The sequence below is a fragment of the Aythya ferina genome (assembly GCF_964211825.1).
Source record: "Aythya ferina genome assembly, chromosome: Z".
NCBI lineage: Eukaryota > Metazoa > Chordata > Aves > Anseriformes > Anatidae > Aythya > Aythya ferina.
In genome coordinates this window covers 64,603,875-64,728,742 of record NC_140299.1, presented here as the reverse complement: position 1 = coordinate 64,728,742, position 124,868 = coordinate 64,603,875, and the positions used below count along the sequence as shown (strand labels likewise).

Here is a 124,868-nt window from a genome sequence, read left to right as displayed (position 1 = left end):
GAGAGGAGACTCGAGGAGAGGAGAGGAGAGGAGAGGAGAGGAGAGGAGAGGAGAGGAGAGGAGAGGAGAGGAGAGGAGAGGAGAGGAGAGGAGAGGAGAGGAGACGCGAGAAGAGGAGACGCGAGGAGAGGAGACTCGAGGAGAGGAGAGGAGACTCGAGGAGACTCGAGGAGAGGAGACTCGAGGAGAGGAGACTCGAGGAGAGGAGACTCGAGGAGAGGAGAGGAGACTCGAGGAGAGGAGACTCGAGGAGACTCGAGGAGAGGAGACTCGAGGAGAGGAGAGGAGACTCGAGGAGAGGAGACTCGAGGAGAGGAGAGGAGAGGAGAGGAGAGGAGAGGAGAGGAGAGGAGAGGAGAGGAGAGGAGAGGAGAGGAGAGGAGAGGAGAGGAGAGGAGAGGAGAGGAGAGGAGAGGAGAGGAGAGGAGAGGAGAGGAGAGGAGAGGAGAGGAGAGGAGAGGAGAGGAGAGGAGAGGAGAGGAGAGGAGAGGAGAGGAGAGGGGCAGGGGTTTGTGACTGCTGGACTAGCTCCCAGGAGCTGTTGGCAGCATACGCTGCAGGAACCTGGAGGCTGCTGTAATTCACATCAGGTGCTGGCCCACTGAAGAGTGGCTTGGTGACTGGAGGATTATGAATGTCATGCGTCCCCTCTTCCTCATCTCAGGCCCCTCTGCCTTTTTTCAGACATGGAAAGTGTTTCTTGACTGCATCTCCCTCACTGTGTCGTCAAGCTTCGTTACAGTCACTTCAAGAGCAAAAACAGTTTTAAAGGGAATAAACGCCCCCTGCACAGTCAGTGCAGTCTTTGGCATTAAACACTCAGCAGCTCAGCTTTCAGTGATATCCAGCTGCCAGAGTCCCTATGTTGTTCTGAAAGTTGGGCTCGGGGTGCCAGTGACTAGCTTTGTCAGAAATTTTACCAAGATGAGTTTTTCCATATTTCACTGTATATTCTCTTCCTGTCTACTTTTCTGGATTACAACCTCCAAAAGCAATAAAATCTGCTTCACAAGCTAAGAATGATTATAAACACTCACAGAAGTACTGATATTAACCATACTTTTACTGAAGTGGTGTATCTTGCCCAGAAATATGCCTGTACCTAGGGGCTTCTACCATAAGTCTCAAATAGTTTCCTTGTCAGTTTTCAAGGGAGAAAAATGATTTGGCAAAGTGAGGGCTGCCTCTGCCTATATGTTTTTGCAGCTGAGCCCTGAATTTAACATGGGATCTGTGAAACAGGAAGCCCTACCATGCTCAGAGGTGAGATAATATTGGGCTGTGAGGGCTGATAGTGAGACAAGAGCACGCAGGAGCTCAGCAGGAGGCAACAGACCTCAGAGAGAGCTTGGAAGATGTGACATCCCCTTCCCTCCGTAGCACTGTTGGTGCAACAATTTTCAAAACATATATATAGAGATAGAAAGCACTGACATGGGAGAGCAAGTCACCACATTGCAAACACCACCAAGGTGTCGCTGTCACTCTCATCTCCAAGTTTCTCTGCCATGAGATTTTCTGCTGAGTTCACTGATATTGATGTTAGTTTGGGCTGACAGTGGTGGTGGGTTCTGTGGCAAGGTTTGTTCAGTGGGAACAGCACTGATAGTGCTTTCATGGCTTGCTCTCAGTAGAGTTAAAATAAGATCTTACAAGCATTTTATGTTATTGCTTGGCATCATTCAGACTTTTTTTTTTCTTTTTTCTTTCAGAAGAGGAAAAGGAAATGAGAAATTGAGCTACTTTGCCTCCTTTGTTTCTGTACTTTGGTAATTTGTCACTTAACCTTATCTCATCCAGTTGGCTCTCACAGTGATTCCCAGCTCGATCCTGTTTCCTACTGGCACGTTACATTTAAAGAGCTGGAAAATGTTTTCCTGTACTTCAAAAACAACGATATTCCATTTAGCTTGCTACAAATGTGCTGATAGGAGCTAAAACTATTCTTGGGCAAAATGTACAGAAAGTCAGAATGTGAATTGACAAGCAGAGTTCAATCACATTAAAAAACAAGCAAACATCCACTAGTAGACTGCAAAAATTATCCCTGACTGATTTTATTCAGCCCGTTGAACCTACCATTCAAATTTTAGAAGCAGACGTTTTAGAAAAGCAGTCCTGAAGAACTTGGAAGCATAAATGAGTTTAGTTGCAGACCTTAAAAATTGGATATTAGTGAAACCAGTCCTAACTACAGGTAAGGTTTATATGTAAACTGGTGTAATTTAGCAAGTTGACAATGCTTCAGTCCTTTAGTTACTATACAAGCCTTAAAAGGTCCCACATATCCAAGGGCAGTATCAAAAACTGCCTAGCTGTTAATAAAAGGGCTTCACACACTCTTTTTCTTAAAGACCATCAGTACTTGGTAGCCTGGGGAACAAAAAAAAATTGTAGATGCAAAGTCAGTTTCTGTTTGAAAGGTGGCAAGGAACCTACACAGACCTCTGGCTTCTACATGACAGAGACCTGGAAAAAATATGGGACTGTATAGTCATGGGACTATAAAATATGGGACTGTAAAGTCATGCTTTCAACATTACCTCCTGGCCACTGAAAATGCCTATGCTTAAGTTTTGGTTAAGTCTTCATGAACGGAAAATCTGATACTTCTCTCACCACTGAAGCAAAATCCCCCACTGGCAGAGGGGTACAAGATGGACCCAGGAAAGCAAGTGGTTGATAAGGTATTGACATGTATGTGCCTTAATTAAATTACTTCTTGGAGGTTTTTAGGATGCTATGCAACCTTCGTGGCTTTTTTTTTTTTTTTTTTTTTTTTTTTTTTTTTTTTCTTCCTTAACAATAGAATTCCATTACTGCAAACTAAGTTTGTTTTTATTACCCAAATCAGGTAGCTGATCATTACACAAGGAATTCAGGGAAGGTTCTCATCTGATTCAATGTTTCCTTCAGTGTCCCTGTCTGCCCAGGTGGTTAGTTTTGCTTCATCCTCAGAGGGATAGAGTTTCCTGAAGTCTGTATTTTTATATTACATCAAAGTGATCTCAAATAAGTTTTCTGTATCTGGAGAGATGCCACGCTCAACAAGACAGTAGGATCATACAACAGAAGCATCCAATTGGTGTATGAGTCCCACCAGGAAACAGAAATTATGAGCCTGGAAAACCCTCTCAAAAGTTGCCTGAGGACGTTCTGTAACCAAGAGTGACAGAAGGTGGGGACATTGTTTTTCATTCTGGATATTTCCTCATCAGTGAAAACTGTGCATTTTTTTTGCAGTCCCAACTGTCTGAGTCTCTGACCTTCACTCTATCCTCCCTGAAAACTTTCACATGCTTTTTCTGCTTGCTTTTGAGCTATTTCCCCTTTTTATTCACCTTTTTCTCTGAAGGCAAACTTACTTCTTGTCTTTAGCGACTTAGTTCTAAGGCAAATTAAGATTTTTTTTAAATTTTAACTATGGTAGTGGCATGACCTTTGGAGACAGCTAGTCCTCTGTCCTATCAGTTTGTTCCATCCTGCATTTATCTTGCTTGTTTAGGTTTTTAAATGTCTGCAGCAGGGACATTCTGTGGACAGAACATCTGTGTTCTCGCATGCTGTTCTTTGGCATCTTACCTGCTCCTCAGTCTGTCTCAGCTCCTGAGGTGTACAGAGCACTATTGACACTGGATTCCTAAATCTATTGTTCTTAGAAGAATAAAACTTCTGCCATCTACAGTTCAGGGAAAATTACTCTAGTCTTTATAGGACTGAGAAGAGAGCAGTGGCTATAGGGCTAGAACCTACCCGATAAGTCTTCAGGACAAGGAAAAAGATATTTGCAAAAGTCTGAGAAATATGTTATGAGTGACCAAAGGTATCTGAATTAGGTAGTTAAGACTACAAGGGTAGCAATAAAAAGTAGAAACTGAAACATGAGTACCTTTTAAAAGTCTTTCCATCTTTAGTAGCCTGGTATCTACAAGTGTGTTTTCACTAGTTACCAGACTCTTCACTGATGTGTCACTAAAGATACCAATAACATTTCCAGAGTATCTGGTATACACTTCAGGAAGACAAGTGAGGACACCGAGGCAAGCTGAACTCAGCTCTTCTGAAACAGTCAATGGAAAGTATCTGCGGGTCCTCTAGTGTTTGCCATGTGTTATGGTCTGTGAAGCTGAGCTGAATGCTGGAGAGATTAGCCTCAGAAAGTTAACACAAAAGTGGCTACGATATGAAGTGGCCTGGAGAGGCCTTTCTACTTCACCTGGGAGACTATGGCCAAAGGAGGGGTGCTTACATATCCCCAGAGATCCAGCTGTGCTCAAATCCGTAATTGTAAAGTTGTCTTGATAGAGTGAGCTGTTGCTCAAACTGAAGCACAAAACGATGGGCATAAGTTGAAACACAGAAGTTCCAGCTGAATATAGGGGGCACTTCTGCACTGTGAGGGTGACAGAGCACTGGGACAGCTTGCCCAGAGAGGCTGTGGGGTCTCCTTCTCTGGAGACATTCAAAACCCACCTGGATGCCATCCTGCGCAGCGTGCTCTAGGTGATCCTGGTTGGCAGGGGGGTCAGATTAGATGATCTCCAGAGGTCCCTGACAACCTCACCATTCTGCAATTGGGTGATTCTCTGATCCCTAATAGTGAAGAATGAAGGGAGTTTCTATCCCATACAGTTCACAGTAGGGATATATATGTTACAGATGTCTTGACATTTCTTATTAGAAATAAGAAAACATGTCTGGAGTCCTCCCAGAGCTATAGTTTCATTTCTTCCTGAGTGTGACCCTCTCAAATGTTGGTAGACTCTACTATTCTAATGAAAAGCTGTATGTAGGGTGGTGGAGGTGGTAATGTATGCCCTGAGGTCCCTGGACAGTGACTCCAGGCCAGGACAACTGGTGCTAACTTGCAGGTCCAGGGTGCACAACAGACATCAGCACAATCCAGACAAGTCTGGGAGATTCTCAACATTTCCAAAAGCTCAAGAAGAGACTCTTGTCCTTCATAGCTGGTGCTTTATAACACAGTTCTAGCAATCCAGCCCCAGGTACAGGGAAAAATCAACTCATAGTTTTCTAAAGCCAAACTTTAACACAACACAGTCCTTATTCTGTTTCATTATTTTTTTCCTTCTTCTTGAGTTTCCTTAGTCCAGTTTATAGCCTCCATCTGTCTGTATCATCCACCATTTGAGTCCTGCAGTTGTATTCATGCCTGAAACCTGATTGCAACACTTCTCCCCGCAAATGGTTGTTTTGCTTGGTGAATTGGTTGGCTCAGTTGTGGTCTAGACTTGCATAGTTTCTTTTCAAATTTACTTTTTTAAAGTATTTTCATTCTTTTAAAGAAAATTTCATAGAAAACTTTGGTCAGTATAATTGCACTGATGATATAGATTAAAACAACCTTAAGAAATAGCTACTCTTTGGCATCTAAAAGATGCCATACCAGTCTGAGTCCCCAGTAAAATGGAACTGGCCCTTGCAGAGACATCTAGAGAAAAATTTTGTTGTCAAAATCTGAGTGAAAGGATGGTAAAACTTTACTCTCCTCACTGGTGAAAACAATTATGAAAAGCCAGCTGAGTCGACATAAGTAGTGGGGGTCTCCAGTGCAAGCAAGGTGTTTGCCATGAGTAAAGAGCAGAGCAGCAAAAGGATGGCAGTTGTTGAGAGCACAGTTACAGGACATACCCTCTGCTTTTCTACGTGTGGTTATACAGATGTTTCTGATCAGTTCTGCTTCGGCCAGCCAGGAGATTTGCAGCTTTCTGAAAGGAAAGGCTGTAACTGAAGCTGACCAACAACAAGGTTATGCTACAGACTGTGGCATTACATTCAAATGTCCAACTAATTTCAACTTACCAAATCTGACATTGAAAGCAGTCTAAACATTGTAGTCCAAATAGGTTACTATACTCTGTTGGCAGACACACTTTGCAGTATGCATGATGTTTATTCTTAAGATCAGGTTCTAAACGCCTTAAAAATATACCTGCTATTCCCATTCATGTTGCGTTTCTCATGCATTACCATAAGTCTAGAATCAACAGGAAGCCAGAACCCTTTGAAGAATGCCAAACATATCTTATAAGTTAAACTTTTTTTTTTTTTTCTCTCAATTGCATGTTTTCCCAGAAAACTTTTGTAAATCCTTTCTTCTGAGGCTGGGAGAACCAAAACAATTACACAAATGAAAGCTGATAATTTTTAGTTTTGGATGTTTTACCAGTTTTAGTAAGTTGTTTGTTTGTTCCTATTCATTAGCATAATGGTGAAGGGAGCAAACACAGTAGAGGATAAAAAACAGAGGACTGAACTATTTCTACAATTATGTCCTTGTGTTTCAAAAGTAATATCTTCTGCCACTTTTTTTTTTTCTTCCATCCAAAGAAATATCATATTCAAAATTTTCCCCAATATATTGTCTCCTTAGATTTAATTTCACTTGTTTCTTAAAAGCTATTTCAGTGGAAGAGCGAGTATTATTATTACAGCACATTTGATATTTTAATGGCAGAGCCCCATATGCAGCAGTTTTCTACTAGTCTCCCCTTTCATGAGTTTTCTAAATCTAAAGAGTTATGGAGTTTCATACACAGATCAGAGAAATGCATTTGTAAAACACTTCGTTTTGCTGCAAACTTTTAACTAATTTTGGCCATTGCTTATGTTATGCCAAGTACATTTTCTTGTAGATGTGCTACTTTGCATAAAATTGTACTAAATGATAAACTGCATTAAGACAGCTGATTACATTTTGAAAGTGGATTCATCTTACAGTAGCACAAAGAGCAGTCTGAAATATTTGTGTGACTACAGTAGTGACTAAAGTATTCAGAGAATCATAAAATCACAGAAAGGTTTGGGTTGAAAGGGACCTTAAAGACCATACAGTTTCAACCCCCTCCCATGGGCAAGGACACCTTCCACTAAACCAAGTTGCTCAAAGCTGCATCCAACCTGCGTATTTAGTGTAGAGATGTCAATTATTCAAGAAAGAAAGAAAGAAACAAACAAACAAAAACCAACACATTTATATAATTGCTGTTACCATATCTCTACAGTATTAGATACTGCAGTACAACAAGAACACCCCACTATTCAGCATGCCAAATATATTTTATACCCACTTTTAAACAGATATTTTCATGTGTGGTAAGACTTACCAAACATGGACCTTAAAATGGATTTACTTCCATTTTAACAAAAGACAATTGGCCTAAGTATGAATTCATGAGGAGTAGTCTGCTGGAGGCATTAATGCATGTGGTGGTTTTTTTTTGTGTGTGTCACTGTCTGTTCATTCAACTTGAAATGATTGACCACTCTGTATCTGCAAGAGACATTTGAAAAACTGTTGTGCACATTTGGGAAAGAAATTGTCTGATCTGCTTTGTTTGCTCATGAATCAGTGAAGCCCAGCAGGTGGCAATATAAGCACTTCTCGTAATTTGAAATCATTAAACTCTTGTCATCCAATAGCATCATTATGATTTAGTCATTTATAGCTCTAGCTTGCATGGAAAATAAGCCTCAACACAGAAGGTGATTTTAGTCACTAAAATAATGCAAACTCCATGTGTGAGAGTCTGGCATTCTTTCCACCTCTGGATCTTTCTCGTGTCTTTGGGATTTACCAAGTACTATTACATTCATCTCGGGTTGAACAGGGTGTCTTGCAGCTGCTGGGAGCAGATTACGTCTAGAAACACACCTCAGATATACATATATATAATTTTTGAATGACTTTCTGAAAGTCGACAGAGTGAGCTCTGATCAGAGGGCTCTCCTGAAATGCTGGTCTAAGCATGTTTTACGTATGAGTCACATGAAGTAAATATTCTCATCTGGTTAAGGTTTCAGAACGTTTGCTCTATCTGCAATTAATCAGCCTCCTTCAAACACTCAGTATGACTTCAAGGTCAAGTCTCCTGATAGTTAACTGATTGCCAATTACTTTTGTACATGAACGTATACTGTTTAGAGATGAGTGAAAATACTTGAGATTGGAGCAGAATGGTTCACTCCTAAACCCACTCAAACAAAGAGCTCATGGAAAAAGAGCAAGTGTAGGTTACAAAGTATATATTTAAGGAAGGTGTTTCTAGCTATAAGCTACTTTTTTTTTGAACTGACCTGAGTATCTGTATATGCTTGGAGAAATATATTGAGAAAGTAAGCCTAGAAGACATCAAGTTTTCTTCCGGGCTTCTGGGTACTGAGGTAACTGGAGATTCTCCCGGGGTGAAATTAAGAACTGGAAGTGCTGCAGAGCCGGTGGGAACTCTGCAAGCACCACTAAGAGATCTGACAGACTCTAATAACTGTAATGCTTTGCACTCCCATTGCACCTTCCATTCAGAGCTCTCCAAGTAGTTAAAACCCAGCTATTAGTTAAGGCTTACAGCCTCCACCAGGCAAGTCTCATTAACACCATTTTAAAGCTGGGGAACTGATCAGTGGAGCGCAGCATTGCCAGTCAGCCCTGGGTTCACTCACTCTGACCTCCAAGAAAGGCACACTAGCTACACCATTTGGTAGGAACTTGACATTTGCAAGAGACCTGATCTTCTGCACGATAGCAACCAATCTACAAATTAAAATTCATAATTAATATTGAAAAATCATATTCTGAAGGTGGTGAGACACTGGAACAGGTTGCCCAAAGAAGCTGTGGATGCCTCATCCCTGGAGGTGCTCAAGATGAGGTTGGATGAGGCCCTGAGCAACCTGATCTAGTGGGTTGCATCCCTGCCCTGTCTTTAAGGGCCTTTCCAACCCAAGCCATTTTGTGATTCTATGATCCCAGTAACACCTTTGATGTTTTCTCTAATGTTGCAGGTAAGTAGGTCTTTGCATATGAGGGTCTTGAACTGAGATTATGGAGACTAGAACTGGTTGGCTTCTGCTCACAGTGGTGCAGTTGCTTGAGAAGTGTGTTGGGGAGTGTGCTCAGCCACAGGACCCTTACTGCCCACTTGTACAGATATAATACCTGCTATTTATGTCATGCATCTGGAGCGAAAAGTGTCTTCTGCTGCAGACAAGCCACGTACAAATGAGAGACTAGTTTGCTCCAGGCATTAGTCCTGGCTACCAGGTGCCCTTACATCTCATGAAGAAATCCTCCAAAAATTTTCAAACCCACCATATGCCAGGGAAGACAGGAGATACCCTCATGTGATGGGAGAACCATTCAAAGGGTGCTATAAATACCCATATCTCACATGCTGCACAGCAATTTTCTCAGCATTTGGCCCTCAGCTGTCTGACACTTACCCTCTACTTGTAGAGCTGTTGGTGTGGGTTTGCTGGTTTGTTGTTTGTTTGCTTGCTTGTTTTTGGAAAAGAAAAAGAAAAGGGAGTGTCTCAGAGTCAGAGAGAGGGTCCAGAAGAGGTAAGTGCCTGTCTGATGGCCAGGCTATGCTAGGAGAGGCCTCATGGCTTTAGGTTCAATGCGTCTCCTCAGGAGCAGCATCAGGCTGGCTATGACAACAGCAGAGGCCCTGTCAGTGAAAGAGAAGAGCATCTTTTTTTTTTTTCTTTTTTTTTTTTTTTTTCTGTTGTGCTGTCTGACAGCCAAGCACGGGGATAGACCACAGCCTGACAAGCCAAACCCTCCTGCTAGCACTGCGTCATGTCATGGTGTTACTCATGGTCGGTGACTCCCCGGCCTCAGGGCCTGGCCTTCAAACGCGGCCCCCACGTGGAAGAAAATCATCAGGACTCTGGCCCATCTGGGTTTGATGAAAACCACCCAGATTCGAGGCCACCCAGCCAGTGCAGGACACGGACACGTTCCTCAGCCCAGCTCTGCAGTGCCACGGGGGCCCGCAGCCCCCCGGAGCCCTGCTTGGGTGAGGGCGCAGCACCGCGAACACTTGTTCCAGCCCGGGTGAAGAGGAGGCGGGTGGCAAAACGAGCACGTTTGGGGGGCGCCGGGCGGGGTGTGGGAACTGTCAGCAGCTTCCAGCGCTTTCCCACATCACTCCTCCCTGCTGCGTACCACCCACAGGCTGCACGGAGGGGCTCGCTCTCCTCGCGGCAGCTTCCCATGCCCATTACGGCGAATGCTGCCCTGCAGCCAGGCTCCCCAAAGCCCAGGGCCATGCTCACAGCAGCAGCGATGGCTGCTGTTGTGCATGGAGCCCCACGGCAGCCCTCGGAGGCATCCGTCCCCTGCCACAGCCCTGGCGCCGTTCCCACACTTGGGGAACTGCGCAGCGAGCAGCCGTAAGGGACCAGATGCACGTCTCCGGGAGAGATTCGGCTTCCTGAGTTTTGAAAAGTATCGCAGAACCACAGAGCCCACCAGTTGCCCTTCCTGACAAGAGGAAATGCAAGTCACGCTCATCAGAGTACAGTCATAAGGCTGACATTTCTTGGTGCCCCACACAGCCACATTCGTGTGTTTTTTTTTTTTTTTTAAAGTTCTTTATAGGGAAAAAAAAATACTAGTAACACAGGCAAGGAGGTGAGCCTTTTGAATTCTAGCATGCACTGATTTTATCTCCTCTTACATTCTTTGAGCTCCATCCACGTCTTTCCTCCCTGTCCTCCCTCCCTCCTATTTTCACTTATTATCTATCTATCTGACCATGTCTCTGTTAGCTTGCTTTAAGTGTCAGCTGACACATTTTAAACGTTGCCAAATCTTGATGGGGAAAGTTTCTGTATAAGCATTGTATATGCTCTACCACAGACTTGGAATCTTTGAGGACCAGAAACTTGGTGGAATATCATATTTGTGGAAAGGAAAGGAAAGGAAAGGAAAGGAAAGGAAAGGAAAGGAAAGGAAAGGAAAGGAAAGGAAAGGAAAGGAAAGGAAAGGAAAGGAAAGGAAAGGAAAGGAAAGGAAAGGAAAGGAAAGGAAAGGAAAGGAAAGGAAAGGAAAGGAAAGGAAAGGAAAGGAAAGGAAAGGAAAGGAAAGGAAAGGAAAGGAAAGGAAAGGAAAGGAAAGGAAAGGAAAGGAAAGGAAAGGAAAGGAAAAAAGAGAAGAGAAGAGAAGAGAAGAGAAGAGAAGAGAAGAGAAAAGAGAAGAGAAAAGAGAAGAGAAGAGAAGAGAAGAGAAGAGAAGAGAAGAGAAGAGAAGAGAAGAGAAGAGAAGAGAAGAGAAGAGAAGAGAAGAGAAGAGAAGAGAAGAGAAGAGAAGAGAAGAGAAGAGAAGAGAAGAGAAGGAAGAGAAAAGAAAAGAAAAGAAAAGAAAAGAAAAGAAAAGAAAAGAAAAGAAAAGAAAAGAAAAGAAAAGAAAAGAAAAGAAAAGAAAAGAAAAGAAAAGAAAAGAAAAGAAAAGAAAAGAAAAGAAAAGAAAAGAAAGGAAAGAGAAAGGAAAAGAAAAGAAAAGAAAAGAAAAGAAAAGAAAAGAAAAGAAAAGAAAAGAAAAGAAAAGAAAAGAAAAGAAAAGAAAAGAAAAGAAAAGAAAAGAAAAGAAAAGAAAAGAAAAGAAAAGAAAAGAAAAGAAAAGAGACCAAAGCCTGAACCTTGGTCTCATTTACATTAGAGAACAGGCTGAAATTATTTTTTTATTTCAATTTGTGTAACTGAGAGCAGACTTTGGCTGTAGCCATGTGTTCTGTCAGAAGCAGAAGACCACAGCCACCTTCGGGATAATGGTCAATTAAATAACCATCAGTCTGCCTTTCCTGTGCAGGTGGTGCAATCTCATATCATGTGTTTATTCTCCCCAAACATCTGACTTAGTAGATCTGCAAATGTCCCAGACTCTATGAACTGTTCTGTAATGAGGAAGAAGCTAATGGCCAAAATCAGAGATGAGCCACAGACATGAGTTCAAGTCCAGACTGGATCGTTGCAAGATCTGGGGCTGAGAAGGAACGTTTGGTTCTAGGGTTTCAGCTCATCTAATTAATGTGGAGCAGAAACAGGCTGGGGGAAGCTGTTTGGCACCTGCAGATGTCTGCAGGTGCTCAGCACCGATTTAGATATGACCCAGTAACAGTATTCACAAGTGTAAAAAGAAATTGGACTATTCCCCACGCATGCATGTGGGATTAGGGAGAACAGCAGGAATAGCTTTTACAGTATCCTCCTGACCCTGAATTCACCTCATCCTTTTTCAGTACATAAACTACTGTAAATATCAGATGTGACATACTGCAGTTTGATGTAAGCCAGTACAAAATCACACATGGTTCACTTAAAGAAATACCTCCCCCTTTAGCAACTGTACAGAATCAAAGACGACCGTATTTCCACTGTTTCCTGTGTGCACCTGATATTTGCTTCTTTGAGTTCCCAGTTACTCCTGGAAACACGGCACGTCCTGTGCAGTAATGCCAAAGAGAAGAAAACGTTTGCATTGTACTGAAGCTTAGTGATGGTTTGCTGTAATCCCAGCAACACAATTCACCTCAATGCCTGTAGTGAATCCTACAATTAGTGTTATTTTAAAGGGTGGCGAGAGATGCATTTAAAGAGGTGGTTTTCTCAGTCTCTGCCCTATCTCCTTACTGAGGACGTGGTTCCCATGATGTGCTAGAAGACAGGCAGGGCTAGTGCAGTGCCCCACAGGTGCTGCTTGCCAGAGTACAGGAGCAAATTTACACAGAAGCTGAGCAGAACCTGAACCTGTCTTTGGAGAATAAAACCTCTAGGTACTGGATTACTGGCAATTATTTATTCCCCTCCTCTCCAGTGTCTGAGGGTGCCAGGAAGAGCAGCCACAGCTGTCGGAGGCAGGAGTGCATTAACCAGCCTGACTTCTGAAAGCAGTCACCAGTTTTAAGTGGGGCAGTGGTTGGCCCCCGTCTCCAAGCCAGAACCCCCTCCAGGGAGATGACTTTTTTCTTACCCACCAGACATCCGTAGAAGTAATACCCACCTCGACTGGCTGTGACAGCTTTGCCCTGATGCTGAAGCCATGAAGTGTGTCAGCTTCAGTCAGGTTTTCTCTCACCACAAGCGTCAGCTGGGCTCTGCCTCCAGCAGTGAGACTCTCTCCTCGTGCTCCTGTCATGACCCAGCTCTGGAACCGAGCCTTCAGGTCAAGTTTCTAACCTGAAGATGAAAGAGAGGGCTATAAAATTTGAAAGTGGTTCCAAAGGAGGATTAATGCACAGTTAAAAGTAAAATTCATCTTCTTCCACAAGAATGCTGTCTGTATGTGACCTAAGCACTGGAAAATTCCTTCTGTGAACAAATCCTGTCCTCTAATGTAGCGATGACAACTTCTGACTAACTCCCTTGTAAGAGGTCCTGAACAAAGAACATGTCCACAGACATAGTGGGCGGTGTTAAGGTCTTAGAGGTATTCACCAGTTAAACACTTTGCAAAGGATCAACTGGTAAGCAGACTAAAAATTAAGAATACTGAATTATCAATTAGATTTCAGCAAACACTTCCCTTCATCTTTGTCCATGCTACAAGATCTCCAGTCTATTTATCTGTGAAATGTTCTAGGAAAAATAGTAATTAACAAAGTGCAGGTACTATGCTGCACTAATCGATTTAAAATCTGAAGGATATACAGAAAAATCAGATGAAATGCTTACAATTACACAGAAATGTTATTTACTCTTGTCTCTCTCTTGTCAAACAAATATCTGTTCTTTACAATCGTAGATTTTTTCCATAAAATATGTACTTTCATTAATCATTTATTACTAAAAGTTAGTCAATATCACCCAGTTTGCAGACTTAACAGATACACCCCTGTAAGCAAGCTAAATCCACAACACTGCTTTGTATGTTTGCCTCTGTGTGCATGTTTAGATGTCTCTTTTAGGCAAAGAAGGGAAAGATTACCTTACAAAAGAACTAAGGAGGTGAAATACATGTGGCAGGCTTTTGTTTCAGCACCTCTAAGGTTGTTTATTATATACTAGATTTACTACCTCTTCGTGAAGCATGAAATGTGCTCACAATTATGGGTGCAACACAAATGTGTCATTCTTTAAAAGCTGATACATCATGGCAGGAAATACCACAAGAATGGATTTTATCAAAAACAAGGACTGGGTGAACCTGGCAAGCTGCAAGGTATCAGTAGCCAAAAGATTATCATTCCCTAGTGGATTACTTTTTACAATACAAGCTCCATTTTATGCTTGCTCTTGTTGAGCATTAAATACATGCTGTTGCTGGGGAGAGATCCTGTAGTTTGAAAACAAAGGTTGGTTTTTGCTAAGACTGTTTTGATTGTTTGGAACACCCCTGGAGGGTCTGCTCTGCCACCAGCGTGCCCTGTAACATCACTGGAGCGTGGTCCTCCTGTTTCCAAGTGAGGTAGTGCTGCTTGGCCTGCCCAGCAATGTTACTTCACTGGCTCAGGCATGCGCGTTAATGAGGGGATTGCAGATGTTCAGTTTACAGTGCTGCTGTTGTTAGTCACAAAGCATAACAAAATGAAGCCCAGCCACTTTCTGGAGCCTTTGAAATGACCTTTTCCATTCTTTATGGCCTTGGGTTTTATCTTTGTATCTGTCGTGCCTTTGTGTAATGCAACTTTCGTAGGAAAAAGAAGAAAAAAAAAAAGAAAAAAAAAAAAAAAGAAAGCTAAATTCCTGCCAATAAAGATATTCCGTATAAGCCAATAAAGATATTACCACTGTTGTTTTTGTTTTTACAGCAAAAAGCTACAGGGGCATTTACCTGGGGCATGGTTCTCTAGCTGAGTAGCTGAGTTGTTCTGTATTAGCTCATTATTCTGTGAGCATTAAAATAATATTCTGTGTTTCTTGCAGGGAAGTGGTAATTATTTTCTTCTGTGGCATGGAGTTGCAACACGATCTTGGCTCATCACAAAAAAGTTATGAAGTGCTAGCAATAAATGCTTAAGTGAAGCAACTCTTTAGATCTGCAAAACAACACTAAATCTGGGTATTTCTGAAGGCTCAAATTCTCCTATTTCCAGTGGGTCCATATTTTCTGCCATATAATTTCAACTAGTCTTTTAGATATTGCTGTAATTATCTTACCTCTAAAAGACAGTTTCATTTACTTTGAAGGATGGTTCGATGCAAAAGTTCTTGCCTTGGTGAGTACTTCATTCCTTTAAGCCATAAATCCAAGCCCTAATAACATCAGTTCACCTATTCTTTCCAAATCAAATCAGAATTTCATGCCCTTTTCTTTGTTAGAAGAATATGAGTTATCCTAATTATTCTCTGGCACTTTATGTAGGAGATTTTTCAGTACCTTTGATCAATCTTCCTTTCTTCTCTTTATTGCTTAACGTATTTCATGTGTCTTAGTTTTCTCTCCTTCATTGCAGAGGAATAAAGAAAACCTGGTGATGCTGCACAGCCGTAATCCGAATAGTTCTTTGTAATAAAACACAAACAGAAGAGTAAATGCTATGTGAAATAAAATGCTGGTCTCCTTTAAAACAGTTTTGTGGAACAATAAGAAGCTTCAAGAAGAACATTTGCAAAAAACAAAACAAGAAAAAGGTTGATAAAAGTTTACCTCAGAGTTCTTCCAAAATGCTGGTGCCCTGTGTGACTCATGCCAGCCTGTAAAATACAGTTCTGATTTCACAATTTATATTAGGCATTCTTGTTTTCCTAATTTACCAGCACATATAGAAACTTTGAAAACAATGAGACTTGTTTTCCTTCTATGCTCATGCAGTGTTTATGCTGCCTTAGAGTGTTTATCCAAAACGTACTTGTTTGCAAAGGATAATGGCACTGGTCCTCCTTTTCAGTGAAGTGGGCAAACCAAATATTGTTCAATTCAAAGAAGCAGCACCAAAAAAAATAAAAATAAAAATAAAAATATTTTAAGGAAAGTGCCTGGTTTCACTGTTTAGGCATCCTGACTCTTTAACTATCCCTCTCTCCTGATTTGAATTTATGCCCATTTATGCCTCAGCTCTGCAGCTCACTCTGTGTCCACACACTAACCCAAACCCAAATGTTATCACAATATAAGTCATAGCATCCCTTTTCTCTTTATGTAGTATTGTGCACCCACAGTAGTCTGTCATATATGAAACTTTCTGCTCGTGGTGAAGGAATAAGAAGTTTTGTAACTGTGACTGATTTCTGCATTTTGCAAATTTTCAAAAGAATTTCACAAAAAGAAATGGGATTTTTTTTTTTTTCTTTCTACATTTGGAAACCATTTCCAAGTTTGCTGTATGAGAATTTTATATTATGGCCATATGACTCTCACTTAATCTGCAAGATACATGCTCTTACCTTTACTCCAAGTAGTGTTTTCCCCTAGCATTACAATGGCATTTTTGTGTGAGCAGAATCAGACTTAGTGTATTAAACAATAAAATGGGACAGTAAGACCTGTTCTGCAGCTCCTTTGTGTCTGTGTCCTGGTACAGAACAGCTCTAAAGCTCCTGCAGCTTGCTGCAGCCTGGCCTCTTGTAGTTCAGAATGATCAGTCAAGACTTAATATTACCATGGCCTGGAGGGAAGTAAAATAGATGAACCAAAAAAGACAAATACATTTTGAGCTTTTCTGAAAAACAAAACAAAACAAAAACACCTCCTACACAATGCTTAGTATTTAAGGTCTGTTTTGTTTAAAAGGTCTGTCAAAAATGTTTTGTTAAAGGCCTGTCTCTGTTTAAAAACAAAGAAACAGCAGCAACAACGAAGCCCTATAATTGTCAGAAACAATGAATTTCTGTTTCAGAGCACTTTCAAAAAAACAATAACAAAATAAGAAAAGAAATGGCAGATAAATTAATAGAATCTTTTTTGGATGACAACTCAGTTATCAGAAAATCCACCAAGATATGGCAGCTCCAGTCTCAGTCGCTTCCTTACAAGACTTCCAGCTGATACGAAGCACTGAAGAAGCTGATATGAAGCGCTGAAGAGCTGTTGGAAGACAAAGGTGCTTCCTCTCAAGAGACTGTCAAGGCACCCATCAATGCAAACAGCTTTTGCAACCTCCTTTGTGAAGGGAGCACTTTACACAATGTGAATCCTCTCTCTCAGTACCTCCTTGTCTGGCTAATTCCTTTCTGAGCTGGAAGGCCCAACTGCAAGTCCATTCCCCACCTCAGTAGTGTCAAGATGGACTTGTCAGTCATTTCAGAATGGCATCTCCTGTCTGAGGGACAAGGACATTACTATTCACCTTGGAAGTGCTACCCAGTTTAAAGGCACAGTGATCCTTGGAAAAGGGGAGAGAACAAGGATGGGGAAGTATTCTGGGTTTTATTGTTTCCTTTTGACTCTGCTTGACACCAAACATAGTAGAAAACCTATGATCTGCTCTTTTTATCAACACATTACCAAAGATGGAGCCAGAGAAGCCCAGGACAAGCTCTCTTTGTGGCCTCTCCTTTCTGGCTTCAGGGGCAGGAGAGCTCATGGTGAAGGACAGCCTCGGTGCATCTGCAGAAAGTCACTGCTGTTGCTGCGTGCTTCCCACCCCGTCCACCTCCTCTGCTGTCCCTCTCACCCTTCCTGCACTGACTCGTGTGGATCACTGTCCCTGTGGCAGCTGCGCAGAGGTGTTTCTGGTCTCTGCTGGCTTGGAGGCACTGCAACATGGCAAATAATAACAATACATGTATGATAATGCACTGACTACCATAGAAAGGAAGTAAATGCTGCTTTAAGGTATTCTGAAGTAATCAGGTGCTGTAGAAATCCTACTTGTGAGAACCATAATAACTGGTATTAAAGCTATCTCAGCTAGCGTGTAGTTTTATACAGCATGTATGCTCAAATACTTAGCTAGCCAGAGCTGGGAGAATTATGGATATTATTATTATTATTATTATTATTATTATTTTAGTTTTCCCTTTCTTTTGAATACGGTCTCTACAGTAAAACAAACAAAATGAATAAACCTTCCCCTCCCCCCCGTATTGTAATTATGCCACTTCCAAAATCCAAGAGGATCAGTTATATGAAGCAAAACCTCTGCTGCTGACACTGTATCCTGCCTGCAGCCCTTTTGGATCTGTGGAGCCATTACAGTGAGTGCCTTTTATGAGACATTGCCTCTGATATTACTATCAGGCTCTCCAGACATGATACCACAAGAGAGCTGCCAGTGTGTTGCTGTTGCCTAGTGTGTCACTGAATTTTTCCATAGCATGGCTGAAACTGTCACAAGAAATAGCTTAGATTTGGGTGGTATGTGAGTGCACACAGCTTGTGTGCTGGGGGAGCTGCTTAAAGCAGGAAAAAGCACCGTTTCATAGTAAGAACTAAGGGACTTAGCCCACGTTTTTTTTTTATTGTTGCCAATGACAGCTTCCCTTATCCAAAGAGAGTAAAATATGCTTTTAAGTGCTTGCAAAGCCCTGGAATGTGTGGTTTACAACAGTATTAAGAACTGACCTATAATTACAAATAGACGTGGCACTAGTAATTTATTTGGTAAGCTCCTGAAATGCTGACTATTTCATTCCTTCTTATAGATTGAATTTCGGTTGTACAAAACCAGGCAGAGCAGAGGGTCATGGTTTTCCCCTGCCTCCCCTTCTCTCAGGAATTCAACCAAACCATGTTTTCTTCTGGACATGGTCTGAATCTGAACATTTCCTTTACCTCAGAATCCATGGTACCGAAGCATCCTGGGCTCTGTCTGATCCAAGCTGATGCTTATGCTGGTCAGTTGTTCTTATATGGTATTTTTCCTGGCAGGGGTTATCCAGTTTGTAACAGTGGGTTCTGCAGATAAAGCAAGAGGTGAAGAAGGTGACCTTAAACAAGATCTGGAATAGCTTACAGGCACCATCTTGCTAGGTCAGTCTTGGTGGAAAACCCTACCATCTTTGCAAGGATAAGGAAAGTCCAGACACTGATTGCTTTCTCCATGGCATGCCAAAAGACTTTGCCAGACTAGTCAGTGGAAAACAGAGGCCTTTGTCTTCACAGTCTGCTAGATGTACTTGCTTGAGTGAGTCTGAAATATAGCCATCACCTATGCCCAGAGTACTAGCTCTACAATGTTTACAGAGCAAAACCGGGATTTCTCTCTTCTATGAATAAATTAGTAAATGATTTTGTTGTTACTGATAAAAAATAGCAGATTTACAAGTCAGATCAATTTTTTTTTGTTTGTTTGTTTGTTTTTTTTTTTCTTTTTGGCTCTTGTTGAGCTTTTCGTCCACCAGAACCCCCAAGTCTCTCTCTGCAGAGCTGCTCTCCCAAGTTCTTCTCCCAATACATGTATGTGCTTGTGTCTGGGATTACCCCAACCCAGGTACAGAACCTTGCACTTGGACTTGTTGAACCTCATTAGGTTCAACATGGGCCCAGTTGTCCAGCTTGTCCAGGTCTTTTGAATGGCATCCCTTCCTTCTGTTGTTTTGACTGCACCACTCAGCTTGGTGTCATCTGCAAACGTGCTGAGGGTGCACTTGTTCCCACTGTCTATGTCGCTGATATTTGTCTATGTCATTTACTTATTCCAGTTCCACGCATTAAAAACAAACAAACAAACAAAACAAACAAACAAACAAACAAAAAACAGTGGGTGACAGAAATAGAAAATATAAGTACCTATTAAATTTCCATTCCTCCATCTAGACTTACATGCCAAAAGTAAGTGCACAGATAACAAAGTGGATATTTTTATTTGGTCTGAGTTTTTCTACAATACATTTCTTATTTGGTATCTTTTTCTTTATTTTATTTTCTGTTTTTCCTGTGTTCTGCTTATTTTGGCTGGTTATCCCTTTATTCTTCTGTACCATCTCGTGAATACAGAGCCCTTCTTCTTTAGTCTTTAATAACCTAGATGTGACTTCATACTTCATGAATCTTATTTTGAAACCAAGTTAATTGAGAATATAGCAAAAGATACAATAAGTAACTGTTTTTGTTTGTTTGTTTGTTTTTTGATAGTTTTACTGGATATTTTAAGTGTGTGATTTCCACCCTTACTTTCAGAAAAAGTAATCATGAAGGATAGGTGAACTTTCCATCATTGTGTTGTTGTTTTCCAAAGACACACCATTTTGTTGTGGTTGTTGCAGTGCCCCAAGGAGTATGTAAATACTGCTGTGCTTTCAGCACCTCAATACAGTACAGACTATCAATGTTTCAGTAGGGGTACTGGTGGGAGGGAGTAGTTGTATTCCTTTTGCTTTGTCTCATTTCCCCCAGTAGCAATTTGTGCAATGCACACAACCAGCAGGGTCTTCAAATATTTCAGGTGACCAGACAGTACAAACACTTGAATTTGATCTCCACATGTACATAATCTATTGAAGCAACATGGAATGTTTATGTGAAACTTTTCCTTTATTTACCACAAAATTTTATTTAAAGAAAAAAGATAAATGTACTTGCATGCTGAATCATGAGCTGACAAATCTAACTCCTGCCCTAGTTTTCAGACTGTGCTAGTCTCCTTAGTGAAAATCTCATATGATAAACTTTTCATGAATTAGACTTCCAGGATTATAGCTGACAAGAACACTACTTATAAAGGTGTTCTTTCATGCGTTAGGGGAAAGTTTTATCCAGCTTGATCCTATTAAAGACTCTGTTAGCACAGCTTATGCTATTACCATGGCAGTGCTCCCTAACACTTCTGTAGCTAAAAGTCTGTCATTATTTCTTCAAAAGGTAATCTCTCTGAACAACACCCACCTCTTCTTTTCTCTCCTAGACTTCATAAGTGTACATGCTTTAAAAAAATTGCTTTGGCTAAACAAGCAACAGAGATATCTATAATCTAGTTGCATGAGTTCTTAGGTTGCAATGTGTACATTGGAAACGGGCAATAACATCAAAAGTGTGTGAACAAAAACAATAGAGTGATGTTGGACTTACTGCTTGGAATTAAGAAAACAGTTTAATAAATGTCTATTTCCATCAAGTATCTGTATTTTTGTATAACCACATAACTTTCTATCTGAAGGTAAAAATATGAAATGAGAGCCTTGGCCTAAGTTCCACCGTAAAATTAAACACTAAGCCCTGTGTTTAAAGTGTTTTTGTTTGTTTGTTTGTTTTTTGTTTTGTTTGGTTTGGTTTGGTTGGTTGATTAGTTGGTTCTTTGTTTTAGTAGAATAGAGGAATTTGATACTTCAGGACTAATTTGCAACCCAACCCTGTCCCTACAAAGCTGTTTTTTTCTTCCTATTTTAAACAGTTTAATACAACAGTATAGAATTACATAAAATACAGTTTTCTTATATTAGCAGTTGTTACACTCTCTGAGTCTCTCAAAAAGATTTGAACTCTAAGTGTCTACCTCACTGGATATGCAGAAGGAAAATAGGTCAAGTAGCAAATCCATTGACTACTATGGGATGGAAGTGTGGCATCTTTTAAGTAAAACCCTGACCCTAGTGAAGCCAGGGGAGGTTTTTCTTTTTTCTTTTTGGTAGAGATAAAAATACTCTCTACATGAGAGCTTGCAATACTTTTGCAACACACTTTGAACCCTGTACATTTTTTTATTTTTTTTTCAAAAAAGAGAGGCAGCACACTGAAAAAGATTTTTTCAACTTAGTTGGTCCACTTCTCTTTATCAGAATAAAAAGATGTATTGACAATACATAGTTTACTTCAAAGAGCTGTGCCAAAACAACAAGGCAAACAATTAACTCAAAATTAATGATAGGTTGTTCTTGAGAGGTTGAATTAATCCATACATTATTGAAAATGGAATTGCATTACTATGTGTTATTTGCAACAAATAGAAAAAAAAAAAACAACTAATCTTACTCTTTGCTGTCAAAGTCTTCCATCATCTTGAAGCCCCAAAATATTCAGAAACAGGGAAATCAAATCCATTGACTGCAGATGAAGAGAACTCAAATAAACATAATAATATCTTTAGCAAACTTACTCTTTCCTTGAAATCTTAAATATAGTAGGGTTTCTGTAGCCAACCATAACTGACCATAAATGCCCATCCACGGGATAGTTTTTCTCTGTATCCCGAAGTTTACTTTATGTACAATACTTTCAGTATTTATGACTGATTATTTTGGAAATTTAGTTTGTCTCTAACTCAGAGAGAAATGGTGGAAAAGGATAGTGCTCTCAAAAGGACATATATACTTAAAATGTGAGAAATTTATGTTATTTATTGCTGATGTAATAGCTGAAATAGCATGTCAGGAATTAAATTCGTTGCACATCAGCTTGTTCACCAAATGTTCTGTGTATCCCTAGTACATTTAACTTGAAGCCACTCTGCAATCAGACTGAAATAAAGATTCTACTCTAAGTAGCAAAAACTTTGTCGTTATTTCTTATAGCATCATGACATCATTATGATGCCACTAGAGAAAATGCAGGACAGATCTAGATTGAAAGTATGGAAATGTAGGTCTCCACAACTGAGGTATGAAAATGCAAAGAGCTGAAGTAGTAGGAGGAGGAGAAAGGAGATGTGCAATGAATAGATCGTGGCCACCTAGGAGAAATTTTCAAGTAAATTTTTGTTTCCTTTGGGGAACAATTAACTATGTAGCCAGGATTTTAGTTCAGATGCAGTATTTTATTTTATTTTATTTTATTTTATTTTATTTTATTTTATTTTATTTTATTTTATTTTATTTTATTTTATTTTATTTTATTTTATTTTATTTTATTTATCTATTGATTTATTTATTTATTTTCCTGATAATATTTTTCCTGATAATATCTGGTTGAGGTTCTTTGCTTATTGTTTATCCCTGGTTACTGTTACATATGGAAGAATGACATGAACTGAAAAAAGAGGTAAACAGAGTAAATGAAAGGAATGGATGCATCAAGTCAATGATATTCAATCCAAAGTAGCAGCTGACTGAAAGAACACTTGTCAAGGCAAATAACCATGACAGAGATATGCATCTGGATGTTGTGTCAGAATTACTTCATATTCAACTGCATGAAATGTTTTACTATTTCCTTTAAGTCAATAAGGCTTTGAAAAGCCATCCCAGCAGTCCAGGGACGTATACTATTTTTATGCAGTGTCAGAATAGATGGCTAACAATGAGCTGACCCTGGAAACAACACTGGACTTTCATATAAAAGACTAATGAAAATAATACATGGAAGAATTCCTTTACCTTATCAGTGTCACTTGGGTACTTGCTTGGGCACTACTCCCTGTTCTCACCAATTAAGGAACAATACGTTTTATACACGTGGACTGTAATTCCTTTAAGGTATTTATCTTGCATTTAACACTGGTCTGACCCATTTTCTCTGGATCTGCTGGCAGTGTTCCCATTCTTCTCGCATCTCATAATCAAGTTCTCATATAGACACGTTAGACCCTGTATAAACCCTTTTCTGGATTCTTGTTACAATGCTTCCTATTTTTCTGTATTTACTGTGCCTTCCTTTTCTGTTTTCAGGTTTGTACCCACTTAACATGTTCCAAAATACGTCTGGAAAAATTTTGTGAAGTTGGGATGATTAATCTTGAGAGGTGCTGAGACTCCAAACTCCCCTGCCTTCCTTAACTTAGGTGGCTTCAAAGGGAGATGTAGGGTTCTGGTACCTGTCAATGTCAGATCACAATTACTCTTGCTTTGTCTAGGTTATCCTTAAAATTTATAAATCCGTTCCTAGCTGGTTAGTAATTACCTTCATGATCTCTCCAGTGTTGAACTATTGCTTATACTTGCTTTTGCTAACATCATTCTTAAACAAAATAAGTGACCTCAAACTCTTAGATTCACTTGTGAACTTGGCCTTTTCAAGCACCTGGAATCTACACGCCAGTCAGCCTCACCTCCATCCCTGGGAAAGTGATAGAACAGCTCGTCCTGGAGGTCATCTCCAAGCATATGGAGGATAAGATGATGGTCATGAATAGTCAGCATGGATTCACTAAGGGGAAATCGTTTAACCAGTCAGATACCTTTCTATGATGAGATGACCTGGTGGATGAGGGAAGAGTGGTGGATGCGGTCTACCTTGACTTCAGCAAGGCTTTTGAAGCTGTCTCCCATAACATACTCACAGACAAGCTCAGGAAGTGCAGCCTACATGACTGGCCAGTGAGGTGGGTTGTTAATTGGCTGGATGGCAGAGCTCAGAGGATTGTTGCTTAGTGGTGTGGAGTTCAGTTGGAGGCCTGTAGCTAGCGGTGTCTTCCAAGGGTCAGTACTGGGTCCAATGTTCAGCTTATTCATCAATGACCTGAACGATGGAACAGAGTGCACCTTCAGCAAGTTTGATGAGGACACAAAGCTGGGAGGAATGGCTGATACCCCAGAGGGCTGTGCTGCCGTTCAAAGGGACTTTCACAGACTGGAGGGTTGGGCCAAGAGGAACATCATGAAGTTCAACAAGGGCAAGTGCGGAGTCCTGTACCCAGGGAGGGATAACCTCAAGCACCAGTACAGGCCGGGGACTGACCTGCTGGAAAGCGGCTCTGCAGAGAGAGACCTGGGAGTCCTGGTGGACAGCAGGCTGACCATGAGCCAGCAGTGTGCCCTTGTGGCCAAGAAGGCTGACGGGATCGTGGGCTGCACTGGGAGGAGTGTTGCCAGCAGGCCAAGGGAGATGGTCCTCCCCTTCTACTCAGCCCCGGTGAGGCCACACCTGGAGCACTGTGTCCAGTTCTGGGCTCCCCAGTACAATAGGGACATGGAGCTACGGGAGCGAGTTCAGAGGAGGACTGCTAAGATGATTAGAAGGCTGGAGCACCTGTCTGTCATATCAGGACAGGCTGAGAGAGCTGGGCCTGTTTAGCCTGGAAAAGAGAAGGCTGAGGGGTGACTTCATCAATGTGTGTAAATATTTGAGGGGAGGGTGTCAAAAGATGGAGCCGGTCTCTTTTCAGTTGTGCCCAGCAATAGTACAAGAGGCAATGGGCACAAACTGAAGCACAGGAGGTTCTGGCTCAATATGATGGGGTACTTCTTTACTGTGAGGGTGACAGAGCACCAGGACAGGTTGCCCAGGGAGGTTTTGGAGTCTCCTTCTCTGGAGATATTCAAAACCCACCTACATGCCATCCTGCACAACGTGCTCTAGGTGCTCTTGCTCAGCAGGGGAGTTGGACCAGGTGATCCGCAGAGGTCCCTTTCAACCTGCCCATTTTGTGATTCTGTGATTCATGCTTCACCATTATAAGATATCCAAATAGCAATAGCTGGCAGAAGTGCCTTGACTATTGTGACTGGACAGGAGACAGCCTGTTTTGGCAGATGGAGACTTGGCTATGATTACCAATGAGCTTGTGAGCCTTCAGGCTTCATTATTGCAATGTACCATATCTATCCCAGAATAATTTCCTACAGGGTGAAGGAGGTGACAGCCTATCTCTGTACAAATTCTGGAGTACAGATACAGCATCTGATCCAATAGGTTAAACTCCAAGTTCTTGATGTAGATTCTCTGAAGCATTCAATTTCAACTTGGCAATCACATAAAGGGGGGTGTGGGGAGGAGGGCGGAATAGCTTGATCCTCATGCTGGTCCACTGCCAGCTGCCAAACAGTTTAAAGCAACCAAAAGGCATTTCTAAACTACACCAGCTGCTAGCAGCTCCGGAGGAAGCATCTGCCAGTTTAGCACATCCCAGCGCAGTCATGGCCTGATTATGCAGCTTCCAGTTCTTAGAAAGGGGTGATAAATTGCATGTAAGACACCAGCTAGATGTTAATGTAAGGATTCCTTGGAAATTAGGAAATTTTGTCCTGGCAGCTGACAAGTTTCAAGCCCCTTTATACTGTTCTAGTATGGCAAAGAGAGTGGAAGAAGAGAGAGAAGATACAATTCCACATCTTGCTTTTCCAAGCTCTCAATAGGCTAAGTATTCTGGAGTTGTCCTCATTACTCTAGCACACCACAATAACAACAAATAACCAGAACAATGGTGTTGTCACTAAGGCTGGTACTTCCATGGTGGCCCAAGGGCGTGCAACACGCTGCCAAGAAAGATTTAAATAAATCTGTTTTCTTCTGGAGAGAAATTAGGAACCAGTTTCTTTGCCAGTTTGAATAACAATAATAGCTCAAGGGGAAAGACACAAAAGAAAGAGGAGGAGAAAGGAAACTCTTCTAGAGAAGAAAGAAAAATAACGGTAACGTAGTACACAATACTAAAAAGACAAATACAAAGAAAATATGAACACTGTGTAAGCCAACGTGTTATCATTGGCTACTATTAAGATCCTTATTGACTTATTGGAAGGGAGAAAATGAAAGATCAGAGCTGGAATCTCCACGGGTGGAAATCAACATCATTCTTCCTTGACTGCAAAAAGCTAGGCCAATTTAGAACAGCTGTTATTTGGCTGGTATTTTTTTTACTTACTTTTATTTTTGTAAATCACAGTGATGATCATGGGACAGAAGATGGATTGACAATATGAGCTGTGAATCTCATGGGACATGTCTGCTGTTTCTAGTTTTTGTAGTCCTTTGAATGCCTAATGCAATGCTATTTGAATAACTAACAAGGTTTTCTTTGGCAGAAACCCTATTTGGTATCAGAAGAACTAAATGAGGACTTCAAATGATAATTAGCTAATTGTGTTATAGCTGGTTCATAATTACATGTTTGAGTGTTGTGAGAGAGAGAAATTAAATTCTGTATTATTGACCGTGTCAGGAGAATTGTTATTCTGAGTTCAGGGGGAGTTAGTTTAGACTTCAACTTCTGCTTTGAAAATATGTTGCTGTTTTTTTGTTTTGTTTTGTTTTGTTTTGTTTCTTTGTTTGCTTTCCTTAGAGAAAATAACGTGTTGTTTCTTAATTTCCTTTTGGTCTATTTTGCCCCCAGTCCTTATCTGATTGTCAAGGATCCATACAGAGTACCATCATCCAACACATATTTATAATTGTGATTCTTTTACAAATGAACTATTGCAAGCAAATAAGAGTTCATATTACTTAGTAACATTGGCAGAGTTGTAGAAAAAGAACACAAATAATTTCTTCTTTACTTCACAGTTCTTTAAATAGCTATATGCTAGACTTCATAGATGGCAAACAGATAAATAATTAGATTAGAGACAGAAAACAACAGTGAAATAAAACATACCATAGCCAAAAGAAAATGCTGTCTGAAACGACCTGTTTCTTATTCTCTGTGCAAGGGTAAGAAGGAGGGGCTTTCCCTACACAACTATCAGATACCCTATACAACCCTTAGTCACGTTAAGTCAGTGCTAAGAGTCACAAAATAATTCACTTTATCCACCAAAAAATTACAACATTGCTTAAAAATCTTTGATTTGAAGTGTTAATTATGGTATCGGCTGCACCGATGGGCTGAGGTCAACTGCATGAAGTTCAACAAGGCCAAGTGCCGGGTCCTGCACCTGGGGTGCAATAACCCCAAGCAGAGCTACAGGCTGGGAGATGAGTGGTTGGAGAGCTGCCAGGCAGAGAAGGACCTGGGAGTGATGGTGGATAGTTGGCTGAATATGAGCCAGCAGTGTGCTCAGGTGGCCAAGAAGGCCAACAGCATCCTGGCTTGCATAAGAAGCAGTGTGGCCAGCAGGGCTAGGGAAGTGATCGTCCCCCTGTACTCGGCTCTAGTGAGGCCGCACCTCGAGTACTGTGTTCAGTTTTGGGCGCCTCAGTACAAGAAGGACATTGAGGTGCTTGAGAGAGTCCAGAGAAGGGCGACGAAGCTGGTGAGGGGCCTGGAGAACAAGTCCTACGAGGAGCGGCTGAGGGAGCTGGGCTTGTTCAGCCTGGAGAAGAGGAGGCTCAGGGGCGACCTTATCGCTCTCTATAGGTACCTTAAAGGAGGCTGTAGTGAGGTGGGGGTTGGCCTGTTCTCCCACGTGCCTGGTGACAGGACAAGGGGGAATGGGCTAAAGTTGCGCCAGGGGAGTTTTAGGTTGGATGTTAGGAAGAACTTCTTTACCGAAAGGGTTGTTAGGCATTGGAACAGGCTGCCCAGGGAAGTGGTGGAGTCACCATCCCTGGAGGTCTTTAAAAGACGTTTAGATGTAGAGCTTAGGGATATGGTTTAGTGGGGACTGTTAGCGTTAGGTCAGAGGTTGGACTCGATGATCTTGAGGTCTCTTCCAACCTAGAAATTCTGTGATTCTGTGATTCTGTAAATGAAAGTATCATCCTCATTCTCCTGTGCTCTTCCTTGTTCACATTACTGTTTCAAATCTTAGACCACATAGAAGAAAGGGAGTTGGTTTTAGCAAGTTCTGGTGAACAGAGATTTGCTAAATAAGTCGTTTGAATCAGAATTTCTGGGGCTTGATCAACCTGGAGAAGAGAAGACTCTGGGGAGACCTTATAGTGGCCTTCCAGTACCTAAAGGGGGCCTACAGGAAAGCTGGAGAGGGTCAGGAAATGTGGTGATAGGACAAAGGGGAATGGCTTTAAATTAAAAGAGGGGAGATTTAGAATAGATATTTGGAAGAAATTATTTACTCTGAGGGTGGTCGGGCACTGGACCAAGTTGCCCAGATACATTCTGGATGCCCAGTCCCTGGAAGTGCTTAAGACCCACCACCTAGTATTCTCCATGGAGTAGGTGGGGGCGGTGGTATCATTCCATGATTTCATGATTCTATTAATGCAGCTTTAATGTTCAGTAGTATCTTGGTTGTGTCAGCCACATAAAAGGAAAACCACAGCACCTGATTACAGAAATGAGACTGTTTTTTCTTTGACACTACAGGTGAAGTGGCTGCTTTCTAGGACAAAGTAGCACATTTAGTAAAAGTTTCCATAAAGTTCTGCCAACACTCATCCATGAAATGCCTGTACTCTACTTCAGTGCTATTGCCCTTGATATCATCCTTCTCAATATATTGAAACTCAGTTATTTTTACCCAAAGTAGCATCTTTGACCTTTATAGGAGTATTTTGAAACATTGTCTAAGAGATCATCACAACGTGTGATCTGTGAAGTGACTATTAGCATCCTTACTGTTATTAGAAGCAAAGCAGACCTCGAAAGATGAATCTTACTGCATCCTATGTGATACATGGAGAAGCAAGAGAGAGAGAGAAAGAACTGGTGTTCTCTTCCAGGAATCAATTTTCACAGCTAGTTTTAGATATCATCATGACAAGTTCCTTTCATAAACAGATAGATAGGCAGATGTGTGTGTGTGTGTGTGTGTGTGTGTGTGTTGTCTGAGATCCAGCTGGACAAAGGAAAAGAAAACAGCCACCCCTCTGACTGTTTAGAAACTCCTTATGTTATCTCTGTGCCCCCCAAGTTGCTTCCACCCAGAACAATTGCAGAGTTCTTCATTTTAGCAGGGATATACCAAACTCCAATGCAGGCATTTGGTCGACTCCCAGAGCTGAAGATTTTCCACCCTTAGATTTTTATAAGAAATGCACCTTCTTTCTCATGTAGAGCATCATTGTGAATTAGTCTGGAGTCCTCCTTTTTTGTCTTTTGTGCCTTTTTTACACAGTCAGCTGATTTCCCAAGATTTCTCCAGAAATGTTTTTCATGTCATTACTTTTGCAGTTACTTAAAAGATTGTTTGAAATGTCTTACTTTGACCTAATCCAGGAGATGGGACCTTCTGCCAAGAGACTGACAGTAAGCATAGGTTTGCAATTTCTCAGAGTCATGTTATTAATGGGGGCGTCTTCAAAACAGCTTAATTAGTAGCAATGTATTGGTTATAGCTGTAAAAAAATCATTACTTTGTAGAATTGCTGTGATCAGAATTCACTTACAGCTCTTACAACAAGTTTATGTGAGTACTTGCTTAAGGCTCAAGTGAAACATAATATTTGGCCATAATCCAATTCACACTGTTGCACAGTCAGGATTTCCTCCAATGACTCATTCATACCCCTACTGAATTGAAAAGGATACATGTGTAAATCAACATTAAACTTAAACTCCAAGACTTTTGACTTTTTGTCTTATGTCTAAATTGGCAACACACAACATCTATCTTTATATTCTAATCACACAAAGAAATACCTCCTCCTTTTTATTTTCCTCTTTTTCTTTTTTTTTTTTTTCTTTTTTCTTTCTTTCTTCTCCAGTGAGGTCACATTAAAGAATGCATATCTCACACACAAGAAGGGAGGAAAGCAGAATGTAACTCTGGACAGCCAGCTACATGTGTATTCCTCGTATGATACAGTAGCCAAGCAATCCCACAAGCAAGCTCCGATTATTATCCAAGTCTCAGGAAATTCAAGTAAATACTTGAATATTTTGAAAGGGGGGTTAAAAAAGTACTGGAAATACATGGATGGTAAGAAAACCTGTGAGAGTGGAGAGCTCTTTTTTTTTTTTTTTTTTTTTTTTTTCTTTTTACAGCTGGCAAAGGTAGAGCTAAAGACAGCACCAGAATTTGAACACACAAATAGACAAATGAGAAGCTGGACAAAGCACACAAAATTTAACAGTGAAACTAATTATCTATTAAAACAATGTTGCAAGGAGTGTGATGATGGGGATTAGATCACTTTCTGAAAAATATTCTCCAGCTCAACCAGGAATGATGGGCTTTTATGCCAGAAGCTAGAGTAGCTGATTATGGTAATTTTTTTTTCTGACCTTTTAATCTGAAATGCCATGTACTAGCTTTCCAACCATATGTGTTATATTGAATTATTCTGCACAGTTCTGCTGAATTTGTGAATTTAGGACCTTGGATGTCCCATTGTGAATAATCTGACTGATTCACCCAACAGAACAGACCAAATCAGTAAGCATTTAATAAAGCCCAGGCTTGAGACTTTTCTCCCCTCATGATAGCTGCCAAGTAAATGGCCTCTGGAGACTGCAGAAAATACCTGCATGCACAATCCCAGAAACAGAGCTGAAAATGCCTTCAAATTAATTATTCAAGTTTTCTTAATCTCTTCTTGTCTTATGGGTGAGGATCCCATCTGCTTTCTTTTCAAGGCAACATTTTGCTTTCTGAAATTCATTGACAGCAGAGTGATCCAATGTGGGCTAACAGATCAGGTTCAGACATCTGAATGCTAAGGAGAGGAGCAGAAAAAGGGGAAGGGAAAAAGGGAAAAAGGGAAAAAGGGAAAAAGGGAAAGAGGGAAAAAGGGAAAAAGGGAAAAAGGGGGAGGGGAGGGGAGGGGAGGGGAGGGGAGGGGAGGGGAGGGGAGGGGAGGGGAGGGGAGGGGAGGGGAGGGGAGGGGAGGGGAGGGGAGGGGAGGGGAGGGGAGGGGAGGGGAGGGGAGGGGAGGGGAGGGGAGGGGAGGGGAGGGGAGGGGAGGGGAGGGGAGGGGAGGGGAGGGGAGGGGAGGGGAGGGGAGGGGAGGGGAGGGGAGGGGAGGGGAGGGGAGGGGAGGGGAGGGGAGGGGAGGGGAGGGGAGGGGAGGGGAGGGGAGGGGAGGGGAGGGGAGGGGAGGGGAGGGGAGGGGAGGGGAGGGGAGGGGAGGGGAGGGGAGGGGAGGGGAGGGGAGGGGAGGGGAGGGGAGGGGAGGGGAGGGGAGGGGAGGGGAGGGAAGGGAAGGGAAGGGAAGGGAAGGGAAGGGAAGGGAAGGGAAGGGAAGGGAAGGGAAGGGAAGGGAAGGGAAGGGAAGGGAAGGGAAGGGAAGGGAAGGGAAGGGAAGGGAAGGGAAGGGAAGGGAAGGGAAGGGAAGGGAAGGGAAGGGAAGGGAAGGGAAGGGAAGGGAAGGGAAGGGAAGGGAAGGGAAGGGAAGGGAAGGGAAGGGAAGGGAAGGGAAGGGAAGGGAAGGGAAGGGAAGGGAAGGGAAGGGAAGGAAGTTCCAGGTACAGAGTGTTATGATTTTTTGAGATATAGCCATTTCATAAATCTAAGGTGGTATATCTGGTACTCTTTGTTGTAATCTAAGCTGAACAGTAACTCAGTACTTTGAACAGTTTATGAAACGTCATCATTCTCTCAAAGGGAATGCTTATATTTGCTACATGTTTGCATGGTTTTCAGAAGGAAAATGCTTTCACAATTTGAGTAAAATGTAAGATATTGTAGGGCAAACTGAAGATTGGAAACCTAAGAATGATTTTTGGAACGCTAGAAGCAAGGTAAACTTGTTTGGTGTCCCATTTATCTCCACTTGGTAGGAACAAAGGTAGGAACAAAGCACCTGGTTTGGGCTCACTCTTTTGAAACGAGTACATAAATTCTGTCAAGCTCTAAAAATTGTCATTACCCTTGCCCCTTGTATATATATACATATATATATATATATATTTATATATGTATATATTTTTAAGAGAACATTTAAGTGCCACAATGGCTGCTCTGAATGACTGTGATTCAACATGAGTCATCCTCTGACCAACCTAAAGCTTGTTCTTTGTTATTTCAGGAGATGCGCTTTCTCTGTAATTGCTAGTTTTTCCTTAACATGATACCGTCTGCGATGTTCTGTGGTGGGGATATCACACGCCAGCAGTCCTAGGTCACCATCTGGGAGTCCACTGGCTGCTTTTACATATGAAGTACTTAAACCCTAGAGCTTCACCAACTGTTAAAACATTTTGTACAGCAGAACACTGCTTCCCAGCCTTGCTGCCCTGCAGAAAAACAGGGATGTGCTGCACATTCCTGGGCCCATCTCTCCCAGGTTCCTGCTTTCTCCTTGCTGTTCCTGCCCACTCTTCCCACCTCAGGAGGGCTGCACATTTCCTGAACAAACACAGAGAGCTGGTCCTGCACAGGGCAACAAAAGCTTGTGCAGGACAAGTCTCTATGGGCTTCACGCCTTAACTGGAACACAGCCACATCTTTGTGAGCAGTCTTATCAAACAGCACGCTTCTAAACCTGGCTGGAGGTCACCTCTCATAGAAGTGTCAAAACTGATGGAGAGTTTTTCTCATATCATCACAGAAACATAGAGCCACAGAACGGCGTGGGCTGAGTTGGCCTGCAGGCCCCTTTAGACACTGGCAGGCTGCTATGAGGTCTCTGTGGAGCCTTCTCTTCTCCAGGCTGAACAACCCCAACTCCCTAAGCCTGTCTTCATAGGAGAGGTGCTCCAGCCCTCTGGTCATCTTCGTGGCCCTCCTCTGGACCCACTCCAACACGTCTATGTCCTTCTGGTACTGGGGGCCCCAGAGCTGAACGCAGGGCTCTAGCTGGGGCCTCACGAGAGCAGTCACCGACATCACTGGATGTGACCAGCAATGGATGCTGTCATCGTCACAGACTTCCACAGACCGGTGATAACGGGCACAGGCTTCAGCTTTTCAAAATGCTGCTGTCCCACGCAGATCCAGCCTCTCCTGCATGCACCCAGCCGATGCTGCACAGCTCTTACCCAAGCACCAGCCTCCGCCTCACCGCGCAGCGAACCGTGAAACGATCCTGCAGAAACATGCTAGAAAAAACAACATGCAACACATTTCCAGTCCATCTTACTCCTTTGGGAACAGAGTGACCAGTAAGGAGAAGTTTCTTTTTTTTTTTCCGCAGGCCTTGTGTCTGCAGGCATTGAATGAGCAGCCCTGAGCATGCCCTTATGCCAAAACCAGTGATTTAAGGCCTTTTTTTCCTGACTTTTCACCCTTCCTGGACAGTTTTGGGGTGTTTTAGGGCTGATCTGCACTGTGCTGGTGGGATGTGGCCCCCCCAGGGTGGCGGTGGAGGTGGTACCAGTGGGGGGGCTCAGAGGAGACTGAAAAAGAAAAAATAAAAAAAAAAAAAGGAAAAAGGTGGTGGGTGGAGGGAGGGGGATGAATTATCAAAAAAAAAAAAAAAAGTTAAAGGAAAAAAAAAGTGAAAAGAAAAAAGGATAAAAAGAAAAAAGATAAAAAGAAAAAAAGATTTAAAAAGATAAAAAGAAAAAAAAAAGATGAAAAGGAAAAAGCTAAAAAGAAAAAAATCTAAAAGGCTAAAAGGAAAAAGCTAAAAAAAATGAAAAAAGCTACAAAAAAGGTAAAAGCTAAAAACGAAGCTAAAAAGCTGAAATGAAAGAAGCTAAAAAAGGTAAAGAAGCTGAAAATGTAAAAACCTAATAAAAAAGGTAAAAGAAGCAAAAGAAAACCTAAAGAAGCTAAAAATGCTACAAGAAGATTAAAAAAAAAAAGCTAAAAGAAACTTTTTTAAAAAATAAGAAAAAGCTAAGAGAAGTTTACAAGGCTAAAAGAAATAACCTAAAAAAAGAAAAAAAAATAAATAAAAACCTTACAAAACGTAAAGACACCTAAAAATGTGTTAGAAAAGGCCAATAATAATAATAATTAAAAAAAAAAAGCACAGAACAATTAAAAACGACTAATACATAAATAAAGCTAAGCCCCCCCAGTGCCCCCAGCCCCAGCCCCCCCCCCCCCCCCCCATTCCCGCAGCGCCCCCTCCTCTACGCCCCCCCCCTCCCCTCCCGCTCCCGCCGCCGGTCACGTGGCACCATCCCCGCGCCCCCTCCCCTCCCCTCCCGCTCCCGCTCCCGCTCCCGCATTGTGACGCAGCGGCCGCCGCCCCGGGAGCCGCGGGGAGGGGCGTGGCCACGGGCGAGGAGGCGGCCGGGGGGGCGTGGCCAGCCCCGGGAGGGGGGCGTGGCCGGGTCCCCCCGCGCGCCGTGCCGCGGAGGCGTCACCTGGGCCCGGCGCCGTCCCCATCACCCGGCGGCGGCCGTTGCGCGGCCGTTTAACGGCGCGGCGGGGGTGAGGTGAGGCGAGGCGGGGCCGGGGCCGGGGCCGGGGCCGGGGCCGAGGCCGCCCTGTGCGGGCAGCGGGGAGGGGACGGCGCTGGCCGGGGGGCTCGGATCGGCACCGGCACCGGGAGCGGCACCGGGAGCTGAAGCTGAAGCTGAAGGAGGCGGCGGCCCCGCGTGGTTGTGGCGGGCGCTGCTGAGGGAGCTCCTCCCGCCGGGAGCCCTCAGCCGGGCACCGGGTCCGCAGGGACCCCGCGGTGGGTAGCGGGGGAAGGAGCGGGGCGGCTGATCCCGAGCAGCTGGGGTTTGACCCGCCCGCCTGTCAGCAAGAAACTTGGTCTCTCGCCGCTTGGTTCCACAACCAAATCGCGATTTTTTTTTTTTTTTTTTTTTTTGCCTTTACAGATTCCTCCCCCCCCCCCCCCGGTAACGCGCAGCATCCGTGCTTGGTGCGACAAGGAATGACTTTCAGCGCTCCTCGCAAGGCGTGGTATGTTTCTCCGTCTGCACATTCCCCGGTGTCAAAAAACTGGCTTACAGGCTGCTGCGTTTCACCCGGTCGCTGGTGATACCGTCAGCCCGCAGATCCGTGAGGGTGTTCGGGTCTTTGTGATTTCTGGTCTATGCCATTGGCTCAATGTGCAGCAAAAGGGGATGTGGCTTGCATCTGGCTGAGAGGGTGGGTGAAACAGGCATGTTTCAGGGGGCCAGTGAAGAGTTATCTCCCAATCTGGGAAGCCTCCAAGGGACTGGCCTGTCAGACAGCAGCTGGTTTCAGTGGGTAGCCCGGTGTGGGCTACTCAAAATATTGTAACTGGTATTTTGGCGTAAGGAGAAAGGTGGTCTTTCAGGTAAGGAGGTCATGTAGAAAGTGATAAACTAGGTAGGAATGGCTCCTGTCCTTAGCAGTGTTTTTTCTCTGAGGACACACAATGATGTGGTAAGTATGACTTGATTTCTCTGGGACACAATTCTGAGCCTACGAGCCACATGTGAAAGGTAGACCAGTTGGACGAGGTGATGAATGGTATCTTTGGAGATGCAGAACCTCCCCTGGGTACTGTGAAGAAGTGACGAGTAACTTCTCGTTTATTTTTTTTCATGATTGGGGAACAAGGATCTCAAATATCTACATTCTTTGTAATCATATTTGGCAAGGCATCAGCAGAACTTCAAGGAGGTGTGAAGTCTCTCCTACTTCCCCTCTGCTTCCCAGTTGTCCAGCCTTACTGGGAGCTGAAACCTGTCCCCACACAAAACCCCGTAGTACAAGGTGGCCATGGTATTTTGGGATCACTTCTTCTTCCCAAGCAAACCTGATGTGGGATACTGCCCGCGGTGGTACCATTCACCATCTCACACAGGACATCCCTGTTCTGTCTGCGCTCATGGCAGCTTCATCCTGTGTGGACGTTTGCTTGATTAGAAGCAGGAAAGGGAAAGCGTGACAGCCTTGCTGCAGCTGCTTTAGTTTGTGTCCTCTGCAGCAGGGATGTTTGAGCAGCTCTGTCTGATGCTGTGGTGAGATGCCAGCAAGTTGCTGGAGTGCAGAGGCAGAAGCAGCCCTGCGTGGGACACACAACTGTGGTGGAGAACAGCACAGAAGATGTGTTGGGAATAGTGCGGGGGTGCTGGCACTTGTAGCAGTGGCATCATTTGGTGTCGCGTGTACTTGGAGTGGTGACACCAGTGTGGGCGTACTGCACTTCTCAGTGCACAAGCATAAAGACCAGTAGTTCCAGCAGTCCTTGGGGAATGCAGCGCGTTATCTCCCCTCACTCTGTTTTTGGGTGTTTCAGCTGACCAGAAGGAATGTGCAGCAGAGCTCTGTTCCCATGGTTGGCTGTCTCTGATTACCTGCCTGAAGCTCCAGAAGCCATCTGTGAATCACTAGCACGGTTACAGGAAGGAGGAGGGAAAGAGAGAGGAAAACCTACCATTTTGATTTCAGTTTTATTTACGGCTTGGTTTTTAAATCCAATTTAAATAAATAATTTTTGATTTATTTACCGAGAGAAAGTCTGTATCTTTTCTGGGTTACAGTTGAAACTGGCAGAACGGGAATCTTCTTCTCTTCCCTTATAAAGCCGTGTTAATTGCTGTTAAGTAAAAGAATACTTCTCTTTTTTTTTGGGGGGGGGGGGAGGTTAGAGTTTTTTGTAAGAAGCCAGTTTGCCAATGTTTCACTGTGTTTTACCTAGAAAATAGAGGTTTTATACAGTTGGTGTATATTTTCACTGTCAAGATGAAAAATATGGTAAGAAAGCATTGGGAATTAATAGATTTTGGAAGGGTGTGTAGCCATTCTTTTCACTCATCAGAATAGGCTCATAGCTAAACCAAGGGAAATAATCCTGAGATAACTGGCAAGAGGACTTGTAAGAAGGTTGTGTCCAGGCTTGCTCTTTTTCTGGCAGATATATCTGCTTCTCAAAGGAGGCAGAGAAGATAGGCTTACATGGAGCAGGTGCATAGTAACACAAGGGAATATCTCTTTCAATGCAAATGTAGCTGTGCAATAGGTTTGTGTGCACAATGGAATGAACTGGGGAAGGATTTATCCATGAGGATAAACACATACATCACATACCTTGTTGATTTAAGGTCCCAGGAGAGTTTTTAACCAATGGGGGAAAAATAATTAATTAATTAATTATTCCAGTAGAAATATCACCTGCTGCTTACCTGTCTGAGGCAGAACTGTAAGCTCATCTTCCAAAGTTATAAGTGATTCTGAGGTATGGAAATCTGTCAGTTATTAAAGAGAAGAAAAGTACAAATTAGGTGTCCTAGCTTGGCAGCTGTGACAGTCATTCATTAGGTATATTTTCTTGTATATTAAGGAGCATTTATGAAAGCTTATTTTGAATATGAACTTGGCCTATTTGCACTTCATATAGAATTATTGAGTAACGCTTGAAAATGTATTTTTCTGGTTAAAATGCTGCCTTAGCTGTGTAAGGTTTGCCCCAAGCATTTCCTTTCCAGTTCCGTTTCCTCCCCAGCTCTTGATTGCAGTTGAAATGCTGGCATTATTTTTCTTTGTTTATACCGCAGAAAAAGGCATTGTCTCACTTATCTTTTAAACTCAATACAATGTATTGCATGACCTCTCCTTGTGTATAAATCCCTCCCTCCCCATCTGTTCTATTGTTACTCTATCAGTTTGGAACTTGTCCTTTAAAATGAAATTATAGTCAGGAACTTAACACTTCCCTTCAACTCTACCATTTTAGCAATCTGTGTTTACATCTGTGCTGCATAGCTTTCTCGCATGTGCATGACAACACTATGCACATGATTATAATTTGGAGTTATACTGCCCTGCTGGTTATTCATCCATAAGGTCTTTTGTGGGATCTGGCTGTAATGGTGGGCATTTTTCTTAAAAATGGGAAAAACCTTTAACTATCCAGACTAACAACATAAAACTGCTGGCATGTTTCAACATGCATGTACATATCTCATGTTCTCTTTCGTAAAATACAAACGTAAATATTCTGCCTTTTGTATGCTACACTGTCAGTTCCAGTTGTAGTCACAGTAGTAAATTTATAAAAAGCCTAAGAATTACTTTTGATTTGGCCCAAGATTTTGAATATTAAAGCTGTCACCATGATGAGAGATTTATGTGAATGTTTGTAAGTACTGTGTCCAAGATTTAATTAAAAAAAAAAAAAAAAAAAGAGAGAGAGGGAGAACAAAGCACAACTGGGAAATACAGTGCACTCAGAAGCAGAAGAGTACTACCAAGGTAAATAGGCTGCATGTCATACTCTTTGACCCGCAATTCTGTTGTGCTTAGGCTAGACATTTAATTATTTTTTTCCCCCATTTGTGCATTCAGGTAGTCCTAAGATGTATGTACTAATTGCATTGAATATTAGGAGATTGTCATTCTAGTAACTCACATGTTGAGCGCTGGATAGAGCACAATATTTGCGCTTGTTGCTAGGACATGGGCATAAATTTACCTTTAATTACAGAATGGAATCACTACGAAATGGAGTTATACTTAAAAAAAATAATTATTTGCTTTTGATTAACCTAAACCAGACTTTAAATTAGGGGTGAAGGATTTTTATGATGGATAAATACAAGCAAATGTGAATACATTCTGCAATCTTGAGCTCTGTCAATGTTTTTTAGCTCTATATCTGTAGAACCCTGGACCCTCTGGCTACCATCACTGATGTCTAAATTAACGGGCAGTCTTCTGGCAGATGTGAACAAAGAGGAGCAATGTACCTAAGAAACAAGCAACAGGTTAGACAAAGGAGGATTCAGCTGTTCACTGCCCATTTGAATATGATACACTCTATAACATCTTGATGCAGTACTTCCTTACAGCAATTTGATAGCACAATTCTCAGAAGGCTGAGTTTGTTTTTATCACTCTGTATACATGCTTCTATTAATTATTCGTGTATGGCATCTTAGGGCACCCTTAGGAAAGGGAGAACCACCTCTTAAAGTCTAATTATGATAACAGGAGTTTCTGTTTTGATTGAACAGGACAGATCTTGGAGAAAAAAAATGCTGGTACAGCAATTAGTCACAAGGTAAAATAGAACCAAATTTGTGATGCTCTGTTAGCGAGCATGTGGTGCTGTTCCAAAAATTAAATGTTGAAATCTGTGCATGTAGTTCAATATGTTCCTGTTAATGTTCATTTGTGTTAGTGTATCACGTTGTATCTTTGGTGAACGGTAATGATGCTGCTTTTGGCATTAAATTCACTCTTTAGTTCTAGGTGCAGGAAGGCCTTGTTTACAAACAGCTCAATACAGCAGTTCTTCAGAAGAGTTTTGGGAGCACCATTATCTCAGAAATTAATATGAAATCATTACTTATTGTTCAGCATTATGAATGTGCTGCAGGCATATGTGACACAAATTTAGCAGTTTGAAAAGCTTTAATAATGTGTTTCTGTTCATACCGCATGTGCCAACTTAAGGTGTCATCTCCAAGACTGAGGAGAGATAGGAATTAAACCCTCATCCACTTCCTCACAGTTGTTCTTGAAGGTCACAGATGAAGCACATGAGCAAATAACGCAGTGGGACTGTATTCCTGCTCTTTACTGTGGTGTTCCTATTGCAGAGGAGTTAACTCACTGCCTCTCTGCACTTCTTATTAAAGTTACCTCACAGAACAATCCTTAGATGCAATGGCTTGAGCAGTGCTGCCCAAGCGTCTGGAGTTTTAGTTGTGACCGTATGCTGTGGGGCCTGGGTCTGAACAGCGAAGTGGAGCGTGGCCATGCGTGTGCTCAGGGCTTCTGCAGACAGACAGCAGCACTGGATTCTTATTCGTGTGCCCAAAACTTTCTGCTTTTCACTACCTCACTTCTTCCTGTGGTAAATTAGCCCTGATGTAATCCCTGCTGCTGTGAGTTGATTCCAACCAGAAGTGCTATTATCTGAGGCAACACTAGCTTGTTTGTCTTTGCGCTCCCCTCTTAAGGCAGCTAAGCATGCCTTAAGACTTAACACTTAAAAGTGTTCCTTCTTAACTCGTGTTCTGGCTGTGATTTAGCAAAATGGGCACAAAATCTCCCTGGAGTGTATCACTCAGTATACAGGTTATGAATGTGCATAAATCCTTCTGGTCACTTCTGGACAAACTGTCATGAGCAGTCCTTGAGTGGCCTCTGTCTCCTTAGTGTTTGCGGCTCCCCGTATGACAAACCACCATTTGAGGGGATAAGGTCCTGAACTTAAAGGACTTTATCAGCTTCTGGGTTCCTGCATTGCAGTAAGTTCTGCCTCTGTTAACAGCGGTTATGGTTGAAGGCGTTATTGATGTCTTGATATGCTTCTGAAATAACTGGCCTTGAAACAGCAGATAACGAAAGTGCCTCCCTAGATTAGGGTTTAGGCATCTGGCATTAGTCCTTTATGAAGATGAGTGAGTGCGATTTACACGTAATACAGTTGCCTCCAGCTGCCTGGAGAGTATAATAGTATCTCTGCATTACACACTAAAACCGGCTGAGTCACTGTACCTGAACATTTGGATTAATCTGTCCTGACTCTGGCCAAGAAAGGCCAACCAGCAACTTCTCATGTCCTCCAGCAGTTCAAGGAAAGCAAGTCGTGTTAAGAGAGATCATGCCCTGCTGATACAATTTAGTAAAATGGACACTCTCTCAAGCATGTGTTCCTCATCAGGTCCCATATGCTTTACACTGTGTTCCCAGGCTTTTCTTTTTGCAAATGCAGTTTTTAGATGAATGTATCTACAGTAGCACATTTTCTGGATGTGTCTACTCTGCAAGTGAGTAGCGTGACTACAGCTTCATGTGGACAAATCTGTACTACTTAGGAGCAGATGATGACAAAGCTGACAGTGACTACAAGAGTTCTCAGAAAAGGAAAAAAGCAAAACAAGCTGAAAAGGTCCAAGGTCCAAAAAAGGTCCTCCTCCACTGAAGAAGTTTAAATTGGACACTAAGAGGAATTTCTTCAAGAGGAGGGTTGTCAAGCATTGGAAGGTGCTGCCCGAGGGAGTGGTGGTGTCTCCATCCCTGGCAGTATTTGAGAGGCGTGTGGACAAGGCAGTAAGAGACATTGTTTAGTGGTGGGACTTGGTAGGTCATGCTGATGGTTGGACTTGATGATCTTTTCCAAACTAGATGATTTTGTAATTCTACCTTTAATGTATAAATGGTTTGAAGACATGCCAGCCTAGACGTAAGAGCAGGCTGTCCAGCCCTTCCAGACAGATCATTAAGCCATGCTGATGGCCGCTTTCATCTGTCTTCACTGCTATTTTTAACTGTGCTGTCTAGATTAGCACTACCATGGATACTCCTACACATGTTGAAATCAATTCATGACTTCATGCCCACTACTTCTCTGCTATGTTGTCTGTGGATGCTCTGCATCTGCATGTGTGTCCCTTACTCTTTGCACGGATACTGTCTAATTTTCTTTTCCACTGATTTTAGTTGTTTGTTTTGGAATTCCTTTGCAGGGAATTATAGGGAGGGCACCAAAAGATAGGAGAGACTTCTGGCAATGTTCCACTACAAAATTCATGTTATAGTCCATTTTCCAAGTTAGATTATTTAGCTCAGCCTTAACCTCCAGTCCCAGGCCACAGGTTTTTCCAAGAGGTAAAATCAATACAAGAGACCGGATTGACAGAGCAATGTCAGAAAGTTATCATTGTATAATATTCTACATGAAAGCATTGAATTTAGAGCAGAGTTATATGAAAAAAAATAATAATTTTTGTGAAAAATTTCAGTTACTACAGTAACGTGGCTACTTGTGAATCTACATAACACACATTTGTTACCATATATAAAACACTGTATGTCTTTTTTGAAAGGACTTGCATATTCAACAGAAGGTGTTGTTGTGTAAGTATTTTTTTTTATTTTTAATATATATTTCAAGGAAGAGCCCTGCCCTGCTGAGCTTTCCTTGGAAATTTTATTTTATTTTATTATTTCTTTACTTTGTCAGATTAATTATTAAGTTAAGCCACAGCCTTCTCAATGAAATGTGCTTCCACTTAAGGTAGAGAGAGCAAAGCTTGGCAGCAGCAAGTGTACTTCCACATTAAATTCTAGTAATTTTTATTCAGAAATATACTTCCCTTCTGACTTAAAAGCAAACAAACAAACAAAAAGCAACAGAAAACAACAAAAATGATTTGTATCTAGGGATATAGTCTGAAAAGATCTGCTGACTGTGTCAGTTTCTTTTTACTGTGTAATTTCCGTATTATTTAACTAAGACCCTTAGAAAAGATGGCTTGAAAACTGAGGTTAGGACGTAAAAAGATGTTTTCATGCAAATTTTTTCATGCCATGAAAATATTTCACATTAAAGTGAGTATTGTCAGACAAAGAGGAGTACAAAATAGGCTCTAACAAGGCATATGTTTCTGTGACATGAGGCATGTTGTAGAAGAATAAGGTGAAGCTGAGCGTTTCAGCCTGGTGGAATGTTGCACTTACTTATCTGCCAAGAAAATATTTTGTCTCTGGATAAATGATTGTACTGAAATAAATACTCATCTTTCCTTAAGTGGACATACTTTCCTTAAGTATTTTCCTTAATACTTATCTTTTCCTTAAAATATAAAAAAAAGTATTATGGTCATACTTGATGCCCTCCAGAGGAAAATGCTTTGGTAGATTGGATGGAGCACAAGACGTAAGCATATACCTGCTAAGTCTGATTGTAGCACCAGGGGAGCTTAAATGAGTTATATTAAGCTTTTCACTTATCCTTCTGTAAAATGAGGAGAAAATGTATTCGGGAACCGGGGTAATAGAATTGTTTATGGCAGTATCATTTTGTAATATGGAAATCTAACATTACCTATTATTTTGCATTACGAAAAAGATTTAGCCCTTTCCTGAACAGCACCAGCACCTTCACGGTTTGAAGGTGCTACAGTTTGAGTACATCACCAGTGGGATGCTTTGTCTTCTTCATTCCCCTTACTCATCCTGCATAATGCTACAGGAGCCCTCCTGCAGGACGGTGCTCTGCACACAAAGCTGGCTATGTGCTGGTAGAAAACTCAGTGTTTCATTGCAGGTGAAGCTCCTGAGGAAAAAACAGCCATCATTGGAAATCACATAAATAGGTAGAAGATGTTGTGATAGTTACAAAATCGGGTGCTCTCAATTTAAAAACAAAACAAAACATGAGAGAGAGGGTTTACTGTGCCAGTTTGTGCTGCCCTCATTCTCCCTCCTTTTGGCAGGTTGCGTAGTGGTCAGGGATGTTTAACAGGTATCTTGACTCATTTGACAGGGGAGCTGGCAAGTGCACAGATAATGGGCAAGGAAACACTGTGCAATAAAGAGATGTCATTGTAATTAATACAGACAAGGCAACATTGACCAGTCTGTGTCCCTGCCTCTGTGGTGGTGGTCTTGTATGATGCTAAGCAAGAAACCCAATTTATTATGTGGCAGATGGCCACAAAACCTGTAAGCTGTCACATTCAGGTTGCCTAAATTAAGTCTCTTGGGTGTTTGCTATGTAAAGGAAATGAACTGCAGTGAGAGCTGTCTCCCATTTCTGGCAGTGATCAACACGATCTGGAGATACAAACAGATACACAGGTAATGTTATATGCTGTTTCTGATCCTATCCCTTCTAGTGCACTATTCTGTGGCTTCGTATAAGGCCCTTTGTCTCTGTTTCTAGTTTCTAGATGGGGTCAATAATGCTTTATTGTCTTTTAATGGAGATTGTGGATGAATTAACAACTGCAGGTGAGATAATTGGACAATACTGATGTGCATCCTTTAAAATGCTGTGAAGATGTAAATGATCTTCCATTCAGTTTAGGTCTTAGACAAACTAAAATAAACAAGACTTGGCTAGGTGAATGCTGGAAGAGGGAAAGAAGAAATGAAAATAGCTTCCTGATTTTCCGAATAGCTTTGGTTGTGCCCTGTATGAGGCAGGTATCCCTTTGAAAAACACTAAAGTGTGATAATTCTGTTAGACTATATCAAAGTCAATATGAGTAAAGGATTGTCCCAAATGCACACATTATATAATATGGTAGGTTTGGATGTAGTGACATTAATTAAATTTCAGTTTTGAAACTATGTTAAATTTTTAGAGGATTTTAAGAATCCGTAAAAGAAGACACTACTAAAGTACAGCTTAAAATAATAGCGATACTTCTACAGTTAGAATTTATTTTTGTTATAGTTCTAATGTCTGTACCTCTGAGTGTTAATATTATGTTGTACTTGCTGCCCATATGGTTTAAAACAAGTAGTATCCGTAGCAGTGTAGCAGTACTTTATCATAACACAGCACAGCATTGCAGAAGTGCAGTGGCAGTCTATTTCCAATTATTCTAATTAAAAAAGAGCCAGGACAGTTTAAGAAGACTACTTCCTGATCTCAGGGGCACACATATCTCTCAAGAATAATTTGGCTGTTCATTTCTGAATTTTCCAATTTCCATGAAACTACTGGTTTGACTTCTAATAATTTTAATCTGCAACATCATAGGCTCTGTTCAGGGAGTAGAATGTGAAAAAATGTTTACGTTTTTTGTCCTTTGTCCATTTTAATTTTATCAAAATGAAGACATTTGCATAGACGTTAATGGTCAAGTTCCAGGGTTAATTGTTGGAAATGAATGCCTTGATTTGTGGTAAAATTGTTAAACGGTTTTCAAAAGTACACGTTTATTTTAAAAGTATGTACCTGTAGTAATACATGCATACAACCAAATTTGTGTAATTCATTCTGTAGTCTCAAATGAAAGCGGGGTGGTCTAAGTAACAAGAAAAGTGAGTTTTTGTGGAAAAGCTTTCAACTTCAGGGTTTGGGTTGGTTTTCTGTTTGGTTTCTTTTTTTGTTTAGTTTAGTTTTGTTTTGGCTCTGGCCACAGTATACTTAGATACATGCTTTGCATAATGTGCCCTTCCTGAGGCTGACTCATTTACCAAATATAAGGGTATTGCTGGTTACTCACCAGTGCACCAGATCCCAGCTGAGAGCAAAGCCCACTTTACATCACTGGGACATTTCTCTTTGCATTTGGAGTACAGTCTGTATCTGCATGTACTCTTGCTTGGCAGAGTTTAACTGTTGAACATCCTGGTGAATTTCAGCATGCAAGTGATGGGGCAGTAGACATGATTCTCCAAAGGTTGTTGGTTTTGTTTGCTTGTTTTGTTGATTTTTTGTTGTTTTGTTTTTGTTTTTAAAAGGTATGTGTGTGTGAAGAATTGGTAATAGAGTATAGAGAACAGAGTGGGAAAGTGGCTTGGCCTGGGCCAGGTAGCAGAGAAAGACTCCTTTTGCATGTGAGCAGTGCGGTGCATGGGCTTTGTACAAATGGTGGATACACTCCACATACTGTGACCATTGAATGGGATGTTACTTACATAGAAGTTTTCCCTTGAATTTATAATTAAAGCTTATATGAAGCAAAAAAATTGTCATGGAACTAAATTCAGGATATATATATATTGGCAGGCAAATATAAATGAGGCAAGCTCTAAATTACTGATTTTTAATACAGCGTTTGAATGTTATAAACTTCAGAGAGTACCATTTGGCATTAGAACTTTCCCAAGATATTTCTAAAAGTAATTGAACAGACCACTATGGGACTACAGAGTGTTGAAATTCTAATGGATGATTATTGAATTGAACTGAGGAATTTTAATGAGAAAATGAAAGATGTAGGAAAGTGTTCGGAAAAAAAAAAAAAAAAAGCCTTTTTCTGATCTTAAAAATAATAATAATAGTAATGAAAAAAACATATCCTAAAGATGCTGTCAGCATTCAAAATATGTTGAGCAATGATATCTCACATTACTTGGTTTATTGAAACAACAGTTATAGATGAAATGTGTTCTTCAGTGAAAAAAGAAGCTTAGGAAGATTTATGGGGATAAAATTAGTTCCATATTTTTCTGTGATCAGGGCCACTGTGGAAGATAAGTTGAATAAGGGTGTTGCATGGCACTAAGGAGACAAACAAAAGTCAGGATGTGAATATCATGTCATGAAATGTCAGTGTCAGACACTATGACTTAGCTGAACTGATTTTACTGACTATAGAAATATCTTCTGTACAGTTGCTACTGCAGTGCTAGAGCCCCCAGTGCTTCTGCCATTGATTCAGTGGAGGAAGGAGAGACCTGAATTTCTGATTTTAAATGAGAGTGCAATGAGTCACATCTGCTCTATAAAGCCATTGACACAGAATTCCCCACCTTCCCCCAGACCAACACATGGTTTGGAAAGACTGAGTTCTGCGATGCTTGATTTCATCCTAATGTGAGCGCTGGAGCCTACTTTAGCCGTGGTACTTGAAATAAGCCCTTTGCTGCTCCATCTTATTTTGGGGCCAAGTGTCTGATTCCTGGTGGATGCCATTGCTAGGGTGTATTATTTTTGGATTTTTGCACAAGACCTAGGCTACCAAAAGAAGGCATCTTTTTTATTTCTGTAGCTCATGAACTTGCAACAGCTCTACAGATGGTAGATATTCATTACCTTTGCCAAATACTTTAGAAGTTACGAACGTTTTTACAGCACAGTACTTTTCAAATTGTACCTGGAGTACTATTAGACTACTGTTAAAACAAAATGTCATGCATATTTCTATGTATCCCTTTCTTCTGGAGTTGATTGGGAATGATGCGTCACCATTAATTTTCTCAGTTTTACGTTCAATTTTCCTGAAAGTTCATGCTTCTGAAGTTTTGCTCAAGGAAATATCGCCATGCTCACACACGCTTTCTCATGTAGTATTTCTTTACTTTGGTAAAGTTTTATGTTGTTGTGGAATGGTGATACATGGGCTATGCACTTCTAGCAGCTGTTGAGGGTGTAGTGGTTGAATTTTCATTTTCCTGTGTTTTCCATACAAGGAAGTCACATTTGTTGTCTTGACTAAAGGTCTATGGTGCATTATGGGACTTGATGTGGAATATGTAAGAGGAGCAAAGCAAGACTGTGTTGGCATTCAGATAGTTAACTCCCTCTTATTTGACACTGTTACTAAATAGCTGCCCAAAGCTCTGCTGTTTCTTTGCTTGCATTGGGAGAGTACCCATGGCATCAAACAACTCAGGAGTTCTGTCAGCTGATACCCGAATTGCCATTTAGTAGTTTGCTTCCTGAATTAAGGAAAATAAATAAGCATTATCTTTAATGTGGAGTGTGCTGTATTTCAGTCACTAGTGTTCTTTGAAATAATGAAGTGAACTGCAAATAGTCTTGACCTGAAATAGAACATTTTATGCCTCTGTTCCAGTGTTCCAAGCAACCATGACTTGATTCATATAAGTCTTTGGTTCAGTCTCAAATCTAAGTTTAATGGAGGATTTACAGAAATGTTGAACAGCACTAGTACTTGTACATGATTGATGCAGTGTTCTATATATATTTTACTGTTCTGTATTATAAATTATTTGGTGTTTTAGTATTAAAAACAGATGACAACCTATAGCTTTAGTACTATGTATGCATAGAAGATGGATAAATACCCATACATACTCTTTGTATTTGATTGTTGAACCCCTATACTATATTAAAATGTATTATTCATTTCTGCCAACAGCCATGAGTCAGTGGAAAATAATGAGTGCAATCATTTGAAAAATGCGCATTCACAATTTGCTTGTATTCATCTCAAAGCTCAGACTGCAGATGTGTAACTATTCATTTTACCATTCTCAGTGATGCGTGTAAGCCTCTAGAGTATTCACATTTATGAACTTCCTGCATTGCCATTGGTATTTAAAGTAGAGCAGATAGGTAACATGAAATAAAATTTATTTGTGCCATACACAGAATTTACTGATATAAGAGGTTGTTAGTTCAGCAACTATATTTTCACTTGTAAAGTCATAAATTCAATTTTTAGTAGGCTTTTTCTAGTAATCGCAAATGTGTTGGCTTCTCCCCCTCCCCAGCCTTCCCCCCTCAAAGGAGTCACACTTTGGAGGAGAAAGTGTTTGTGTTTTTTTTTTTTTTTTTTTTTTTTTTCCCTAAAATTGTGCAGCAATTGAAGAATAAAACAGATGGAATACCTTTTTTTTTTCTTCTTCTTCAAATTTCACATTTCTAAAATGGAAGAATTGAATTGTTAATTCCTGATATTTCTGCTCAATCACAATTTTCCAGGGAAAGCTTTATTGTATGCAATCATCCAATCTGTATGCAAATATGTGATTTCAACCTGGATTTATTGTTAGTATTAAATTATGGATATTCGGAACAAACGTTTTTGAAGACTACTTTGGGTAGCTCTGCTTACAAAAATACTTCTAAAGCACAGAGGATATACAATGAACTAGTTACTAGTTGCCCAATTGAAATGTGAGATTTTTTATATTCAATGCTCCTAAATGTATCAGTGGCAGATTTCTCACCCTTATGCGTGTTCTGCTTTATTACTGATTGATCCAGATTTTGCTTCTGGTCTAAATTATTCATAGCTTGACGGGAAATGTACTTTTTTTCCTTCAGTTCAGTTGTTTTTGTTTAGTTTTGCTCCATTCATTGACCTTACTGTTTTTAGTCATCACTTCTGTAAGAAAAGAAAAAGCCATTCTATAGGCCTCCTTAACAGAACTGCTTTTTACATGTTATTGAAATCTTGCAATTTCAGAGGTTGTTTTGCTTGTAGGGATAGTGCAGTGTGATTAATCATAAATTTAATCTTATGAGAACCTGCAAAAGAAAATAGTGCAGTATCAACCGGTTGCTGTAATTTTGGCTCTTTAAGCAAGAGGTCGGGATCTAAGAAAAAAATAAATCCATCTTTTATAATTTTTGTAACATGTTGAGATTGATGGCTGTGATGAGGAAGAATGTGAAACAATGTTTTAACTGCAGGTATCATGTAATACTATGTTCCCTAAGTGTATTTTAGATTTCCAACTGCAACATGAAAAATGCAAGTTTCGCTAGGACCAACAGACTCAAAAATTCTTTTGCCCTATATGGAGAGGTTTAAAACAAACAGTATGTTTGAAAAATTATAGCACTTGCAAAATCTTTTAAAAATATTTGCAGATCACAAATTTTCCAAGACATGAGCCTCCTGGATGGCAGCATAATAAATAATTGGCTTTGAGGGAAATTACTTCCATAAAATTAAGATAGTGAAAAACAAATTGCCAGTACTGTATTTACATCACTGTAATTCTGCAGAGAGAAGGAAGTTATTCTCTTTCTTGCTTTGAAGTCTAAATTTAGTTTATATTAAGAAAGCAATAGTTACCTTTTTTATTCCGTACATCATTCTTGCCCTGTGGAATACTCTAAGGTGTCTTGTCCTGGCTGGGAGAGGTGGCGAAGCTGAACTGTCAGCCAATGCCAGAGCTGCTATGTCCTTCACTGGTTGAAGCATGAGGATAATCAGAGGGAGCTTTTCAAAGTTCTGAACTGCAAAGCGGATGTATATCACCACATCTAGGGTCTCAGTTACCTTCCCCTGAGTTCAACTTTTGAGACTGGTTGATTTGGCATTTCTGTTTTGCAGGCTGGTAGGTGAATCTCGGTTATATTAGTGGCAAATCCTTACTGGTTGTTCAGTGTAAATCTGAATTCCAGGCTCTGTAGTACATTAGACATTGCATGATATTAAGTAAAATACTTGTCATGTGCACTCTTGGTTTCCATATATACACAAGTACACAACAGTGTGTTTTCTGTCCTAGTGGGCCTGCCAGCTGATTCTGAAAGAGCACATGGATCTTATTTAGATTCAGTTTCCACATCATGGAAATAACTGCTTAAAAGGTTCTGCTACATTTTTAGAGAATTTGTACAAGCTTTAACTAACTTGCAGGCAAATGGGACGTTCAGTCATCTTGCAGGAAAAAATGTGTTTTAGTAAGTGTTTTTGGTGATGGGCTCTGTCACCATTTGAATGGTGACAGGGGACATTACAATCTTTACAATCATTACAATCTTTACAATCTTTAGCAGTTACAGTTTTACAGAAGTGACCTTGTATTGAAACTGTCCCACAAGTCATAAGCTTAGTAATTTCTTTGTGTGAATCTCCAGCACATCCTATGGTTCTGCATGTGTGCAAAGCTCAGTTTCTCATCTGCATTTGCAAATGTGTTGGATCTTCAACTGTTTGAACAGCTGAAGAGGGTAAAATTCTTCATAAATGGTCAGAGCATTGAGAACTTGGCTGTTAGAGATGAACTCTATTTTGGGACCAGAATTTCTGTGGTGTGTGGAGGATGACTTCCTGACACAGGTGGTGATTGAGCCAACTAGGGAAATTTTCCCACCCGACCTATTATTGGCAATTAGTGAAGGACTTTTGGGTGTTGTGATGACTGGAGGTTGTCTTGGGCATGGCAATCCTGAAATGATAGTTTTCACTCTTTGGTGAAGCAAGGAAGGTGGTTAGCAGACTTTGGCCTATTTACAGACTTGGTTGACAGAGTCCCTTTGTGAGGTGGTTCAGGAAGGCCAGATCTTCTTCAAGAACAAAACCTTAATGGTGAAGGAGTAGGCTATCACAGTGCTCTGAAAGTCAAGCTGGCAGGGGAGAAGACCAGCCTGGATGAACAGAGAGCTTCCTCAGGAGCTCATGAAGAAAAAGAGTTTATGAATTGTAGAAAAAGGGGCAGGCAACTCAGGAGGACGATAGAGTTGTCATGAAGTTGTGTGGGGAGAAAACGAGAAGGGCCAAAGCCCACCTAGAACTCAGTTTAGCTAGTGCAATAAAAGACAACAAAAATGCATTTATAAATACATCAATAGCAAAGGAGAGATTAAGGTGAATGTCCATCCTTTATTGGATGTGAGGTGAAACAGTGATGGAGGCTGAGAAGGCTGAGGTCCTTAGTGCCTTTTTTGCCTCTACCCTTACTAGTAAGGCCAGTTGTTCTCAGGGGAAGAACTGTCTGGATAGCTGGACTCAGAGTGCTAGTGAAGGGAGTTCAATCCACTTGACAGCCGGTTACCAATGGCATCCCCTAGGGTTCAGTCTTGGGGCCAGCTTTGTTTAACATTTTAATCACAGTCTGGGTAAGGGCATCAAGGGTATTCTCAGTAACGTTGTGGATGATAAGAACTGCAGGAGTGTCAATTTGCTAGAACTTAGGAAAGTTCTGCAGAAGGAGCCAGCTAGGCTAGAGTCTAATCACATGGCATTCAACAAGGTTAAGTGTTGAGTCCTGCACTTGGTGTGTAACAACCCCATGCAGTGGTATAGGCTTGGGGAAGAGTGGTTGGAAAATTGCCCAGGAGAAAAGGACTTTGGAGTGCTGGTTGATGACAGACAGCTGAACATGAGCCAGCAGTGAGCCCAGGTGGCCACGGAGGCCAACGGCATCCTGCCCTGCATCAGAAATAGTGTGGTCAGCAGGAACAGGGAGGTGATTGTTGCTCTGTACTCGGCACTGGTGAGACTACACCTTGAATACTGTATTCGGTTTTGGGCCCCTCACTACAAGAAGGACGTTGAGTTGTTCAAGCATATATAGAGAAAGGCAATGATGCCAGTGAAGGGACAAGACAGCAAGAGTTAAGAGGAGTGGCTGAGGGAACTGGGGTTGTTTAGTCTGGAGAAGAGGAGGCTGACGGGATACATCATCTACAACTACCTGAAAGGAGGCTGCAGCCAGGAGGCTTTTGGTTTCTTCTCTCAGGTCACAAGTGAAAGAAGATGAGGAAACAGCCTCAAGTTTTACCAGGGGAGCTTTAGGCTGAATATCATGAAGAACTTCTTCACAGAAAGAGTGGTTAGGCTTTGGAACACGCTGCCCAGGGAAGTGGAGTTGAGTGAAGTAGAGTTGTGGTCCCTGGAGGTATTTAAGAGACGTATGGACAGGGTGCTTAGCAACATGGTTTAGTGGTGGGTTGACAGTATTAGGTGGATGATCTTAAGGGTCTTTACCTACCTAAATTATTCTATGATTTAGGGTCCACTTGTTTCTGTTATTCCACCTATAAATTCAGTATCATTTTAAGGCGGTAAAAGTACAAAATGTATACATCTACATAACTGCCTACTCAGCCCAGAATCTGTACTGTAGTTCACATATAGTATTATAACATTGTGACTATTCACAAAAAAAAAAAAAAGGTGGTGGTAATATAAAGGACTTTCATATTTTACATGAGTTTGAATCACTGACAAGAAGAGTCTGACAGCTGCAGGTAATGTCTTTTTTTTTTTTTTTTCCTTCTGCAATTTTAAAGACATCATCTTTCATCTCCTAAAAGCATTTGTAAGAGTTACAATTGACTTTTGAGTATCAAGAGTCCTTCTTGGAAGACAGATTTTTTTAGATAGCAAGCAACCTAAGATCATATTCATCATTGGCAGTTAAATGCTGAATTGACATTGCGATGCAGAGTTCTCTTTCAGACTATGCAGCTATGATAAAAAGCAATGAATCATCTGTGTAATTGAAACACCATATGAACATTCTAGCCACATAAGATTCCCAAAGTCTACAGTACTCCACAATGCAAATTATGGGATTGGCAACACTTCCATTTGTGTAGTAGGATGTATGAAACAGGAAATCCATGTTTCTCCCTGCTTTCCAGATATAATGGTAATATACCTTTACATTGTAACAAGTGAATGGAAGAAATTGGAGCTGGTGTAAAATGAATAATCTCTTAAAACAGTTGCAACTGGCACTGATTTGTTCTGAACGGTATTAAAGCTGTCTTTCCTGGAACTGGGACAGATCCTATCTGGAGTATTGTTGCTTGTTTCAGTGTATGTATATGTGGGAAAAAGATGTAGTAAAAGAAATTTTTCTTTTCTGGAAAACTGGAATAACTGTCTTACAACATTGCCTAGCCAACTGCATTTATTTCCAGTGAAGTGACTACACTTGCAGCTTGGTCACATGCCAAGGCTGATGATGTGCTTTATAGATGCAGAAAGTTATGTTAATAAAACTAGAAATTATAGTGCTACTACCCACACAAGCACAGACTTTCCTATGACAATATTGTTTACTTAAAAACTAAATATTATAACATTAGTGCTTTTTTTTTTTTTTTTTTTTTTTTTTTTTTTTTTTTTTTTTGCAAATCACTTGCTCAGATTTTTAACCAAATCTAACCAATCAGTGTTTCTGCTTACTTGTCAGTTGTGGATAACTGGATAACTAAATATTTGCTTATGAAGCTAAGCTGCTGTCTGCCAAACATTTTGAGTTAGTTTTTTTTTTTTTTTTTTTTTTTTTTTTTTCTTGTCTTATTCTTTTACACCCTCCTAGAACTAGAAGTAGAAATATTGCTTGTTCTAATTTTTGGTGAAAAAACAAATATTATGGTATTTGGTCATGCATAGAATCATAGGACCATTCAGGTTGGAAAAGCCCTCCAAGATCATCTGGCCTAACCACCCCCCTGCCACCAGTGTCACCCACTAAACCATGTCCCCAAGCACCACGCCCAACCTCTCCTTGAACACCCCCAGGGACGGTGACTCCACCACCTCCCTGGGCAACCCGTCCCAGTGCCTGACTGCTCTTCCTGAGAGGAAACGTCTCCTCATTGCCAACCTGAACCTCCCCTGGCACAACTCGAGGCCATTCCCTCTAGTCCTATCACTGGTTACCTGTGAGAAGAGACCGACCACCAGCTCCCCACACCTTCCTTTCAGGCAGTTGCAGAGAGCAATAAGGTCTCCCCCGAGCTTTCTCTTCTCTGGACTAAACAGCCCCAGTTCCCTCAGCTGATCCTCACAGGACTCGTGCTCCAGGCCCTTCACCAACTCTGTAGCCTTTCTCTGGACATGCTTTCAACAATCACTGTTAACATTTTATACTAAACATAATCGTTGTTTTGGTAGGCCCAATGGTCATTACCACAGATGAGTGCAAGAGTGCGGTACGGATTATCTCAGTGGAGGTGGAGATGTTGGGGGAACTGGAAATGGTAGTTCAATAGTGATAGCTCAATCCTACTCTTTATATGATAAACAACTCAGACACATAGTTCCTGTATCTTACCGTACAGCCTCTTTCAGAGGTTCTCCTAAGTGATATGGTTGCATAATTTGACTTGTGAAGGCTGGTGGCTAGGAATCAGAATCGGAAATTAGTTAAGGGCGATGAGAGATTAGAGCTGTATTTTTATTTTCCTTTCTTTTTGCATTAAACAGAAATGTAGTTGGTATGGAGCAAAAGTGAAGCAACCAGTGAGTAAAAAACTTAGTTACAAATCAGTACAAATCAGATTTGTAACTGTATTACTGATTAGTACTGATAACAAATCAGTACTAATTTGTACCTATTCTGCTTTATCATTAAGCCATGTCTGCTCATTTTTATTAAACTGCCTAGTTCTCACTGTCTGTCTCACTACATAGTTTGATAGCTTTATGAATGATTTACACCTTGTTCAGTCTGAATAGACTATATAAATGGAAAGTAAAATATGTTTCAACAGTTTTGAAAGGATCGTCCTTTTTAATATTTTTAGGTTTTTTTTCTTCATTACCTTTGAAACTCTGACATCATGGCCCCAATTTTTGATCCATTTGAGGATGACTTTTTAGTCATTCAGCTTCTTCATATGCTTCAGTAAGAGGCACTTGACTGTTTTTCTCAGCTGCAAACATTGCCTTATCTAGCACCAGTTTTTCCTACTGTTGTCACCCATATCCATGTATGCTGGTGATTTTTCCAGACAACAAGGCTGCTTTTTGGCTTCTTCATTTCCTTTCCATGTGTCCTTAATTAACAGTGACACCCACTGAAGTAGTTGGAGTCCTTTAGGCAGAGCAGTTAAAATCATGAGCTTTAAGAGTCACGTGTAATGGAGCAGGGGAGTCTGAATAGGAGTTTGGAGAGTAAAATCCTGTATGGAAAGTAACAAAAGTGCAAATGAAAAGTTTTTCTGTTTGTTTAAGTAATTTATAGTGTGGAGTCAAACCCAAGAGATAGATTTAAAATTTAGCAGTAGGACGTCTGTGGTCTAGTTTCCAACTCTAGTAGCAAGTCATTGTGGCCAACTGACATCCAAAAAGTTAAAAATACTGCTGCAATATCTTTGCCTGTGGTAAAGGAAAGCACAGTGGTTTAAAAACTAATCTTACCATCTGTGGTATTTCAACATGGAGGGCATAGGTTACAAATTTCTGTACATTCATTAAACGTTTTTTTTTTTTTTTTTCCCTGCATTTACTGCAGCTATTTCCATCAACATAGAGTAAGTGCAAGTAACAGTAAAATACTGGTAGGTCAGAATGTAGAAGTCCTAAATCCATGTACAAATGTAGTAAGTTACTCAAGACAGAAGTGCTCTCCCTCTTCCCCCAGTTACCTATATTATCTGTGTAGTCTTTCAAACACATGATTGAAACATGCACAAATTGTAATGGTCAATGTTGCTCCAGTGAGTGGAAGACAATGAGGTATGCTTGTTTATCTCTCTGGTGAACAATTCTGAAAAAATATCAGTTGAGAAAGGATTTGATATATTCTTTCAGACAGAATATGCACAGTAGTCCTAGCAGAGTTCTGACTGATAGTGGTTCTAGTTTGGGGTAAAAATAGGTAATTACAGTAGATGATAGTGGATGCCAATGATGATAGTGACAGAGCTCTTCAGGAAGACTAATTGCTAGGTGTGTAATTTGAGATATGAAAGGAACACATTGAGAATAATTAAAAAATATATATCAATATATTTTCTGCATATTAATTTTTCTCCAGTTGCATTTAGAATGTTTCCATGTCTTGTGTGATTCTTGTTTTCTTTCTTTAACTGAATTGTTTTGTTTGATGTGAAAGGATGAAAACTCAGAAAAGTAGCAAAGAGAACAGCTGAGAGAATCATGCTGTCCATTTTAGATTATAAAGAGTGATCTGCATTGTTCAAATGGTGACTTTTAAAAAAAATTTCATTGATGTTATCATTTCCCATCTAGAAATTTGTGAATTTTATATACCCCTAATGGCTTATAGATATTTATCTGAATGACAATTAGTAAGGGAACTGTTGATCTGTTTGTGTTCTTTTTGATGTATCAGTCAATAGTAATAAAAAAAAAAATAAAAAAAAAAAGTACAGTCAATTTCAAAACCTCTTCCTTCCAACCACATAAAAAATAATGTCTATATTGATTTCTCTGATAATTGTCCTGGAAAAATGGTGGGAGTTTAATGATATGAATGTATTGAAATGCATTGAAATATGAAATCAATAGACTATGTATTGGATATACTGCATTAGAAATAGGAGGTCTGGATGTGAACATTAATGGCCTCTTTCAAGTCTTATAAAAGTGCAGAAATCATGTAAATAGGAAAAAAAACAAACAACAACAACAACAACAACAACAACAACAACAACAACAAAAAAAAAAAAAAAACACAACCAAACAGAATACCTGTAGGAAAAGGCAGACATTTCAGAGGAAATGCAAGAGCAAGGTCCTCTGTATTAATCTAGCAAGTTCCTTAAAAGGACAGAAAACATAGTCTGTTGTACATATGTTCTAGATTTTATAGAAGAGACTTTGTGAGAAATATTTTCAGAGCCTGCTGGGATATAGTTGAGATTATGGCAATTTCTCATAAGAACATGTGTTTACCAGCTCCAGCTTCCTTTTGAAACACTATAAAGAATTGCTTTCATGACATTTTTATTTTTTTTTTTGGGGGGGGGAGAGGAGGGGTAAGGGGTAGGGTGGAGTGGTGGTGGTTTTGTTTCTTTTTGAACAGGCAGAACAAACAGGATATCTTGGTCATAATGAGCAGCATAATGCAATGATAAGTGCATCCTAATTGCAGCTTGTTTATATAATGATTATGCCCACAATTATTTCAATGGGTATTCCTGTTTCTACACAACCTAAGAAGTTTTTAAGCATTATCGTCTCTCTTTTGTTCTTTTTTTTTTTTTTTTTTTTTTTTTCAGTTGTAGACTTCCATCTAGGAGAAGGACACTAAAATTAGAAGTACTGAAACCATGTCAATCTGTAAAAATGTATATGGAAAGAAAAGTTGGTGTTTATCTCTGCCTTGGTTTTAGTTGTCAATGTTGGATATCCTACATTACTAGCATTATGATATCCAGTAAGCATTTGAAATCATAGAATCATTCATATTGGAAAAGACCTCTAAGATCATTTAGTCCAACCATTAAACCAGTACTAAAGTCTACCACTAAACCATGCTACTAAGTTCTACATCTACATGTTCATTGAAGACATCGAGGGTTGATGACTCAACCATTTCTCTGAGCAGCTTGTTCCAATGCCACAAAACTGTTTCAGTAAGGAAATTTCTCCTAATATCCAATCTAAACCTCCCCTGGCACAAATTGAAGTTATTTCCCTACATCTTACTTCACTTCACTTGGTGCTTGGGAGAAGGGCCTGTACCTTACCCTGCTATAGCCTCCTTTGTGGTCATCATAGAGCACAATGAGGTCTCCCCTGAGCGGCTAAACAACCCTAGTTCCCTCAGCCACTCCTCATTGGATTTGTTCTGTAGACCCTTCACCAGTTTTGTTGCTCATCTTCAGACACACTCTAGCACCTTGATATCCTTGTAGCCCAAAACTGAACACAGAGTTCAAGGTGCATCTGCACTAGAGCTGAGTATAGAGGGACAATCACTTCCTGAGTCCTGCTGGCCACACTATTCCTGGTACAAGCCAGGATGCTGTTGGCCTTCTAGCTACCTGAGCACACTGCTGGCTTATGTTCAGCTTGCTATTGACCAATACCCTCAGGTTCCTTTCCACCATGTCCATTTCCAGCTACTCTTTCCCCAGCCTGTAGCATTGCCAGGGGTTGTTGTGCCCCAGGTGCAGGACCTGGCACTTGGCCTTGTTGAACCTCAGTTGGCGTTAACCCATTGGTCAGCCTATCCAGGTCCCTTTGTAGAGTTTTTCTACCCTCAAGTAGATCAATGCTTGCTCCTAACTTAGTGCCATCTACAAACTTACTGAGAGTGCACTTGATCCCCTCATCCAGATCATTGATGAAGATATTGAAGAGAACTGGCCCCAATACTGAGCTCCGGGAGACAGCACTAGTGACTGTGGTGAATGGATTTAAATCCATTCACCACAACTCTTTGGGCCTGACCATGCAACCAGTTTTTAACCCAATGAAGCCTACATCAATCCAAGCCTCGAGCAGTCAGCTTTTTCAGGAGAATGCTGGGGGAAATGGTGTCAAAAGCCTTATTGAAGTCTAGGTAGACCACATCCACAGCCTTTCTCTCATCCACTAAGCACATCACCTTGTCATAGAAGGAGAGTAGGTTCATCTAGCAGGACCTGCCTTTGGTAAAACCATGCCGATTGGGCTTGATCACCTGGTTGTCCTGTAGGTGATGCGTGATGGTACTCAAGATAATCTGCTCTGTGAGCTTGCCCAGAACCAAAGTCAGACTGATAGGCTGGTAGTTTCCCAGACCCTCCTTCTGGCTCTTAATATAGATTGGCATCACCTTTGCTAGCTGCCAGTCAACTGGGACCTCCCCTCATAGGCAGGACTGCTGATAAATAATACTGCTTTTTATTTAATTTCACACAGATTTATATACCAGCAGAATAACGAAAAATAAATACTTGAAGAAGTAATTGTTAACAGAACAGCCTCCAATACTAATTTGTACACCTCTTCAGAGATCTGTTTGGAAGAATCCAGTGTTATGGCTCTGGAGAGGAGAGGGGTCCAAGAGTACTGGTCAGTACACAAGGATTACCTCCAAGCTCAAGTAATGAGCTCCCAACAATCAGGAGTTCAGGAAAAGGTGGCAGGAGGCCTACACAGTGCATAGATGAACCAGGAGCTCCCGAGTGAATTCTGACATGACAAACAAATGTAAAAGAGGTGGAAGCAGGGGCAAATAACCCAGGAGAAATGCTGAGCTGCTGTCTGAAATTGCAGAGGTAGGGCCAGGAAAGCCAAGTCTGACTTGGGGTTAATCTGACAAAGGATGTGAAAGGCAAGGAGAAAGGCTTCTGCAAATAAATAAGCAGCATAAGGAAGGATAGGGAAAATGTGAGGCCACTGCTGAATGAGATGGAGAACTGGTGACAAGTGACATGGACAATGCCAAGGTACTCAGTGCCTTCTTCATCTCAGTCTTCACCACCCTGGTTGGCTGCAGGAATCCCTGGCTACTGAGACCAGAGTGAAAGTCTGAAGCAAGGAAGACTTGGCCTTGGTGGAGCAGGACCAGGTTAGGGAGCACTTAAACTGGAAACACGTAAGCCTACAGAGTCTGATGGTTTGCACCAGGGAGTGCTGAGTGAACTGGTTGATCCCAGTGTGAGGCCACTCTCTATTATCTTTGAAAGGTTATGGCAGCTGAGAGAGGCTCCTGACGACTGGAAGAGAGCAAATGTCACTCTTGTCTCCAGGAATGGCAAGAAGGAAAATCTAGGAAACAGCACTGGTCAGCCTCACCTCAATGACTAGGAAGTCAATGGAGATAATCTTCCTGCAAAGCACTTCAAGAGAGATGAAGGCCAAGCAGGTGATCTACAGTAGTCAGCATGGATTTATGAAGGAGAAACCACGCTTAATCAACCTGATAGTGTCACCTACAGTGAGGTGACTGGCTTGTGGATGATGGGAGAGCAGTGCATGTTGTTTACTGAGACTTATTGACATTGTCTCCCATAACATCTGCACAGAAAAGCTTACAGAGGGTGTGTTAAATCAGTGGGCAGGCAAGTGGGTTCAAATCTGGCTCAATGGCGTGGTCCAGAGGGCTGTGATTAACTATGCATAGTTTAGTTGGAGGCAAGTGATTACTGGTGTGCTATCAGGGCTAGTACTTGTGCCAGTACTAAGTTTGCAGTTGATAGAAACTAGGAAGAGTGAGAGACACACTAGATGATTGTGATGCTGTTAAAATTGACTAAGGGACATGCGTATAGTTGAAGACAGGGCAGATAGGAATCTCCTGAAGTTCAGCGAACAGAAATGCAAAGTCCTATATCTAGAGAGGTATAACCCTACGCACCAATACACACTGGGAGCTGACCTGCAGGAAACACACTCTGCAGAGAAGGATCTTGTGGACACCAAGCTGGCCAAGAGCCAACAACATGCCCTTATGGGGGCAGAAGCCTTCTGAACTGCACTGGGACAAGTGCTACCAGTAAGTCAATAGGGGTGCTCCTTCCTCTTTGCTCAGCCCTGGCAAGGCCACACCTGGGGTACTGGGTCCAATTCTGGTCTCCCCAGTGCAAGAAGAACACAGACTTCCTTGAGCAAGTCCAGCACAGAGACAAAAAGACAGTTAAGGGACTGGAGCCTGTTTCATGTGAAGAGAGGCCGAGAGAGCTGGGACCATTCAGCCTGCAGAAAAGGAGGTTCAGGAGAATCTTACCCACAGGTAAAAGACCAACCAACAAACCAACCAAAAAAATCCAGAACAACACTGGAACATTTCATATGAGAAAATCAAGTATATATTACGGTGAAGTGGCTGATCTTCTGAGGAAAAAGTGACCCTTTCATACTTGAATGATAAGAACTTGATAGTTTGAGTAGAATAGCTTTTTTTTTTTTTTTTTAATATTATTATTTCTTGTGCCTCTACATGTCTGGATTTTAAATTTCCAAGTAGATCATTTTCAATTGATATCAGTATTTCACCTATAGCCTAGATTTGGTAACTAGTTCCCCGTTCATCTATCAGAAATGCTTCAGCATTTTAATGTCACACTGTCACAAAAAGTTTAGTGGGAAGACCCTAGAAAGAAGTTTTGAGAACGAATCATAACTGAGGACAACATGAGGTTAAATACATATTCGTAGAACAGTTTAAAGGAAGAAGCAGAAGCTCATTACCATTTAAAGACCCTTTCTAAACAAGTGAAGGGAACAGATGTTGTGCCCAAATAGGGTCAGTGACTGGCAGGAAGTAGTTTTCTGTAGCTTAGGTGAATGGAATGAAAGCAGCACTGCAAATCAGCTAGGTAAAACTACAAGATGATTTCTACACTTGACTAGTTTAATACCCTTTGACAAAAAAATGACTGAGATGAATGAACAGTGCATTGTTTCGTTCTATCCCCCATTATAGGTAAAATCTCGTTCTTTCCCTCCCCTTTCCCCCCTTCTTAATATGGAAAATTACTAAGGAAGGAAGGAACATGATTATTAGTTATAATTACTTTGTGGTCCCTGTGTACAAAACATGTAACAATATCTAACAGGGGGAGAGGAAAAGTATGCTGCTGCAGCGTGCTCAGTAGAAATTACACCTCTGTGCTTGGCACATCAGTGAAAGCACTGCTTTTCTTACTAGCACAAGTTGTCAGGTGGATAAGTGGCTGAGCCAGGCCAAGGTCAATTTCTAGTGCAAAAGTTAAGATTGTTAGAAACTGAAGTAAATTACACCACCTGCATTTCCTGCAGTATGGCTTTGGACTGCATCAAGGACAGCAACTGTACATTTTAACCCAAATGCACTCTGAGTTCAGTATATGCATTGTCCTACTATGGCCACTGTTTTTACTTGATCACTGCAAACAGTGGCATTATAGAAATAAGTTATAGTAAAGGCTGTGGAATAGTGTAGCATGTAATATTGCTGTGTACTCTAGAGAGGTTTCTGTCTGGTCGTTCCCTCCATTTATAGGTACATGTGCAGATGTCATATAAAGAGGTGGGTTGTTGGATCTAGTTTTGATCTGCATATCAGTGAATCTTAAAGACAATAGAGTTAGCTGGTGGGAAATATCTGAAGCAATTGCCATATGAGCTAGAGTACCATGGAGTAAACATTAATATTGAACAACAGCATGGTATTTCATATTACGAGTAAATAGGCTTGTAGTAGTTCAAAGGGGAAAAAAAAAAACCACAACAACAATCAAATACAACTAACCAAACATCTCTTTTTAATAAGATCAGCTGACCTCTTATTTATTTTGATCTTTCTGTTAAGATTAAGCAGACAGTGCATTAGCTTTTGTACAATGCTTGAATCACGTATGCTGTTTCAGTTTTAAAATAACAAATATTAATTTCCAACTCCAAAGGTTTCTTCTTCAAGGATAATTGAAACAAACATACTTATTTTTCTAGGCCTCATTCCAGAAAACTCAAGTGCATGCATTCTTGCTTAATGCCTGCAGTCCATTTTTCTTTCTGCTTGAATCTTGAAGGAAATATAAAACTGTATGCTGGAAAGGATGGTTTTATTATGAGAAATCTGGAGTGTTTCTCAGTGAAGAGATGAGATGCCTTCCAAGTTTTTTTAGAATACAAACAACTATTCAGTAAGTCATGTTGCTCAGTAGCCTGAATATTGACCTCATATTTGTTAAATTGCTGTTTACTTTTTCGTCACGCTGCGGATCCTGATACATATGTGCCTGGTACAGTGCCAGTCACTGTAACTGTTAAAAATACTTGATGTCAAAATACCTCAAGCTGTGAAGAATTTTCTGTTCAATTCATAATATGATAAAGCAAGTGAACCACACGCTATTACCTGTCTTCACATGACTTCTTTAAAATAGTTTCCTCTGAAACTCCATAAAATTGTTTTATATGCATTGTTGGATAAATTTCGAGATCTAGAAGTCTGGTTACATTTGACTAGAGAAAAATACATTTGTTCTCATCTAAAATCTGTGCTGAACATGCATTGACTGCATTAGGAACAGGACTGGGCTAAGTATCTGTGCCTCTTTAGGGTTGCGGGTGCATTGTTTCTGCATGTCTGGAATGCAGGGTTTTTCTGAAATTGTATTTTAAAAATAGCATCTTTTACTTGTTGGAAAATCATTGTACTTTGCTGCATTCCTTCCTCCTGTACTATCAGCATAGCTTTTGCAATAATGGTACTTGCATGCTGATTAAAAGCAGCGCTTTTACTTTGACTTGCTGTAGAAGTACCATACTGTTATAAATTGCTGCTATGAACTTTTAAACTCAGGAAAACTTCTGAATAAACGTGATAAGGGATAAGGTAATCCCAGTCTCAGAATTCATTCCTTCACTGAAATAAATCACATCATTTTCAGCCTCACTGTTAACTTCTCATTTTTCTTACAAGATGTTCTTTAAAATTCATCTTTATTTTTTAAAATCTCTTCCTGCTCCTATTAAGCTTTCCCCTCTATATATTTTTTTATATTTTAAAGTTGACTAGACATATAATTTCCTTTGCATGATATATTTTTCTTGGCTTACATAGAATGAAGAAAAGTAAATAAAACAAACTAGTACAAAAGAGGTGCTCAGTCAGAGAGCGACAATCCAGACACTGAGCAGAACAAGTAATAGAAAAAATGTTATTTAACGTAATTAGAAAAAAAAAAAAAAAAAAAAAAAAAAAAAACACTTTGGGAGCCCTAGAAGGTAACAAAAAGTGGTTAACACTTCAGACTGCATTGTGGATCACAAATCTTTGAATGACTTAATAGTGTTAACACAGTCTAACCATGCCAGGTTGTCATTTTATTTCAATGCATGAACCTGAAGTGATACCTTTCAGAAACAAATAAATCTCTGTTTGTGCTACAGCGTTTCCCTTTACATTCTTAGGTCTGCTTGAATTTTTACTGATCATATTCAAGTAATTTCCCCCTTAGTGTTATTGAAGAGAATGTTAGTATGAATGAGGGGTTTTTCTAAAAGTGCATGTTTGTATACTATTTAAGGTTTTGCTCACACATATGACATAAAGATGAAGCTGCAAGCTTTTCATGTCTTTGATGCTTTCTTCTTATGTTCTGCATTTATTACCTGCAGAGGTGCCATCTGTATTTAGTGAATAAGGATTTTCAGTTGTTCTGGGGAGCTCCTACACAACTTCATATAGAACCTCCGTCAAAGTCCATTGCACTGTGTTTGCATCATGTTCATTAGCTAATTGAATTACTCTTGTACTGAGGGGCTCTGTTAATTGACAAGGACACAGACTATGCAAAAGGCCAGACAGACACAGAGAAATAGACCCAATACCTGTCCCAAAGAGTGTATAGTCTTTAACATAAGACAGCACGCAGCAGACAGCAGTAGCATAAAGCATTAAGACCGGTGTGATGGCTGGAGATGCAGTGGTCTCAGCCAAGACTAGCTGTGCTAGGACCCAGTGACCAAGCTTTTTTGCTTTCATTCAGTAGTGCAGTTCCCATGTTCCCTAATTATGGCAGTGTTATAGCGCTTTCCTTGTGCTTTATAGTAAAATAGCTAATACAAGGCCAAGTTCATCTGGCTTCACTCACTGTTAAAGTGGAATACAAAGGTGGAGGGACTGAATTCAACATTTTTGGTTTTTTCTCCTGCTGTAAGATGTTGTGCCTTCCTGAACTGTGGGCTTTAATTGGGTGCTAGGCTTTTCCCTGTCATTCAACATAATGCAAAATTACACTGTTCTACTTTTTTGATGGGGGAAAAAAAAAAAGTTTTTTTTCTTTCTTTCTTTTTTTTTTTTTTTTTTTAAGTTCTTCTGACATTTCTTAATGCTAGAGAATAAAGTTCAGACAGTTGAACATATTTCAAGTGTTATTTGAAACATGTACATTATTTTAAATATGTAAAGCCTTCATTTTCCTACCCATGAATCTTGAGTTACTATAGCATCCGATGCATGTGAAAGGGCAACATGTTTATTTCTTTATCTCAAACATATAATTGTAAAATGTAACAGTATCCTCTAATTAAAAAGCAACCATCATGGCATTCTAGGATTTAAAGTTCTAAGTCTTTAATATTAACTGTGCTTAAGGAAACAGCCTTTTCCAACCACTATAGAAGTATTTACATCTGATTTACTTTACATTTGATTGAAAATTTAAGTAAATCCCCAAATATTTTGGTATAGTTGTTCTGAGATGTGGAAAATAAAATCCCAAGTGGCATTCAGCGGGATTTCTTAGTTACAGCTGAAGTAGACATTTAATCAACAGCAAATCTTTATTGTTATTTGTTCTTGCTATTTATATATCCATAAATAATTAAAATTATACATTCTCAATTACCAGTGATCAGTTGTTTTGTTTTGGTTCAATAAAGAACATTTCCCTTGTGCACCCTCTTGGATTTAGTCTTTCATGAGCAACGCTGAGACTGTTCTTGGCTGAGGTACTGGGTCAGATTCCTTTCCGAAGCTACTGAATTCACTACAACCTCGTTACTCCACAATTTCGCACTGAACAAACAGAAGAAGAAACTGAACCTGATGCTTATTTACTTTCTGCCTCCATACCCGTCTTTTCATTCACTCAGTTAATTGACAAACAGGCAAATGTTCATCTGTGTAGCCTTGTTCTTGCTTGATGTGTATCAGCATGGATAAGACAATGGCCATTGACTTTCCAGTGCAAAATCAGTGGCAGGACTGGCTTTTAAAGCATTCCCAGTGTTCCCACAGTGAGTCTTCTTCATCCTCATGTGGCAGTCCATACCAGTCCCTTGGGGCTGCTGTTGGTATGGCTGTTTTCTGAGTCTGTGAGCTGAGACAAATCCATGACTTGATCTGGGTTCAAGAAGAAGCACGAACAATGTAAATTTTCCACCTGTAGGCAATGCCTGCCATCAGCATAGGGTGGAGTTTTAGTGTTCGCAGAAATTATCAGATTTGTTTCCATTATCTATTACTTCATTGCTTTTTTGTTTTGTTTCATTTTTACTGTAAATTGCTTTCTTTGGTTTATTTATTTATTTTTATTTTCCTGATTCACCTAACTGTATTTAATGTTTGTAACAGGATTTGGGTTCAGACAAATAGTTTTAGCATAGAAGGACAACATCAGAGGAAATCTGTTTTGGAAAAACAGCTACAATTGTTGTTTGAAAAGGATAGTGGTTTTCCTATTTTGTTCTATTTTGCTACTTAATCACTGTTCAGTATCTGTTGCAATGCAACATATGCAAGATATTATTATGCCAATACAACTATTGCCACATTTCTGTGTGGTAATTTTTAGCTGTATGACTTCTCCTAATGGAAATGTCTCATGCAACAATAAAAAACACTTTTTCTTGAGTACTTTTAGATGATGTTTTATGCCGTTTTCTCCTATTTGCTTTGAATACTTTGGGCAGACAGGATTTCTTTTACTTGTATAAGTATGTATGTGTATGTCTCCCTCCTGCAAGCCAAATTATCAGAAAGGAAATACCTTTTGGGGGTTAAAATTTTATAAAATGTTTAATGTACAGCTTCCAAAATACAGTTAGGAAATTTATTTTGGGAATAAATTATTCATCTGTTATCATCCATTGTTGGCAGGTGCAACTTTGTAATTATTTTTACCTTTAATTTCACCAGTTTGCTTATTGTCTGCTTGTGAATGCTATTCAAATTGTGTATACCTCTGATGATATGCTGGATTCAGCCATTGCAAAGGTCTCAAAACAGTCACAACCCTGGGTACTGTCTTTACCATGTGTTTTGCATTATATATGGTGTAGTTCCACCCTGTGAACTTGTTTCAGAAAGTGCACCTCCTGAATAACACTCTAGGTACTGTCATGGAAAATCTTATTTAGTAATAGTATTTGTTCACCCAGTTGATGTCCAGTTTCACTGCATTGAGAAAAAACTGAAAATCTGTAAGTATAGCAAGCGAAGCATGAGTTTTGTTCCCTGTCTTTACACATAACCAAGCACCATCTTCAGAAAGAGAATCTTTCCACAGAGAAAATCTGTTTGTTTTGGTTACTGACTTTCTCTTCAACCCTTCTGTGTCTCATAGTCTTTTTCTTTCAAGGAGACGGAAGACACTATTTGGGGGAAATAATGTTACAAGACTGTGGACAGACATGATGAGGTTTATACATCTCCAGCTGAAATGCAGCCTTTTCATCAGCACATATGGATGCAGTGTGGTTTTTGTTTTGTTTTGTTTTCCTCTATGGCTTCTTGTAATTTAGGATTTAAAAAATTTCAAAAGGAGGAGATCTTTTCATTTGAGAATCTTGAGATATGTGGTAGACAGGATTATAGTTATTTTATCAAAGTTATATCTTTTTCTTGTTTGGGCAGGTGTATTTTTCCAAAATAAATCAGTTTTAACAGTAAAAAATAATATAAAGAAAAAGAAAGAAAAACATAATGTTGAGATTACACATTAGGATGGTTTATTATGTGGCATGTTTAGAGTAGCTTTATTTACCTCTTCCATTAATTTTTAAACATACTGGGATTAATTTTTTTTTTAATCCATTTAATATTCATGAAAACTTGTAACTTTGTTCTGTGCTCCATACCACTGAGCACGTCATTGTAGCCTTGTTCCATACCAATTGTTTTGCCTCATTTCTTTGTCTTGTTCTGCACTATTACATTATAAGGGAGATTCTAGTAGCTCTGCAGAAGCTATTTTGGCTCTTAAATTGCTCACTTTAAAATGGTTAACAGTGGAGATTTTGTGTCATTTGGCCGAATCTAAATTGTGCCTATGCAACAGTGATCACCAAGTGTCCACATATATATGTACATAAACAAACAGAAATTGTTTTTCTGGGGTCTTGTGCTTGTACAAGCAACTTAGTTGTTAGTGTCCTGATGGTATATGTGATATACAGCACTTTGCCACAAGTAAGCTGTAATGTTGCCCAAATACATGCTAAAGCACAAATCTTAAAAAAAAAAAAAAAAAAAATTAAATTAAATTAAAAAAGAGAAGTATTCTGAAATTCTATGCTTCTTTTAAGGAAGCAAAATTGGCAATGATAAGAAGAATCTGTGTCACCGTTATTCACAGCTAGTTCCTTTCATTGCAAAGATGTTGTCTGATTTTAGTGATTCCCTCTAAGAATAAATTTAGCATTTCGGAAGTTTGAAAAATGAACACCTTCTGATTAGTTTTACGTTATAGCTCCATTTTCTCACATAAATTTGGAATGAGGGCTTTATACTGTGCTTACCTTTTGTAGCTATCTCATTTCCCTTGCTTCACTCAAGACTAACAGCCAGAGTAAGAGACAAAAATAGGTAGCTGAAGTTGTTCGTTCACAATTATAAAATTATACTGAATACTTTGCCTTCAGTAGTTCAGTGAAAAAATAAAAAAAAAAATGTTTTCCAGCTCTTTCAGCTTAAAACTATAAATGTGCTTCTTGGTTCTTCTTTCAACAACTTTTCAACAACATCTGTCTTAGGATCAGCTTTGTGCTTGTCGGGGTTGTTATCAAGGAGAAGGAGACTCATGATTAAGATTTTGTCTGCCAGTAAGTTTAACACCTGCAGAAAAGTGGACAGTCGTACCCACATATAAGTGACTCATATAATGATTTTATTTAGACCTACACAGCTGACTTGTCAGTATTCATAAATGTATTTCTTGGCAATTGCCATATGGATAATCTGGGCTTGCATTTTTTTCTCTTCCTTCAGGCATTTCCTTTTGTTATGTACAAGTACTAACAGGATTAATTTCCTTCCATAATAATACTTAACACTTACGTAGTGTCTCACATCATGTAAAAAGATTATCACTTTTTTATCATCTTCTTCTAAAATAGCTTCCTCTTCCACTTTAACTTCTGCTTTTATACTTGTCTTTAGTGACAATGCAAGACTTCATTCTACTTGGGATTAAGAAAGTTATGAGTGTTTTATCTTTGATCTTCTGAATGCTTAAACTGCAATTTGTTCATAAATATGTATTGAATTTTCCGGCCAAATTTCTTGTTTTGGAAGAGAATTTTTTGCTTCCTTTTCCCCTTGCAGTGAGAAAAAGTTGAAGAGCCCTGAAAATCAGTGCACGTAGATATACTTCTGCTGTTGCCTTGGTTATTGTTCAGGAGGAAGTGAAGTTGCAGACTGAGGACAGATAAACCACCAGTCTATAAAGCACTGTCTGCATTTTGTGTCTGTATGGAGAAGTGGAGATAAGGTGTGATAGGACTGTGGTTTCTGTGCACAGCATGCTGCTCAGTTCTTTTCTGCCTTCTTGAGCAGAGGAAAATTGTAATAGCAGAAGTTGCTGTGTTCTGGCCAGTAAAGTAACAACATCCTTAAGAGAAGATAGGTCATTAATGTCTGTGGTTAAAGGGTGGTGAGTATGCTCAACAGCTTAGGTGTTTATGCTTATATTGAACTTCTAGAAAGACAGAGTGATGCTGGATAAAGTATTTATGACTTCCATTTCAAGTACCACTTAGCTATCTTTTCTAAAAAATCAAATGACTTCTACCTGATATGCAGATTAGAGTTGAAAAAATGTTTAGCTTTTAGTATTAATTTATGGAAGATGTGTCCATGCACTCTATATGTTTTCAACAGTCTAGTAACTATATTAAACTATTTATGTGAAGTTTTGACTATTTAGTAGACAATCCATTTTTCTTTTCTTAATCAGGTCTTTACTACTATGCTGAGGCACGCAAGATGTCCATAGAAGAATAATGGAAGCCCCTGAATACCTTGATTTGGATGAAATAGATTTTAGTGATGATATATCAGTAAGTACATGCATTTTTATTTATTTATATTTATAATTTAATACAAATTGAGGGATTTTTAGGTATCTCATTCTGGATAAAACAAACAGAACTATCGTTGCAAGTCACATTTCTTTATACTTCATACAAGGGGATGTTTAAACAGGTTGATTATTGAATAAAATAAGGTATTTTGTAAGGGAAACCTCTAATCAGCTTAAGGCCCTCTCCTTCAGGTGGTAAAAATGATTTGCAAGTCAAATTAATAAATGAGTTTTATTTCTGGATCGCTTATGTACTCTAATTGTCCTGAATGAATTACGCGCTAAGGCTAGCCATAGTCACTAAAATGATGTTTTACTTCTTTTTTTTCTTTTTTTTTTTTAATCAAATACATTTCCATTAAAAAAAACAGCAAACAAACAAACAAACAAAAAACACCTCATACCTCTCATCTGTGAATTTCTCCTTCTTCACGTAAGTTGTTGTTTTGCCATTACTGACAGAAGCCAGCTCCAGTCCAGCAAGATTTTATCAGTGAGAGTCATACAGGTTCTTGTGACATGGGAGTGATGTCTGCAAGAAGCAGAAAGACTTCCATAGATTCAAAGTACTGATCTTTAATGTCACACCTAAAATAACTGCAACTGTAATTGCAAGCAAAAAGGCTGTTGTTCTAAATTATATTGTTAGTGGTTCTTAGAGAAAGCACTGATGTAGTGTATTCTGTTACTCATATAAATGTTGCTCCTGCCAATATTCCTGCTTTTTTGAGTTGCCAGTATGCTGAATGTCTGATAAACAAAGGACTTGAATACACAAATTAAATACACCGTAAGAAGAATTTATCAATTCAGTTTTCAGGTCAAAGAAAGTATGCTCCTGTCTCCTTCAACATTCTTCATAAACTTAGTTTGGGATAGTGTTGTAATGTTTTGTTTGACTTTTGTTGTTATTTTTTTTTAAAAACAAAACAATACGAAAGGCCTATTTTTTCCTTTAGTATTGGGGACTCTTGATTCATTTTAAAACATTCCAGATGCTTTATTCACAGACAGATTCCTTTTGGAGAGGATTTTACTTTTACCTATTGTAACATTGAAATTTATTAAAGAGGAATATGGCAAATGCCCAAAATATTACAAGACAATAAGCCAGTCTCGAAAGAATACCTTATTCAGGGCAACTTTCTTTTTATTACTGTTATATAGTAGATCATGTCCTGGTATCTGTTTCTATGCTCAGTTTTGCAGAACTGTAAAGCATAATAGATGTAACCTCTCCATGTCTCTCCCGTTGTGACTGTTGCTGCATACTGCTGGGTTAGGTTACTCACTTTTCCACTGAACAGCTCAGGCTGCCTGCTTTAATACGCTGTTCTGTCATTGGATGCTGAACAATGAATTAAAAAGCAGCACAAATTATAGAGGTAGTGGTTTTATTCCCACTTCAGCAGGTAAGGGAACAAAGGATTTGTTGCCAATAGCCAGATTAATAAGAGAATCTGGTTATTCTAGTACTCTACTCATCTGTTACTGTGTACAATTTAGAGATACCTGACCTTCACACTTTACCATTAGCCTGCCATGGAAAGAGCAGCTGCACAGTACTGGAGTTAGCAATTTAAATTGCTCCTTTTAGCCTCTGGTTTTAATCCAGAGCAGAAAAGTACTGGCTAAAAATAAGGGCAGCATGAAGGTTGTTAAATGATGCACTCATAAAAGTACCTAAGTTAGAAAGCCACTGTGTTAGCAGAGGTCCTTGTAGACCATTTCAGCAAAAATGTAATAGGCATAGAAAATGGACTAGGATTTGTTTTAAAAGGCAAATGGACTTGTAAGTGTTCTTGCTTTGTTTTTTGATTAACATTGTAAGTAAGTAAATGAAACTACATTTCTCCAAAATAACATGTTTCTTTGGAAAACTAAGATGATAACATTTGCAGACCCATCTGGTATAGTATATTTGAGTGTAATTTAGACAACAGAATAGATTTATGGGACTCTTGCTTACATTAAACAAAGATAATATTCTGTTCACAGTGACATTAAAAACCAATCTTACTATTTTCTTTTATTACTTCATAAATAACTATTCACAAAAAAGTAAAAAAAAAAAAAGCTAAGACCTTTGTTGCATTAAATGACAGTATGTTTTAAACTTTCCCTTTTCCCCTTTACTAGTCCTGATTTTCCCCATAAATTCATCCCTGCTTCTAGGTTGTATACCATTGTTATAGCTACTTGAAGTTTTCCTCATCCTTTAATTAAAATGCAGAATTTCTATTGCATTGGCAAATTAAGCAAATTGAAACTAGTATAATAATTTCTTGGTTTACAGAAATAATACCAAATGACTATTCATAATATATATAAACCAGAGTTCCTGGTGCTAGATATTTGTAAGCTACCTGAAACTGAGTTTGTAGATCATTCAAATAGCTTTGTAAGGAAAAAAGCCTTGCTCCGTGGAGCCAATGCAGGACTGGGTCTAAAGTCTGTGAAATGTGAAAGCAGCAAAAACAATGAATGAGTTAAAACACAATGAAGAAGCTGCCTAGTTGCCAAATATTTCAAAATACTTTAAAAAACAACTCCACGTCCATCATCACATGGCAGTGCATCAGTAAACTATAGTCAGGATTATGGCCTATCTCCTGACTCCCCACCTACCAGGTGCAGGACACCTCCTGAGCTTGCTGTAACCTCACCTTGGCTATGGTCAGAGTTGGTGCACCCCTCAGACTTCCACAAATGTGCAAGTGATGCACAGCCAGACTTCCTCTACCCAGCAATCAGGACTTCAGGGCTCAGCATGGAGAGTCCTACACAGCTGTGCAGAGACAGTCACTGACTGCAATGGCTTGATTTGTTTCCCACCCATGTGATTAACACCTACATAATTGTCTTTTTTCCACTCTCTTCCTTCTCAGAATTTAAAAAATGCAGATAGCAACTAAAATGTACTTAGAAGATATTAGATGCAGACAGACATTTTGTACCTTTAACAGAATTAGTGTCAATATAGGTATCCTTTGAAGTTAAAGCAAGAATAGCATTAAATGTGTATATAAAATTGTATTGCATAGCCCAAATAACTGAACTGGTATTCTGAGGATGCTGATTGCAGATATGAAGTAAGAAACTTTTTGAAGGGGGGAGATCAACTATTGTAGCCTTACTTTTTCTTGATGTAGCTAGCTGCTCCCAAATAAGCATCTAGGACAAAGGTTAGTGTTACAGAGTTATAAATGATTAAGCTAAAGTAATATAAAGATATTAACTTAAGGGGATTTGAATATTAATTATAGAATCAATTAGGTTGGAAAATACCTCTAGGATCATCTATTTCAACCATTGACCTAGCACTGCCAAGTCCACCGCTAGACCATGCTACTAAGTTCTTCATCTGCACGATTCTTGAATACCTCCAGGGATAGTGACTCAACCACTTCCATGGGCAGCCTGTTCCAGTGCTGCAAAACACTTTCATTAAATACATTTCTCCTAATATCCAACCTAAACCTCCCCTGGTGCAACTTGAGGCCTTTTCCCTTCATCTTATCTCTTGGCGGTTGGGAGAAGAGCCCGATCCCCACCCCACTATAGCCTTCTTTAAGGTTGTTGTAGAGCCCAATAAGGTTTCCCCTGAGCTTCATTTTCTACATTCTAAACAACCCCCGTTCCCTCAGCCACTCCTCATTAGATTTGTTCTGTAGACCCTTCACTGGCTTTGTTTGCTCATCTTTGGACATATTCCAGCACCTCGATGTCCTTCTTGTAGTGAGTAGCCCCAGAATGAACACAGTGTTCAAGCTGCAGCCTCACCAGAGGTCAATCGTTTCCCTATTAATGAAGTGGATTCTTTTCCACTATAGCAAATAAACTGAAATGAGGCTATTGGATGGCATACAGTAGTAACAGCACCTAGGAATGTTATGAAGAAGGAGGATGTCTGTTTTCTCTATCTCAGTAAAAACAAGGAGCTGTGAATTTCAGATCAGGACATAATCACAAGGGTCTTGATCCAGTGGAGGTAAATCAGATGAGCTTTGGTACTGACTCTAGCTGAACCAGGACATAGTGCGTAGTATTCTGGAGTTGTCATTGTTCTGATGACATGGTCTGAGGTTCGTGCTATCTGTCCAACTTTGCCATTTGACTCTGTTTCAGGAAATATTTAAGGTGTTCTCGACAATAGAAGCTTAAAATGTCATTTTCACTTTTTTTTTTTTTTTTTTTTTTAACTCTCATACCTGCATTTCTGTGCCACAATTCATGATCTGGTATTTCTTCTTTCTGCTACTTCACAGGTAAAAGTGAGTCTGCAAGTGGCAGACAAGTTGCACAGCCAGAACAGCCTTGCTAGAGATTGAAGTTTTCTTTCTCATATCTTGTTTTAAAATTCTTTGCATTAAAATTTGAGAACCAAGTGAAATGTAAAATGTTGACATTTTACATTCATTCAAATTCTGTAGCCCAGTTTTACATGACTTATAAATATTTGTATGACAAGGGAGGTTCTGTTTTCCCCTGAATTGGTAGTGTCTGTTGAAGAAAACTGGGAATATGGGAATATTTTACATTTACATGGAATAGTTGTTACTGCCTCTTGACTTTTATTTCCTGTTAATACTTTTCCTCCATCTTGCAAAGTTCTTAAGGGTTTTCTAAAATTAACTATGTCAGGTTGGCCATAGGAATGCCTTAAAAGCAGGGGAAAAACAAACAACCCTCACACAGCAGTCAAAAAGGCCATTACGTGCATTAACCTGGGAAGAAGCCTGTTACTGAGTTTCACTCTGAACCACAACACACTTTTATAAAATAGCAAAGAGCACGGATACGTTAACTGGCAAAGCAGCCTGATGTGCTTACCTCTCACACTGTCACCTACGCCTTTAGTCATGGTCCTCAGCTCTTGGTTGACTTGGTTACTTTAGTGGGGAACTGTGAGAAATTAGGTTTATTTTTGTATGTAGAACAATTTAAGATTATGGAACAAGTGGGAAATGATGAATATTAAAAGCCATTGAATAGGCAGTGAATCTCAGTGATGTTCTGGGGGAGAGCTGCAGTCTCAGCCTCTTTTTCTGTCACTCTGGTACCCGTAATAACCTTGAAATTCTGGTTGAAGAAAAGCTAATAGACATTACTGTTAGATCAGAGCTGGAACTAGAATATGTGAGAAAGTAGTTATAGAAGGAAGAACTGGCAATGTATTGCACTTATAGTTGGGAAAGATCCATTTTAAAGAGCAATTTTAGTTGCTTGCTAGACTGAAAGCCAGTTCTCCACAACTTGGCCACAAAATACAGATGGCAGAAATGTAAGTGTGCAAAGTCTTTGTGAGGACAGAGGTGAGTGGGAGGAAATCTGTTAATGAAATCAAACCAACATGATTAAAATGCATAATCAAATTTATAACATTAAATTTTGGTAGTGGGGAGGGTCAGACATAATTGAATACATTTTAGTGCAGTATTGAAGCAGAAAAAAAAAATATTTTTCCAGGACAGAACGGGAAAAAAAGACAGAAAGAGAAGAGGCTTTCTTTTTTTTTTTTTTTTTTTTTTTTGAGGGTGCCTGACAAAACACATAGCAATGGAATACAAAAGGCCTCATTCTAATTGAATTACAAACTGTGTAATAGTTTAAACTGCACCAGCTGGTCTTATGAAGCTACCATATTCCTTGGAGACATGTTCCTTGGATTTTCTTAAGAATCTTACTAGACCAGTTCAACATTGCCTTCTGAATCTTTGTGCTGAAATAGCAAGATGTATAGCTTAACAGCTCAATCTTTATTAAACAATAACTACAGTGAAGCAAAGCACATGGTGTTTGTGAATGTGTGTGTTTAACTTGTATTAATTTGTATTTAGTAGCATCTTTCTCTGTCTCAGTTCTTCTGTTGTTTGTTGCTTTAAGTTGTCAGATCCTAGAGCAGTCACAGCCTTATAGTCAACCCCTTGTTTAATGGGGATTGGAGTCACTGAGTAGCTCTGCTACAAGTACTAATTAATAAGTTCAATGTTCATCCTGGGAATACTTATGAGAGATTCTTGTTGTAGCTGAAGTTTATCAATACATTTCTGAATCAGGCCAAAAAAGGAAAAAGTGAGGCATGGGAGGTTTTTGAGGCTTAATAAAGTATCTACAATCAAGTGAACAACAGCCTTACTTAAACTTGCACCAGAAAAGTAAATAACTTCTGCAATTGATAATGAAGTTAGCTTTAGATTATTTTGAAGTAGGGTGCCAGCTGTGCATTAGAAACAAATCAAAGTCTGAATGACAAACTGTCAGCAAAAACTAGGACAATGTATGACCATTTATGTTTTGTGCAAAAAGCTGATGGGGTTGTGCTTGTATAAGTAGTTGTTTTGCTTCATTGGTCAATCACATACCAGCAAAAAATATGTTTCCTCGAAAACATATGGTGTTTATGTATTCTTTAAATTTTTTCAGTTGTGCTTATCCTAAGTGCTTTTTTATGTCTTAGTTTCCAAAATACTGTTTTAATAGTTTTTTTTAATGGGCAAAGCCATTGATCTTTCACAGGCATAATGATTTCATTTGCTTAAGTGAAGATTCCCGTAACATTTAAGTATTAGGTTAAAGAAGGCAAAGAAGGCCTCATATTAAGTAACTTAATTTTTGTTTGTTTGTTTGTTTGTTTTTGTTTTGTTTTGTTTTTCCCAGAGTTTATAGTTTTATAACTCTGGATCGTATGTATTACTGAGTAATGATCGTATGTGTTCCACAAGTTTATTAAAAAAATAAAAAATAAAAAATTCTGTTTTGTAAAATACCCTTTTAATGCTAAATTCAGAGACAAACATACTGATCATTATCAGTCATATACTGTCACATCACAGTAACAATGTAAGATTATTTCAGTAAAGCCTGAATGACATAAATTAGTTTGTTGTCTGATAATATGCATGTATATGTATCCATCTCTGAAAACAGATGTCTTAGCTGTAAATATTCTTCATTAATTTTATATATTTCTTTGTGAAAACTTGAATTCTAGTTTTTAATTATGAAGAATCTTGCAGTATAAATTCCATAATACATACCAAGATGGGCAAAGTCAGACCCTACATCTTTACTGTGAAGTCTAAATTTATTCTTACATTTGATATATCTGTGCATTCCATGGAAAGAATATGTAAAGTACATTTGTGACTTGAATAATGGTGATGTACAGGAAGGAGAACTCTCAGGTGGGTAGATGCTTTGCTGTGGTTTTGAAAGTCTCTTAGATCTCTTGAGGTGGGACACAGAAGCAAACGTCATCTGCTTTTTTCCAGCAAAGATGAGAAACCATCAGGCCACCCAAAGTACTCTCAGCTTGGTAGATATAGACAATGCCAATGGTATCAGGACCTCTTGGAAAGTCTTACTTTTTATCTTTTTAAAGAAATTACTTCTTATATTTTTTTTCTTTTTTTTTTTTTTTTTTACAGTATTCTATAACTTCTCTCAAGACCATCCCAGAATTATGTAGAAGGTGTGATTCACAAAATGAAGACAGATCAGGTATGATTCCTACTTCTGTCCACCCATCAGTTTCTAGGCTGCTTTTTATCATGTACAACTTGGCAACAATTGCTTCTTGGCAGTGTTCTGTTTTGTTTTCTCTCATTTTTGTACAGCTTTCTGGAAACATGACTTTTCTTTTTTTTTTTTTTTTTTTTTTTTTTTCAACAGATGTTAGTTCATTAGAAGGAGAAAAAAAAAAAAAAAGTTCCAAAAAAGGATTTGGCTGTATACTGATAAATGTAGGGCTTCATCTCAGCAGCTCCAAACCACAGTATATGCAACAATTTACTTGAAAACCCGAGAAACCATTGGTGACAAGACGTAATAATGTAGGCGCCAATGAAAAAATGTTGGATACATTTACTACCCATATGGCCACGACCAGTTTGAGGGATGATGTTTTGCCAGAGTCTGAAACTGTATCAAGGATGCTACATGATAGAATCCACTCTAAGGCATACTGTACTAGTTAAGATTAAAGCAGAGTTTTTGAGTTTAATAGTGTAAACTAAATGAAGAATCATGGCATATAGATGAGAACCAGCTGGGGACCTTCCCCCTTCTTTCCCTCCTCCCCAACAAAAAGTGCATTCAGTGTTGTTTTTCACTCTGTAAATCAGATTAATCCCTTTTTGTTTTTCTCTTCCTGATGGAGGATAAATGAATTGGTGAGAGGAGCATTTTTGTTGAGCTATGAAAAAGTTTATTGTGCTTTCATCTGATGCTTTAATTGAATTTTCATTAATGTTGTTGAATCAAAGACTTTTTATAACAGAAACGGCAGACCTGGAATTTGTGGGATGATAGAAGGCTTTAGGAACTGTGCTATGCTTTGGCAACTTTCATTTCTATATTTCCTTTCAGAGAATTGTAAATTTTCAAGGTGCGTAACTAAGTTGAAACTTTATATGAGCTAGTTTTTCTGCCAGAGTCATTAAAGACCAGGTCACCATAGCCCTGTGCCACTGCCCTTGACCAAAAGGGAAGTGAAGCTTTCCTTACCATATGTTCTTGCATTGCTTTTGCCCACACAAGGCTCAGTGGTTATTGTGCAACCAGCATTACCTGCTGCAAGCAGAAAAGCAGGGAATAAGAGGAAAGGGAGAGGGTCCCCAGTCTCCCCACCACATCAGTTTTCTCTGTCCCATCCTCTCCCTGTCCTCTCTCATTCTCTGCCTTTACACCCTCCATCTTTGCAACCCCTTGCATGTGTCCTTGGCCCCTGTCCTCCCTCCTGTCCTCACTCCCAATCCATCCTCTACCCCATGCCTTTCTCACCTTGTCTTGTCTCTGCTGTTGTCTCCTCCCTGTTCTCCTCCAATTTCTCCCCCACATTCTCCCTCATATTCTTGCCCCTATACTCCCGTCTCTTTCCTCCCCTTTTCTCCTTCTTTCCCGACTTCTTTCCCAAATATTTTCCTTTCTAACACGCATTTCCTCCCCAATATTTTGCCCTCCCAGTCCTTCCCCTGTCATCCCCGCCATCATCCCACCAAGTCTTTCCTAATATTCTTTCCATTGTACTTCTAGACCATTCTTTTTCCTGTTCTTCTCCCCACTATTCACCACTCTCATTCTTGCTCCCTTAATTCCATCCTCAATGCACTTTCTCCTTTCCCACCCCTCATTTCCCCCCTTCATTTTCTCTCACAGCGCTATTTTCCTCCCTCTCTTTGCCTATCAGTATTAAGAGGTGATCATGTGGCAGCAGGACATTGCCTCATCTTTTCACAAAAATAGACAGTTGTTTATTTACTTTGTTGCTCCAAGAGTAAGAAAGATAGAGAAAGAAAGCAAGAATATCACGTAAGACATATTGTACTCCTAGGTCTATTCATGAGTACTGCTTAGCCAGAGTGACAGAATCAATGTCTGCTCTCAGGAAGGAAAGAGTATTCTTTTAAAAATACAGATAGTAGTCTTAAAGGAAAATGCCCACAAATGGCAAGGATGGGGCGTTGGTCATGAGTTCTTCTTTAAGGCCCTAGGATATTGACAGCTTATTGTGTAGTCATGTTTCATGATCGCCTCTGCAATCAGCCATTTTTCAGTGATGACTTCAATTACATCTCCACTCATCCATTGGCTTGAAAAGGAGTTGACAGAAGTAAATACAGGCATTGCTGGAAGACAGTAGCAGCACTGGGGAGTCTGCCAGTGGAAGTTAATTCAGAGCTTTGTTTAAAATTCTTGAGTCAAAAAATAGGTCTTTAGTACTGATAATAATATCAGCAAGCTGGAAACAGTACTAAAATCTATTTTTTCACTCTATTTATCACTTAAGAGTTTTGGTGAATTGAAAATAGTACTAAAATCTATTTTTCTTTTTTTTTTTCTTTATTTTCTTTTTACTCAGTCAATAAGTACACATACATAGTGTTCTACAGGAAAGTATCACTTTACATCCCTGCACAGACTTCGCTGAAATATCAATGAAACTGCAGCAGTCAATGCTGTTTAAGGCCCAATCTGCTAATTGATCATTGTTACTTCTGCTGCAGTCTTCTGCCTTCCTCATATCATAGAACATTAAAAATAGTTGCCCAAATTACTGTTGTTGTGTGCTATTTCTGATGAAGATATATTATATCCTGCACTGAAAGATATGTAAACATATATATATATGTGTGTGTGTGTGTGTCTGCACCAATATATATATATTTTGAGACCCCACCTGGAGCTCTGTGTTCATCTCTGGGGTCCCCAAAACAAAAGGGACATGGGCCTATTAGGATGAGTCCAGCGGAGGGCCACAAGGATGGTCAAGGGGCTGGATCACCTCTCCACTGAAGACAGGCTGAAGGAATTAGGGTTGTTCAGCCTGGAGAAGAGAAGGCTCCGCGGAGACTTTGTAGGGATGGGCCTTCCAGTACCTAAAGGGGGCCTGCAGGAAAGCTGGGGACGGACTCTGTCAGGTCGCGTAGTAATAGGACAAGGAGTAAAGGCTTTAAACTAAAAGAGGGTGGGTTTAGGTTAGACACTAGGAGGAAATTCTTCACTGAAGGTGGTGGCACAGGCTGCCCAGAGAAGCTGTGGATGCCCCATCCCTGGAGGTGTTCAAGGTCAGGTGGGATGGGGCTTTGGGCAACCTGGTCTGGTGGGAGGTGTCACTGCACACTGCAGGGGGTTGGAACTGGATGGCCCTTAGGGTCCCGTCCAACTTAAACCATTATCTGATTTTATGATATCATAAGTTATTAGTGTGCATGATGTTCCTCCTATGTTGTATCTGTAGTCCAGTAGCAATTTAAGTAATTGGGCATAGAAAAATTCAGAAGTCTTTCAAAGAGCTGGTATAGCTTTTTGCCTCATACTGACTCCTGTTTAGCTGAAGTAACATTTTTTCTCTAAAACAAAGAACGTGGAATTAGAACCATAGAAGAATTAAAACAAAACGAACAAACAAACAAACAAAAGTTAAGAGTAAGTTAACTGTCAGACTAGACATGTCAGTACCCTAATAATCTATAAAACAATTGTCTCTTTCAGCCTTGTCTCAGAAAAAATATTTAGTTCACTAAGACAATTAAGACTGAGGTATAGAGAAAATAAGTTTCAACTTTAATATATATGTAAATATGCTGGCAAACATTTTCACCATGAGATTGTTAGAACAGATTTAAACCACAGTTCCTCTTTCTGGAATTACATTTTTTAATTACATGGCTGGTCTTACTGTTCATTGTTCACAGGTAAGTTTAGTAAATAGCCTTGTAAGTCCCATTTTCTTTCCACATTTCATCTAAATGTTGAATAATATGTTAGTAATGTATGAAATTGTTTGGTTACATTGTTTCAAATTGCTCTAAACACTTTCAACCCTAGGCAAACATACCAGTGTTTACCAGTCAGCACACTTTCTCACGCATTTCTCATAAACCTTTCACAAGATTTATTTTTTTAACTATTTCTTTCTGCCTATAACTTTTGCTCAAATTGTTCTTTTCCATGAGGAGAAATTAGAAAGTCTGAGAAAATGAACTGCTTATAGTTCTTCCTCCCCGAATTGATCAATTCCACACTGCCTGCTCCCTTCCTTAAACTGCAGTGGCCATGATCTGTCACTACGGGAAGGTGTTGTTTTTTTCCCTCAGTATCTTGAAAGATGTGTCTGAAAGTCATGCAGTTAATAGTCTCACTGCGACTCCTCCATGTTCGTCCTCAGATTGAGGGAATTCTGACTGGGGAAAATTCCAGGGGATTCCTGGAACCAAAGTATATCTGTCAGCAACCATGGGCTACAAGGTAAAATATTTACAGGACTGGAGAGAAGGTGTAGGCCAAATCCTGTTTTACCCACAATAATGTGAGAATAAGGATAATCATTTTTTCATCCATCATCCTTCAAGAGAACAATCTTTTTAGTTAGCATAATAACCACTAAGAAGTGCATTGTTCTTCTTCAGGGACCGAGAATTAAAAAACATATTTTAAATAGGGATCTAGCAAACTAATTTTTCAGGAAAGAAGTGTTAGCCAGCCTGCCCACTGAATTCTGGCATCAGAAATCAGTCCTTTATGTTTTTGTTATTAAGCATGAAATTAGTTACTTTCTTTCTGGGCAGGTTTTCTAAGGCCACTTGAGTAAATGGTTCAAGGGACCTCATAGGGTCATGGAATATCCTGAGTTGGAAGGGACCTTCAAAGGTCATCGAGTACCACATCTGTGTTCAACAGGCTTCTCTAAACCATATCATTGTGCTGAAGTATATCTGCCAGCTACAATGACTTTTGGTTGTCCTTAAATATTAGTCTCAAATAAGAAAAATGCTCTGCTTTAGATCTTTATTTACATGTTGATAAAAGCAGGTTTATTTTTAGCATCCTTATGCAGTGCTTTATTAATTCCCCACAGAACCGTTACTCATGAAAGAATTCAGAAGATCAATTTTCTATTTGAGAAAACTAAATTAGTGACTGTAAAATGTCAGGAAATATAAAATTGCAGACAATTTTTATCTCAAGCTCTTTGTAATTTTTTTAGCTATAACTGAAATTAAAATTTGATTTGGAGGCAGTGTCATATGGCATTTATTTCTAAGTGCCCACAGAGTTCCAGATACCTCCCAGGTAAATATGTCTGAAATAGTACCAAATTGATTGGGTAATCCTTGGTAGAATAGTGAAGAATTATCTCTAAATAAATAAATAAATGAATAAAGGAAAACAAAATTAGAATGATGACTATGCACTGACGCTGGTGATAGCTATTCAATTTCTTCTCCTACCTCATTTTCACATCCTTCCTCTTCCTGTTTTACATATTTGTGCCAGGAAAAGCTCTTCTGATTTTTCAGTAGAACTTGACTTGCTACCTCCCTTTTACATCCTTAGATCTGTCTGGACAAGGGTAAACCCAATTTGTTCATTTTGAAAATTTCCTTGCCTCTTCTATATTATTTACTGTAAAAATGACAGCTTTTATAGTGTTTTTCCTCAAGACAAGATATGAAAAATTATTCATTTACTGATGCTCATATTAAGGTTTGGATTACCTGGAAGTAACGTATCATTATTTAAAAGGATGAATTATTACTTTTCCTTCTTTCTATCATTTCCAGACCCTTTCTTTCTTCTTTACAATAGCTTCAAATTCCACTTCAGTGGGAACAAACCCACTCTGTTTGTGCCTGTGCAGGGTTGTTCTTTGATTCAGACTGTCATACATAGCACTCACATAAGAACCGTAAAATGTACTCTTGGAAGTTATTAATATATTAAAACTGTAAAACAGTGCCACCTTCAGTTACAATTGTTAAATATTATTTCAGTTATATTAATGAAACAATAAATAGCAAGTTACTCATAATTGCTTTTTATTATCCATTGGTATGTAAGGGACATCCCTTCCTCCCTTCTTTGGAGCTTCAGTATTGCTGCCTGTTTTGTAGACAAATCAGTGTTAAAAAGTGTGAGAAATTTTCTAAAAATTTCCCTAGTGTAGACAGCACCTTGTTGCTTGTATACAAAGTCAGAATTACAGTTCTCTAAATGGATCTGCAATGAGTCTTTACTGATTTAAAACTATTTACTGAGGTTCTATCACAAAGATGATCAGGTGTTTATTTCAGAGGTTAAAGACAGTAAAACTCCAGATGTGAAACTTTATACATACTTAGTGATCCCAAATAATTACATAGTTCTTGAACAATATGGTGAAATACTGCATTTTAAAAAATATATGTATGGGCATTTGTAAATTGCCAGACTTCCTTAATGACAATGATGGAAAGTAAACTGCATAGTCACAGAGTTTGTAAAACATGGAGGAACTGTTTTGGATAAGACATTAGAATGCATTCATCCTTTGGTGGCAATAGAGCCAACTTAACAGAGTTTGTTCTCATAGAGTCTACATGGTAAAGAAGCTTGCTGTTATGTTCTCAGCAAGGGCGGAGAGTACCTTCCTGTATTTCGTACTGGAAGACTTCCAAATATGTAGTGACAAGTTGTTGAGGCAAAAGCCCACAAACCATCTCCTCTCTTGTCTCTTTGACAGTTTTTCACATTAATTCCAGTCTTGCTGCTATGTGCAAACAGATTGTGTTCTTTCAAGGTGGTTACATCTTCATCATGGGATAACTGAAGTCAGAAGGCACATATGAATCTGAACCGTCCAACTCCCTGCTCAGAGCAGGTCTAGTTGCACAAGATTGCTCGAGGATCTTTTCTCTAAATGACTGATTCATAGACCTTTAGGAAATCTACTAGGCATGATAAAATTAGCAGATAAACCTGCCATACTGTAGGACTATCAGCTTCATTGCTCAAGCAGAATATTGTTCTTCATTACTCATAGTTTTTCTGTGTTTTGTGACTGTGCAGGTATAGATTTTATAGAAAACAAAGGTTGAAATACAGTGAATTTAGAGTTAGCACAGTCTGGGTCAGGTCATTGGACAGAAGTAGCATTAATAGCATTTATGACTGATAGCTATTTGCATAAACGGATGTCAGGCAGTTTTTCTCCTGGACAATGGTTCAACACAGTTGACCATTAAGGTGTTGCTGTCTATCCAGAGAAAGAACAGGAACAGCAGGCTAAAAATGCTACGTAGTGATATAACAATGATGAGGGTCATCACTTTCCACCCACAGAAAGGGAATGAACTAATACTCTTTTTCAGTCATGTTAAACAGAGGTCTATCAGGTGATCTGCTAGAACAACATGGATTCAATGCCAGCTGATCTGCAACTGACTCATATCTTTTCAGCCATTTCCTGCTTGCCTATACCACTGCCTGTTGTATGTCCCAGCTGTTCAAGAGCAGCAGTCATGGCTACAGAAATCAGTCAAAGTATAAACTAAATGAGGCTGTGGTGACGGTGACAGAAACACACTTTTAGAAGTTTGGCCATTCCCCCAGATCCTCAGCCAGTCAGTGCTCTGAAAATGTGAGTTGTTCTGGGATCTTTGTTAGGTGGATCCATGAAGATCTTGCATGGCAGCATCTACAAATTACACTCTGCAGTATGTTCAGTTCATTTTGTCATGGTTCTGATGCTTGATATATAGCTCTTTGCCACCTCTTCCTTGTGTTGCAAGTGCTGTAAACTTCATGAAGCTATCAGCAGTTACAGAATGTAATTGTACCCTTGTGCTAGGGAGACGAACTCTTGCATGAACATCAGAAATGAATTTCAGCAGTAGTTTCCCTGAAATAAAAGCTGAGCTCTTTATTTTCATTATAGTCAGGACAATTTAAACATAGTCTAATATCTGACATTGGGTTGCAAGAATCATGGAAAATGCCTGTCAGAATTCATCTGTTCATAGGGTAGTCTCAATGGCTGGACAAAACTCATATAATTACTATGTGTTTCCATAGATGCTCATATACTAGATAAGATTCTTTCACACATCTCTCCCTGCCCTAGATACTTAGGTAACATTGAAAAAATGTCAGCAGATCCTGCAAATTGGAAACATGTTTTAAGGATCTCTCTCCCTCTCTCTCTCTCTCTCAAAGTTCAAGGTAAATTTTGATTCTTAAAATCAAATATGACAAAGTGATTGAATTGACCTATAAATTAATAAAACTGCAAATATGCCCACAGGCCTCTTTAATCAAGTTTTGTGCTTCTTCCTCACAAAGGTCACAGAGCATAATATATGGTAAAGAACTACTTTTTGCAAATTTGACTTTTGCAGATTTTCTTCAGATGATATTTTCTGCCAAGGAAATGCTTTGCTACTTCAGACGTGTCAGACCTACACATCTTAATTGATGGCAATGAAAAGCTTTCCCAGTTTTTTTTGTTATTCTTTCTTAGTACTGAAGCATCACAATAGTGAGATTGCCCAAGCCTCTCATATTTGTGATTAAAAGTTAAAGAAAGAATTTTGACTACACTGTTACAAAAAAAAAAAAAAAAAAAAAAAAAAAAAAAGGTCTGGGAGAATGAAGAAACACCCACTGTACATTTAGGAGAAGGTCAGCTAAGGAACCTGAAGGTGAAAAAGTTCATGGGACCTGGTCAGATTCATTCATGGGTCCTGAGAAAACTGGCAGATGTAGTTCTTAAGTCACTGTTCACCATAGCTGAGAAGTTGTGGCAGTCTGGCAAAGTACACAATGACCGATGGAGGAGAAACATAACCCCCATTTTTAGAAAGGGAAAAAAGGAAGACCCAGAGAACTACAGGCCAGTCAGTCTCACCTCTGTGCCTGGCAAGATCATGGAGCAGATCCTCCTGGAAACTGTGCATGGAAACAGGCACATGGAAAATAAGGAGGTGATTGGTGACAGCCAACATGGCTTTGCTAAGGGCAGATCGTGCCTGACAAATGTGGAAGCCTTCTACAATGGAGTTACAGCATTGATGGATAGGGGAAGAGCAACTGACATTGTCTCTCTGGACTTGTGCAAAGCATTTGACGCTGTCCTCCATGATATCCTTGTCTCTAAATTGGAGATACATGGATGTGATGGTTGGGCCACTTGGTGGGTAAGGACTTGGCTGGATGGCTGCTCTCAAAGGATTGTGGTCAACAGCTCTGTGTCCAGGTGGAGGTCAGTGATGAGCGGTGTTCCCCAGCAGTCAGTACTGGGACCTGTGCTGTGCAATGTCTTTGCTGGTGACATGGACAGTGCGGGTTTGCCAATGCCACCAAGCTGTGTGCTGTGGTTGATGTGCTAGAGGGATGGGATAGCATCCAGAGAGACCTGGATAGGCTTGAGAGGTGGGCCTGTGAGAACCTCATGAAGTTCAACAAAGCCAAATGAAAGATGCTGCACCTTGGTCGGAGCAATCCCCAGCACAAATACAGGCTGGGTGGAGGATGGAAGGAGAGCAGCCCTAAGGAGAAGGACCTGGGAGTGCTGGTTGACGAGAAGCTCAACATGAGCTAGCAATGTGTTCCTGCAACCCAGAAAGCCAACTGTGTCCTCGGCTGCATCAAAAGAGATGTAGCCAGCAGGGTGAGGGAGGGGATTCTCTCCCTCTTGTGAGACCTTACCTGGAGCACTGCATTCAGCTGCGGGGCCCCCAGAACAAGAAGGATGTGGACCTATTAGAATGAGTCTAGAGGAGAGCCATGAAGATAACCAGAGGGCTGGAGCACCTCTCCTATGAAGACAGGCTGAGGGAGTTGGGGTTGTTCAGCCTGGAGGAGAGAAGACTCTGGGGAGACCTTATAGCGGCCTTCCAATATAAAAGGGGCCTACAGGAAAGCTGGGTAGTGAGTCTTTATCAGGTAATGTAGTGATAGGACAAGGAGTAATGGCTTTAAACTAAAAGAGGGGAGACTTAGATTAGGCATTAGGAAGAAATTCTTCCCTCAGAGGGTGGTAAGGCCTTGGCACAGGTTGCCCAGAGAAGCTGTGGCTGCCCCATCCCTGGAGGTGCTCAAGGCCAGGCTGGATGGGGCTTTGAGCAACCTGGTCTGGTGGGAGGTGTCCCTGCACATGGCAGTGAGGTTGGAATCAGATGGTCTTTAGGGTCCGTTCCAACACAAACCACTCTATGATTTTGTAAATACTGGTGCATGGAAGAGATCTGTTTTATCCAAGATTGCACCAGACTTATTTTTCAGATTTGGGAATCATTTTAGCTGTTCCACATTCTAGTCCACTGCCTTAAGCTTAAACCATCCTTTATTGTTGTTTATAAGAGAATAAAGCAGTATTTATTTGACCCAGACTTTTAATGGCCCCTGCCTGCGTTCATAAGTATGGAGAAATGAGCAAGGCACTTATCCCCTGGAGCAGCTGTTGAAGACTACTTGCATAACTCCTGCTGTGCTGGTGTTTTGGAGGACATAGGCATTGCTTGCCTTTGCTTCTACAGAGAACAAACATCTGAAAACAGAAGAGAGGAGATTCAAGCAATGCCCTGGACTATTCTGGCCAATGTTCTCGGTGTTTTGTAGGAGGAAACCATGCTGTAACTGCCTAAGCAGTAATGCAGCCTATACAGCATCCAAGTGAATAATTGCACCAAGGATTGCATCTACCAATTTGATTAGCTTTCCTTCCTAGTGCTTCTGTGGTTAAATGCCATGTTCTAGTCCTTTATTAAATGCAGTGTGAATTCATCATCCCAATTAAGTAAAGAATATGTTCATAAGTCAGTAAAAATATTGCTAATTGTTCTTAGTGTCCCAGTTTGTTTTTCTGGAGCTAGTATTTGTAAAGAGATGCTCCACCAATATGTTGGGAAGGAAAACAATGAAGAATGCGATTGCCTTACGCCACTCTAGATGTAATGAAAGAGAAATATATGACTGTGCAATGATCCAAGACAGATTTGTAACAAAGGTCATTGCTTCTTTGCGGTGTCCGATTTTACAGTTTTACCATCAGTGGTTTCTGTAAATACTTGTTGTTAAGGTTAGAAAGTAGAAAAAGCAAAGCAACAAAATAAATGAAAGCTTAAAGAAAGTGACGACAAACAAAATGTTGATGCCTTTTCCTCTGTCTAGACCCCTGTGTTGAAAGCAGTGTTTTCATAAAACGCAGACAGAATTCATTTCCATACTGAGTGCTTAATAGTTCCTGTCAGAACAAAACAGCTGGGAAACATATGGTATCCATTTCCCTGTATCACTTGGAAAAAATTTCACATGTAAATAAAACCAACATAAAAGTGTAGGCCTTTGAACCTAGAATCTTATACAACACATAAATAAGTCAGTACAGTGCGTTCTTTGTATTGGCCCACTAAGTTACATGCCTTCTGATTATTATTATTTTTATTTATTTTTCGGAAATGTATTCTTAAGCATTTCCAAAAGTATTAAGGTAATTTTCAGACATCCGTAACTACTAAGCTATACTAATCTTTCACTTCAAACACTAATGTCGCACTGAAAGTGTATATATCTGTTTCCTTAGGAAGGTGTTCATGGCAAATTGTGTGTTTTGACCACGAATTAGATCCCCCTGATATGCAGTTAGCATGTGTAATAAATCTGCTATGTTTAAACTGCATTCTTGAGTTTGAGAATGTATTAACTCTTAATGTACAGTAAGAGGAACATTGAAGGAGAAACTGCCTAAAGGCTTTAGTGTTTTTAGCACTGTGTCTCTAATGAAAATAAATAAATAAATAAAATTATTTACCAGAGTTCACTGATTAATGAGAACATAAATATCACCAACTGGGACTGTAGGAAAGAATGCAGATCCAATAGGACTAAGAGCTCAGGTGTCTTAAGCTCCTTTTCTTCTCTGTAAGTCAGACTCACTGGTCAAGCTCCAATGTGCTGAAATAATTTTCTGGAAGTTCCAGAGCTATAGGTATGTGTGTGTGTGTGTGTATAAATGTATGCACATTAACAGATGGAAAGTTGGACCGAGAAGCCCAGCATACAGAGGAGAAATGGAAAAAGAAACATTGCAGCTGAATAAGTAGGCTTAATTTTCAGATCAGAGAATAGTTTAGGTTGGCAGGGACCTCTTGAAATCTGGCCCAACCTCTCTGCTCATGCGGGGTCAGTTAGAGCAGGTTACTCAGGACCATGTCCAGCTGAGTTTTCAGTATCTTCACAGACACAGAATTTACAGAGTCATATAATGTTTTGAGTTAGAAAGGACCTTAAAGACCATCTAATCCCAACCCCCTGCCACGGGCAGGGACACCTCCCACCAGACCAGGTTACCCAAAGCCCCATCCAGCCTGGCCTTGAGCACCTCCAGGGATGGGACATCCACAGCTTCTATGGGCAACCTGGTCTAGCTCTTCCAGCCCAGGACCACTCCTGCCCAGCTGCTGGGGCCCAGCCTGGTGCCTAGGGACCCAGGGTTTCTGCCCAGGCTGGGGGATATAGCTGCGGCTTTCCCTTTTGCAGGTTCAAAGAGTACCAAAGCTGAGCACATGTCCAAAACACACAGACGCATTTGTATCTCCTGGTTGTAGAGGAGATACAGGTTCACTGGTACAGGACTGCACACAGCACTCTGCAGCTTCACAACACGCACATTTGTGCAGCACACACACATTTGTGGATCCTTCAAACCCCTGGCACAGCCCCTTTGTCCACCCAGCACCCTGCCCCCTAGGCCTGCTACCTCCTTCATGGGTCACCTACTTGCTATCTGGTCCAGCTTGAGGCTCGCTGCAGACAGGCAGCACTCACACACTTGCCATCATGCACACAACGCTCTCCACAGGCACACAGGCAGAGACCCCCGCCATGCCTGATACCCTAGCAAGGACCCAAGGGCCCCACTACTTGTCAGCAAGTCCAGCTGAAAGCTTGCAGGTGAATGCACATGCACACCCCAGGCACACCAGGTGATCAGGTGCACGGCCCAGCTAGAAAAGCACACCTTCTTAATTTATACTGCACTCTTTTATACCCTTTTCTTCTTACTCTCTTTGTTCTTCTTGCTCCCCTTTCCTCTTACATACCCCCATGGATTTGCAGAGGTCTAAAGTTTCTGCAGCCTCCCAGTCGAGGCTCCCCTCACCCTCCGGTTCACAGTATTATCCTCTGCAAAATCCAGGTTGATCTTCCTGGAAGCTGCACCTGTATTTAGATAGTCCATCCACTAGTGTGACTAGGAGGTTTATTTCTTGCCATTGTCCCAATTTTTGTTTGTCAGGTCTGTGTCTCAGCATTTTGCTCATGGTACTTTACTTCTTATCAACTCAGTCAACCTTGCTTAAATAACATTCCCACATTCCATCTTTCTTTATCAATTGTTAAAACTGACCAAGTTTTGGTTCCCACCACCTCCTCCCTTATCCCTTGTTGCATTGGAAAAGGTTCTTCACCAAATGCCCTTAAAGTAGCAGACACTCTACTTCTATACAACCTTACACTTCCCTTCAGCTGGAATTTCGTGTGTTTCAGTTTGTGCCCATTGCCTCTTATCTGGTCAGTGGGTACCACTGAGAAGAGCCCAGCTCCCTCTTCTTCCTTACCTCCCAACATGCCTTCATACCTGTGGGTAAGATTCTCCTGACCCTTCTTTTCTGCAGGCTGAATGGTCCCAGCTCTCTCAGACTCTCTTCGTATGAAAGAAGCTCCAGTCCTGTTGTGTCTTTGTGTCTCTGTGCTGGACTTGCTCTAGGAAGTCTGTGTTCTTCTTGCACCGGGGAGCCAGAACTGGATGCAGGACCGTAGGTGTGGCCTTGCTAGGGCTGAGCAGAGAGGAAGGGTCACCTCTATTGACTTGCTGTTTTAATGAAAACATGATTTCCACTTCCTGTGTCAAAAATACATCTTCCAGAGATAACATGCCTTAAAAGAATAAATTGTTGCTGTTACTAAAACAAACTCACTTAAAACAGTTTTAACCAGGGAGGTTGCCCTTCTCTTCTTATGTATCTCTGTTCAACCAGAAATGTGCAAAAAGTAGAGTTCCAACCAGCATAGCTGGGTAAGGCCACTGTGAATGCTACTGGACTCTTACAGGTTCCTATTACTTGATTAAAACTACTTTATTTGTAAATGATTTTAATGTATGTCCTGTTTGAAGATTTCTGTTCTAGAATGTGAAATTCTTCAGCTGTTTTCTTAGAGTTGCAGTTAAATCTGTTTAGATATGAATCTGGCAAGGTGTCATGTAATTCTGGCTACCAGTGCTTATCCAGGTATATCTTTGAAGCATGCTATATATATCATGTCACACATCTGGCAGTAATCAGCAGTTCTAAATCATATTCCTCTATTTCTTCAGTTTCCAGCAGCAGCTGGAACTGTGGAGTCTCAACTCTTATCGGAAATGCACAGAAACCAACAGGCATTGCAGATGTGTGCAATAAATTCAGACCAGTGAAGAGGGTTTCCCCACTAAAGCACCAGCCAGAGAGCTCTGAGAACAATGAAAGTGATGACCAAAAGAACCAGAAAGGAGAATACCAGAAGGGCAGCGAATCACAACCTGCACCTCCGAATGATGACCAGAGCCCAGGAGAAGGAGAGAACCTTAAAAGTAAAAACATTGAGCCTACTGTTCTGCTCGGGGAGCTGGAGCACTATGACCTGGATATGGATGAAATTTTGGATGTGCCTTATATTAAATCAAGCCAGCAACTCATTCCCTTCACAAAGGTAGCTCCTGAGAAAAAAAATTTGGGTGTATGTTCAACAGTCAATGGTGTTAGTGGCAAGACCTGCCCTACAGGGAGCACAGAGAACTCGCCTTCTGGGGTGACACAGTTCTGTGTTCTCTCTCCTGTGAAAGGCTCTCAGCTGAGAAAAACGCAGCCCATTGTCCTTGATCAGCACAAGCATATAACAGAAGAATTAGAGCTTTCCCAGCCTTTAGTTAAGTGTAGCTCAGTCCATGAATCTGAAGCCCAGGGCAAGGGTTTCCTCTGTAGGACATTTGTTGATCCTCAGGCTCACAAAACTGAGAAGACTATGCCTAACTGCCACCTGAGGACTTTTCACCTGCAGACAGCAGTGGCAGAAAACAAGCAGCTTGAGGAACTGAATATGAACTGGAGCAGTGCAGGGGGCCCAGAAGAGAGGAGTGAAGAGGTGAAAAAATTTAAGAGCATCTTAAACATTGTAAAGGAAGGCCAAATATCATTACTGGTAAGTATCATTTTTTTCATAAACTGTGTAGAATAAGAGGGTTCTGTGATGTGGTTCATTACGTCAGCAAAATTTATGAAGTGTGTATTTTGCATCACCACCCTTTGTATCTTGTATGCTCCTTATAAATTGGGTAAATTATCTTCCAGGTAGAAAGTTTTCATCTTTAAAACAAGTAAGTAACAAAAACAGGATACTAGTTTTATGTGAGCATGGGCAAGATTGCTAGTTTATGCAGTAAACTGAAATAATATAGAAGGTAGGCATTTTAACTCTTGAAATCATTTGAATATCATATTTAAATCTTAAATGGGCTTTGCCTTTCACAACATTTGTGGGTTGTTTTGTTCAGTTATTAATAGTTTACCTCAGTTGTTATTTAGAAGCTGACAGTGGGAACAGAGGGGCTTCTGTTGTATTCTGATTATTATTCAGGAGTGTTTATGCTGGCTTGTTGCAGCAGCATTCTCAGGCAGGGGCTTTCTCTAAAGCCTCAATGGCCTCTGACCCATATGAAGTTTTCAGTAAATTCTAGCACAGTGATCAGACACTATCAATGATGTTTTCCAAAGTAACTAGATGCAAGTGAACACAATGATGCAGAGCATGTGATCTGCAGTCAGAATGGCTGGTGGAGGCCCTGTGTATGTATAAGAACTGTTTTTGTTAGATTTTTGTTTAGCTTCTCTGTTTACCAGTCTAGCTCAAGCACAAAGGCATGCTATTAACATAGCAGTAAAAACAAAGACAGACATTCAAAGACTAGACAGAGGCAGAAGAGTATATTAGAATGCTCAGTAAGAAATAAAAGTAGATGGAATTCACCCAAAATAGGAATTGGTAAAAATAATACAAACAAACAAACAAAAAAAGGTCATAATAGGTAGGCGGGTGGGCAGAAAATATGTATTTATTTTCCAAACAGATCAAAATCTGTAAGTAAAGTATATTCATCAAACAGTACTCTGACAAGCCTGCACTACACGAGAAACTTGTTGTTACTGCTTAACTCTGTGTTTCTTCTTCCATTTTCCTTCTGGGGTTTATCAGTCTAATTGTTTTGTCTGAAAATTAGACTTGGGCAGGAATAATGTATTAAGTCATTGTTATGAATTACTTTGTGTAAATATTCCAACAAATTATTTTTTTAACAGAAACAAGCTACTAAATAAGAGTCTTCTGCCTCATGTTTTAAGTACAATTTAGATTGTGCTGAACAATACAAGCTACCACTTTGTGATGAGCAAAATTAAACAGGAAGATTTTTAAGAGTTGTGGATGATTTCTCTTGAATTACACATTATTATAATGCCTTCTGTCCCTCCTCCCCTCCCTCTCCTCACCCCCATCCCTTCCAAAAAAAAAAAAGAGAAAAGAAACCAATCACAAAATTGACAGAAATTATGAAAATGTATTTTCTTACATTGCACATTTGTTATTGTAGAACAAACTAGTACAAAGACTTAAAGCTATTCAAGAACCTTGCACTTCTTTATGGCATTTAGCCTAGATGGAGAGAAATTAAGCAGAGAATGAAGCCAATGAGCATACTGCCTCTATCCTTTCACTAATGGTAGCCAATTGCTGTACCAGGAAATTAAAAGCTGCTGGTTATGAGTTGTAAAAGAATGTGACTATGGGAAAATGTCTTTTGTCTTGTATCTTGGGTTCCGAGGCTTAGAGTTCTGTGTTCTTATCCCTAGTTGTAACTAACGTAACGCCTTCTTTATCAGCCACATTTAGCAGCAGATAATCTGGATAAGATTCATGATGAATGTGACAACAATCTGTTGCATGTAGCAGCATCAAAGGGACACGCAGAATGCCTGCAGCATCTCACTTCTTTGATGGGCGAAGACTGTTTGAATGAAAGAAACATTGAGCAGCTAACTCCAGCTGGATTAGCAATAAAGGTAATTTAGTCTCTGTCTCTACTGTAATGTGGCATAAAGGTGATTTAGTTTCTTTCTGTGACAGCAGTAGGTATTACATCCATCAGGAAGTCATTTTCAAGCCTTTTGTTAAATGACATTTTTATCCATTGTTGTCAATGAATATATGTTCATTTTTAAATCTGTTAACTGTCTAAAAAATTGCTGTATTCTGAGGAACATTCATCAATCAGGCTCAGTTGTGTCTTCAGAAAAGTGTAAGAGAGTTAGAAAAAAAAGGTGTGAGACCATGTTTACAAAGCATGAAATAAATCTGATCCGCATCTGGAGATGAAACGTCTCGGTTGTCTACAACAATTGCATTGAAGTTAAAATGTACATATTGCAGAGCAACCAGTCAGAAAATGTGATAATTACTGTCAAAACTTACAGAAACAACTATTATGTAGGGAAATGTGAGGATAATTGGTGTTGCTGCCCTAAAGTAAAACCTAGAGGTGTATAGGAAGGCTGATAATTTTGACAAACTGATTCTGGGTCTTCAATAAGGTTGGATGGTTGAATGCCATTCATCTTAGTCATGGAGTACCTTAAGACAAAACAATGACAAGGGTTTCTGATTTTTCAGATATATTTTTATTCAATTGCTATTTACTTCTTGGGAAAACTTTAGAAACTGGCAGAGAACTGGTGGACTCCAACCTACAGGTTTGCATTCTTCTCTTTGTGTAAAAACAAATCTGAAACTTGAAATTGATATTTATTTCCTTTCCAAAATAGCTTTTTCCTTTCTATGAATGCAGAGAGTATTTTATGTTTTCTCTTTTGTCCTGTATGAGGTTTTGACTGAGGGCTTGAAATGATTCTTTTAGCTATAAAGACTATAATAACGTTTATGAAAAAGACAGTTGAATAGTGAAATAGGAGCAGGTCATGCCTGCATGTAGTGAGGTATGATTTTTGAAAGAGAAGACACTGCAGCAAGAGAAGCTGCTAAAAGCTGTTGCTTTTAAACTGGGTCACAAACATGCTCTGAAGAAGATGTTCATCTGTCTTTCATAGAATCATGGAACAGTTTGGGTTGGATGGGACCTTAAAGACCATCTGGTTCCAACCCCCTGCCATGGGCAGGGACACCTCCCACCAGACCAGGCTGCCCAAAGCCCCATCCAGCCTGGCCTTGAGCATCTCCAGGGATGGGGCATCCACAGCTTCTCTGGACAGCCTGTGCCAGGGCCTTACCACGCTCTGAGGGAAGACTTTCTTCCTAGTGTCTAATCTAAACCCACCCTCTTTTAGTTTAAAACCATTACTCCTTGTCCTATCACTACATTACCTGACAGAGTCCCTCTCTTGCTCTCCTGTAGACCTCCTTTAGGTACTGGAAGGCCCGCTCCTACAAGGTCTCCCCAGGTCCTTTTCTCCAGGCTGAACAACCCCATCTCCTTCAGTCTGTGTTCACAGGAGAGGTGCTCCAGCCCTCTGATCATCTTCATGGCCCTCCTCTGGACCCATTCTAATAGGTCCACATCTTTCTTGTTCTGGGGGCCCTGCAGCTGAATGCAGTGCTCCAGGTGGGGTCTCACAGGGGCAGTGTAGAGGGGGAGAATCCCCTCCCTCCCCCTGCTGGCCACACTTCTTTTGATGCAGCTCAGGATACAGTTGGCTTTCTGGGCTGCAAGCACACATTGCCAGCTCACGTTGAGCTTCTCATCAACCAACACCTCCAGGTCCTTCTCCTCAGGGCTGCTCTCAATCCATTCTCTGTCCAGCCTGTATTTGTAATTGGGATTGTCCCAGACTAGATGCAAGACTTTGCACTTGGATCAAGGTCTTTGCAGCATCTACATCCCACTTCATAGAAACTTGTAAACCTCCCTGAGTATGCATAGTAATTTGGAACACTTGAGAATGGGCTGTAAAAGGAGTTCAGGGCAAGAACCTCTCCTCGTTTGTGTTTGTACAATATTTATCACACGTCCTAATCTAAGAGGTTTAGGTGTTCAGATACTACATACTTAATAATAACTTAGGAAATATACACTTAATTATTGAGTTTGTAGGGAGAGTGATTGTTCACTCTGCTCCAGTAAATGATCTTATTAATTTTAAATATGGAGCCTTGTTGTATGCGTGATAAAAGCAGAGCTATGGTTTTGGTCTAAACAATTGAACAATAGGGATCAGACTGTGTATGTAGTACTCTTTCACTGCCTCTTGAGCTGGTGTCTGCTGTGACGCCATTCAGCAAACATTCTGTGCCAACACATTTGCTCAGCTGTAGTTTTAGGAGGGAAAAGATGGAAATTACAAGGTAAGCTTGAGGCGACTATAAGTTATAAGTAGCCAAATTATATTTGATACAGGACAGCAAGATAAACAAGTGCAATACGTGAGGACAGATTAAAGAAAAACTTCAAAAAAAAAGTGGAATTTTGTGACATACTGCATTTCTGATACACTTTTCCCTGTTTATTAGATGTGTTTGGAATGAAACAGCTGGAATTTAAATATTTTTTTTTGTTATTTGTTTAGAATGGTCAGCTGGAATGTGTTCGGTGGATGGTGAGCGAAACAGAAGCTATTGCAGAATTAAGTTGCTCCAAAGATCATCCGAGCCTTATTCATTATGCAGGTTGCTATGGTCAGGTATGGTTTTCATTTACTTTTCAAAGAGATTATTGTGATGCTTATACAGGAATTTTAATTTAAAGCATCTTTATTATTTTATGGCTTTTAAATGTGGGGGTACATAAACAGTTTAAATATTGAAAGATCTTTTTCCCATTTAATCCGTGTATTTTTTCAGTATTCTCCCTCTTAAGTCCTTTTTTTTAAGCTTTAAATAATGCCTCAGAGAAGATTAGATGCCATATTATGCCAGCCTTATAATTCCCAAGAGCATCTTCTAAATTTCGCCTTTATGATCCCTTATGGGTCCCCTTGGATATTAGAAAATCATCAAACATTTTGAATAGCTCACATTCGTTTTCCAGGAGAGACTAATCTCAAAAAAATGGCAAACTGTGGCAATTTATTAATTCAGTATATTGGCAGTAAAATGAAGTGTGACAGAACTTAATCATCTGCCTAACTCTAGCCAGTCCTATTAAGAATTACATATAAAATATGTTGTAAACCAATCCTGTTCCACACCTAACTTATCTATAAATCTAATCTTGGGAAACCACAGAAGTACAGCATTTTTGTGTTTTGCTACTGTCTGGGGAAACATATACCGCTTGATTAGACCAGATTCTCCTCCCACAGTCTGTTTTTCCTAAATAGACCTTGCAATAACCCCTCTTCAAAGGACCTTCTCCAGGATTTACTATACAAGTAACAGTGATTGGTTATTCTTCTCTAATGCCTTTGGCAGATGGACTAGTTGTATCATCCAGTTTCTTCAACAAACATTAAGGATAAATGCAGAAAAAATACTATTTTTGTGCTAATGCTGTTTTCTCTCTTCCTTGGTAAAAGAGAGGACAAGCAAAATGTATTCCCTAAGAAAATTTGCCTTTTCTTTCCTGTACAAACATGGTTATCTTATTCAATGCTTTACAAATATTGTGGCATGTTTTGGCTGTTAGTTGATTCTTTGCAAGGGTAGATTTGCTGTAGGGGGACGGAAGGAGAGGAGCAGATCTGGAAAGCTATGGAGCTGGAAGTCTACCCTTTCTCCTACTGTTTCCTAAGGCAACACAGACACCTTTGTTCTTGGCTGTACAAACACCTCCATTACTCTTCAGTCACCTGCTATGCAGATGTTACTGGTGCAAATTAGGAACCTGCTGGATATACTGATTGATTTTATTCTGCTTTCTATAACTATAAAGGCTTGTAAAGTTACAACTGATACAAGGAAGCTGGGAGCCCAATCAGTACTGGATTTGAGAAAGAAATGTTTACTACTGAGAAGAAACTTTGGAAGAGAAAGCTTCATATGAACTTATGTTAATGTCTTCTTTTCATTAGCCTAATTTTGTCCTCATCTCTAAAGATGTTTATACAAACTAAATCCAGTCAAGATTTATTTTTTTTTTTCAAGCTCTACTGTCTACTGCCAGGAGCAGATCTGGCACAGTTTATCTAGATATTATTTTCAGAGCAGGACAGAAGCTCCACCAGTTAAGAAACACCAGCTACAGTCAACCATGCATGAAATTTACAAAGGTGATATAAAAATTACTGCCAAATTTTCTTAGTTAGATGAATGCCAAAGAAAGTTCATATGTAATGTCAACTATCTTTTTTTTTTTATAATCTATAAATGTCTTACAAACACGAAGGAATGTTGAGGCTGAAGGGAAGCCAGACTATCTTGCCCAACTGTGTTAGGAAGAAAAAAGAGTTGAGATATTCCAAAGCGTAATTGGCACTATCCTCAAAGTTTTAATTTATTTTACCATTACTTACATGAGAGATAATCCATGTAAACACTGGTCTTGGCAGAATTACAAGAGTAATATTTTTACAAGGAAGACCTGTTATTGAATCATTTTCTATCAGAGTCAGCCCATCCATTGTTTCCCCAGGCATTAGGCATGCATACCATATTTGTCTTCAATAAATATCATTTAGAATGGGCAACAAAAGTGATTTCATAGCAAAGCTCCTAAGTTAAAGGTCATCAAACCACAGTCATGACCAGACTTCAAAAACATCTCAACAATACTGTATTTTGTCAAATGAGAGAGGAACCACATAAATTCATCTGATGAAAGAGAAGAAGAGCTTAAAGTCAACCAGTAGCCTGGTCTGCATACCTCCTACCTAGGGCTTCTTTAACCATGAGCTTTTGCAAGAAGCAACCGTGGTGGGCAGGTCTCTTCACACCACGTTGTTGGTGCATGGTAGATCATATACCAGCTGCTCCTGAACAACAGGAAGGAGTGATGGTGCAATCCCTGATGTACATAATAGGTCCTGACTAAGAGCTTCAAAGGGCTATAGCTTCTTTCCAACATGGATACTATCATAGCATGGGCCACACTGGTAACAGACAGAGGGTGAGGAATGCCAAGTGTTTGTTCCCTGCAGGCTCAAGAAAGTCAAGAGGGACTTTGGGGAACCAGAGCTACAGCATTACTGAGAGCCTCGGGGGGTTTCTGTGTGCCTCTCAGCAGTGGTGTAGTGCAAGAGACCACAATGTGGGCACAGTATGTGGCATTCAGATATGTAAATGCACATTTATGCACCTCAAGATGATTGTTTTTTTCGTTTGTAATGTCATTTTTGTGTTCCTTTCACACACCTTAGTCTTTTATTCAAAAAAACTGGTATCTATTTAATCAATTTCAAGTAATGGGGCAAAGATTGACTGTCGAGTCTGTACTCTTCACCATGCTAATCCTTCCATTTGTAGTATATTTAATCATTTAAATGGTCTTTGCTAACTGCTCTTTCTGTTTCAAAAGCTGATGGAGCCAGTCCCAAAACAGAAATTATGTATTGTGACATTTTCCCAGAATCTTTTTTTTAGAGAGGTTTGCATAGTTGTAGGTGTGGAATATGCCAGAGGGACAATAACCACTGCTACAACGTAAGTCCATTGAAGGTCTTAAAATTATCAGCTGTACTGAGTAATTTGTCAGTGTATATCAGGTCCTGTTACATAACAAGTATGTGACTATTTTCCATTATCTTAACCTTCTAAATAAATTTTATTATTCTTCATTTTGTCTGAGTAAATAGATGATTATAAACCTTTTCCTAGGAAGAATTTTCTTCCAGGTATATCATATGAGTGTTATGAAAGGGTTGTATGGTATATTTTGATAAACGATTTTTCATTTTTCCGTATGAAAGTGAAGAAAACTGAAGTTATTTTACCTGTGTTTGTCATGTCAAGGATACATCTGTTAAAAAACATAGTCATCTGAGAGAAACACAAACTGTTTCAGTAGGTTTCTAATGTTGTGCCTGTGATGAGTTAATACACAGACACTTCTAAGTAGAGATGATGGCATTTAGTCGTACAGGTGCTTGATTTCTATGTTGATAACATAAATGACTGGAAAGCCTAATTTTCTCCGTGCTGATTGTGATCATAAAGTTATAGGCCATGCTCAGCGTTTCGGTCACTTTTACATTTTGAAGATATATATAATTTCACAGCTATAACTGTATTCCAGTTCCGCAGAGGAATGTCTCTAAAATATTTTTCTTGTTATTATTAAAACATAAGGGAAATTTACAGGAGTAGTACAATCCTTCTCCACTGCTTGCCAACACCACAGGCATTTCCAGAAATTGCTCGAAAGCATTTTAAGAGTGATATGTGATCTTAAGTCATTCCTCCATGCTGGCTGTCATCTATATTTGGCATTCAGCCAAGTATAAATACCTATTCCTTCGCCCTGTAACAAAAAACAAAATTGCTGTTAAAATGGAAATGCAAAGAAGATAAGTTCCAGACAATTTGTCCCTATGAAGTAGAAAGCAGAGATCCTGAATGGATGGAATATTCTGGAGGAGACCTAAAGAATTCGAGGTTCCATCTCCTTTTCCTTGAAAAATCGGCGCACTGAGAGCTCAGGATGGACAGATTTCCTGAGTTTAGTTGCCTTGCTTCTCTTCTTGCACATCATGGAGCATGATGATAGATTTGAAGAATCTAACTGCTCATCTCTGTGATCTGTACATATTCCTGTTGTAATTTTCCAAAGAAGCTTGTGAAGCTTTCAGAAAAAGATTTTCAGGCTGACACACAAGCTGTTGTACTTCAGGAGTCCTCTGCAAGATATAGGCATGCATGTTTTCCAGTGAACAATTTGTCAGAATGTGTTACAGTGATGTAACGTCTTTTTATAAGGCAGATTAAAATACTTTGGTATATTTCCTTAAAAAAAAAAAAAAAAAAACAGTCAGAGACAAACTCCTGACATACTATGTCCTACAAAGTTAAGAGAGGCTGAAAGCAAGGTCTTATGAAAGGAATTATTGATCATTATTGATGCCAGATGACAGTACCAGTATTCCTCCTGTACCTGTAGCTTTTCGTCATTTATCTTTTGTGGCATCTGTTTCCCCCTTCTCTTAGGAGAAAATACTTCTGTGGCTTCTTCAGTTTATGCAAGAACAAGGAATTTCACTGGATGAAGTTGACCAGGATGGAAATACTGCTGTTCATATAGCTGCTCAACATGGCTATCTAGGATGCATACAGGTAGAGTAATACCTACATCAGAAACCTAATTTAAATCAAATTTGAATAACAACAACTATTAAAACATTTACAGGAGGTCTTACAAGTAGGAATAATTATTGATACCCTAAAATATACTGCAAGAAAGAACTTTTAAACAAGTAGGACTCAGACTAAAATACCAGAAAGTTCTACTTTCTCGATTCTATTCTGTTGGATGCTATTGTATTGGTGCTATTATAAATCTAAAGTAATCATACTGCAAGAAGAAAGCATGATTATATAGTACATAGTATATACACAAAAATACCTAATATATTTTTTTATGTTAAAAAAGAACATCCGGTGTAGATAAGCCTGCTCTTCTTACTGTTATGATATTTTCTTTCTGTTTCTTTTTCTGTTTAGCTGTAGCTCTTCATCATTTCCGTATGAAAGTCTAACAGTTGCAGTTTGTTTTGCTTTGAAGGACTTACACTTTTAGCAAATCATCCCTTCCAGACTTCTAATCTTTAAACCTATCTATGCTAAACAAAACAGTGTGATGGTGATTTCTTAACCAGCTCTCAGTGAATCAGGTTGGCCACTGAGTGGCCAACATACAGTTCTGCTGTACAGAGCTGCTGTAAAGGATAGTTTGGCTTGCTGAAAAGGTTTACACAGCTATAGTGCTTTTGAGAGTCAGATCTAAATAAACCAGTTTAGATACCTTTGTACAGTACCAGTGTTCAGTGTAGACATAACAAAAAAGCTCTATGGTTGAACTTGATGGCAACTCAAGTATCTTGACTTGAGTTGAAGAACACGGATGTACCCTTTGTCCATCAAAGTCACTAGGACCATTAGTCATGGGAGTACATTCTAGTATTTGGGGTTTGTGATAACTTCGAGTGAAAGCTGTTTGAAGAAGAAATAATGGTAAAATTATTTCAGATGATTGCAGAAAGGTGTTTCATGAACAAATTAGGCATTGGGAAAGAACAGCTAAAAGAGTAGATGAAGCCAAGAAATAGAAATCAATAGAAATAGAAGTCAAGGTGATCAAGTCAACATGGGGAAGAAAATATGTCAAAGGAGGAGGAGTATTTCTCAGAGTCTAAGCACTCAGCTTATATCAATCAACATGTTAGTCCTGTTACCACAGGTGAACTGACCCACAGCACCTCTTAGACCACTGCAAACACAGAAGATTTGTAATAGTTCAACCCTAAAAGAAATACACCTAGTTAATTCTTGTTAGCTAACCTCTAAGGGAGCTAAAAATATTTATGTACACTGTAACATTGAAGCTACAGATGCATAGCTTCTTATTATTACTATAACAGTTTATTTATATGTCTGGGCTCAGAGAAGACCTAACTACGTACAAGCCAGTTTAAGAATCTGACACAATTAAGAAAAAAAAAAAAGAGAGAGAGAAAAAGAACAAGGTAGCAATTGAGCTGAATGAATAGACTTGGGGAAAAAGAAAAAACAGTCAAGTAAATTTAGAGGACATGACCACCTCTGCATTTTCTTATTGATGGAACATGTTTTTTTCTTTTAAAGTTGTCAGGAATGGACTCTATACAGACTCTTATAAGAATCTAATAAATACGTCATAACACCTGTGCAAAATTTAGTGTTTCTGTTATTGTGTTCCAGACAATTGCTATGATCAGCTGGAAAAAAAGTTGATAGAATAGATGTTTGTGATTCACTAATAGAAGCTGTTGTTGTAGATCTAGGCTTACTGTTGTTAACCTCAACAAGTCCTCATCAACATGTACAATGTACTTAGGGGAGAAATGGAAGTAAGTTATTTTGAACAGAGTGGTGACATCTGCAGGCTGTTTTCATGGATGAAGCTGAACAAGAAAGAGAATTGCCTTGCTTCCTCTATGAAAAATGAACCTTAATAAATGGCTTAGAATTTCTAAAACTATTTTATTGTAGATAAATATGAAAATCAAATAGTGATTTCTGTTGATGTGAAGCCACAAGGAATAAATCGTGAAAATATCTAATGACAACAAAAATAAACAATTTTAGTATATGTCACTTCATTAACACCTCACAGTGCTAAATGCAGTTCATGTTTTGCTGTGCTGTGAAACCAAATAAGGCCCCTGCCCAGTGAGATAACAGTTTAGTTTTAAACAGCATGCAGTGTATGATTTGGTAAAAAGAAAGAAACAATAAAGAAAGCAGAGGGAGAATGAGTACTAGTATAGAAAATTGAGTGTAATAGAGAGTCAGTGATTCCCTTTCTCTCTCATTCAAAGTTGTTATGAACAGGCAACATGCCTATCATTTTCCAAACTATATGATTGCTTTTTGCAGGTTCGTACCTCCTTATTATTGGTAAGTTAACCCCAAATTTTTGACATAAGATGCAGTGCAAGACTGGTCATAAGTTTCTTTCATTTATAGAGCTAGCAAATAAGATAGCCTACCATTCCTCTTTTCTGTCTGCAGATGTAAATGTCTCTGTGCCTGTGATTCTGCATCAACAAGGCCGTTCTAAACCCTGGTTGGCTTACCAGCTCTGCCTGAATAAATCAGCCAAGAGCTTAGCCACCCACTTCCTCTGATGATGCTCTAGTTTTTGGACACTTTATGGTTTTGTTCAGCACTTTTTTCAGACTGCTGTATGCAGTGTGTATCTGAACACTGCTGCAGGCACTTAAGTCTTACTGTAGGCATGAATAGTGTGTAACACTGATTATCACAAACAAACGACAAACAGTGAAGGTTGGGTTTCAGTTCTTGCTTCAGTTATTGGATGTCTTGAAGTCAGCCTGACATAACTTCCTTTGTCTTTACAATGCTCTGGATTCAAGTTCCAGGGGTAACTGAGAGACCATACTCACAGACTGGACAGTTCTCCAGCAACAAGCTAAGGTTCCGGGCTATTATAGTGAGTAGCACATCAGTATCCACAGAACAAGAGGCATTGTTTTTCCTAAAGACTAGGATCTGACAACTATTTCAGTATCTTAAAAAGGTAATAGGGGGTAACCAAGCAACTATAAAACGAGACTTTTTTCTGCATTAAAAAAAAAAAAAAAAAAAAGATTGAAATTATCATCAAACAAGTTTCTTTCTGCAAAAAGAAATTTGTGCCTGCTCGACCTGAAGGATTTTTTGGAAAGTATCTACCGTAGTTTTCAGATACACATATTACATGTCTAAAGGCCATTGAAACTGCAGCAATGGGTGTAGTATAATTCTTCTGCACCACAGAATACTGTTCTGTTACCCTTGCCCCTGAATAATAGATTTTAGTAGTATGTATTTTGAATTCCAAGTGCATACAAACTTGTCAAAGTGATTGGTTTTTCAAATTTTTCAAGCATTTTATTCAGGAGTGGTTTGCACCCAGAAGTTTCTTGTGTTGATGAGAATTCACAGCAGAGATTTATGTTTACAAATGTCAATGTTTTCTTTTGTGTTTTTACAGACATTGGTTGAATATGGAGCAAATGTCACCATGCAAAACCATGTAGGAGAGAAACCTTCACAAAGTGCTGAGCGACACGGGCACACCATGTGTTCCCGCTACTTAGTGGTTGTGGAGACATGTATGTCATTGGCCTCTCAGGTTGTGAAGCTAACTAAACAACTAAAGGAGTAAGTGTTTAATTCTTAACAGAGGGTTCATTCTTAAAACAATATTGTTGTCTTCAGTTTAAGTGTCCATTTTATGCTTCTCATATGTGATCTTTTCAAATCATGTTTCTCCCTTATGTCAACACACTTTCTTGCCCCTTCACCTTTAGCAGCTAGTTTTTCAGGCAGTTTGCTGTGAACACAGATGAAGGGAGTGGGAGTGAAAAAAGGCATGCATGAGATACATACATGTATATAAGCAGTACTGTCCCTTTTCCCTTGAGTTAACATCTTTGCTGATCATAATTTCATTTCACACAGCATTGTTTTCTATATAGCGGGAGTCTCTTCACAGTTACAGTATTGTTTTCTGATGTTGTGAGGAAAAACAAAAATAGTAGTTTCAGGGTGTTTTTTCAACTCAGAAGACAACTAAGCCTACAGCGACCACGCAGGATATATTCTGTGCTCTGCTTTTTCTTCACAGAAACTGGCATGAATATTTTAGTGTGTTTTTTTACAAGTGCTCTGTAAAGAACCTATTATACTGAAACATTAATTTAGGCAATTGCTTGCTTTTATTATAGGTGCAGTAACTGTGATTTAGCATCTAAATAGTCTTGAGACTTTTAGAAAACACCAGCACTGATCTAGCTTAGTTCCAACTTAGATACATGACCAAGAGCTTCTCACTTAAAACAAGCCATGAAAATGCTGGTTGAAAATAACATGTTTAATGGGACTGTATCATATTATGCAAACAGCATGTGGACAATAGTACTAGCTGTAATCTACAAGGTTTTATTAGCATGTGATCTGCAGAGGTGGCCTCTGCGAGAAGAGGCTAGGGGCTGCTTGGCAGCAGACACGGATAGTTTCAGACAGCGCCACAGCAAACCAACTAGAGGACATGGCTGAGTCTATCAGCCAAGCTGAGGGTGCTTCAGTGGAAACATTTTAATAAGGGCAGAAGATGACAGAGAGAGAGGAGGAGAGTACAAAAGAGGGACAAAAAGAGGGAACAGCAAGGTCAGAGGAGAGCAGGTGCTCCCCAGTGGAGCAGGCACACCCCCAAAGGGACTGTGACCCATGGAGCACTCCTGCCGGAGCAGGTACACTCCTGAAGGGACTGGAGCCCATACATAAGCCTATGCCATATCAGTTACAGAATCACAGAATCATCTAAGTTGGAAGAGACCTCCAAGATCACCTAGTTCAGCTTCTAACCAAACTCTACCAAGTCCTCCACTAAACCATATCCCTAAGCTCTACATCTAAACATCTTTTAAAGACCTCCAGGGATGGTGACTCCACCACTTCCCTGGGCAGCACATTCCAATGCCTAACAACCCTTTCGGTAAAGTTCTTCCTAATGTCCAACCTAAACCTCCCCTAGTGCAACTTTAGCTCATGTAGAGGACCCACACCAGAGCACAGGAAAGAGTGAGAAGGAAGAAGCAGCAGAAAGAAACTGCTACTCACTGACCCTGACCTGTGTCAGTCATTACATCACTGAAGGGGCCTGTATAACCTGCAACAATAACAAGGGGATAGGAGACCTGCCTGGAGGGAAGCCTGGCAATGAGGCAGGAGAGGGGCTTGGAGTGTAGATGAACCTGGGAGTGAAGCTGAACCTGGAATGGCGGAGGATAGGAGTTTTATATGTTTGTCTTTTTTGTTTGTTTGTTTATTTGTTTCCCAATACCTGAATCAATAATTAAAAATACATGTTGATTGGCAATAAATTTCCCAAGTCCAGTCTGTTTTATCTGTGATGATAACAGGTAAGTGATCTCCCTGGGTTTCTCTCAACCCATGAACCTTTTCACTTTTGTTCTTCCTATTTTCTACCCTTGTCCTACTGAGGGGGTGAGGGGGAAGGGAATAAGGAACTGGATATGTGGGTGCTTAGTTGCCAGCCAGAGCCAACATGCCACAGTGATACAGTTTTTATTAGAATAATAAAATATAAAATAAACTAGATAAAACTATTTTATTATAATCAACTCTCTGTTTTATCCTGTTTTTAGAGAGAGTGTGTAGTAGTAGTCCTTTGTCTTTGCAGAATAACTTACTGCACTTAAAGTATGCTTTTTATGTTTATGCCTCAAAGCTTTTATGCTATAAAGGCATTTTCTCTTCAATAAATCATCAGTCTTGTTTTACATTTATACTCTTGTAAACACAAACAGTGAATTCAGGAGTATCATAATTTTCGTAATTTTACTTTCTGGCACTGTGTTCACTAGGCTTTTTGAAATAACAGGTGTTTTGTTGTTTGTTCATTTGCTAAGGAACACTAAAATATACAGATCAACTGATATAAAGAAGAAGAAAAAAATGTATTTCCCGAATAGCCTGCATTAACGCCTGACTCATCTCAATATCTAATGATTTGTTTTCCCCATAACTCAGTAGGAAAACAAACAACAAGCACAGGAAGTAGCAATGGCAACCACGGATTCTCCATGTTTCAGTCTCTTCAGTGCTCACTCAGTACGTGATACGTGTTACCTCTCATATGGAAAATAAACCTCTTATGTCAGATAGCAGGCTATTTACCCCCATAGACACAGTGTGGTTCTGACTTTCCTGACAAAAGCATTATCATTTTTCCAAGCATCCCCTCTGTCCTCCCACAGTCTACATGCACAGGAAGTCATTTAAATGATTCTTATCTGACTCCTGATGTGTTCCTTTGCTTGTCTCAGCTGGAGTTAAATCTGCTTCCCTTCAGCAGCCTATTTTTTCAGGCTTCTTATTTACATCCAGTAAGTGCCACAGCAGCTTTTTCTTCCTCTCCTACAAACACAAAGAGACGTGAATCTGCTGTGCTACCCTGCTACAGTTTACTGAGTCAGTGAAACACTCTATTTTCTGCTTGAAAGCAGAGGTACTGCATGGCTGTTTGGGCTGCATTCTTCAAGCTGTGAGTAGGCTCCTAAAGAAGCACTGCACCATGTTTAGAGGCCTGTTCTCAGGAGTCAGGGGAGATGATGGAAGAAGACTTTTACCATCGGTAGAGGATGTTTAAAAATCCAAGTACAGCATGAAGCATGTGGCTGGGGCAGTTTCTTCACCTTCTCAAGGAACCTTACCTGTAACATAGCAAAGGAATTAATTGGTTGCAACAGCTCTGGAGAAACCAAAAGCATCAGATTAAAGTCCAGTTTACAGTCCAAGTCACTTTAAACTTCTTTTATGTGGGAAGGGTTCCCACAGCTGTGCTGGCTTTGCTATATTTTCTCCACCTACTTCTGCTGGTGTTAATTGTTTTAGATACAGCTGGATCATGATGAATCACTTGAACGGAAGGGTAGTAGTATCAACACACCAAGTGCTTATCTGCTGCTTTGCAACTTTCTCTCAGCTGCTGTAAACATGAGCTGATCATGAAAGCTGCTTTTATTCTGGGCTTCTTATCAACCAGAGCCTCTCTCTGCTATGTGCTCAACCACAGGAAGACTGGAATGGTTGACATTGCGCAAGAACAGCAGCACAGAAACTGTCTCAGACTGACACCTAGCAAGACCTATCTTCAAAAGTCTGAATCCAAAGAACAAACCTTCTTTTATTCTCTTCTGAGCTGTTCCAGTCAAGACCACACAGAGTAGTTCTAGACAGAAATTATCCCAGTCCTTCACAAGCTTTGGAGCCATTCCTGAAAAGAAGGCAGAAAACAATAACATCACAGTCTGCCAGAGTTTTCACATCTTGCAGCTCTTCGATCCAAAGCAGTTCAGATTAAAGATACAAACATGAGAAGATAACAAAACCATCTAAGTTGGATCGAAGTCTTCATTCAGAAGGAAAAGCCTTGATATTTGAAAGAAGGAAATAAGTTTTAACTAGAAATTGTCCATCTAATCATTACAAGGGGATTAACTGAGATTGCCCCCAAAGAGCAAAGGAACCAAAAAGTCCTTTCCATAGCTAAAACAGGAAAGCAGACCACAAAAAAATAATAATAACAATAGTAAATAACAATAATAAATCAATGAATAAATAAATGAAATGCCATTACTAACTTGAAAATAAAATCTTTTATTTGCATCTTTTGTTAACTGTAGAGGTTTGGTCAAACCAGTAAGATTTTCTGAAGGAGAATACCCAATGTTGTCACAAGTTTTTCACAAATCCTATCAAAATACTGGTTTTCATTTTGCTTTCCAACATCTCTGCAGGCCTTACAATCTTACTTATTCTCTCACTGATTTCATGAGTCTATAAAAATGTCAGCTGCTAAAGTAGAAAATTTCTGCTTGCACAAGTGTATGGTTTCTATCACTGATGACTATAGCCGTAATGACTTGTATTGTTTGGGCTTTCCTGGCCTGAAGAGACCAGGTCAGAACCAATGACATAAAATTAATGCTTGCCTAGGCTTCTTTTACAATGCTGTTTGATGAAAGACCTGGATTCCTGAAGGGTCTATGAAAGGGTCTTCCTGTGTTTATCGACCTGGATTTACAAATCAAATAATGAATCAGACACTTACTAATAACTTACTGATACACTATCAAGCCAAAATCTCTGACAAGGCAAAGGTCAAAGCACACCATGAGACAAAAGAAGGTGAGAAAACGTCGAATGCTCTCTGTTGACAACACTTTTCTGTGTTCTGTAGACAAAAGCCATACTTTTCCTGAAACTTCATAGGAATAGTTGTAAAAATGATTGACAAAAAAATATTTTAGTGGTGGTAAAGTAAGGTGTGTACAAGTTGACGGGAGATTTTTGTGTGGTAATTCATGTTGTACAGAAGTATAATAACAGACAATATAAACTTTATAATGGTTGTCTGGTTTTGTTTGTTTGTTTTCTTTGGTTGTTTTTTTGTTTGTTTTAACTTAGTTAAGATGTTTTGGTTTTGCTATATAGGGTAGTCCTTGTTTGTTTTATTTGAAACAAAGGAGTAAAGCAACAAACCATGGAACCTTCATTAGAGCCTAATTCCTTAGCTTGTTCCCTGTTCAGTTACTGAATAGCCTTGATTTCATTTGGAGGTAGATGTGGTCCACAGTTATTTAGGTATCCTAAAGTAAATAGAGCCTCTTACTGGGAGAAACTAAGTTTTGTTTTTGCAGTGGAAAACTGATTTTCAGTATTCCAAGGTAGTTGTGTAGTAATAATAAGGAGAAATGCTAAGCAAATAAGTGGACAGTAGAAGGCCTCACTGTTCCAAAATAAGGTGGAAGCTTGAGAAAAACAGGATGAGCAGTGTGAGAACAGTAAAACAAAGATCCCATCTTCTCAAAACATAAGAAAGGAGAAATTAAATGGTTGGAAAAAAAGAAAAATTGTACATATATGATATAGAGGAGAGTAGAGTAGCTTGTGAACCTGTAGTACTCAGCCAAAGAAGAAACAGGGGAGGTGATCAGGCGTTGGGTAATAGGGAATAAAAGGTTATGATTTGTTTACTAAAATGTGCTCCTGATTGACAGGACACCTGCCATTGCAATCGCAAAACATCTTCACAGAAAATCCTGTCTGAAGAAAATTATTTGAGATTTTTGTCACTTTACCTATAATGTTACAGTGGTCTTGTCTCCTGAATCAGCCCATTTTTAATACTTAGCAATATTGCTGTTCCAAGGAGCTGAGATCCCTTATTTTCAATGTTATCATAGATACATGTGTATGTTATACATCCTTAGGGATCCTACTGGCAAGATGTGTAGGTTTCCCTACTGTGAGGTATTTATTAACTAGCTGAACTGTGAAAATGGAGGAAACTTTAATTCTTTTAGCACAATCAAATTTTTAAATGCAATGAGGATGTTAAATCTGCAGAAGAGCTGTCAGACATTTCCATTAAAGCTAAAGGTTTAAGACATTAATTACATTATTTAGATATTCAGAAAATAGAAGTTGAAAAAATATAAAGGACAAGTAATCAGATAAACTGCATCACAATCAAATCTCAAATCAAAATTTCCCTATCTGTCAAAAGAGAGTGTCTCTGCAAAGAGTTGCAAGATAAGCCAGTGTTGACAGATGGTAGGAGTGATTTTAAAATAGTATAAGGAAGTATGTAGGCAAGAGTAAGGAAGATGGAAAATTAAAGGAAGCCAAGATCTACCTAAAGCATGATTGTGCTGTAAAACGTAATGGCAAGGCAGTATGTCAAGATCACTCTTTATTTCTCTAGTACTTTTAAGATTCATGTTGATATAAGTAAAACATTTAATTTTGTTAGCCCTGCAAGTACAAGCCCATAGTCTGAAAGTCATCTGGATTCTTTCTGGCTTTGACATTGCCAGTTATAAAGACTGCGTTTGGAACATAGTTAGCTCTTCTGCTGTTGGTATGTGAGCTAGGAAAGAATCCAGCTCAGTGCTGGAGAACTGTGTTAGTTCTGCAGGTCTAATAAGAACAGAAGTACTGAAAACATATTACTTCTCCAGCAAGAGAAGTAGGGCTTGGAAGAAAAAGATGAGAAGTCACTTTCATATGTTCATTTTTTCTGATCAGGACCAGGGAATAAAAACAAATGTGCTGATTATATTCCAGGTGAAAGACAGTGTATATACGCTAATGAAAAGCTGGAAGTCTCTTCTTTTCCAGTAGTTTCCCAATAATTCTGCTTGTGCAGTGTTTAGAGGCACTGATTCCTACATATGTCACTAAACAAGATTGAATGTTATCTGTTTTGATAACAAGCTAAAAATATATTTTGATTTTAGAATAGAGGGTCAAAATTAGACAGGGGCAGGGACAGGGATAAGAACTTTTGTAACAAATTCATTTTGGTTGAACTTCTTGAAGATTTACAGTTTACTTATTAAACTAAATCCTATGGAAATAACCACGTTAGCAAGACAATAGAGAATGTTCTTACAGTTCTGTGGTAAATGGAGTTTCCAGTATGGATGTCACTTCCGTACCGCTGGTAATTTGTATCTACTACTCTAATTTTTTTTAACATTGGATTCTAAAATTATTTACGGAGTAATGTAGATCACAACACCACACTGAAAGTAATAGACTGCAGGATGTACAGCAGTACTGAATATAATGTGGGTGCAGAGCACAGGTAGGACTTTCAGGAAGGTTGGGCAGTAAGTAGATATGTTTTTATTGTACTCCCTTGGAATACGTAGCTCCATCCTGCAGCTGAGTAAACTTGGACTTGCCCTTCCCAGTAGTCAAAGACTCCTCCCTGAGTCCATTTGCAAGGAGAAAAGGAGATAGCAGTTGTCTGAGCCATTGTCTGCTCAGCAAAGGCCATCCACCAAACATGGCAAGTGACTTCTTACTCGGTCCTTTTCCTTTCCACAAACAAACAAGAACCAAGTGGCCCTATTTTTGCTCTGACGGATCTTTGTTTCTGGAATATTACTTTCTGTGAGTGACTCAAATCCAGTGAACTGCTGCTTATGATCCCACTTTTGTCCTTATATGAAGTAAAATAAATAATCTTTCATAAAGGAACATCTTTATGTTGTACCTTTATATTGTACAGTGATCACAAAATGCCCTCAGGATTTCAGAGACAGCTTATAAAAGTACGGACTCTGCATATGTCATTATTTAAAATCTCCATCTTTATTTACTTTCTAAATTATAAGTTAACAAGGTTTCTCTGTGGAATGCACAGTTGAACAAATAGTATCATTTATCCTGTAGCTTACTAATGCTGACAGCTCTGAAATTCAAGGTAAACAGTCTTACATTTTCTTGCAGGCAGACAGTAGAACGCGTGACATTACAGAACCAGCTCCAGCAGCTTTTAGAAGCCCAGCGGTCAGAGGGCAAGTCACTGCCCATGTCCTCAAGGTAATGTGACTGGAATTCTACTGTAGCATGGATTTACAGTTCGATGGTGTAACGCTTATCAGGAAAAGCTGTGACCTGTCAAATAGTAGATGTGTTCTGTCAAAGCAAATGTGTTTCTTTTACCTTGTGGGCTTGAAGCTGAGCTTTTAGAACTTGACAGTGTATAATACTGTATAAATATTGGACATTTTGAGTATGGTATTAATAGTCCCAGTTTCCCACCAGAGTAAAAATCAGATTTATAGTGGAATAGAATATATTTTGTATTAGATGAATTGCAGAGAATCCCAGAACCCCCTAGGAAAGTTGTAAAGTTTGACCTTATGGTGGTCCACCATACATTACTGCCAGCTGTGATTCATAAAGCCAGTTACCAGCAAAACCTGCTTTCAGATTAATAAGACTCCTTACACTTATTAAATCTTTTGCCTGCAGTAGCTTGTATAAAAAGTCAAAACTCCAGAAATTTTATATATTGTTTATACTCTGTCAGTGCAAGTCCTGGAAATAGATACAAAATGAGCAGCCTTAAAGAAGAGGAAAGAGGTCCTTCCAGTAGAGGCCCATGTCTGGAGCCTATAGTCTCCTGACATTTCTCTCTGACTTTTGCCATAGATTTCCAATATGGTGCATGGTAATCAGGTAAGCACACAACTTCCCTCCAATAGCAATCTCAAGACGACATTGAAATAAATTAAGTAACTCATGTACAAATACAGCATGGTGTATCATGACCTTCTAATTCAGTTTCCTCTCTGGAAGATACATGCAGTGTTTCACAACATTTTTAGGGAATTAAATATATATTAAAACAGAAAGCCAGCACAAAACCTTCTTCCACTGGCATTGGTGGCCTGAACTTTGAGACATCATGTGTAGGAGCAGTGACTGCTTTCTGTTCTGTTTTTACAGAATCTCATGCACTGAGTAAGTACACCATGTCCGTGAAGTTCATGTCAGTGTTTCAGACAAGTTCAAACAGTTACAGCAGTAGATAAAGACACTGGGATTGGTGATGCATTTCTTTGAAAGAATTTTGGCTAGGAAAGGGCTGAAAAATCTGAACTCCTTCTGAAGTAGAAAACCACACTGGAAAGAGTTGTTCTGTTCTTTTTTTTTTAATAGACTCATGGTCTTTGTATTCCATGTCTGCCAGCTCAGCAGGGGCAATGGGACCAAACGCTGTCTTCCAGCTCATTTGGTTTCTGTGATTTTTGCTGACTGGACTTTCCAAGTGGTCTTTCATCTGTGTGCTTGTGAGCACCAGGACTGTTTCACTTTCAGTATCAGATAAGATCAGGTGAGAGCAGACCTCTCATCATTCGTTATTTCTGTAAAAGAGTAGGTTTCAACATCATTTTAGTTAAATGAGCAAGCCTGAAAATTATAAACTATTATTTTAAATTTGATTTCATAGTTGGCTACTACTTTTTCTTCCAGCTATAAATCCCTTATGGATTTTATCATCTTCCAAGCAGCCAGAAGCTGATCTAAGAGAATGTAACCATCTTGATAGGATTATCTATTTTAGACATATGCATATTCTTCAGTGACTGTTTTGGTTTGCCTGTCTTCTGGCAGGGAGGAGAACTCAAAATGGATTGAAGATGAAATGGATAGTATATACACGTGAATTTTCTACACTGCTTATGGACTCAGCAGGGTAGAAGTTGCCTGCAAAAAAAAAGAAACAAGATTTATAGAGTCACTGCCTTACACCAACCTTAATTTTGTCACTTTACCATTGCTTAGAGAAAAAGTTGCTTAAAATAAGAACTTGGATTATCAAGAGCTCTGACATATGTCATGGGGAAAGAAATAGCCTGTGTAATTTATGTTCTTTGCAGATGAGACTTAAGATAACTGTTTCATCACTATATAACATTTGGAGTTTTAAATTTAATTCATCAATCTAATTGTTCTGAAATGAATCAATGTCACTGTTCACATGCTTTTCAGTATTTCATATCTGAGAAGGTTTTGAGTGTGAATGGATCTGATTTTTTATGAGGTCTTACATGGCTGTTACTAGTACCAGATGAAGTTAAGATTTATGAAATCATTGCTATCCAGAGAGATGATACCTTGTCCGTATTTAGAATAACCTACTTTTGTATTATGATACGACTTCCAAGTAGGCATTTGTCCTTGTGGCTTTTTTTCACTTTCTAAACCATGTCAACTCCCACAAAGAGGAGACAGTAGTTTCTCAAAAGTTTTCCTGAGAAACTCATCTTTGGCATTGAAATAATGATCCTAAGTTTTTGTTTTAAGGAGTTTTCTTTGTAAAAGAAAAAGAAAAAAAAAAAAAAGCCTCTGTAAAGAGGCTCAAATCCTCATTAGGAATGGAAGCAGGGTTGTATCCTTCTCTTTGTGTTCTTCACTGTAGCATCATAGTAATGAATTCCACGTGAGTAGCAAAAAAGAGGATAAGTAACAGTAAGCTGAGACAGACTTGTAAACTGGAAATGGCAGTTTTGCATTTTATATGTGCATTAATTTGGCTGTGGTATTTCCTCCTCTTTTTTTTTTTTTAAGCTCGCCATCATCCCCTGCCTCTGGCAAACCCCAGTGGAAACCATCTGAAGCAGATGAATTGTCTCCACCAAAAAGTAAATTGAACACCCAAGATGGGATTCAGATTCTTGGCAGCTTGGGAACTTCTAGTCGCACTCGAGCCAAGATAAAAGATGAGGACTCAGATAAAATCTTGCGCCAGTTGTTGGGAAAGGAAATCTCTGAAAATGTCTGTACGCAGGAAAAGCTGACTTTGGAATTTCAGGATGCTCATGCATCCTCCAAGAACGTGAAGAAGATTTTGCCAGAGAAAAGGGAGCTGAAGTTAGCCAGACTGAGGCAGCTTATGCAGAGGTCTCTCAGTGAGTCTGACACGGACTCAGCTATTTCTGAGGACCATAAGAACACCCCTGTGAAAAGAACTGACAAGCCAAGGCCTCAGCCCATAGTGGAAAGTGTTGAGAGCACAGAGAGTTTGCACCTGATGATTAAGAAACACACTTCAGCAGCAGGACGCCGCTTTCCTTTTGGTACCAGAGCTTCTAAGTCAGTGGATGGCCACAGTCCTTCCCCTACTTCAGAAAGCAGTGATCCAGATAATGAAGCCCAGTATCAGTCTGGTACTGTACCTCAGAGCCAGTTTTGTGGAGACAGCTCTCCGTCCAGCACAGACAGTGCCACTGCTCAAAAGGTTGCCACAAGCCCTAAGAGTGCTCTCAAGTCTCCATCTTCAAAGCGCAGAACCTCCCAAAATTTGAAACTCAGAGTAACTTTCGAGGAGCCAGTGGTGCAGGTGGAGCTAGCAGAGTCAGAACTAAATGAGGAAAAGGACAAAGATCGGGGCAAAGCACTCTTGCGGGCTCCACCCAGCACTGGGGAACCAGCAGGAGACCAGCTAAAAAGGCCTTTTGGAACCTTTAGATCCATAATGGAGACGCTGAGTGGTAACCAAAATAACAACAACAACTGCCAAACAGCAAACCTGATCAAAACCTCATCGACGCTGCCTTTTACGTCATTAGGAAGGAAGACAGCAGACAGCAAGGGAAATCCAGCAGCTTTCACAAAAGGAAGAAACAAGCCAGTGAGTGCACTGAAAGGAGGAAGGGCCCTTTTTTCTTTTATTTTTTTCTCTTTTCTTTTAAAGTAATGAATGTTTGACATCTTCTTCTTCCTATCTTTCTATACCAAAAGGATATACACATGTAATTTATTTGAGCAATAGAAAGCCAGTCCACTGTTTTAATCTTTGAAGGCTTTCTCGGGGAATGGTAGACATTGCTAGTCCATCCTTTTAGTGCATGCATTCTGTGTTGAAAGCTCTCTACAGAGACATGATTCATCTGGAAATGATGTTTAATGTTGCTCTGAGTGACAAGTCATAAAAAGAAAATTCCATACTTGAATCCGTAGTATTTTCTGAGGAGTAAATTCCTGAAGGACTCGTCCGTTTTTGTCCTGTAGGCATGACTGACAAGGCCGACAGGATAAAAGTAAGTGTCAAAATATAAAGAGTAAAAATAGAAGGGGTTCTCCCTGCTTCTGTTGCATCTACTGCCATCCTCTAAGTATCTAAGTTGCCAGTACCCACCCTCTCCTCAGAGCACACGGTCTTCTCTTTGCAGAGTGTATGTTTGGTCTGTAGCAAAACGTACTGGGTCCAGATCATCCCCTCTCTGTGAAGAACAGAATTCCCTTTTGTGGATCACAGCAGAAAAAGGAACATGTCCATCTAGTAGACTGGCTCTCTTGCTCAAAAGAAGGAAGAAATATACTTTGAACTAATGTGTCTTCCAAGAGAAAGAAAGAGGTATTGAATGAGAGAGACAGGTAGAAAATAGTGTGAGCATAGTGTGTGTGTGGAACAGAAAGAAGTTTGGATATCTGGAGATATAATAAAGGGTTGAGTGAAAGAGAACAGTAGATCATTTAATCTTCTGTGAAAGACAGGGTGAAAGGGGAGGAGTGGATGGAAAGACATTAGGCAAAAGGATAATTTCAAGATAAAAAAAGAGAAAGAACATAAAATAGACTGTGTAGGAGGAGGAATAGTGAATTATATACTGCAAAAAGTATGACGAGGTAATGGAAGAAAAACACAGGAAAATCTTAAGCACAGAGCAGGCAAAATGAGTATGGAAAAATCAGAAAGAGAGAACTGGGAAATAGTAAGCAGTCCGTATTAATGGGTACTGCTAAAACACTGTGATATTAGAACATGAAATGAAATTAAGAAGATCTAATGGGCCAAATTAAAGTGGAAGTTGATTTATTAAAGTTTAGTCAGAATCACAGTATGGACTGCTGATTTCAGCCTTTAAAGACACGCTGTCTAATCAAAGTGCTGATTTACCATGGAAACATTTTCATAACCCAGTGGCACTTTATTTTTTTTTTAAAGGGTGGTTCAGATTTTTTAGTGATAGAGGAAAAGACAATATTTCTTCAAAGATGTTCTGATAGATTGCAAGCTTATGAGTTTTTTTTATAGTTCCAGAACAAGTTTAAGGATTTAGATGAGGTAATTCTAACAGTATTGTTGCTTGCACTGTAACATGCATGTTATCTGTGAAAAGGTCATGTCTGCATGTCATTGTTATGAACATCAGAACACAGAAGGTATGCATTTTGGTATCAGCCCAAAGAGCCACAGCTTGTATCTTGAAGAGGTAATAGATTCAGACCTTTTACTAACTTAAAAAGAAATCTGTTAAAATGTTACCATGGCTATTTTGATAGTGTTCCATGTTATGCATGTGATAAGCTCAGTGCATGTTTCTAACTGATTTGATGTTGTACTTCCTTAGGGGCCTTACTGCAGCCACACCAGTTTTTCCTCTAGCACATTGAATGAAGAACATCTGTGTAACTATGCTTGGTATGTGCATGGTGATATTTAGCATCTCTGTCGCTTTGTCTTCTCAAATTGCATGTATTTGCTAACATTATTCATAACTGAAATAGTAGAATTGATTGATGTAGAAGCAGGGAAATACATGAGTAGATGAACATCTTGATTCCTAGAAAAGCAGAAATTTATGATGGATTTTTGCTGATGTCACCATTGAACTGGCTACAAGATTTCAATTCCAAGTGAGTATAAAAAGTAGTCATAAATCCACCAGGGAGTATAGTTCACTTTGGCTGAGTATTCAGCCTCTGTTGAATGGAAGTGAAGTACCAGATGAGAATGGAAATTAAATTTCCTCTCACGAGGAGACCAGAAATACCACAGTTCATCTCTAAATGGAGAGTACAGAGAACATGAGGCTTAATACTGCACTTTAAGTCTAGTGCTCTCCCGTTTTTACAGATTTTTCTTACTGTCCTTCAAACTTTGACATTAAGTCTGTTTTTAAAAGATAACTTTGACTCATTTGAACTGCTTAATGACGATGTATTCCAGGAAGACTAAAAAGGCAGATAGAGACAAGTTCCTCAAGGTCTGTAAAAGCAATGTGGAAAAAAACATTTGATAAAATGTATGTTCATTGTAAAAGCAAATGCTTTGTAAAGTTTACCTGTCATTGCTTTTCAACTGGTAAGTTCGAAATGTGATGATATGGTTTTTTTTGGTTAGTTGGTTGATTTTTTGTTTGTTTGTTTGTTTTGTTTCGTTTTTGTTAAACTGAGATGTAAATCCTAGAATCATTAAGGTTGGAAAAAACCTCCAAGATAATCTGGTCCAACCACCCCCCTACCACCAATGTCACCCACTAAATCACATCCCTAAGCACCACGTCCAACCTTTCCTTGAACACTCACAGAGACGGTGACTCCACCATCTCCCTGGACAACCCGTTCCAATGCCTGACTGCTCTTTCTGAGCAGAAATGTCTCCTTATTTCCAACCTGCACCTCCCCTGGTGCAACTTGAGGTCATTCCCTCTGGTCCTATCATTGGTTATCTATGAGAAGAGGCCGACCCCCAGCTCCCCACACCTTTCAGGCAGTTGCAGAGAGCAATGAGGTCTCCCCTGAACCTCCTCTTCTCCAGACTAAACAGCCCCAGTTCCCTCAGCTGATCCTCACAGAACTTGTGCTCCAGGCCCTTCACCAGCCTTGTAGCCCTGCTCTGGACTTGCTCCAGGCATGTCCAGAGAAGGCATGTCCATGTAGTGAGGGGCCCAAAACTGAGCAGAGCAGTCCAGGTGCAGCCTCACCAGAGCAGAGTACAGGGGGACAATCACCTCTCTGCTTCTGTTGGCTACAGCATTCCTGATACAAATCCTTTCATTGGGCCTGGAACTGTTTGTTATTCACACCAAAGTTACACATTTCAAGATCCTTCTGGGAAAACTATATATTAGTCATCCTGCAGTTCAGGAGCCTAAATTTCTTTCAAATTACTTTTTTCTAAATGTTTAATATTTTTTTTTTGTTCACTTGTTTTCTAATGCCAGGATCTTCCCATATTTAAATGTCAATTCCAGTAACGCAAAGGAAAGTCTTCTTTTTTCTGAAATCATTGGCAAAGTGTATGTGAAACAAAGAACTGTAAGGTTTCCAAGAAGTTTCATTCTGTCTTGGAAACAGGGAAATTCCAGTGTAGAAAGCTGCCTGTACAGCAGCAGTTTGAGGTAACATCAGCGGGCAGTCTCCGGTCAAAATGCCCAGCTGTGTGTCCAGTCCTGGAGTAATGAAACAGCCATTAATCGCACACTTATGTTAGAGCCATCTCATGGATTTAGCTAGTTGCTGTAATTTGCTGTTGCCTTGTGTAAACGCTCTTGTGTGAGAAGTCCCTGGCAGGGTGGCATTTCCCCTGAGGCAGTAAAAGATGGTGCAGGTCTGGCTGCAGCTACTAGAGTCTCATGAGGACTGAGCTCCCACATCTCACCATCCACATGGGCACTGCTGATCCATGCACAATGTCCTGAAGCTGCTGTCCTTTTTCATGCTCTCATGGCAGTGGAGTATGTGAAAAATCAGAGCAGGAAACAAGGAGCAGAATGCACTTGGAGCAGAGCTTGAACGGGCTGTTACTGTACAGAGTAGGACAGAAGTGGGCAAATTGTGTGCCAGATTAAGTGGCATGAGATTTACAAATTTCATGCAATATATTGTGCTTTTCACAAACCAGAACACAGGTATCTGGTCTCTCAAGAATTTCTGAGCCAACCCTTGATGTACATTTCAGCATGTGTTGTGATTTTTGAAAGGGCACAATGTGTGCCTGTCATTAGTCCACTGCATGCTGCTGTCTAGCCTGTGAAACTTAATTAATGGAAAATCATCACCATCAGGTGTGCTGTGTGTCTCTGTACATAGTCTGAACTCTTCCCTGGGTGTTCTGGGGAGGCTGTGTGATTACTGTTTCAGAGCAGTTTTGGAAAAATAACCTTTCTGGAAAACAATGCAGTCTTTGGTGTTTTAAACCTGTGTAGATAGTTTTATTCAGGGGCGCAGTCCTAAACCCATTTTAACTCTAGACCTTTATATAAGGGATAGTATTAGAATCTTCTCAAATCTGAAATCATTATACAAAATTTACCTGGAGTCAAATGACATTCTTTTCCACCCATTTCCTGTGATTTTTCTTCAGCTTCTATTGCATTTTTTTATTGTTTCATTAAAATACCCAGGTACATCCGGGCTGTGTAGTTTATATTTTCATATTGGTTACAACTTAATCATAGAGAACTTTATTAAATTTCCTAGGGTCCTTATAAAATTTCAGACACATTATTTTTCTTAAGGTTCTAGCATAAATTTCAGATGTGTGGGATATCTTGGGATATTTTTTCCCCTGTTGGAAGGATCAGCTAGTTTCTTGTGTATTACAATTCCAAGCAAATGCTTGTAGTTTTATCTGTCTTTCATGTAGGCCAATGAACTGTTCTTCCCCACACTTTAACTCATCTGAGATCTGCAGAACATTAAAGTAAGCACTAACTCACCGTATCAATACAAAGCCCTGTATTAGCTGCAGCTATCAACAGCTAAAATTGCTTCATACATCAGGGGCAATCAGCAGAATCTACCATCAGGTTTCTGTCAGATAGTAAACTGGGCATGCCTCTAACATAGTAAGTGCCTCTAACCTAACAGATTTCCCACTGCCAGATACAGTGTGGGATAAATTGCAGCTTCATCCCAAATATGTGCTCTAGAAAAAGGATGTTTATCTGTATGTCTAATAAAACAGTTGTGAGTCGAACTAATACAATATAAAATCAATATAGAAATAATTTAGGTCTTGTTCCACAGAATTTATTGTTGTTCTCTTGTGAACTGTTATGATTATATATTGGTGCCTGTTGCATGAAGGGATGTTGGATAGTTCTGGGGATATTTCTGTTCCTACAGGCTCCAGAAGATACCAGAAATTTGGTTACTAGTTAGTAATATTACTAGTTAGTGATATAGTAATATTAGTAATATTACTAATAGCAATATGCATAATATTAGTAATATTGGTAATAGTAATATTAATAATATTAGTAATATTACTAGTTAGTAATATAAACGTGACCCTCTTTAAGATCACAGTGCAACCGTAGAATGGCAGAGTGAGGTCTTGAAATGCCTGGCTGCCTCTAAATGTGGGGACACAGTGTCTGTCACCACTGCAAACCCAAGCTGATTCAGTAGTTAATTGATCCAAATTATCTTAGCCTTAGAAAGCAGCACTTCATAAAACTCCATATTTAACACTAAACGTATTTCTGACAAGTGTAACACATGCTAAGTGCCAAGACTTTATGGCAAAGAGTTAAGTGCTCCTCCTCCTCTCAGTCCTGCAAATTCTGCCTCCCCTAATTCGGTTCTAAGTCTTTTGCTCTTATGTTGGGTATGTAAGCCACAATATGTGTGATGAATGCAGGGGACTCAAAGTAAAATGCTCCCTTCTACCCTCTTACCAGCATCTGCAAGGGTAGTCCCTCAGAAGGTCAGCCACTGCTGAATCCTGAAGTAACCAGAAGGATACCTAAGCATACTAAGAATCAGCCTTTTGGGGATGTTTGGTTCTTTGTAGTGATAGTAGACTGGAATAAATGAGAGTGAAATTCTGGTTTGCAAGAATCAGACTCACAGATCTGTAAGCCTAAAACAAAAATTTTATACACACTCTTGCTGTTTGCTGTGGATTTTTAACCATCAGGATCTGTTCTTTACAGCTACCAACCAGCTAGTCGTGATTATTGTAGGAGTTTCACCATTCAGCAGTAGTAACTAAAAATGAAAGCTTTCTGTGAAAGTTGCTGTGGGCTGGATGCTTAATCCAAAATTCTTCATCTTAAAGGTTAATTGACAGGAAGGGGAACCATCTGGGGATTCAGAATAAAGGCATATGAAAGGAACTGAAGAAACTTAACATTGCAAATGTTTAATGTTTAGTTTTTCTACCTTCAATTGGAAAGTAACATTTGGGTCAACTATAGACAAGTTTCTTTAATTAAATTTTACATAATATGGAAAAGAAGACATATTATAGAGAAACAATCCTTATCTATGCATTTGGTAAAAGTCTTAACCCTTACGATTAAGATATTACCTAATGACAATGTCCAATAAGGTATGGTGCCTGTCTTAGAAAGAAGCATAGTCCTTATCATTTTTCCTATTGCATGTGCCACCATCTTCTCCTGAAGTAGACACATAAAGTAAGTCCAGTGAACTACCTTGTGAAAATGCTTATTTCTCTCTGATGATTTTCGATGGAATCTAAAAGATTCCCTTTCAGGTAGAGTCAGGAACAAGCAGGATAAGTGTGATGGTTGTGGTAGTTGATCTTTTTATCACTGCAGTACTGTATTCTAAAGGATTTAGGGCATTTGGGACATTCTATCCATTATTACCAAAAATTTTTGACACTTTATTAATTATTGCTGTGTTTTTAAAAAAAATCTAATCTTTTTATTGCTTTCCAGTTTTGATTGCAGAATAGGAACTATGGGAAAGTCAGTAGCAATCTACAGTATTAAGAAGTAATGTATGTAGTATCTGTGTAGAGAAATAAGTCCAAAGAAAAAGAGTAATTCAGACTTCAAAACTTGCAAATCAGATAAAACAGGGTAAATAAACACAAGACAAATCCCTTTAGTTGTCAGTGTTACCAGGAGTAATTTTCTTCTTTTTCTCTCCAGGCATGATGACATCAGTAAGAAAAGCCAGAAATCCTACAGTCAAAAGAGTTCTGAAGAGCCAGAGCTGCAGGAATTTTTCCTCTAAACCACATCTCACGATGTCTCACTTTGTTTGAAATGCCTGAAATAAATCCTTTTGAAACACTAATACGAGACATACATATCCCTCACCAGCAAAACAGCAGCTGTTAGGATGCCTTAATTCGTAGCAGTTAGACCATATACAAGACTTTTTTTTATGATATGTGTGTATATGTAACTTGTTTGTAAGCTGTACTGTGTAAAGGCATGGGTGAGCAAAAGTAACAATTTGAAAATTGTTATGACACAGGCAACCTCCAAATGTTTGTTGGGCCACAGAGCACGTTTTGTACTTTGTCTTTTGCATGGATATATTGTCATATATCTTTAGTTCCCTTTGTCAATGAAATATACTATCAAAGTTTCATCCAGGACTCTGCCTGCTCAGCTTTTCAATGAGACTGAGGCAAAAGCATTGATTTTTTTCAAGTAAGTTTTGTCTGTTGTTATTTCTACTTTTGTAAAAAGGAAATAAAACAGTGTTAATAGGACACACTGAGTGCAAATACTTCTCATATTTAACTCTTCTAAGCTTCAAGTGTTTTGTTTCTCTTTTCCATGTTCATTTGATAAGAAGGCAATGTCTAATATCAGAATTTCGGTACAGTCAGTTGAGTCAAGAATTGCTTGAATGTTCAATGGTTCTTTTCAATTTTAAAACACATAGATTATTTTTTTAATGCAATTTTAAATTACAGTTTACTGTTAACAAGCCAAACACTGGCAATTTGCTCAGGTCTGTTCAAATCACCAGGTGATCTGCTAAGACTCTGACCATACTTTTTCAAAGTTGTTATGATCCTTGTACTAAATGCACTTGGAACCTTTGAGAGAAAGTGAATCTTCAGTGGCTTACTGAATTCACTTTGTTTCTCGTAAACTACAGTACTTTCTATAGATGTGTCACATACAGCATGGCATCCAAAAGCAGACTAGGAGGCAATCTTCACTTGAAGCATTTATTTATACCAAACAATTAGGTATGTATTTGTTTTATTTATATTGAGCCATTTCCATTTTGAAGACTGCTATGGCTTGATGAGAAAGATCCAGATACATGAGGATTTCTTTTAATGATTGTTGCAATAAAACATGGAAGACAGAGAAAGCTTGCCAAAGACATTTTTTCAAAAATGTTCCACAGAAGATGTACCACAATGCTGAAATTATGCAAATTAATTTCCTACAATTTCATAACTTGTCAGGGAATAATGTGGGCACCCAATAGGATTTTGATGATGGGAGTTACTTTTTTTTTTTTTTTTTCAGTTTTTCTTGCCTGTTTTTTGCTGTGCACACCTTAACCTTCCATTCCATGAAAATAGTTAAGAGGCATCCTGAATATGATTCACGTGAGCTTTTTTAGATGCCAGCACCTTCCTACTTACTGCAGGGGAAGAGGAGGTAGTAGAGCTGTTGGAAGAGTTACTTAGTAGTTGGATACCTATAATTCAGTGATATGAATGTACTTACTTGGTTCACTCTTCGGAGTGATGTCATGTTTGGCCATACAGCTGCCGTACACCAAGATGAACGAATGCCCCAGACACCCTACTTAGGGGCTTTGGATAAGCACAGAATACTACTGGATAAAATGGAGCCAATTTAGAGATCAAAAAAAACTACAACTTGAAATAAGAAAAGCATCCACTTACAGAAATGAAATTCTGAGTTTCTTTCCACAGTTCTTATCTGTCACTTGGCAACACTCTGGTTTTTGAGCTAAAGTAATAAACTTAGCACTGTAGCTGACCTGAGCTGTGTTGTTTAAAGAAACAACCAAACCTCCAAAAATATCTGTCAGCCAGGAACAGCAGTACCTCTAACTGGGCCTCCCATCGTCTGTGTGTGCAAGAAAAATCTAAATGCGAAGTGAGAAGAGACACATGTGCTGCAATTGCCTGTGCGCTGAAATAGAGCATAAGAAAGAGAAATCTGGTGTCAGTGGATGGGCTCAGGACGAATTTGTAATCTGCCATTTTGTGAACATGAAGATCATTGACTGTGGT

General features: G+C 39.6%; 1 protein-coding gene across 5 annotated transcripts; it reads left to right on the top strand.

Annotated features, from left to right (window-relative positions):
• The first annotated feature begins 34,318 nt into the window (after positions 1 to 34,318).
• SNCAIP (synuclein alpha interacting protein) lies at positions 34,319 to 123,350 on the top strand. Of its 5 annotated transcripts, XM_084505336.1 has the most exons (13): positions 34,319 to 34,379; positions 34,770 to 34,854; positions 69,131 to 69,233; positions 76,687 to 76,759; positions 90,894 to 91,756; positions 93,490 to 93,669; positions 96,184 to 96,297; positions 100,694 to 100,819; positions 104,241 to 104,410; positions 112,079 to 112,171; positions 114,710 to 115,772; positions 117,496 to 117,566; positions 122,779 to 123,350. In XM_084505336.1, the coding sequence occupies exons 3-13, from the start codon at positions 69,177 to 69,179 to the stop codon at positions 122,861 to 122,863; spliced, it is 2,895 nt and encodes a 964-aa protein (XP_084361462.1). In that variant the 5' UTR covers positions 34,319 to 34,379; positions 34,770 to 34,854; positions 69,131 to 69,176; the 3' UTR covers positions 122,864 to 123,350. The 5 variants fall into 5 exon arrangements, with proteins under 5 accessions (XP_084361462.1, XP_084361465.1, XP_084361466.1 ...); XM_084505339.1 differs by lacking the exons at positions 117,496 to 117,566; positions 122,779 to 123,350 and adding an exon at positions 116,314 to 116,495; XM_084505340.1 differs by lacking the exon at positions 117,496 to 117,566 and having other exon boundaries at positions 34,321 to 34,379.
• The last annotated feature ends 1,518 nt before the right edge of the window (positions 123,351 to 124,868 follow it).

Excerpts from the sequence above, each read along its gene's own strand:
- SNCAIP (XM_084505336.1), top strand. The coding sequence starts at position 69,177 with ATGGAAGCCCCTGAATACCTTGATTTGGATGAAATAGATTTTAGTGAT. Across the intron at positions 76,760-90,893 it reads ACAAAATGAAGACAGATCAG|TTTCCAGCAGCAGCTGGAAC; the intron begins GTATGATTCCTA and ends CTATTTCTTCAG. Across the intron at positions 91,757-93,489 it reads AAGGCCAAATATCATTACTG|CCACATTTAGCAGCAGATAA; the intron begins GTAAGTATCATT and ends CTTCTTTATCAG.